We start from the raw sequence: 121,896 nt of genomic DNA, 5'->3' as shown, positions 1-121,896 counted from the left end.
TGCCCTCCCTTCCATTCAGGTCAGCGGTAAGGGATGTGCGTGGGAAGTTTTTAGGACAGCTGTGGCACAACTTGCTAACGTGCAATTTGTTCCACACTGCTTCACATAGGTGTTCAAGGTATTGAGCTGCCTGGTGGTGAGGGGGGCCACAACGGGCCATTTTGGGGGCTGGAGCAGCTCCCTGGGGCAGAGCAAGCAGCAGAGGGGGTGGCACTGCATGGCTACGGTGAATCCAGAGGCTCCAACACCACTCCCCGGGTGGCAGGAGGGAAATGGAGCCAGGAGGCACATCCTCTTGGCATCCTCTACCTCCCAGCCCTGAGCCCAGACACACAGCGAGGGGCCCAGGCTCTGCTGCCTGATAATGGTGCCTTTGTGCTGCTGCTGACTCAGGGCTTTTTGCTGGGCCCCGTGACCCATCTGTGGGGGACAACGCAAGGGGAGACACAGCCGGCAGCAGGGGACAGAGCTGCGCTGCACAGGATCGGGTGAGTGCCTGAGCTTTATCTGCAGGGCGTTGGGCAAAGCCGCTAGACAGAATGCAGGTGAGTGCCCCAGCCAACAGCACAGGGCAGGCAGCACCCCTGGGCCTTTGGTGGGAACGCAGCAGAGGGAGGAGCTGATGGGATCCCATCACTCAGCTCACAGGACGTGCGTGGGGACAGCTCTGCCCCCTCCATTTCCCATTCCAGCCCTGGCCAGCGTGGGTTTGCAGAACCCCGTTGCAACCAGCAGCATGGAGAGCAGCCTTCTCTTCTCTTTCGGCAGCATCGCATCCCCCCAGTCCTCACCTCGGTGGGGGCTGCCCTCTCTTTCCTGCAGGAACCATGGGCTCCCGGCACTTCCCTGCCCGGACTGTGCTCTTTGAGAAGGAGTCCACTGGTGTCACATACCGCGTGCCAGCCCTGCTCTACCTGCCCTGTGTGGCCAAGCTGCTGGCCTTTGCCGAGGAGCGGCTGAGCGCCGACGATGCCCACGCCAACCTGCTGGTGCTGCGCCGTGGCACCGTCTATGGCAGCTACGTGGAGGTGGGACGGGGTCCACGGGGAGGGAGAATGGCCCAAGGGTCCTGGGGGTTCACTACTCCCTCTCCAAGCAGTGGGAAGACATGCGGGTGCTGGAGACGGCGGCACTGCAGCACCACCGCTCGATGAACCCCTGCCCGCTCTATGATGAGTTCACCGGCACCCTCTTCCTCTTCTTCATCACGGTGCTGGGCAGGACACCCGAAGCCTTCCAGATTGTCACCGGGCAGAATGTCACTCGCCTCTGCTGCGTCACCAGCGCCGATCAGGGCCTGAGCTGGAGCAAAGCCACTGACCTGACGCAGCAGGTCATCGGCAGGGCCATCAAAGGTAGCAGCGCGGCCACGCAGGGCAGTGGGAGGGCCAGTGCAGTGGCTAGTAAAGGCCTCGGCCCGCAGCCCCATGTTGCATGGCTGGGGTCCAGTGAGGGTCTGAGGGCATAAATGTGGCTCGTGATGGAGGGGACCACTGGTAACGCTTGTCCCCCTGTCCCCAGAGTGGGCCACCTTCGCGCTGGGCCCGGGGCATGGGATCCAGCTGCGCTCCGGCCGGCTGCTGGTACCTGCCTACAGCTACCACATCGACTGCAAGGAGTGCTTCGGGCAGCTCTGCAAGACCACCCCGCACTCTTTCGCCTTCTACAGTGACGACCATGGCCAGAGATGGCGTTTTGGGGAGTTCATCCCCAACCTGCAGACAGGAGAGTGCCAGCTGGTCTCGGTGGATGAGGAGGATGGCTCCAACGTCCTCTACTGCAACGCCCGCAGCTCCCTGGGCTTCCGTGTCCAGGCACTGAGCACTGATGACGGGGCTGTTTTCCATGGGGGGCAGCTGGTCCCACGGCTGGTCGAGCCCCCACATGGCTGCCACGGCAGCATCATCGGCTTCCCCGCACCTTTGGTGTACGGCCCTCAGCCCCGCTCAGCTCTGCAGGCACTCCCTGCCACGGTTGCTGGCAGCAGGACTTCAGCAGGACCTCGCAGCTGTGCCTCATTCCAAGGGGATCCCCAAGGCACTCCTGGGCCCTTCTTTCAAGCGCCGACATGGGTGCTCTACTCACACCCCACCAGCTCCATGTCGCGGGTCAACATGGGGGTTCACCTCAGCACCTTCCCCAGGGATGCAGACAGCTGGACTGAGCCCTGGGTCATCTACGAGGGCCCGAGCGCTTACTCAGACCTGGCTTACATGGAGCTGCCCCACAGCCAGTTTCCCGTCTCTGGCGGCCCGGCCATTGCTTTTGCCTGTCTTTATGAGAATGGGAAGCGCTCGCCCTATGAGCAGATCTCCTTCAGCATGTTCACGCTGCACGACGTGCTCCAGAACATCCCCCTGACGGCTGCAGTGCCCCACAGGAAGCGAAGGCGAAGGAGCTGTTGTGTCTGCTAGAGCCGCCCGCAGTGTCCCCTGGCAGGGGACAGCCATGGACAGATGGGGCCGGCTGCCACCGGTGGCCTGGCTGGAGCTAGTGGCACCTGGGGACAGCCTGGCATGAGCCCTGTGGCACTGTGAGCAGTGCTGATGTTGGGATGCTGGGAGCTGGACCGTGCTGAGGGCTGCTGTCCCAAAACAGGGTTTTATCTCATTTTTATTGCTGATTTTTAAATATATGGTGGTTGGGCTTAAAAGTTCATGCTGATACGACTGTGTCATGCCACTTCTCAGCCAACGTCCCTCCATCCTACCACCCTTCCTCCATCTAAAATCCTTCTGAATAAATAACTGATTCCTAATGCCACTCTCCTGCCGCTTCCAGCTTCACACCTGTGCTGGAGATGCTATCTCACCAGCCCCCAAAAAACCCTGCCAGTGGTTAAGCTTCACACCCAGATCCACAGCACCCCAAAAGCCATATTCATGTGAATTAAAGAAGCAGCTAATCGCTTTCTCAAACACACACAGTCAACCAAATATCTGTGGAACCAAGAACCACCCAGATGTCGTCCTGAGGGGCACGGCCAGTGGGAACGGTGGGATGGGTTGTGTTTGGAGGTCTTTTCCAACCTTAACGACCCTATGAAATACACATTGAGTGGCACCAGCCTGACGTTGGCTGTGTGCGTGGATGTGTACGCATGAGTGTGAATTCTGAGGGACCTGCACCCCATTTCCAGCACCGCCTCCATCCACAGCTCCAGCCCCGACCAAGCTGGGAGTCTGAGCTGCTCCCACAGGAGGCACCACCACCGCAAAACAGATTAACAAAAATAAATCGGGCTTTTATTTACATACGTGGCTCAGGTGTGTCGCGGAATGGAAGACATGGAGTGAGCAGGAGTGGTCTCCCCAGAGGCCACAGCTGGGAAACATGGTCTCACCTCACCCCAGGCACATGGGAGAGCCCTGCCTCCTTCCTCTCACAGAAGCCGCAGAGGCACCCGGCGCAGCCGTTGATGATCTGGAGGAAGGTTAGCACCATCTCGGCAGCACTGATGAGCAGCAGGAGGGAGAAGAAGGTGACGTGCCATGCCACGATGCCCACCGGCTCCAGGCAGGTGCCCCAGGTGCTCGGGTAGAACAGGTAGAAATTCTCCAAGGCCCTGTACCGCATGAGGGACAGCATGAGCCACATGCAGCCTTCCCCTCCGTGGTCCTACTTTCCTGCCAACAGCGTGAGGGCCCTGTACCTGTTGCTAGGGGTGTCCACGAAGGGGTAGTCCCAGATAAGGCCATTGCTGAGCTCAGTGGTGTTGTAGAGGCAGAGAGGGCCGTCAGTCAGACCCAGCCCCGAGAAGAAGAAGCAGGCGGCAGAACCCAGGAGAGCCAGCTTGGAGAGGACAACAGAGAGGAAGGCCTACAGGGAGCATGAGGTTTAGAGATGGGCAGAAGTGGGCAGGCAGGAGGAGCCTGTGCTCTGCCTTGACCCTCATTCAGGGGGCTGGGCATCGCACAGCATCTCGCTGCAGGGCCAGGGTTGAGGGAACATCGTGCAGTGCTCCACCGTGGAGCCAGAGGATAGGTGGCACCGTGCACTGTCCCACCACGTGAGTGGTGACACCACGGATGTCTCACCACGTGCCCATGAGAGGTGGCCTTCCACAGACATCCCACCATGAGGTTACTGTGCCGTATCCCACCACATGGCCACGGGAGAGGGGACACTGTGCGATGTCCCCCCACAGGACAGTGGAAAGGACACCGTGCAATGTCCTGCCACGGGGCCACAACGGAGGTGGCACCATACAACGTCCCACCAAGGGAGAGGAGGCACCCTACAATGCCCCACCACACACCAACAGGAGAGGGGACATGTCACCATGTCCCACCCTGTCTTACAGGGACACACCTGTCCCTGTACCTGTTTGGTACAACCTCCACCCTGACTTACGTTCCAACGGGTGCCGCAGTCGGAGCAGCAGGCGCATCGCCATCCCACAGCGGTGATGTGGATAGCTGCCAGCAGCACCTGCAGGAAGGAAGAAAGCGGCCTGTGGGGACAAAGGGGAACAAAAGCAGGACGCCCAATCCTGCTCTTTGTCCTTGCTCTGTGCATGTTGGAGGAGACCACGCAAGATACAGTGCTTACCATGACGCCGCCTCCCCAGGTGCCTGGCATGATCTTTGCCCTCCTGCTGATGTGCCCGTCCACCAGGTACTGCCAGGACCCGCCAGGGAAGAGCAGCAGGATGCTGGCCACCACGGAAAGCATGCCCAGCACCAGCAAGCAGGGGCCCACGATGCGGCTGCATCTCCCTACACACATTACCAACCTGCGTGGAAAAGAGGAGGTGGCGGCTCTGGCTTTGCAGAAGCAGAACCCATGGGGTGCTGCGTGGTTGTTTCCATGGGAAGAGCTGCATCACAGCCCTGCTCCTGTGGAGGAATTGGGGTTGCCAACCCAATGTCAGGGCACTGCTGCTGTTGTTAGCTGGGAGCTCCAAGGCAGACTGCCAGCTCTGCCACCCATCCATCCGAGGCAGCTCTATCTCCTTTCTGATTTCCATCATTCCCACTTTTGTAACAAACCCAAGACCTCTCATCCTTCCTGTTGTTCACCTAGAGTCAGGAGGACCCAGCACTGAGTCCTTTGCCCCTCTGTAGACCTTCCAGAAGAGCTCCTCCTTCCCTGGAGCTCACCCAGGGGGCTGCTCCAACCTCAGGCCTGCTGCAGGTCCCCCTTTGGCCTCATCAGGGACTTCTCCCTCTCCCCCTCTCCCTGGGGGAATCTCCTCCCTCGCTCAGCACAGAAATGACAGAAATGAAATCAGTCCGTGGCCTGAAGCAAAAAGGATTCAAGCAGTATCTGGAGAAACCATCCTCCTTCCTCCAGGCTTACCTGGGAGCAAATGTGGGAGATATTGGCTGCGTGAAACCAGAGCTTCTCACCCTTCCCCGGAGTAGCTCTGTCCTGGAGGAACACTGAGAGGCATCTCCCACGGGTCCCATTTATGATGCCCATCCCAGACATCCACCCACTGCATCAGCCATGTCACCATCATCCACAAAACCAGCAGCTCATGAGGAAGGATGACTGTCCCTCCGCACGGGGCAGCCCCCACCAGCGGCACTACCGTTTCCTTCACAACGAAACTGTCTCAAAGGAAGCAGATCCAGAAAGCAAACGAAAACAGGAGGAGCTGCACAGCTCCCTGGGCAGGGGGAGACCCACCAGCCATGTAAACTGCGAGAAAAGACATCAATTCTTGCTGCCACAAGTCCAGCATGGAGAGGAATCCTGCGTAGGTCCTCTAGCCGGTAGAGGAATGGCAGCAAGGCATTGCTCAGCTGCAGGATGCTCCCGCAGGGCCTGGCTGCTCACCTCAGCCCATACCACGTGGATATGGTGGATGCACAATGCAATGGTGCCTTGCTGCACGCGGGGATTCATTTTTAAGCAAGATGGTGCTGACTCATCACACTGAGGCAGCGTGTCAGAGGCAGCAGCAGATGCGGCTGTATCTTATGCAGTGTTTCAGAGCAGAAGATCACTCTCAAGACCTCAGCTGGCTGCTGCCATTAATGCAGAGGTTATTTCTGGATAGAACAACATTTGGAAGTGCCACAGGTACCGTGCCACTCCAAGACATTATACATGGTATACAGCCCAACTTGTTCTACCTAGAGTAATGTGTGCAAGTGGTATTGCCCAACTTGGTTCAAAATGGCTTTTTCTGCTTTCAGACCAACCTGGACAGGGACATTGAGACTATAAAACCTGCCTGAAACACACTGTGCCACCAGAGAAACAGAAAATGGAGCTGTAGCCCTCAGGCTCCACACGGCAGCAAGGAGCAAGCATTCTCACGTAGGATACCTGACAGCAGGGAATAATTCCATTTCTCCTTTCTCTACTTTTTACATTGAGAGGAAGCATTTTCCACTTTACAAGAAGAAAAAGTGTTGCAATTTTATCTCATGTCCTGTATGTCACAGCAACAAGCTTCCCACACACCTCACAGCCACTCCCCATGAGACGTCAACCGGATCTGCATCCCAACAATGCTGATCCTTACAGCCACCCCAGCTCAGTTCTCTAATAATAACTAAAAAAAGAGCTAATTTTAGCACAGAATGGAGCAGCTCACGAGCACCATGACTCCCTGCTTGGCTTAAGAACGCGATTATGAAAGTCTAAGTGCAGCAATTAGTCAGATAACTTTCTGCCAAGTCACCCAGCCAAGCTGCTGCCAAGTGCAGCTCCATGAATAGCCATACTGCCCCAGTGAGATCCCCAAGCCAACTCCTCCCCTGACAGCAGGTCACAGCCGTAAGGATGCTGACCAACACTTATCTGAGCTGTTCAGGTTGTTTTATCCCACCACACTTGACGCTCTCTGCAGCCCAGGTTTCAGCCACCACATTCATGTCCAGTTGTGCTCAGCACAACTCGGTGTCTCTCCCGCTCCTCCTGGTAGCATCCATAACTCGGTTTCCACCACTAAAACTGACCTACAGGTGGGCACGTTCACTGCCAAGGTGACCTCCTTTGACCCGTGCTGAGTTTGGGGTTAGAACCCAGACTGAAGAAACACCAACGTGCTGCACCTGGACAATATGGCATTTGCTTTAACTTGCTCAGGTATTTCATAAAATTACTGCTCCAGATGAGATAAACCAATCCCATAAAAGTCAGAAGGCTGAAAGTTGGATCTGCTGAAAGAAAAAACACATGGGAAAAAAAAGTGACATACACCCTATGGATCTACCCCACAGCTCCCCGCCTGTGATAACATCCTATTTTCAACTTGGTCAGAATGGGAAAGGTTTTCTTAAGCTGGATTGAAGAGCTCAGTAGGAATGCACAAGCAAGCCTCCCTCACAGACACTGGACTTGACTCCTTTACCACAGCATGGAGAGGAACACATGCTGAAAACAGAAGACTAAATCTCTTCCAACACTGCCCTGGAGAGCTGGCTAGCACATCCTTCACATGCTGGTATCTTCCCAAAGAGCATCCCCACTCCGGAGAAAGCTTTGGGTTTGGACACGCCAAGCCAAACACATTCACACTTCTCTCGAGTGCACGCTGGAAACGAGTGACAGGGAACACTGGTTTAAGGCTTCAGCATGGCACTGACACAGTTACCCTATTCCAAAGCTTTCCATGAACGGGTTAAACAGTCACATACATAGAAACAGGGAAGTCCTTCTCTTCCTTTCCTTCTACCCCACAAAGGAAAAACTCAAAACCTCTCAATATAACGCAGGGACAGACTCTAGTTCGAAATCAAACAGAACAAAATCTCAGGAAATGAAGAAAGCTAGTGAAAACAGTTTGTTTTATTTCCAGGATCAAATATTACAATAGGACATTTACATATATTTATAAAAAATGCAGCAGTTGTGTATATAGATCAGAGGTTTCCTTGAGTTTGGTCCCTCCCAGCACAGTGAGCTGAAATCACCCAAATTAGTTCTCTCCCTCCTCCAGCATGAAGTTGCATCATTGAAGGAAAAAGTGACTAGTGTAAAAACCGGCAGGCGAAGCCCAAATTTGGAAACTGTAAGTTCACCCATGAGAGGACTCAGCCTCGCTAACAAAGTCATCTGCTGTACAGCCCGGTGTCTCTGGTCAGACACCACGGCTCCAAGGCATGCTCTGCAGATTTGTTTCACACAGAGCTGCTGTATCAAATAGCACCTCGTCCCCCTGCTCCACGGCCTTCCTCTAGCTATCCTATCCCATCAAATCCCAGCACCCTTTCACAGGAGATACAGAATTGCTCTTCGTTGTACTGCAGACGCAGTAATTAGTGACCAAATCCCAAACTTCTGTGACTACTCACAATATAGCGGCAGCAAACAGGAGACAGAACTGAGGCAAGCCAAGGCACTGATGTTAAGTGCCACGTCCTCCAATTACAAATGTGTGTGTGTGTACACATATATACATATGGCTCTATTTAGGGAAGTGGACAGACACTAAGCACCTCATGGGCAAGAGGAGACAAGATTAAAAGTCATCTTGCAGCACACCACAGAAAGGGAGTCCATTAACCTTCAGGTTTGGGAGCAGGCAGCAGGATGCAGTGAGATCCTGCTTTCAGAGACAGCCCCTGCAAAGCTGTCCTCACAGGCTACAGTTCACCTTACAGTCACCTTACAGCAGACCTTAACAGTCATCACTGAAATGTTTGGCTGACTCTAAACGCAGCTGAAGGAATTTCCAACAACAGAGATGGCCAACGCAGGGCTCAGATGGGAGTTTTGTATTGCCTTTAAGACAAAAGCTACGACACCTACAGAAAATCATTTCTGTTGAAAAACAGCTGGACAAGGCGCACCCAATCTTCACAACAGACTTTGCTCTCCACCTCCACTTCAGCTACCTCTCCTCTCTTTGGCATACAGAGCTATTCTTTACTACTAGCTGGATTAAAAAGGGATTAAACAAGGACAAAGCTGCGACAAGAAAAAAAGCTGTAACGAGTTGTTACTTCAAGTTCCTTAAATGACACGCATTCTCCCACTCACAGGGACTTCCCCACATGAAGCCAGCTAACAGAGGCTCACATGGTTTGGAAAAACATCAGATGCATCTTTGCCTGTTTGCTGCAGCCTTCAGCACCTGTCAAAATGCAGCTGAAGGGATGCTTCACTGTGATTTCCTGCCCCACAAGAAGGGATGGAGCCCTTGTTACTCTTGAGTTCTTGCAACCCAACTCAATGGTCCAGCTCAGCGAGAACAAACTCAGTGAGCCAGGACAGAGCATCCCAGCTAGCAGACAAGGAGCCTGCTCTCAGAACCAGCTGTAATTTGCTGCCTGCAGGAGCTGCAAGCAATGCATGGTGCCCTCTGCAGCGCAGTAGCTGTCGTCAAAGAACTCCTGCATGGAGATGCCTTTTTCTTTAAAGAACTAGAAAGGAAAGCCCCCACCCTCAGAATTAACTGTTCTATTTCATTACCCATAACTCAGATGTACTTCAAGCAAGAAGTTTTGAATAGTCACAGGGTATGTCAAACAGCAAAGCACACAGCTGCATGGAAGTTTTCTAAGTCTATGTGAGAACCCATCAGCAGTGAGGTTTACTCATTAAGTGCTAAAGCCAGCTGCCAGTTTCTGATGGCAGCGTGCTTACAAACCACAGCACCTGGAAATGTGGAAGCTGGTATGACTTGGTGCAGAGGAGCATGTACACTGACACTGATTCAGTTAATTAAGTAGTTAATTTGGTGAGCTGGTGCATAATCAAAATGGCCATTTATGTCTACGTCTGAAAATTGCTGCCTTTCTGCAGACAGCTCTGCTTTACAAGCTACACACATGCATTCTTTCAATACCGAGGTTGTCAGCTTATCAGATTTTTCACCAGGAAGCATGACATTATTCAGTCCATAAATGTCAGAAGTGCAGAATCTCAGACCACGGTTCAAAGCCTAACGAAAACAACACAGCAACCTGTGACACAACCTTCAATGCCCTATTTCCTCCAGGAGAGGAGGCAACAGGGTTGAAGCCGGTTGGTCAGCCTGGCTGAGAGCAGGTACCACTAGGAAGAGCCAAAATCCTTCCCTGGATCTCTGGAGGTCTGAGAGTGGGAAGCCAAAAAAAAAAAAAGTGTGCTGACAGCAACAGGCAAAGAAAGCGAGGTCCAGCTGGTTGTGCTCTGTTTCTGAATGCTGGTTGTGACAGCAAAAATAAGCCAGTTAAACATTAAAAATCAAAACAAAAAAACAAGCTAGATGAAGAACACATGCAAAGAAGGTTCCATTGCAAGCAGCAAGAAGCTGCAGCTTGAAGCACTTTAGCTCCCTACCAACAAAGCCTTCCACTGTCTCCTCTGCTCGTGGCAGTCCTTTGCCATGCAAACTGTGGCCAAACAACACTGGAAACCACAAACCACAGACACTGAGGGATGATTTCCTTTGTCATTCCAACTTCAACTTATTCTGCAATTAAGGATTTAAGGTGTTTTTTTCCAGCCTTGTCAAAAGTAATTTGAGCTTCAAACTTAACATTCAGAAGCAACCATGACCAAGGCTCTTTCTAAATTGAGTCCAGGTGGCTTACACCTTCCCAGATACAAGCTGCCGCATGCTTAGCTCGGTTAATGTGTTCAGCCACATTCTTCAGGCCATCAAAACACGTTTCTCCAAACTCCAAAGAGCTCTGAATGAAAATCTGAGGAGCTGTACCCCGGCTGGTGCTTTTTCTTCACAGCTTTCACAGCAGAGAACAGCTGGGTGATGTGAGCTGTGGCTCTGCTTTTACTGGGGTGGGAATAAGGGGGAAAAAAGGGAGAAGAATGAAAAGAGAGAAGAGGCGTGCATAGGGACACTTTAAGACCTCTTCTCTCTGCCTCCAGCTCACAGGTCAAGGCAAAAGAAAACCAAAAGAAACCACAGCATGCCAGAGAAACAAACAAACTCAACAACAGATCAGCTCATTATTTCTTGAAGCAGAACAAAGCATTAAGAACTGCCACAAAATAATTCTGAGTCCTTATCTGAAAGGGAAGAAAAATCCCATTTTTAATATGGTTTTGTTTTTTCTCCCCATTTCTTAATTTCCTGATCAGTTATAAAAGAATTGCTATTTGCTAATAAAAAGTCAAGAGACAGAAAGAAGACAAGAAATGAAACGAAAGACTTTTAGTCTTGATGGCTCAGGAAAAAACCTTGCCACAGCCAAGTGCAACTTTTGGTTTCCTCTGCACAAGATGATTGAGCATAACAAAAGCAATGAGATGCTAAACCAGAACTTCCTGTTTTGGATTTGACAGCACGATCCTACAGCTAAGCATAGATTAAAGAAAGTCAGCTCCACAGCTCCTAGTTGTGGAAAATGGGGTCAGAAAGAAAGGCTCATAATATGGGACCATGCTGGTCTTCAGCATCAGAAATGAAGCTCGTGCTCCTGCCTGCAGTGCAGTTTTCCCTCTTTCCCCGATGCAGCCATTAGTTGATTTTTTTTTTTTTTTTTTACATCTAATTGCTGAAGCCTAAGTACATTAGTAAAACTGTGGAGAAGGATCAAAAGAGAAGCTACCAACGGAACAGGCACAAGACTGAAACAACAGAGTCAATTTTCTATGTTTAAGTTCACTACTAGGAAAGCTGATGTGGAACAATGTGCTCAGAGCAGATGCAACCCCCCCCCGGCCAGTACCAAGATGCAGCCAGCCAGTCACAGCTTGAGAGACAGAGCAAAAGTGCAAAGGCTGCTGTATACAGGGAGTGGCAGGAGAACAAGAAAAGTCAACATGCTCCCATGTCTGAGGGACAAGAAAGGATATCACGCTGATGTCAGGTGCTGTTTCCTGTTGGCAGCCCACCTTCTTGCAGCAAATCACTGAAGAAGAGGCAGCAAGTTTCAAGGTAATAAACATCAGAGTAGGATATTTAACTGGAGAGCTGAAATTACCTAAGTACCATACTTACACAGAAGGGCTTCCTTCTGCCCTACTCTTCTACTCCCAGGTGTGAGAAAAGAATTTGGATATTCTAGAAGTTCTATGGATATCTTTCAGTCTAGAAATGCTGCTGCTGCTGCCCCAGAGGCCAAACACCAACACTCTCACTATTCTGCTGGCTTTATCATTCACCTTTTAGCGCTGCAAAACAGCCTCTGTGAAAGGAGCTCTTTACAAACCAAACATGGCATCTGATGTCACATCACTCACTGGTCAGGAAAATGCCATCAGATTCTGCTTTCACAATGCTGTACCTTGCAGTAGAATGCAAAGACTGCTGCTAATGCAGAAGGAAAATGAATTTACACAACTGTACTGTAATAACTGTACTGTAATACACTACTGTAATACACTACACTAACTGTACTGTTATACCATGGGGAATGCAAAACATTGTCCATGGCTTTCTCTATTTAAAGACTCCAAAGGCTGGTATGAAATTAAATGCAAAAGTATCTTGAAAAGTTTCAGGCTATAGGAAACTTCTGACCACTGAAGTCACATGTATAAACCACCTGACAGTTACAGAAACAGTTACAGAAGGACTCATATGCCTTTTTCCTCCCTGACGAAGAACATTAAATTGGATGCTTAACTGTAAATAAACACACTGCACATCCATCATGCAGATGGCAGTGTTAACTGACTTTTGTTTCCTGTAACCTATACTGTACCAACGGCTCAATGTCCAGGTGAGACACTGGGAAAACAGGGCACTTGGCATACACACAGGATGTGCCTGCATGAATTCTGCTGCCAGCTTTCGTAGCTGAAATGAAAACACAAATAAAGGAGTAGTTTTCAATACATCCTTCCAGATTTAGTGGTAAATGACAGCAGATTAAGATTACAATAGAATAAAAAGCAGCCTGGAGCTGCCACCAGCTATAAAGTCTTTTATGAAGTACTAATTCCTTCCACAGTTTTGACAAGGCTATTTATGGTTTGAATTAATGACAGGAACCCTGCCTAGGACTTGCTGTCCTGCCCAACTGCAGTCTGTGCTCTAAAACCAACTTACAAATTAGTCACCCCTGGTGCAGCAGTGACATACAGAAGGAGGGGGGCAAAAAAAACAAACTACTTGTCAAGTTTACTCCATGTTTTCCACACTCCCAAGGTCTTCACTGAATCATGCCACCTTCTATTGTCAGCTGTAAAATCCTGAAAGCAATTAAAAGGGAGAAAAAACAGAATTTCCCCCTCCTTGCAGGGAGGAGTTGATACTGCAGCAAAAGCAGACACAGCTTTTCAAGTCTTTTTTTTTTTTTTGGAGGGGGGGATCCTTGCTTTTTTCATAAAAAAACGACGAAACCTGCATCCACTGGCAGCATTTAAAGGATGATGAGAGCATGCATGCAGCCTAGAAGCCTATTAGGTAGGGGCAGAGAATCTTGCCACAGCTCCTGAACTCCTTTCCAAAGTAAGTTTCAGCAGACTGCAAGGTAAGTGAATGATCTCAAGAATGCTGTAAGGTTAATGGAGAACCTTCACATGGAGAATCAAAGCAAACGAAAGACTGTAATAAAGATTACACTCTCTCTTTACAGAGGTGACTCAGTGTCTTATCAAACAGTGTTTTCAAATACAAATTAAATGAAACTGATTAAAGAATAGCAGCAGCAGGGTGTGTCTACTATGGCCACTCCAAGTCCCAGCACACTGCATTCATAGGTCACTGTTCTACTTCACTCCATGAAAACAAAGGAAAGATGTTCTTCCCAAGGGCTCAAGCTGAGAACAAAAACAGAACTCTGAACACGCTCAATTGTTGCTAGAGCAGAAGGGAAGAAGAGAGAGAAGGGCCAGACAGCTGCCTGCCTGATTTTAGCACTGCAATCCTATGACCCTCAACTGCATATCGAGTTGGTGTCCTAGGCAAAGAGGAGAGGGGAGGAAGGCTGGGAGAACTCAGGCCACGGTGCTAATTCCTTTCCTGCACAAAGACAGTCTCTTGAGGACACAGGCCTGCCTCCTGTAATGTGATCTCATAGTCCAGGTGAGAGAGTTTCCTTCGAGGGAAGTTGGTGAGGAGTTCAAAGCGTTCGTTGGGGTACCCTTTTGACTGGACATGTTTCACAAGAGCCTAGAGAGGAAGGAAGGCAAAAAAGGGTCATTCAATTAAAACAAACAACAACGCACAGAAAGTGTCACAAAATCATCCCTCTTAAAAGAGAAGTTCGTTATGACAGAGAAGGGAAATCTGCATGTAATATGGATCTCAACTTCTTCACATAATTTGGTCCTTGTATGCCATAAAACATAGAAGCTAATTATCCAACAGATTATTGAAACAGAAGGAAGATACGCATAACAGTACACTAATTTAAGTGATCTGAATTCCACATCACACGTTCAAGTCACAGCAAAATGAAAGTTGCAAAACAATCTGTTCAGTGCCCCAAAATAAAAGCCCCCTCACCTGTTTGCTGACATTACCTTTATGTTAAACCTAAAAGGCACCAAAGAAGTATTTTTGTCAGGTGACACTGATAAATACAGCATTTTTTCTGAGGGTTTGAATATTTTCCTGCCTTCAAAGAAGCATGAGGTCTGGGGGATCCTTCTTTTCCTTTCTTTCAAAAGCAATTCTCAGCTCATTTACTTCTCTGCCTACAGTAGCAATCAAGGAAGGATAGAGAGGGTATTGGGACGATGGGCTATCAGCAAATCCAACAAACAGACACATCAGAAGAGCTGAGGCCCATGCTACACAAGAGAGATTTCCCAAGTTCATCAACAAACACAGCAGATGAGAGGGTAAAGTAGGGGTAGACAGGACAGAGAAATGAAGATAAGCTGAGGAATGACAGGGAGTACAGTGAGAGAGCAAAACTCAGGCAGAATGAACAGTCATAGCACTGCTCCAACGTCTTGGGGCATCAGTGCAGGGGGAGCACCTGAGGGGTGATGCAAGTGCACAGGTGATGGACTGGAAGGACATGGCTCCACCTGAGTTAAGATTGCTTGAGAAATATTATAGAGCTGACTGCTATGACAAAGTAAGAATGAAAACCTGGCAAAGCAAAGCAGTTTCCTACAGTAAGTGTCCCTCAGAATTTATTTCAGCCTCAGAACTCTACGTCGACCTCTGAAATGATGCTTGGTTTTGAGAGAGCTGATGCTGGATTTTTGGATGCTTTCGTTTCCTATTTAAAGTTTTCATGTAAAATAGCAAGGATGAAAAACATGAGTTTGAAACAAGGTCAGTTTCTACCTGGAGTTTTGCAGACCAGGTTCTATAGTCTCATTTTCTTTGAGGGATATAAGCACTTCTCTCACCAATGTCATTGGTGCCACCACAGGAAAATAAATTCTCCATTTTCAGCTCCCCCTGTACTCAAACAAGGAACTCCAATTAACCCCACTCACCAGAAGTTTAGCTTGTTCAGGCAGTGAAATTTGTTCTCTCTTTCCATCTGGATACCTCAGCATCAGCTGTGCCTTTGGTCCTAGTACAAAAGGAAGTTACTACAAGTTAACAAACAAGGCAGCCGAACCGAGCTTTCTGTAGTTTTGGTCGTGGCACACTTTACTGCATAGAACAGTGTGGTTAGGGACTGGAGACAAGCACAGAACTTTTTAGCACACAGTGTTTCAGTCTCTGAAGAGATACTTGTACAGCACGTGTTCAAAATAAACACAAGAGTTCACAATAGTGACCAAAATCAGCCTGGGTTCCTAGAGGAAAGTACACTGTGCTACCTCTGCTTTTGAGAGCATTCCACAGGGCTGCATGCCAGCTCACAGCTGCAAGGAGGCACACAGACTCCTGGGATTTGTTTGCATAAGCAAAAGTCCAGCCCCTCAAGGCAGTCAAGCCAGGCACGAGGTAAAGCTAACAGCATTTCACTTCTACCACACTGGTAGAAGCCTGTCACAGCTGCCTGCACTACACCCATGGGAATTTCATTCAACAAGGTCACAAAACTAAGGAATGTGAGTGACTAATATGAAATCACTACATCAAAGTGTTGACAGAGTAAATCATCTAGCATCAACGAGGGAGTGAGACAGCAGGAAAGGTTTAGCTTTTCAAAACAAAGGCTGAAAATATGCTTGTCAGGGTTTAACAATTTTCAGAACAAAAGCAAAACACAGGTCACTATAAAAAATAAAAATAAAACCAATCTGTGGCCACTCACCATTCACATCTAGGCCCTGCAACATACTTTCAGGCTTGTCAGCTGGCTCCTCCACAACCCCTGCATCAATGCAGGGCAGTACCCTATGATTTGATGTTGTCCCAGGCTCAGTCCTTGCAGGGGGCTCAGGCTGAGGCCTCCGGCTTTCCTCTTTTTTGTACCCCAAGTCTTTGTGTGGAGACTTCCTCAACTTGGCAGGATTCTCCGATTCCTCCTCTTCCTCAGATCCGCAGACAGAAATGAACTCTTCACTTCCAGAAAAAAGCTCTGACTCAGATTCCTCGTCTGATCGACTCTCCTGCTTGGCCTGTGAGGAATCAAAATGTGTTTCCTGTAACGAAGCTCTGATAGCAGCTTCCAGCTGGCTGTCCTCACTGGCATCAATGAGGCTCTCCTGTTGAGCAGACAGAGGAAAAAGGCATAAGGATATTTTCAGACACACTGAAAATCCAGACAATATCAAACATTCCAAAGGGAAGCTACTAAAACAGTCATGAACAAACAGCGTGGAAAGCCAGTCATCCTGTAACTGCTTAATGATTCCTCCTTGGAGCTTCACATGGAGTAATACGTCTTCTTCCCACACAACCCTGTGACTGTTAACAAACAGTCAAACAAATGTAACAAAAGAAATGATGTAAGTGTAAACTGCATAACAAAAACAGCTGTCGAGGTAGAAAGCACTCCCTAAGTGCATTACTTTCATATTTTGCACACTCTTCCACTAATTCATTAAGTTTGTTTATACACTACTGAACTGGAAACCAGTGCAGCTGCATAGAGACACAGCACATTTTATTTCAGGTTTCTGCAGTCCTCCTAGAGGGCGTCCTACTCACCGAACGGGAGCATTTTTGGGGAGGGTTGGTAGAATGCCCATCCAGCTGTCCGTGCTCACTCAGGAACCCGGTCACTTGGTCCAAGAAAGAGGTCACGTCCAGTTGGTGCCACTCCACTAGTTTCTGGCCTGGGAAACATACAGCACTGTGAAGTCCATTTTCAGCAACAACTCCTCAAAGATTGCAGCATAGCTGTCAAAAGCATCAGTTCACTCCTGTGCACGTTCTATGCAAGAATCCACATCTGTGGAACTGCAGCTGCCCACAGGCCAACACCTGATCATTACAAAGCTTCCTCCCTCTACCCCCTTGAACAGCCTTATTTTTTGTTCTTTGTGAGAAAATATGCACCCAGAAAGGTGAATTGGATATTAAAATTAAAAAACACAAAACACTAATTTTATGAAGAAGTTATATATTCTTTCTGCTTCGATTCTGCCTCTTGGTAAACAGCATCTGCTTCCATTAGTGCTAAGAAGAGTATCTTAACTTCAGTTTCAACAACAACAAAAAATGTTTTGAGATGGTTAAATCAAATGGTGAGAAATTTCAGGTCTGATTAAAGAAACTATTACTTCAATTCCTGAGAAGCATGAGATCAAACCATTAATACAGCAGCCTTCTATGATGACAGAAAAGGTAAAGTGTTGGTATGCAAAACAAAAAGGTCCAACTTCAAAAGCAATGGAGAAAAAGGTAACATTTATTTATTTTTTAACTGAACAATCAAATTGGTATTTGAAAATTCAGGTGCAATTTAATAAGTCATCGCTAAGCCTCATTAAGCTACTGTGACAGGAATGGGACTGCAGATTTGTATTCATGTCATGGGTAAGTGACCTGACAAATTCATCACAAGATTTCAAGTAGCTTTTAAAAGACCACCTACAAAAAAATGTCGATTTTGGAGTTCCACCACCAGGTGGTACTATTTTCAATTTCTACACAAAGTGCTCGATAAGCCATAGCAAGTACTATCATCCAACACAGCATTTCAGAAAGGCTTGGGAGTTTTGCTCCTTCAGTGCCTCCAGAAGTTGCTATTTCCTTTCTAAAGGGATGAGAAGTCTCACAGGGTAATGTGGTAACGAAGAAGCTTCAGTTGCAGTGTAACACTGTGCCAAGGATGACAGCACTCCAGCTCACAGCTGCCACTCCAAGTAACTGTCCCTTATCTTACCTGTCCTGGGATCCAGGATGGAGACATAAGGGAAGTCTGCTAATTTATAAAACTGTATGTACCTCTGCCCCTCCTCACTGTCGTGATAGACCTACAAAATACCACGTTGAAAGCAAGTTACTGAGTGGAAAGGGAACACGAACGAGCGTGAAAACATACCGAGTTTTTCTCTATTGTACAGTGCATGCAACAAATAGCAAACACAAGTCTCAGCGACTTCTACAATTGAACATGCACCCCTACCAGTGTATGTATTAGTGCTTCAGCAGTAACATTTTCAATCAGAAGTAAAAGGCTGCTTAGGCATTAAAATGCACACCCTTAACCTCTGCAATTCTCCAAGAGAATCACAGCAGCGCTGTTGTAATCAAAGACAACTGGTTTCACTGTCCCACCTAACAGGACATCAAGTTACTGGTGTGGCTCTGTTAAATTTCCCACCCACAGAATTCTGTGATTCTACCTGCCAAAAAATGAAATGTTCCCTGATGATGTTCTTCACAGCCTCATTGCTCCATACGTCGCGGTTCAGACACTGGCACGCAAAGTCTTGCACGTTCTGAATGTTTATCATGAGCCATTTGTTCTGCATCTGACCACACTCCTTGGCCTGTAAGCAGAGAGCAAAGCTTCATTAGCTAACACTGAAGAGCACGACATAAACAATGCCAGCAATGATCAGTGATGGCTTCTAGCAGTGTCAGAATTTTCACCAAAACCCCTTCAGAGTGAGAAAGATGGACCGAGCTAGCGCAAAGGCATCCACAAAACAGAATAAATAACAGGGCTGAAAGACCTGCTTAAATGAGATTGGTTAAATTACAGAATCACATCGATGAACAGAGCTGCTGGAGTTCAACAAGCCAAGCACAGAGTGGGAAAAGCAGCTTTGGCAGTGGGGCGGGGGAGCGAGTTGTGGGGAAAGACACTGAATTCAGTACTTGTTCAGGGAAGAGTGCAGTCAAACCACGCCAATCTGACAACAGAGGAAAGACCTGCTCACTCCAGAGATAAACCTGTGGATCATCTTCTACTTAAGCAGACAACACAATTGACAGAGGATATGCATCAATGCAGTTGGACCTCCTCTCTTGGCTTTTTTGTTTGTTTTTGCCCCTCTCTCTCAAGGTTTTGAGTCACGCTATTACTGTAACTGCCAAATTCGGCATCCTTTTTTGATGCTCCTTATCCAGACTGCAAGTTGGGAGGAAGACGGGAAGGTGCAGGAAGAAATCTTACTGGTTTGAGTCACAAAGCTGGCATAGTCTGATTGCTTGGTGGCAAGATAATGGTAGGAGTTTGATCAAGAATGTAATTCTGATCGCTGAATTGCCATACCTGTTGAAAAAAAGAGGGCTATATCAACAGCAGGAATGCTCTTACCATCTGGAGAGACTGGAACTTGCAAATGAATGTCCCTTCCTTCTTAAAAAAGGTATGCATATATTTATAAGTGCATTCACTATCCTGCTGGCCAGGCACCTAACAGCAAATTCAAGTCATCAGAACGCTACAAAAGATTTTGCTGTTTTTGGTGGTAGTTTGTTCCCCAAAGCAAGGTTTTTAATTTCAGATGGATTTTTAGCCAGCACACCTCAGGACAGTCAGTCTGCCTGATGCAAGTCAGCTGCATGAACCCCATCCACTTACTTTAACAAAGAGTAAGCCTCAACGCACTTGGTAAACCAGTAAATATCAAACTAGAAGCTTGCTCACTGTTCAGCACATCTCGGTCTACAAAATACGTTCTGCATGGCCAAAGGACCTGCAGACAATTTTTATTTTATGCAAAGGAAAAATGTTACAGAAAAAAACATGAATGTAGAAGCGTGGAATACTCATTCTGTCCTCGCAGGCACCACCAATGTTACCATGTGAGAAGCCTGTATTTGGTTTCCAGAGGGGAAAAAGGCAGCAGGTGACACCTGGGTAACTGATAATGGTTTTAAACATATTCATTATTCTTTTATTTTAAAAAAATTATCTTGAACTAACTGGGGGATTTGAGAATTAATTCTAGGCAGTTTAAGATGAGGCCCAGAGGTACCACTCAAAAATAAGGGGAACACTGTCAATATGCAGCTTCAGTTAATCACATCGCCTTAGTCCTGTGTTCTAATGTAATCCATATGTGACTAAATGAAGAAACTCAAAAATACATAACTAGCATACCTGGAAGTGCTCACTCTTCTACACTTTGCATATTTTTTAACATTAGAGAAAACCTGACTCCTCCTCTCCTCCATCCAGCTACTGCACTTGAAAGGGTGCAAGCAGGAAATTCCACACGCAATTTTTGGAAAGATGAGTTTTCAACTGTACAGCAGCTCCAGCTCTTGAAACTCCTTTTAACTTCCTTGTAAAAGCAATAGGTTTCATGTTTAACATTTAAGAGGACAACAGTTATACTGCTACCATCTCACACACATATATAACCACGCTCTTACACAGATATTGCTTTGCGTTAAGGGTAGGGGGGGTATAGAGGGAAGAAATATTGTGGGTATAGAGATTATATGGATGGATCATTTTCATCAATGACCAAAATAACGTTGCAGGGCTCAAGAGTTGGCTTGCGTAGCCTGCAAGTGATGTCTGATGGCTTCAGAAACAGTTTATTACACCAGTTCCCAACCACCACTTCTTCTTAACTTAACTTAGGTGCACTTAAACAGCACCTAAACAGGATGAGAGCAGAGCAATTGCTCCTTACAAGTATTCTAATTCACACTTTAGACAGCAGAGTAGGAGCTTCCAAAGAAAGAGGCAGTGATTCTTAAATACCACATGACAGATGTAAAAAACCACCCATGTCCCCTAAATTCCCCTTCCCATTTTCTAGGCATCCACATTTTTTCATCACAACAACTTAGGGCAACAAACCAGCAATCCAGCCAGACAAACTAAGGAAAGTTATTTTAACTCACTGCTGGCTCCCACTGGAGAAACTAACTCATGTACTGCTAAAAACAATATGTCATCCTCTTTCATTTGATTTTTCTGAACCATGAGCAGTTTATAAATTTTGTGTGGTTTTTTGTTTGGCTTTGTTGAAATTCACTGCTCTCCTTCAGTGGGCAGAGAGAAACAAGGAAGCCGAGCCAGCATCTTGTGAGCTTCCAGACATCTGCTAGTTGAGCACAGTTCAGTTTGGGAGATAAGATAAAATCAGAATGAGAGATGTGCCTACCAAGATACATCCTATTTATATTAATATTATTTATATTACACTCCTTGCCTTGGTCAGCACAGAAAGACCAGCTTCTCTTCATAACCCAGCCATTCCCAAGCCAATGGTACAGCAGCACACGCAGTCTAGCTAGACAGTGTAGAAGCACTGCATGTAAAAATAACTACACTATTCAACTACAAAACTAGATCAGCTTCTGAGCTATTACTGCTCGCTTCATAAAAGCAAAAAAAAATGTTTTTAAAACCATCAGCATCAGCAGGAAGCAGTAAGAGAACCTGTAAAATGAGGAAATTTCATATGGACAGACTTTAAATTGCAACATCATGCTGCTGCTTCACAGAAGTGCCAAAATCCTAAGGAGCATTAAGCACAGAAAACTATCTGCTTCCAAAACAAGAAATGCAAAGTAGGTCAATGTGGGGCACGCTCTCTGCAAACTAAACTGCATTTTACAGCATACACGCAAAGAAACAAACACATCTGATTGTAGAACAAAACCAAACCCTTCTTAAGAAAGTAAGTTTGGTCTGCTGCTCTAGTGATTTATTCTTAGCAGGTTCTGTGTTAGAGAGATGGTGAATGTGAAGCTTCATATGCATCAAGGCTCAATTTTACAGTCAGGAAGCATCAGTTCAAATCCCTTGTGCAATCTGAACTGACCCTCAGCAGTTTCATTTCAGCTTCTCTGAAATACTCTAATAGGAGAGAAGGAGCAGTTACGTTAACATCTTGCTGCTGTATCAGCCATTTGCCTCTGGTTTACATGGCCCCAAGCCACCAGCCTACAGTAACTTGCATCTAGTGGCCCAGTTTTTGATGGAGCTGAAGTTAAACATTAATGCTCTTTTTCATTAGTGAAACAGCAGCTTTTTCACATCATATTGTTCAGGTTCTTCAGTGGGTTTTGTTACTCATTTTTTTTGCATTCAAAGGAAAATGTATTTCCTTGTGCAAAACAAAAGACAACTGAGCCTACTTGCTACAGAAACCAAAGTTAGAGCACCCTAACAGACACTGAGCAACAAGGATGCATGAAAACCTTACTGAGACCAGACACCACTGAAATATTGTTGCTGAGTTTGAATAACATCATAAGGCTACAGGACAAAAGGCTGGTGGAACTTTCTTGCATACCCCTCCAGAGCTTAGAACGCACCCATCATTTAAAAAAACAAAACAAAAAAACCCACTCAAGGTAGTGCTAAAATAAAAGTGCTCAAAATGACAGCATTTAGCCTTTTTTTAGTTACTGCAGATGTTTATCTAAGTGAACAGAGAAGGAATAAGCAAACAGCAGCTTGTTAGAATTGAATTTTGAGAAAGATTCTGGTCACTGGATTCACAGGCCTGCCTTTATCCCAGGCTGAAGCAGCACAACAGTGTGCAGTCACAGAAGGTAAAATGGAAAGGGTAACGGCCCACAAACTGAGAAGCTAAAGATTATTTTTGCAAGGAAGTTTTGAAACGAAGAGCAACACATGAGACACAGAACTGTATGAGAACAGAAAAAAGCAAGCACGAATATCAGAAAGCATATGTCTCTGAATTACTGCAAAGACCAGGACAAGGTGTGTACATACATCGCCCCTCTCCCTCCCCCCTCCCTTTTTTTTTTATTTACAAGACTGAATAAGAACACATGGACTTTAGAGCATTCAAACATATCAATCAGTTACATCATCCCCTGAAATGAATTATGATAATGGCAGGTGCCATAGTAAATACTGCTAAAGGTCTTAACACGTTTTCAGTGAGACATTAGGAAAGACTAGAAAACAAATTCCACAGCAGAGATTAGAGGGCACTTGCTGACTGTGTATACATTTCAGAACAGAGCAGCACTGGCTGTGTCTATGCAAATTCCCTTTATTGGTCCCTCAAGCCACATGTTCACTCTGTTCACAACCAATCTGGATAGTCTCTAATCACTTGTTATGTCCTTAACTCATCCCATAACTAATTCTGACCAGATCCACAAAGCTGCCTGCACAGATAGAAAAGGTGGCAACCTGAGATCACTGGAAATCAGCAGGCCCCCTAGCTCTGCCCTTCTTAGGGGGGCAATCTCTCAGACAATTCTTCCACCACCATCAGAGGCAAAAGATGACCACAGTGATTTTGTACAAGAACATGTCTTCTGGCACAAAGTTGTGCATTCATGACGATGCCATACACAGATACTTGAGTAGCTTTGGTATCAAAATTATTTAGCCATATTACCAAAACTGCATGAGCTTCTCTAGAGGCTCTGCTGCAAACTATATTGCCCCTTACAAAGTACTTTTGCTCACCTACTTTAGCTCAGCTACTTCTGCATCATGCAAGATATTCAGTTCTTCCATTCTAGCCAGCCTCACTCGTATACAGAAGTGTTTCACCAAGTGTGATTTGCTGCACTGGCTTTTAAACATAATAAAAATGTGATCTACCAATGATAGTTAAGACCTTCAGAGGCAGTGTATCAAATATTTATCACTACAGGATCTTTTAACTGTCCTGCACACATAGCCTAACAAAGGGCTTCCACACTGCACACAGCCACCACACAGGGAACTTACCAAAACTCAAAAACTCACCGTCTCAAAGCTGCCTTTGTGCATCAGATCAATGGGAGGCCTGAAGAGGTCTGCTAGGGTAGTGAGTTTCTTATCTACTGCTCCTCCATTTCGTAGCTCCTGTTCCTGTCGAACTGCACAGCCCCAAGAGGAAACAAAGCTGAGTTAGACCAAATACTCAAAGGATGTATTTATAGTTGAATATATTCCCATATACAAAACTTTGGTGAGACAGTTGTACACACACTGAAGATCAGCTGTAGCTTTAGGTTAAGTTCCACTTGTCCTAACTCTTGCAAGCAGTGGGTGTTTATTTCACTTTTAAATACATCCTGGGTAGTGTAAGTATCAGTGGAGGTGGTCATATATCAATATTCAAAAAACAAACAAGCAAAAAAAAATTTAAAAAGGCTATGACTTGCTCCCACTGATGCTATTAGACTGGAACAACTGAGCTACTCTGTAACACTACAACTTTTACTAAGTATATTTCTAATTCAATGCTTCTAATACCTGAAGGTAAGGCACTCCCCACAGAAAGATTTAGTTTACTTGGAGAAATATATTTGCAAGTTTCTATTAAACATCTACACTTCCCACAGTCAGTTCTGGATACCTCAATCTGCTAGTTATAGAGGTTTTCAGACTGTTTGTACCAAGTACCATACTTTGAGTTTCCATTGGTGTTATCACTTCCACTCAAAACAATACAGAGCATATTTCCTACGTATACATGATCATATAAAATAAGGTAAATCACAGAACCTGCTCACCTGAAAATGCAGTGATATAATGCATTTTATGGAACCAGGTCAGCTGAAATGAGTAACCATCGCATGACCCTAAAGCTTTCCCACTGTGTAAGGAAACATCAGTGGGCCATAGCATACAAACCGTTTCTGAGCAGACCCTGGATCCCTACAGGGATAGAAGTGCACTTGTGGTGTAGGCCTGGGAGCCAGGAAACAACATGGACTTTTAGGACTAGGGCCATTTTCACCCATGAAATTTACCATCAAAACATCCAGTTTCATCAGAAACCTTCACAATGGTTTTACAGACCATGAAACTCAAAAGGACTTTGCTGTAAGAGAGAAAAAATAAGGGCACGAAGCTTCTGTAAATTCTTGATTTTAATGTATGTAGCTGCCAGTGACTTTAACACCTGATCAGATTATTACTTCTGACAAATTGATCGAGGCTGTCAGGGGAAAGCCAGAGATGGTAAATGCTTATTTTCAGTTTGGCATATGACAGCACCTAACTCCTTGGGAACCAGGTCCTCGGTTAGAGCTCTTCAGGACTCCAGTAGCATCAGTGGTGACAACTGCTAACAGTTTTTGTTAGATTTGTTAGATAACAAATCTAACTGGGATGCAAAATAAATGGTGTTTGGCTCTCAGAGAATCCCTTTCTATGAAACTTAAATGCTTATATAACACCCAATGCTTTGTCTTTTGGAGAGCCTGCAAATGAATGGATAGGGAATGGTAAATAGATAAAATTCACTAGAATCAATTCACAAGGCCAAGGAAGAAGCCTCAGGGTTATACTCAAATCTAATTCAAGTGCCAGAGCCACCTATGGCTATCAAAGAAAAAAATAATAGGTAAACTCAATTTATACACAGGTATTGGACTGTTCTTCATTTTTAATTCTCTCTAAAGCAGAAAAAGGCTTTTTTGAGAGTTATCAAGAAAGCATTTGCCATATGAAAGCAGGTAGAATATGCTGTCTCATGGTTTTACTTATGTAGCACAGGCAAGCACTTTGCACAGCATCCTCAGTACCTGCTTCATATATCCATCAACCAATGCTTTCCCTTCAGCCACTTCAGAACAAGGTAAGGTGCCTCAGAAATAAATTAATGACACTTACTGTACCACAGACATGACAGAGTACTGTCAGCAAACAGCACTGTCACTACAACAAGGAACAGTCTAACAGTATTAATCCCAAATAACATCTTACATGCAGTAAGCAATTAAAAAGCATTCAATGACTGAAAGCTATCACAGCCTACAGTGGAAACTAATTTGAAATCACTGTTGTACTAAAAAAACCAACCCAACAGAGAACCTGTCTAAGTTACTGATCAGCAGACACTTACTGGTTTCTGTCTGAAAATCCCGGAAGCCGTCAAATATTGAACGCGCAGGTCTGCGTCTCTTAGGAGCTTCAAAGAAAAAAGTCTTTCAGTAATTACTTCAAAGGCACACTATGAAACAGGTAAGCTTATGAGAACCATTTTTCCCCATCACTTACTCCCTTCAAATTTCCCAGCAGAGGAGAAAAATGTACCAGCAGTACACATTAATGTAAAGTCAGCCTTTTCTCATGGGCTCACCAAGCACTCCAAAGGCACATCAGTATGTAGTGGCAGTGCTGCCACAGCATCAAAATGTCATGATTCCCATCAAGACTTTTAAAGATGATTTCTAAGAAAAACTTCATAAAATTAAACCCAGAGGGAGAATACCTTCTTCCTTAGGAAACACGACTGTTTCTTCCACGTTTCTATTTCCTTTTTAATCACTTATCCAGATGTCATTCCAACTGGGCTGAATTTGCCTCAGCCAAGCTCTTCATAGGATCCAGTGTCAGTATCAGCATGGATCTCTCTCCTCTAAATGCTTAGCAACAAGCACAATCTCTTACAGGTAACTACAGAGTAATTTACACTGTAGTTCTGAGTAGCAGCTGAAATAGCACTTCAGCAAAAGCAGCCTCTCCAGGCTTGGCTGCTACAAGTCCAGTGCAGGTGAAGATGTGAACTGCAACCCAGATGAATGTTTTTTTAACAAATTTTCTACTTCTGGAGTGGTTCAGTGTATCTGGCAGAGTACAAACTGATACAGGTTTTCTCAACTGGAAGAGAATCCAAGCTCACTCAAGCACCTCAATATGCAGCTGCTCAAACCATAAACTGGAACATACCCTGCTTGAGGTTAGAGCTGAAGGACCAAGTGAGGCAGCTTTCCAGCTGCTGGGCTGCTTCATGCTATAAATAGAAGTGGCATCAGTGAGAACATGAGAGTTGTTGGATGACACAGAGCCAGGAGGCTACCACAGATTGCCTCAGTAGGGCAGTGAGGGACAGCACGTCTGTGCTCAGTGTGTGACGTGAGCAGAAAAGGACCAGCAAGAGTGCAGATCATGCTCCTGTACTTCTTAGGATCATGAACCCACTGGCATCTATGGAGCTAATGTCAAAGACTCTGCTGGGTCACAAAGGCAGCAAGACGAAGAAGCCAGCGCAATGTTTTCCAAGAGTCCTCAGGGCACCTTCTGCAACCACCTCTCAGCTTGGGCACGTTGGCAAAACAAATCTCTGATGTTGAAAACAAGATCAAGTGAGAACCAGTTCCACAGTGAAACAGAAGCTAGGCCTCACAATCCTATTCAGTGGGAACTAAACAACACAAAAGCATTTCCTATGGACGTGGGATCACTATAAGGATGAGCATTTCCATGTCTTCCATTGACAAAAAGAGCAAGATTCTTAATTCAGCTGTGTGATGCAGCTTAAAGTGCAAATTAAATTCCTAAAGGAGAGATTGAGAAAATGACAAGCTATCATGCAGTTCAACCTTCTTTCTGGACGTCCTCAAGAAACATGCATTTGTTCACTCCATTTTCACTTGTCAGCCAGATCCCAAGCTTTCACCCCACCAGTCTGGACATTTTTGCAGCAGTATCACATGGTTATGAAGGCCAGGAACACAGGATCTCAATGTTACTAACTGCCTGGTGACTCAAGAAGTCCTCTGAAAAAGGAGTTAGCAAATTGACACCACTGCAAATACAGCATCTCTGATGCGTAAGGTTTTAAATATCAGTATATTTCCAAGCATTTAGTCGTGTTAGATGGCTGAGGAGCTGGAACAGGGCAAAAACACAAACAGGCACACTGCTTTCTTCATGTTCATGAAATTTTGTTTTTCTCATCATATAAACATGATTTCAAGGTATTTAAAGAAAGCAAACAATGAAATAAGAACACAAGCCTACCTCCAAACAAGGGCTCAGGCTCTACTAAAATTTCCTGTTTTTGAGGAATTGGAGCTCGTACTTCATCCCTATTGAAGAGGAAAGGAAAATCAGAGATAATAATGTTTAAGTATTGAATAAACCAAACCATGTTGTGTTCCAAATGTTCCTGCGACCCGGACTAGCTAAGGACACTGCTGTGCCATTGCACAGGATCAGAGATTTGATGTCAAAACAGATCTTGAGGAACCCTCTACTCCCACTCAAGGCACTGAAACAGGATGTAGCACGTTATGCATTAAAGTGCACTGTGCACTTTTCTACATCTTGACAGATTACACAAATCCTCTGGTGCCCTGATCCCAGTCTTCTGTCAATTGAATTGACAAAAACAATTCAAATACATATTTTTTTACTTTCACAACCTCCTCAGAACTTGGAAACTGTCTTTTAAAACTAAGCTAACTAACCCACTTGCCACCCTCCTCCCCTGTTTATCTGTACACAGAGGGGAAAAAAAAAAGATTGATTACTATGAGCTTTCTCCTGCTGGAACTTTTTATTTTCACCTGAAACTCATGACTCTTTCTTTCCCACAGGATGTAAAACAAGATGGTCAAAATGGTTATTTTCCTCCATATAATTCTGAAGCAATTACTTGCTTTCATGGCTGGGCTCCTTTCACATTTCAGCAGCTTAGCTACGCTTACAGAGAACACTATGTAAACTGAAATTACGTCTAGGAGAAGAAATAAAATCACAAGAGCTATGAAAGAATAGAAATGTGTACTCAGTTGTACTCAGTTCAGTTCCCTAACTCATGCATCTACTCAGAGGAGCAGCACAGGCTCATCCAAGAAAATCCATTTCAACATCTGACCTACAGAGTATTCCCGAGCTGCACGCCTTCCTGAACTCTTCAAAGTCTTTAAGTGTGCAGTTATTGGCTCCTGGCCATGCAGGTTTCAAGCAGTAACTCACACCACCAGCAAGATTCACTAACCTTGCTGTTAGCCTCCACATCTTTGATCGCTGTTGTGAAGCTAGTTATTCTCCTTTCTGCATTTGCATATTTTTCTTTCTTCCTAGAAGTAAAACTAAGCTGACCAGCACCTGAAGGTGTCAAGTATAAAAAAGGAAGTATTCAAAATAAACCTTGAATATTGAGTTACTGATGTGCCAGAAGTTATCTAGAAATACGAACTCTTAACACCTACAGATACAGACTTTTAACTTCATTACCTGTTAGGTTCAAACAGGGAGGCACTGAACTATAGAAGTTAGTGCTAACAGTTGTTTAAATGTATACATGTGCTTCGGAAGTACAAGCAGCAAGAATTTTCTTTAAAAGTTATTTCCCTCTTGCCTGAAGTAAAAGACTTCCATAAAGAAGAAAGCATGGCTATGTTTAATACAGAACTTTCAACAGATGTGACTGATACCAATTAGCTTCCATGCAAAATATTCCCCTTATCCCATGCAGGCACACTAACAGGCAGCACCAAAAGACTCTGCCACGTCCAAGCACCTTCAATGGCACGTGATGTGTAAGACACTAATGCAGATTTTGTAGTTGCTTGTTCCTCTGCACATCAGTGTACGTGACCTACTGTTAAAACAACACAAGAAAATGCTATCAAATGGGACTCGGGTCTCAGTTAATAAAAACCAAAATAACAAAATTCTCTAAGTACAAAAGAACATAGGGCAAGATTCCTGGAGCCATTTAAAACTAAGACCCACTTTTTGCTGGATCCTCACCTCAGTGACCCAAACTATGCCTGCAAAAACAGCATGTGCATGCAATGGAAAACTTCTGAAGTACACGCAAGAGAGACCAGCTTGTGCAATAAGAAAAACTGATTTATTAAGAAAAACATCAAAGCAATCAATCAAACAAGATCATCAAAAAAGCACACATTACACTGAAATAACAGCAGGTTAGGAGAAAGAACAACTGCTTGAATTGCTCTGTCTTACACTACAAAACTTTTAAGACAGGCTACTCATATTTATGCAGACATGCCCATGTACGTACTCGGTGTGTGGCCGAACTGCAGACACTGCTGCAGAGCTGGTGCTGGGCTCCTCTGCTATGCCTCCACCATCCAGAAACATGGTGACAGCCATCTCCAGGTTGTTGTTGCATGCTTCAAGCATATGTTTTCCCACGCTTTCACTGGCACCTGTAAGGCAAAAAAATATATACTGAAGCATTCTTCATGAAGTGTTCTGATCAGAAGCGCTGGGAACAGCTAACCAGCAAGCTTCTCTTCTAAAGCACTGATCATTAGAGCAGTTCAGCAGGTGCCATTTATCCCTCAGGCACAACTATGAGGTGAGACAAACACACATCTCAAGGGAAAAGGGAATGCCTGGATACAGAACAGCCGCACTTCTCCCTTCCAGCAATTCTGCGGGAGCGTTTTTGAGCGCTTCTTTTTCTCTTTGTACAGTTTTCCAAATATTGACAAGCTTATTAAATTTGACTTCTGTTGTGTTATATGAAAAAAACAAAAACAACAAAACAATCAACTGATTTAACATTTTAACAGAGAGAATACTAAATCCAGTGCCAAAGTTTTTACCCTCCTCTAACAGATACTTAAAGAAGAAAAGATTCCCTGTTTCACTGGGTGCTCCAGAAGGCAGAAACAAACAAGCACAAGCTCAGTTCATGTACAAGGAAATTTTAAAAGTGAACAGGGAAAAAGTGGTATCATCACTAACACTTACTAGAATGGCTCCCAGGCCCAACCAAATGCAGACCAATGTGCTGCTCAGGATGAAACATTACTCCTTAGCAACACTTGTAGTTCTTCCTTACAGAGTCTGCCTCTAAAGCTTCCTCAAGGCCGTACAGTCAACAAAAGCACCACCTGAATCCCTCCTGCATCTAATCTTTTAAGAGTCTATTTACTACACTACATCTCTATAGGTAGCAGGCTGCCAAAGAGTCTATTTTAATATGGAAAAGCTGGAACAGAGAAAGAGTGGCAAAATGCAGCTGAACCAGTTTGGGAGCAGTTTTTGGTCTGCAATGATTCTTACCAGCTTCACCACAAGTCACTGAAATGAAGAAAACTCTGTTTTCCCAGCTTCAGAATGACAGCTAACGCCACTTTGAGCAAAACATTTAACTCACTTTCATTGGGTATCCTGAGATTTTCCAGGAAGTACTCAGAGCTTTAGATTAAACAGACGATACACTGAACACACTTTGAATCTGTTGAGATAAAGAAATACTAAATGACCTGTGCCACTATATTACACCACAAGGAAAGCCGAGCTGACCAAGGTAACTTTTTAAAAAAAAACCAACAAAAACCAAGAACCAACCTGCCACAGGAGTACCCCAATGGTATTCAGCTAAGCTTGAGGACCTTAGCCAAAATAAGAGCGCAGAAAGAACTAGTACTATCCCCAATCAAACACAAAAGCATCAAACAGTTTTTCACTGTAACTGCTCTTTCATATTTTCAGGAGCTCACTTCAACACCAGCTGCAGAAACGAAGCAATACCTGAAGATTCTGGAATATACACACAGCCTGCAACCTCACTGCACAGTCCCACCGTGCTGTTCATTTAGGAGGACCAGAAGAAAAATTATATTCGACCTTCTGCCTTTTAAAGTCATGAATATACAATGCGTTCGTACCAAATCTTCCTCAGTCCTAAGGAAAACAGCATCACACCAATGTTCTCAGTGCTCCTGCTGGCAAACAGAAATTCTAATTATTCTGCAAGATTTGAAAGAAATTTCTTTTTATCTCGTAATTTCATCTGTAAAGATACACAGGACTTATACTTCCTCAACACTTCTCTGGATGACAGCACCAAAGGAAAAAAAACTGCTGTCTGAGAAGTATATTCAAGGACTATGGGTTAGCAGACATGGGTTGGCAGCTGGATCTGATGCTTATAGTGTCTTTTCCAGACTCTGTGATTCTGTGACTGCTGCTCACCATCAGGTGTGCTGGAAGCAGATCATAGAATGGTCTGGGTTGAAAAGGACCACAATGATCATCTAATTTCAACTCCCTGCTGTGTGCAGGGTCACCAACCAGCAGCCCAGGCTGCTCAGAGCCACATCCAGCCTGGCCTTGGATGCCTGCAGGGATGGGGCATCCACAGCCTCCTTGGACAACCTGTTCCAGTGCCTCACCACCCTCTGGGTGAAAAACTTCCTCCTAATCTCCAACCTAAACCTCCCCTGTCTCAGTTTAACACCATTCCCCCTTGTCCTATCACTATTCACCCTCACAAACAGCCGTTCCCCCTCCTGTTTATATGCTATCTTCAAGTACTGGAAGGCCACAATGAGGTCTCCTGGGAGCCTTCTCTTCTCCAAGCTAAACAAGCCCAGTTCCCTCAACCTTTCCTCATAGGAGAGGTGCTCCAGCCCTCTGATCATCTCAGTGCCCTCCTCTGGACCTGCTCCAAGAGCTCCATGTCCTTCCTGCGCTGGGGGCCCCAGGCCTGGATGCAGTGCTGCAGATGGGGCCTCACAAGAGCCAGGTAGAGGGAGATCATCCTCCCTCTCCCTGCTGGCCACCCCTTTTTAATGCAGCCCAGAACACAGTTGGCCTTCTGGGCTGATGGAATTCATTTCACCTTTTCCACACAAACGTGGGTAACTCTGTGCACTTACACAGAACCATAAGGGCTGGAGCATCTGTCTACCCCCCTGAGAAAGCAGGTTCACACCAAAGGTGCAGGCTGATGACAGACCACTGAGGGTGTGTTGTGCAGCACCTGTCACTGTGCCACAGGGTCAGACAACTCGCCAAGAACTCACCTCCAAACAGAACCTTACATTCTATTACAACAAACAGAACCTCAAACCTCTCTTTCAGAGGTAGGTGGGCAGAACCCAGCAGGTTCTTGTTTTTTGTTTTGAAGATCAGGAGTGGGATTTAGACATCTCCATCACCCAGCTATATGCGCAGGGCTGCTGGGCAAACAGCACAGCTCTACTCGGTCTTCTCTCAGGCACCGCTGAGAACGAGAACACCAGACACACACGGGAGCTCGCCGTAACGAAAGACGCTTCTTCTTTCATAGCGGCAAAGGTTTAGTCCAGCTGGTTTCCGTCAGAAGATCCCAGGCCCCGTAACTCCCCAGCACTCCCGTTTGCGGGTGCCGTGCCCGGGGAGCCCCAAAGCACGCACGCCGCATCCGTCCGCAGCCCGCAGCCGACGGCGGTGCCGACACGCCGACGCTCCGCACGGACGCCACTCAGCGCCGTCACGCGACGCGCGAGCTTCCCACGAAGCGAGCACGAACTGCGCGACCCCGAGCGGGGACCCAGCCGGCGGACCGCCTCCCGGCCGCGGGGCGAGCCGCCCGCCTCTCCGCAGCCGCGTTTCCTTGAGGCGGGCTTCGCGGCAGCCCGGCGCCCCGCCACCGCCCCGCTGACGGGCCCGGCCCCCCGCCCCGCCGGGCCCCCGCCTCACCGCGCCCGGCCCTCCGCCTCCATCCCGGCCGCTCGACGAAAGCGAGAAGCGGCGGTGAGCCGGTCCGGGCCCGGCATTCCTCGTGCCTCACCCGTGATGGCGGTGAACTGCTGGATTAACCCTTTCAGCGCCGCGGAGGCCGCCGAGCCCCCGTGCGCCGCCATCTTGCCGCCGCCGCACAACAACACGCACGCCGCCGGCCCGCGCGCACCGCGCAGGCGCGAAGCCCGCCCGCGCCCTTCCTCTGCCCCGCCGCCTGGGTGGCGCCGCGCAGGGGCGGGGCGCGGGAGTTGCCGTGGTAACGCGGCTCGCGCCGCTTCGGCCGCCCGCTCTGAGGGGGCGACCCGCCGCGGCGGGAAACGGATCGATTGAGGCCGGTTCCTCCGCCGGGCGCAGGAAGTGCTGCTGCACGTGCGGGGCGGCGATGAGGCCCGTGCCGCTCCCCAGCGGGAACGCATTTTTGTTTCTCTCCATCCAGCAACGCTCTCTGGGCCCGGCCCTCCGGTTCTTTGTTCGGCAACGCGTCCGGCCACGGCTGCTGTCGTGCGGGAGAATGCCGTGAGAGAGCCAAAGGCGTTGCTGGAGCCCGGGTAGGCTGTGCGCACAGCCTTCCCCTCACCAGCAGGAGGGTTGAGTGGTGGGGTGCCATTGCTTTCGTGCACATTTACCTCAGAACAGCATCGGGTGGAATGCTGTGTGGGAGGTGTTGGACTGGAGGAGACGAGTTTTATGAACCAGAATCTGAGAAATATCACCACACCAACAAGAACGGCTCCCCAAGGTTGCCTGGCAAGTTCTCACTGTGCTCGGGATCAAGCACTGAGAGCTAAAATCGCTCCACATCAGTGCTTGAGAGCCTCACACTCACAAGCAAAGGAATCATTAACCAACCCAAGCCTGCTGCAAAGCGCTTGGAGCAACCAAAATCCTCCCAGCAGCTGAATTCCAACCTCCAACAAGAAAAGCATAAAACAAACATGAGGACGCTCCTGAGGACCGCTCTGCCACACGCGCTGTGAGTACGGCCATGTGGGGATCCGAACGCTTGCAGCCCTCACAAGGCTGCTGGTCTGGGCACCCAGTACGGGTTACAGGCTTTGTGTACTTCAGTTGAGTGCGTGTCTAATGATTGACTTCTAGTCTTGTTTGTTTTCCCCATTCTGCAACAGCCTTTCAACTTTTCCACGTGAGATGTGTTTTGCAAAGCAAGGTGGTTTTGTTTTTTTCTTTTTCCCAGTCCAAGTTAAAGTGAATTTTAGACAGCTGCCAAAGTATACTTACTAATTATAAAAGTACAACTTACATACCTGCACCTTTGGGGTATGTGAAGTTAAAAGACAATCCCAGCAAGCTTTAAAAATAATGGAAAAAAAGTGTACCACCCCCCCCCCAAATACACACCTACCCCAAAATTGTATTCCTGTACAATTCTGACTTTTGAAATGGCTTCTTTCTGCACTTTTTTGTATTTATTTGCAGCATTGTAAGCCTTCAAGAAGCAAAAAAGCCCCTCCATATTGTCTATTTCCTACCTTTAAGTGAGATTAGTTGCGTGCATATTATAAACTTTATGTAGTAACCATCATATTAAGAGGAAAAGAAAAAATGCACAATACAGCTATGGAGGAAAAGGGAATGAAACTGCTGCTATATGTGACAGTCTCACATACTGGGGCACACTGAGCTACAAATGAAATACTGCCAAAGGAAAGCCTTCCCTTTCCCTTGCTCTCTCCCACCTCCATTCCCTTCAGGATCTTTAACTGGTTCATAGAGAGCTCAGAATGCTAAAGCATTCAAAGAAAGAAGGAATTCTCTCTCACTGCTGGTTGTAGTTTCATTATACCAGAACTTCACAAAATAAAATCAATAGGAGCACGTGGTGCTTCTGATCACTTACTTGAGAAAGGGCTGCAGGCATCAGGTGCCATGCTCTCAGAAAGAGGTTCTCCATGCCAAAGCAGGGACCAGTTTTTGAACAAGTTAAAAATAGACATCAGACTTGATAAACAGATTTTAAGACAGGGCTGAATTGAGATTTACGAACAAAACTCTTCATCTTCAGCTGCTCTGGAAATAAGAGTTTACTTATTACATGCTTATCATGACAGGAAAAGTATTTTAAGCACAGAAACAGTCAATACCTCAGCCCTGAAGAACGCTGTAATCAGCAACGGAGTACATCCAACTGCCTGGGTAAGATGAAAACAAACTGAAATAAGAATTACACTGAAAGTGGTCTATCTCAAACGAAGGCTTCCAGGGCTATGGTTGAGGCAGCAACAGGAAAAATGAATTATTTGCAACATGTCACCCGTAGCTTTCTCAAGAAGGCTGTCTGAATACTCCACTTATTTAGGAGAAACCCAACAGTATCCGAGATGTGCCACCAATTTAAAATAATTGGTCTCCTTTCTTTCAGGATTTTTTTTTTTTTTGGTGGGTTTTTTAAAATGTTTTGTGGTTTGCTTGTTTGTTTTTTAACTTACATAACACCACAAGTTACTGCTTTAAAATATTTGTTACAAGTTTCCCAGAGCTGTGTTAAAGTCTCACAGATCGCCCATAAGATTTCAAACGCGTACATTTTTGCACATTTGCTATTCAGCAAGGAACACGCACAGGTCAGCAGTGTAAGTTGGTGTTTTGCTCTCATTCAAATATGTATACTTGAGAAATATTTCATTACACTCAAAGAAAAGCCAGAAGATGGGCTTCACAATAGCAAAATAGGAAACTCTACCTGCTGACAGCTAACAAACTGTTCCAAAGGCCTCAACTTGGCAGAGTGTCAGCTTCACAGAATGCCTAAACTGTAATTCTTTTTAATTATTTTACCATCAAACTCAACTGGAAGACACTATTTTCTAGTTCTTCAGAAAATAATAATAATGGAGCAACGGTTACAGCCAGGCCTAGTAGTTGAACTCCAGTTGAAAGTTAAATTAAGTCGATACTGGTAACTCTAGTTGCTTCTCCCCCTTTTGGTTTTACTTTCTCCATCATAACTGTCTCCCGGACTAATCATTTTTGAATATTAGGTGCTTATAATCAGCCTCAAGTCAGTTTGCACATGAAAGTTAAATAGTAGCATATCCAGGCAAGATTGTGTAAGTTACAGGCTACTAACAAGAAAACAAAATGAAAATGAACAGAAGTAAATGTGAGCCCACAACCACTGCTGTTATTGGCATCTATGAGAGATCCTTGCCTTTGACTGTGGAAGAATGATCCTTTTTTTCCCCTTTCCCAAAAAAGGTGTTACTCTGTGAGAGGATAAGAGAGAGGGAAAATGCCTTTGCAAGACTGGCTTATCTGGTTACAATCCTTTTAACTGCCAAGCAAACTGCAATTCAACGAATAAACCAAATTCCAGTAACATCCTTCAGCAGTGCCCGTGCCTTGTAAAGCCTCAGTCTCCCAGTCAGCAGACAACCAGAGATACAGACACACATCTTTGCTTCCTCTGGGGAACATGCAGTCCCCACAAAAGGCTCTGAATTCTCATTCTAGGACCATCAGTTACTTTGGATTTCAAACAATAACAGTATTTACATTCCAGCTTAAAAAAAACAGCTTGAAAATGCCAGTCCTAGAAAAGAAGCCATAGTTGAGAGAGGACTAATTAAAAATGTTAAGGTCTAGAGGCGTAAGTTATTTAAACTTCTCAAAAACATTCACAGTACATTTTAATAGACAGTTTTGGTCACTCTTGCAGCCCAAAGCCCAACCCTAAAAACCATCCATTTTCTAACTGTTTAGGAGAAGCTTTGCCTGATACAGGGATAAGCATTACCGTGGTTTTAATTCCAATTAATTTAACCATGTGTCTGTGGTTCTGCTGTTCTACTCAGTAACAGGGCTTTTAAGCATCTGAAGGATTGTCTTTTGTTTTCTCTTAGGCAGTGAATGAACGTCGTTTGAATCACTGGTGTTAACAACACAATTCAAGACTTTTCCACTGCTGGGTGATTTCATTCGGACCCTGGTAGGAGACTGCCAGTTTTCATTGCAAGAACCTTTCCGACCCTTGTGGTGATTTGTTTCACTTTGTTTTTTCAATACTTTTGAGTCCTTTGCCATCTTAGAGCTTCCTTTTCTAGAAGAGTCTTTCACAGATTGAGGTGTTTTAGTACGAAGAAGGTACTCATCTGGAGATCCCTTCTGTCGGTTCAGCAACCTCTCCTCTTTGTTGAACTGTCTTTGCAGCTGCAGAGCCAGAAGCCTATCCTGCTCCTCCTGCATATGCCTTTCATGGAGCTCCTGCTCAAAGGCTTTCTGCATTTGCAAATTGAAGTCACTTTTCCACTCCGCTTCCTCCTCCAAAGTTCCTGGAAAAGTTCTTCTCCTCTTGTCAACCACACCCAAGTCAACCACTGCTTCAGCCAGTTGTTCTGGAGACTTTCTTTTGGGAGCCTCCTTAGCGTTTGCCAAACTCTCTGGTTTCTTTTCATCTGTATTTCCAGCCATCTTCATGAGATCACCTTTTACACTTTTGCTGTCAGACACGGAATTTATTGCTAACTGAATACAAGTACTAGTTTCAGCACACTTTTCAAGGTTTACACTGCCTACATGAGTTAACCTGTCACTGTCCAATACTACTCCACCTTCTCCTTTGGATGTGGAAAGAACTGTTCTAGCCCCTTCTCCTTCTGCAATTCCACAAGTTGTATGTAGAAGTTCATTTCTGAGACAGTTTGGTTCGTGTGCATTTTTTTGCTTGACAGTTGTGGTCTCCTCTGAAGCTGAGGCATTTAGGAAGTTAATGTACGTCTGCATAAACAAATCCTCAGCACTGGAACCTTTGGTCACACCACTCAGCTGTGGAGACAGCGTTGGCATTTCCTCTTGCTCATCTTGCCCCTCAGTACTGCTGCCTTCATTGTTACTGACCTGAAAAAAAGAGAAAGAGATCTCTAATTAAAGGCATTTATTATAAGCCAATGGATGTAAATAAAATGCAAATCTGTTTTATCATAGCTGCACTGCTCATAACTACTCTGGGATATTAACTTGGATTCTTCTTGAACAAGAATGAATAAACAGCATTGTTAAATAAGTATTCAGAACGACCTGCAGAAGCATAGCTGGGAGACTGAAAAGAACTGCAGCATTCTCCTGTTATCAGTGACTGCGATCAGCTGCTCAAGGAATTACCCTGCTCATCTTCAGAGCTTAGCAGGAAAGATCCAGACAAATGGGAACCGTGAAAATCAGAATGCAACCTCCCTGGATGAGCTCCAGAATAATCATTAGAGTGTTATATGCCACCAGCTGCAGCTCAGAGTTCACTGAAAATCTTAACGTGAACAGCATTTACACCTCCAAAAACCAGGAGTATGCATGACTGAGATCACAAAAATAAAACCAAAACAAAGCTGCCGAACTAGAAGAAAAACTCAAAGTAATTAAAATTGTTGGTGGACATGGTGACAATCTGTGAATGGAGGAGACCTGGGTCTAGTACTAGATATGGAGGTTGGTGGCCCTGCATGCAGCAGGGGGGTTGGAGCTTGATGATCCTTGAGGTCCCTTCCAACCCAAGCCATTCTGTGGTTCTATCATTCAAAGATCTTGCCAGTGTTCAAGTTTAGTTCACCAAAGCCTCCGTGCAGATATACAAGGTAACCATAAAATAAGCTGCAGCTGTGCATCAGCTGACTGTCAAGCGTGGTTTCTTCCTTTTGCACTTTTGGGAATCGTGAATACTGAACAGCTCCTGAGATGGATATACAGAGTGCCCAGTGCTGACAGCATTACTACAGGCAAAGCAGAGAGTAACCTGCAACTGCTAACACTGCGATCTGTAACAAGATGATTCCATTACCGCAAATCCAGGGTCAGTCCCACCTCCCTCTGTTGCTCTGGAGAATGAAGCTGATCGCAGTGTGTGACGGTGCTTTGGAGTCAGGTACCTAAAAGGCAGCAAAAACAAAGCAAAAGGTTCACTTGTTAAAACCTTTTTTCTTCTTTTGCATTGCTAGTCCCTTATAGTAATCATGACCTCAGGTTCATGCTGACAATAACAAGAGGAGTGAGGGTATCTCTTCTCCTCCACGTTATCCTATAAGGAGATGTTTCAATATTCAATAGCCTACATTTGCCCAAGTTATACAGGGAAGTCAGGCAGGAAGAACGCACTATAATGAGAAACAGATCACTAATCATAGAACAGAAACTTGGCTTTCTTACTTCTGGATGTCTCCGGAGTTGCTCGGTTTGTTCTTCGTCTTGCACAAATTAGCTGGGAGTGACTCATGTGAGAGGCTGTCTCCTCGTGAAGAACTGCTGAGCATGTGTTCTCCCAAACTGTCATTCTTCAGTGACAAAGAAAAATAGCGTTATATAAAACAAACCACAACACAAACAGGAGAACTACTTCTGTCCTGCTACAGAATCAGTTACATCTGACCAAGGAATTCCAGAAAAAAAATTTAAAAAATCCCAAATCTAAGTTAAACTTTTTCAAACATCATTTGTTCCTTTCTTCAGTACATGAGGATATAGACCTCGATTTCTTTCAAAGCAGAATTTTTAAATTCATGGGGGAAAGGAAGTAGCCAGAAGAAAACCAATGTTTCAAAATGTTTTGTAGCAAAAAATTCCTACAGCCATTTCAAGTGCCTGCTATACAGGTAGAAATGCTTGGAGATACTTCACCCTCATGCTGGTTCATCAAAAGTTAGTCAGTCTGGGAGCTAAAGTACTGACAGCTGACAACAGCTTTCAAATGCAATTCAGGCAAATTTAAGTTATTCAGATGTTTAACTTTTGCTCTAAAAAGTCTGAGTTGCTTACACTAAATGAACATTGCAAAACGTCCCCTTCTATGTTAACTCACCAAGCTGTTACTGAGCTGCCATGCCAACTCCTCATCTTGTTTAAGCTGCTCCTCCATCTCCTTTCGTCTTTCTTCTGCCAATCTGTGCTCTTCCTCTTCTTCTGCTAGCAGCTTTTGAATGTATTCCTCACTTGCCTTGTTCTCTTCTTGCTCATGCGCTCGCCTTTCTGCCTCCACCTGAGAAAGAATTGTTTTTAAGGTAAGCAGGTGCTGTAGCACCATGCTTTGCATCAGAGTCTCTTCACTAACACTCCTTCCGTGGAAACAGTTCAAATGAAATCACTCCAGCTGTACTTCCCACAGAACGTGCTTGATCTGAAAAGTTTACAAAATGTAAAGCCCAAAAGCCTCTGAATAAAGAAAACAGAGCCTTAAACAGAAGTCCTTCTTCAGCCTCGATTTTGAGTGGTAGACACTAAGCCTGCAGGATGACAGCTTGACCAATACCTGAAGGTGGCATAAGCTGAAACTGCCACAGGAAAGTGCATCCATAAGCCAACACACATTGCTGAATAAACTAGGTCTCCTCTTCTAGCTTAAGTCAACTGTGCATCTGAACTGAAGACTGTCACCTTCCACTGTTAGCAACAGCTGTCAGCTCTTGCTGAAGAACACACACTGTGTCCTCCCTCTCTTCTTTCCACATGGGATCCAAACCTCAGAAGCAACACATCAGCGGTAGCACAGATTAGCATGTTCTTGTAGCAACACTGCCCTTTTAAGTACCTTCCTTTTTTTGTTCAACAACATTTCAGCTGTTTGTGGGAACAATTAAAAAGAGTCAAAGCATTTTGCACTTTTAAATACATTTTTAGACCTACCTTGCTAACCTCTGCTTCATATTCCTGTCTCAGTTCCCCAGGTTTGCTCAGCTGGTGTTGTGGATGGGGGACGAAGACTAATTAAGAGGAAGGGGGTAATAAAAAAAGAGTGAGCACAAAGCAAAATCATAACAATCAACAATAAAACATTTTAACAAAAGATCATTTCCATATCTTGCCACAGGAATGGCTTAAGTCAAGTCTTTGGAACAAAGTAAAATAATTCAAAATACAAAAGATGAAGGCAAGTATGTTACAAAGTAGCAGGAACAGCCAGTTCCAAGCCCTGGATACAAAGCAAATATGCATACTGGTAATAACTTTTGATTTTTGCCTCTAACAACTTAGCTGTAAGCAAAAAAAAGTGGAACAATGTGTTGTAAGGAAGGCCTACCAAAGGAGCTTGAAATGCTATCCACTTTTCAATTTATTCACTTACTTTTTAAATATTTTGCTTTCTGCTAAGGATGTTCTGTTCCAGCTAGAATACTCCATTCTGTTAGCCCTTCAAAACATTCAGGATTCTGAGTCCTGTGTCATTTTAGTACAACACACCTAAAAGATACTAAGAAAAATTTGTTCTTATGTTCTATTAAGAAATCCTAAGGTTACTATGCCCATTTTTCTTGGAGTTGTGTTAAACACCCAATGCCAGTGCTGGTGCTGACCACGATGGGAAGAACAGGAAGAGGTGTGGGAAAAGTATTGCCTCTCCCAGGTATAAAACTATCAGAGGGGATCAAATTTGAATGGAGGTTACAACATAATAAACCCCCATACCCTTCTTCAGGGAGAGAGTCAGATTTCCTTTCCTTTTGTCTAACATCACAATTTTAGGCTCTAAGACTCTTAAATAGACTAGAGAACCTGGTATTTCTAATGAAACTAAGTGAGGGTATCTAAAAGTTGAAAATAAATCACCAAGGTTTAACCATGTGACATACTTGATGGGGATAAACACACCCACAAACACTGGTTAAAGATCTTACAGCTGCAGCTGTATCAGTAATAGCTGTTTCTGCAAGGACAAAGAACCATACAGCAACATTTTGTGCAAAAAGCAGGAACAAATATTCACCAAAACGATGGGACAATATTACTTACTCTGTACTGCAGACAACAAAAGGCATGGCCACTGCCCTGCCTTGAAGTCCCTTTCACAGGACAGCTCTGCACTGCATTTTCTAGCAACAACACAGCGCATCTATGCACGGTATCTTCTTTCATAACATCCAAAGCCCACCTGTACTAATTCCTTTGGTAAAGCACAGGACAAGTGACATCTTACTTACTTTCCTCTTCTAAATCCTGTCCGTTAATTCTCCGCTCGCATTCCTTCGGATATTTCTTCTGAATCTTCTCCCAGAGTTCCCAGTTGATAAGAGTATTCCTGCGGGCATTATATCGTGCCCAAGAAGAGACTCGACGTCGACAAAAGGGGCAGCAAAGACTGGCATTTTCAACTGTCAGCTGGAAACAGGAATTACAGATGGTGTGGTTGCACGGCAGGGTGACGGGCTCCACAAAGATCTCCATGCAGATTTGGCAGAGGCAGTCATCTAAGGAAAGGGGAGCCTCCGATTTCTTTGACATATTGACTTGAAGATCAGGAATGAGACAAATTAACAGCAGTACCTGAAAGCAGAAAGAAATGTGTATTTTAACAAATTGTGTCCTAACTACCCTACAAAAGGCTCAGCATATTTAAGAAAGCTGCTAACTTTTTGACTTACAGAGGAAGATGCAAGTCTTAACAGGAGTCCCTGTGAAACAAGGATTCCTACTGCAGTTTCCTGTGAACTGCAGCAGGTACATCGGAGGATAGCAGGGAGATAGAAAAAGGGGAAAAAGAAGTAAAGAAAGTCTTTCAGCATTTATTTTCTCCTAGTTACAAGCTATGGTCACGCTTGGTGGATGTTATCACAGTTACTGAATTAACTTTCAGATTAGTCCGTTTTTTGCTATATGTACATCCTTCAAAAGTCGATTCTAGTACAGCTTAGCTCCACACGAAGGTGAAATACAACATTCTCCCTGTGCATCAGAGGCTTTTCCTTAGAGAAGGGATCTTCCACATTCGTTCATTTGCTTAAGCTGGAAGGCAAAAGTCAAAGTGCCTTTTAAGTCTGACAAACATAAGCAAAGATCTAACCAATGCATTCAGTAATTCAGTGCCTCCCATCACGACCCACACGCCTTCAAACAGTGGGGATCACCCAGCCCTTCTGCCACCAACCTCCTCAAACGGCTCTTCACTTACCCAGAATGCGGTGCATCAGAAAGAACAAAAGCCACCCCCACCCTCCCCCCGCAGCAGAAAGGACAAAAATATGATTTTTGAAGCTACAAAAATTTTAAAAAACGTAAAACATCAGGTATTGCACAGACAGAGCTTTCTGACAGAGGCTGTGACAGTTCGACCCCGATAACCCACAGAAGAAGCTGACATTGAGACAGAGGCACACAAGGCGACTTCTGGGGGTTTTGCTCTTCCTTAGTACCAGAAGTCTTTTATTTTTCAGCTGGATAACACGGAGACACTCAGCGGTGCTTCTCTCTGTAACGAACTACCCGCACGGTCCGTATTACCTCTGCTGGGACAGGAGGTTTCAGCCGGCATACACACAATTTCCACACACCGAGCGGGGTGAAGGCGGGCCTGCGGCTCCAGAAAGGCGGGGATCCTCACAGGGAGGCTGCGGGCCCGCGGCCAGGCAGGCGGCTGCGGGCCGGAGGGAGCGAGCGCGGGCCGAGCATCGGCACGGCAACGGCTTACCACAGGGAACGCGGGAAGCGGAGCGCGGGAAGCGGAGCGCGGGCCGCGGCCATCAGCGCAGGAACGGGCCGCGCCGCCCGCCGCTCTCACCTCCCAGTTCCGGCGCTCACAGGCCGCGCTCCGCCCTCACGGCAGCGTGCTGCTCCGCCCTGCGGGAAGGCCGGCGATCCGTGTGGGAGCCTCGGGGTGGCTGCAGTGAGCAGGAAGAGCCACGGCGCTGTGCGCCGTGCGGCCCGGCGGCTTCCGGCTGGGTGCGGCGCTGCGCTGGGCGGCTGTGGGAGGAAGCGGCGCTGTGCTGTGTGGCTGCAGGAGGAAGCTGTGCTGTAGGGCATCCGCCCGCACCCCACCGCACCGCTTCTCCAGAGGTCCTTGAGCAGCAGCTGCTCCGCTAAGTGATTTCAGCGTGCCCTCTTAGAACACAGAAAGCCTCGTGATATCCAACTCTAACCTCAGGTGCTCAAAGTGCAATCTCCAGGCCTTGCTAGCAGAAGGGAATCAGAACATCCGTGTTTTCTTTTCCCCGTCCCTGGTCTCTGGGAAGTGGTGTGGCTCTTTACCACGCAGATATTTATTTCAAATAGGCAGCTGTCTACAGCTCGAATCAAACGACCCTTCCTGTTTCCATAGCACGTGGTAATTCAGGCTGTGCCCAGGCTGTACAAATACACACTGAAGCGCACTTACCACCCGCAGGTGCAGGGCACAGACAGCTGGTGCTGGCCCTTCCCTGCCGCTCACCTGTCCTCCAGTGCAGATGTCCACACTGCATCCTGGCTCTTCTCCTCCTCCAGAAGCTCAGCCTGCACCTCAAACTTCTGTGCCAGCTTCTGCAGGCTTGCGTCCAGGTCTTGGAACCGCGTCTCCAAGGCTTGCAGCCTGCTTTCTACTCTAGAGAGTGGGAAACAAGCACTTGTTTAGAACTTGGGCTTCAATGCGCTGCGCTTTGTGCATGTGGTCACACATTCCACTGAACTGGTCCACAGCACATACTGAGGTTCCTCCCAAGTCAAATGTGAGTTCATTTACTTCCTTTGCAGATTCATACACCATTTGAAATTCCATCTTCTGATGCCACCTATGTCCCTTTGACCTTTCTTTGGTGTAGAAATCTTGTAACTTGTAAATGCAGAAAGAGCAGTAGGAAAGGTTTGTGTTTAGGTACATCTGTGTTTGGGTTATCAACCATTTGTATGGATGTTAGTGGTAGGAGGTATTTTTACTTTTCTAGCATTGCAGCTGTTTCTGCTTTTACTTGCACTGTCCTGATCTCCTCAACCCTTTTCATTTAACATCGAACAGAACTTCTCATTCTTCCCCGGATAACAAATTATGCAAATAATAAACCAAGCTGCCCTCAGTGGCTTTTGTTCTCTGCTGGCTTTTCCTGCTTTGGTTTTCGCTTTCATACGGCGGCTCTTCTGCAGAACAAATGCATGACAGGAGGTCCTTAGTGAAAGAGCAATAATAACACTTCTGAGTTCTGTAGCTGGTATTTATTCACTGCTTTTTCATAGCTTGATATCTGCTGTAGTTTTCCTTATTAACAAACTCTATATTTGAATATTCTAATTCCATAATCCTAAATATGTTTGTTGTTTTTTTTAGTTTGAGCTTCCTCCACACACCCTTTTGCAGAAAAAAACCCTGCTCGGTTGAGAACTTAACTGTGTCTACTGAAAAGGAAGAGGGAATGGGTCACTTTGTGCTCATTTTCCATCCTTTGTTTTACTTGAGGAGTGGGGTTTCCTGGGCTTCTTTCAGCCTGGTGGTGGCTTTTGTGAAGATAATGTTAAGTTTGCCTCAGTTCACTACTGTTATGTCAATGTCTGTTCTTCCGAATCCTGGGAACCTCAAAGCTATGGAAATATCCATCATCCAAAATTCCTTCCTGGATATGGAACAAATCACGGGGCGCATTGTACTTAGTAGTGATTTATGAGAATATCAGCTGCTCCTGTCATACATACATTTAGTTTCTCCCTGGCATAGAGTGGTTGGTATGGGATAACACTAGGAACCTGCAACACAGAGCTGGTGGAGTTTTTGTTGTCTGATGATGATTTTCACCTATGGAGAAGAGATTATCTCTGCTACAGCAATACTGCTGTTGAGCAGAGGGCTGATCTTTGAAGTATTTTTGTAATTGGAATATAAAAGCAAGTATCAATATCTGAAGCATTATTTCATGAGCAGAAGTACTGCATTTCAGCAGCAGGGATACTCATGCAGGACACCACGAATTCTTACTACCTGTAAACCAGTTCTACATGTGCACCTAAGCAGTTTCTTGGCTGATACCACTTGCACAGCACAGATAGTGCATGTGGAAATACATACATGAAAATGCACTGAAAGGGAGCACCGTCTCACTTTGTCTTTTAACTCTGTGGGTTTCAGACCCCTTTTCCACTCTTCCCTTCCTGACAAGCAGTGGCTGTGGCTCTCGTTTGGTGCTGCTGCTGTTGCCCACCTGGATGATCAGGCACCATCGAGCTGTGATGGTGCTGTCACACGCAGTGGAACACGTGGACAGGAGCCAGCAGGGGAAGCAGGTGCTAGACTACTTTAATTGAAGCCAATGAACCTGTTGATGAAAGCTTTTTTGCAAGCCTCTTCATGTACAGGCTTTGGAAATGGAAGGTGACTCGGCATTAACTATGTCCCAATTCCTTAGCCACAATGATTTTCTTTCTTAAAATATAGAAGGGTTTGTCTTGCTTTTTGTCAACTACCACTTGCTTCCTATCTTTGAACTCTGTAAGTGCTGATGTATGTTCCCAAATTTGGAAGTTCATTCCAACTTACAGCAGAATTACAGCAGAGCACAAACCAGAATTTCCTGTTACCGACTTGCTCCTGGCAGCACTTCGTGCAGCTACCAGGCTTTGCTGATCAAGCACTTGCACAGAATCCTGCAGCAAGCTGCCAGGACCAGCAGCTTGAAGCTGGCAAGGATGGCGTTCATGAAGTGCTGCAGCCTTTGTTCTGCCCCCTCCCTCTCCAACAAATAAAGGAGAATCAGAGGATTGTTCATGAATTACCCTCTTCCCACAGACACACTGTATTTATTTACATCCTATTACCTGTGAAAATTTCCAAAGTACAGGTTATCTCGATAACAGACCACAGCATAATCTTGTCTTCTCTCCCCCTGCCCCAGTCCTGCCACTTATCCCCTGCCATATCAGCACAACCCTTTAACGACCTGTTTAACGTCTTGCTCAAGGAGCGCAGGGATATGCTGTCTTTAGCCATCGTCCCGGAGAAAAGTCAAGCAGGGGTGGGCTCCAGTCCTCTCCTGAGGCAGTCAACACCACAGATGGGGGCTCTGACTCCTGCTGGAGGATGATTGCAGCGGGCTTTTAATAGACTGTACATCCAAATATAGCTCACAGATGCACAGACACATGCTCCTCGTACTACACATCACGTTACACAACTGGACCTCTGCTCCTGACGCACTCATCTCGTCTGTCCTCAGACATACAGGGAATAATGAGAAGGGGAAATCTGGTCTGCTTGTTTGCTGTTCAGGTTTATTTATCTGTACTGCCTTCAAGCTCTTCTCCTGGGCCAAAGTCTCCTGCTTTTAAAGGCTGTACAGATTGTTGTTGGGTTGTTTTCTAGTGCTGATGAAAAGCTGGATTTGAATGATTTGTACATGGCTGCAGGGAACTGCTTCTGAGGGCAAAGAACAGTGAAACACACCACTGACATCTCATCCATAAAGGATGCAAATATTTGCAGGAGTTGCCTATGCAAAAAACAAACAACTCTACATTTTTTTTCCATTAAAAAGCAAAGGCAAGTAACGTGCACCTGCCAACACCACAGCCAACGTAACAAGACTGCACAGAACCCAGATCACTCAAGCAGGCCTGTGGCCAGCAGAAGGCTTTGAGTCTTTGCCTGTGAAAACTTCAGGACAGCCTGAAGAAAAAAAAAAAAAAAAAAAAAAAAAGAAAGAAAAAAGTATTCCTTTTTCTATTTTTTCTTTTTATTTGTCCATTCCATGGGAACACTTCTTGACAAAATCTTGCACAGCACCTATGTTAGGCAGTATTAGAATGAATATAAACACACGGGAGCAGTGAGAAAAAGCATTTTATTAAGACAAATGCAGTAGTAATTTTTCTCTCTGGGAAAAACAGCTAAATGCAGATGACAGCTGACCCATTAGGCAGATGCTAACATTTTCCCCATCTTCTTTATTACTGCAGCGTGAAAAAAATCCAGTTGACAATGACTAGTAATCTGACTGCTTGCTAGTAAGTTAAGGCTTCTCTAGTCTTATATGCAAAACAATGAAAACCGTACTTCCAAGAAACCCAGCTCAAGCTAACTGTGGGACAGTTTAATAGGGAAAGTAAAATAAAGCACTGAAATTGTGTGAAACTGAAGGAACTCAGTTACATCTCTGTTACTGGTCAGCATCCTCATTAAGCACAGAGGAATTCCCTGTTAATTTTATTCCTGCAACTGCAGTTATGTCAGGACAGTTATGAACTAATTGCCAGCCTACAAGAAACAGCTGCAGTGAGCACTACCAGCTGTAAAAATGTCACACCAGGCCAATGGCATCGGGAGATCTGTGTGAGAACACAGCGAATCCCTTGCCATTCCTGAGAATGCAGGAGGCCTCGTTGTTCAGTTCACTGCCAACAGATTTAATTGGAATCATATTTCGAATGTGGAGAAATGATTCTTCCCCACAAATTTGTTTCAGCACCTAAGACTCTGGCAACGGATAAACAGATATAGAACTACTCTGATCAGCAACTAATACTCTCCTGGAGCCTTTGATCTCTGTGCACGTGATCCAGTTCACCTTCTCTCCATGCTCAATGGTTAGCTTTGGTAAAATTCTAGCGTGTTCATTTGAAGCCACTTTGTTGAGCTTTCCATCTTTTCTGGCAGTGGCAGCTGCTTGGCCCTTCCTTTTATGGAGCAACTTTGCTGGACTTTTCTGCTGCTTTCCAATGTCATTACTGACATCCCAGAGCAAGACTTTCCCATCGTTTCCCCCAGTCAACAACCAGTATGATTCCGGCATGAAGAGGACTTGTGATACTCCTAAACTATGACCTTTGAACTCCAGCTCACGTTCAAATTTGAGACCAGTCACTCGGAATATTCTGACTTTACCATCTTGAGCTCCGCAGCCAAAGATGTTGCCGCACGATGCGACAGACAGGGAATGTGCAAGTGGGGGGTTAAAGAGCTGGCTGGCTGACTGCAGCCTGTCTTCCTCTGTTCCACACTCCTGCAAGTTCGTGGTCCACAGGGGGCGAGCTTTCTGCAGGTTCCACAGCATAACCTTGGAAAAGATCAAAGGAATCAATCATTTATCCATTTTACTTCCAAGAACACCACCCGTACCATCTGATTCTTAAGTAGAATTGGTTCCTTTTGCTAACAAAAATAAGAGAAAGTTTTTTGCTCGGGCAGAGCAGGGGCCACAGATGAGCATAAGAGATGCAAGATCTGTTGCGCAAGATACATTTGAAGTTCACCTAGCAAACACAGCAAACCTTTACCACATGCTTTCCAAGCCATGACTGTGCCCCTCCCAGCAGAGTCAATGGCTCAGAACCATAGAGCATAAAATGGATGGGAAAGCTGTTCTAAATGCTTTTCCATTCAACTCAGCAGCAGTAATCATGATATACTGCTCATCTTAATTATTTAAAAGGAGGGACAAGGAAATGTTAGCAGCAACTGAAAAGAAAGCTTCATCATTCTGAATGTCAGTTCTGTTTCTGCTACATATTTTTTCTAAGATAATCACTTCCTTTAATGTGTTTGAGAAACGGAGTAGCCAAAGGTAACAGTAGTTCAGTCCCTGAATTTTAATCATATACATATCTATGCACTTTTTATGTTGCATTAGATCTGGCTTGTCCTGTTAGCACATGAAGATAGAGCACACTCTTCCTTTTTTCTGTTTGACACGGATCTCTTGGAAAGAGTCCAGCGGAGGGCCACGAAGATGGTGAAGGGCCTGGAGCATCTCTGCTATGAGGAAAGGCTGAGTGAACTGGGTCTGTTCAGCCTTGAGACTGAGAGGGGACCTGATCCAGGTCTATAAATATCTAAGGTATGGGGGCAGAATGGTGAGGCCGGACTCTTTTCAGTGGTGAGTGGAGACAGGACAAGGGGAAACGGCTGGAAACTGCAGCATAGGAAGTTGTGCAGCAATGTGCGCAAGAACTTCTGTACAGTGAGGTGACGGAGCACTGGAACAGGCTGCCCAGGGAGGTGGGGGAGTCTCCTTCTCTGGAGATGTTCAAGACCTGCCTGGATGCCGACCTGTGCGACCTGCTGTAGGGAACCTGCTTTGGCAGGGGGTTGGACTCGATGATCTCTGGAGGTCTCTTCCAACCCCTACAATTCTGTGATTCTGTGATGAGATGGAAGCAGTTTGAGACTTGCTTTTGGAATGCCATGGCACCTGCAAGCTGCTCACTGTGCCTTCACATGAATCCTGCTTCTACCACAGAACAATTCAAGTGCTGCTGATTTATACTGCACCCGTTAAAATAATACTTTATTTTACAGTATATGAATACTTTTACAGTATGAATTAAGACTTTTTTTTCAAGGCCAGCAGATCTCAAAGCACTCGGTCTCCTGCAGTACTGATAAGCTGTTTGCTTATCAGAATCCAGGTATTATTTCCTACTGCTCTTCTAGGAGTCACCGCTGCTGCTGCATTACAACTGCTTTGCTACCAACGATGGGGAGAACTTTTCTGTGATGACTGTGCAAAGCAGAGTACATCAGAGCGGCCAATCTTAACACGTAAGCCAGAAACTCCATTCTCATCATGGACAGCATCAGCTTCGTGAATTCAACAAGTGGTGACAAGCGTTCTGCAAAGTAAGTATGTTCTGCCCTCGTGGCATTTTCCCTGCTTCCACGGCACTTTTGGAAATAACACTAGCTACCAAAATTTCAGTTCTCATCAGCTGTTGCTGTTGTTTTTCCTCACACAAAAATAGTATATTAATGGTTACAGTTCTGATAAAAGCTTTCCAGCCATTTTAGGGATCTGAATTTTAGTAACCTGTGTAAGGTGCTGAGCATTTACTGCCGCACTTCAGTTCCTCTGAGATGAAGCTTCTCAAAGCACTCTATTCAAAATCCTATCTCAATGGTGGACAAATGCAGAGACTTGTTTAAAACCTGGCAAAGTCAGAACTTGGGAAACTTCCAGCGATCAACCTTAACTTGAATAAATAGACTTCCAGAGTTTTGGCAAATGGTGGCTTTAAAATAGAAAAAACAGTTTTTAAGAACACAGCAAAACTGCGTGATGCTGTCAAAGGAAAGTTCCCCTAACACCGCCAGAACCACAGAGAGCTTTGTAGAAGTGACAGTTTTCATCTCAGGCTAAAACAGGAACGTGGTCAGACCTCAACCACTGGAAAGGAAGTCCTGGGGTGGGTTCAGCGCAGAGCACAGGAGCCGAGCGGAGCTCCCCTCGTGGCGGCTGCAGCTCCTCACGGGGAGCGGATGGGCAGCGCCGAGCTGTGCGCTGAGGGAACGGCGTGGAGCTGCGTTGGGGAGGGGCGGCTGGGGGCAGGGAGAGGTTGTGCAGCACGGGGCGGTGGGCACGGCACAGCTCCAGCGGGCACGGCCCTGGTGCCAGAGCTCAGGGAGTGCTGGGACACCGCTGTGAGACATCGGGTTTGGGTGGTGCTGCGTGGGGCCGCGGGTTGGCCTCAGTCATCCTTGTGGGTCCCTCCTAACTTGTGATTCTGTGTGGCACGCAGAGGACAAAAGTTCCGCCTGATAAGGCAGAGAAGAAGTGTAAAAGGCAAAGAACGTTCCACGAGGTTACTTCAAGCAGGGGATAAACTTAATGACATCCTCAGACCAGCCAGGTACTTCAGTGTCTGCATTAAGCACTCCGGCTGCCATCCGCTCTGCCTTGGGCACTGTGTTTTCTACGGCAGCACTCTACCTGCAGCCACTCACTCGAGATAACCGCTGGTTTCACACGGTAGGGCAGAATCGACGGAGGCACAGCTGCTCTCTGCCGTCCCTCGATTCCCCCGTGCCAACCACATCCACACCGCGCCTACGAGCGAAGCCCGAGGCGCAACACGGCACCGCACCGCAGGAAGGCCCCGCGCCCCGGCTCCGGGTGGAGACGCGGACAGCCCGCCGTCACCCGCCCCCGGTACAAAGTCACCTGCATGTCCAGTCCGCAAGAGACGAGGCTCTGCGGCCTCCGTGGCCGAAAGGCGACGGAGGAGCAGATGTTGGCGTGCCTCAGGGAACGGACGACTTTCTCGCTCTCCAGATCCACGACCTTGACGGCCCCGGAGTCGTCCGCCGCGGCCAGCAGGTCCCCGCCGTCGGCGAGGGCCAGGCAGTTGATCTCGTCCTCGTTGAAGCGGAGACGCTCCACGGGCTCCCGCAGCGCCCGCACGTCCAGCAGCGCGACGGCCGCCCCGTGCGCGGCGTACAGGCGGTGCGGGCGGCGCGGGGAGAACGCCAGCGCCGCCACGTCGTCCTCGGCGGGGGCCAGCCGCAGCCGCCCCGCGGGGACGCCGTCCCGCCCCCACAGCGCCAGCTCGCCGCGCTCGCCCCCCGAGGCCGCGGGCCCCTCGCTGCCGGCGGCGAGGCACAGCACGGAGGCGGAGTGGCCGCCCTCCCACCTGACCGCCATGGCCGCCGGCGCGGGGCCGCTCCTCCGGGCGCGGACGCCGGTTCCGCGCATGCGCGGCGGGCGGCTCGGGGCGGGCTGCGATGGCGGCGCGCGCCCCCTCGCCCTGAGGCCTCGGGCGGGCGGGCGGAGCGCTGGGCCCGGGCCCGCCGCCGCCCGCTGAGGGAAGGCCGCTCGGCGCCCGGCTCCGCGCCGCTTCCCGCGGCGCCTCCCCCCCCTCCCCAGCCCCTGCGCGGGGGGCGATGGCGGCGGGGCCCGGCGGCGGCGGCGGCGGCGGCGGTGGCGGCGGCGGGGCGGCGGGGGGAGCGGGGTGGCGGCTGCCGGGGCGGGTGCTGGAGCTGGTGTTCTCCTACCTGGAGCTGCGCGAGCTGCGGAGCTGCGCGCTGGTGTGCAAGCTGTGGCACCACGTCCTGCACGGCGACGAGAACAGCGAGGTGTGGCGCAGCCTGGCCGCGCGCTGCCTGGCCGAGGAGGCGCTGCGCACCGACATCCTCTGCAACGTGCCCACCTACAAGGGCAAGGTGAGCCCGGCGCGGCCCCGCGCGGCGGTGACGCCTCCCGCGGACTGACCCCTCTTGGCTCCCCGCCCTAGGTCCGTGCCTTCCACCACGCCTTCAGCACCAACGACTGCTCCCGGAACGTCTACATCAAGAAGAACGGCTTCACGCTGCACCGCAACCCCATCGCCCAGAGCACCGACGGCGCCAGGACCAAGATCGGCTTCAGCGAGGGCCGCCACGCCTGGGAGGTGTGGTGGGAAGGGCCGCTGGGCACCGTGGCCGTCATCGGCATCGCCACGAAGCGGGCGGCCATGCAGTGCCAGGGCTACGTGGCCCTGCTGGGCAGCGACGACCAGAGCTGGGGCTGGAACCTGGTGGACAATAACTTGCTGCACAACGGCGAGGTGAACGGCAGCTTCCCGCAGTGCAACAACGCGCCCAAGTACCAGGTGAGCGGGCAGCGGGCCCTCCGTGCGCTGCTGGGTGCCGCCCCGGCATCTCCCTGCAGGAGGGACTAGCTTCATCTTCACCGCCTTCGCGGCCGTCCCGGACGGCTGGGTTGGAAGGGGTCTTAAGCCACCCGCTGCCACCCCTGCAGAGGGCTGGCTGCCCCCACCGGCTCAGGCTGCCCACGGTCCCGTCCAGCCCTGAGGGATGAGGCAGCCACTCTCCTCTGCGCCCGTTTCCTTTGTTTCTGCCTTCTTTCTCAAATACCGAGTGGGCGTTCATTGGAACACCGCATCCCCTCTGAAACAAAAGCTGACACCGCTCTCAGGAGCAGCGAGGCGGCTGTTGTCGTTGGCTGTTTCGGCCCTGTTGGCAGTGTGAGCAGAGGCCGTGCTGAGGCAGGGCCTCCCTGAGCCACTTGCTGGTTGCTGGCTCTCCGGGCGCCTTCCCACAGGTGACATCCTTTGGTCGGGCCGTGACGTGTGGGTGATTTTGGGTTACCAAAGCACAGGTGCTGCTCTGCTGTTCTGTCTTGCTGTGTTTATCTTTGTTCTCCAGGCCGCTCACACGGCCGCCTTTTGGCTGATGGTTTTCCTCACGTTGCATCTTCAGCTGTTTTGCGGTATAATTCCATCTCACAGTTTCGTGGCTTGGGATGAATAATGCTTTGTACTTCAGCTGTACATGAAGATCTTGGCATTAACTCACGGCTGATATTTCTAAATTTCATATAAAAGCTCACTGCCAAGCACTTCGTTCAGTCTGGAAATGATACCTGCCATTTTTGCAATTAATAAGTAAATGTGGATCAAAGAGATGCAGATTTCACATTTCCTGATGTGTGAATTGGCCCTTTCCAGCCCTGCCCATTGGCAGTCTGTTCCTGCTGCCTGTCTGGGCCTTTCTGCACAGCAGGATGAGGAGAGCTTTTAAAGCCAGGAGAGCTCCCATGGGGACTGCAGGCTGAGCCGTGCTTGCAGTCAATGCTTCCTTCTTAAGAATTGGTGAGGCCTTGAATCAGCAATCCTTTAAAGCATTTTGTATTATTTGGTGAGACGTAGAATCATAGAGTCATACACGTACGGTCATCTGCTCATAGAATACGTACTGAAGGGAAATACACACTTGTTAGCATTGGCTAGAAGAAGAATATGTTGGCTGGAAGGAATCCCCGGCGCTGCGGTTGTCTGGTGGAGAAGCAGAAGTTTGTGCTATCTCATGCTGCATTTGCTGCTGGTGCTTCTCGCTTCTGTTTATATTTGAAAGTAACGGGATAAACACAGGGAGCATCCTGTACAGCCTGCATTCAGCATTGGTTTTACTCATATCTGTATATCTGTATTGTAGGTTTTGCGTGCCCATTTTGTCAAGCTTTGCACTGAATTATTTTTCTGCCTTGGTAAGGAGCAGCCCTGTCAGTGATAGCACTCGTGCCATCAGAAGTACGTTCTGGGAATATTGTGCACCTGGCATTTACCTTTCTAAACAACTTGTCTAACATTGTTCTTTGTAGCCTCTGTTGGTCATTGCTGGCAACAGAGCCCCGGTAACCTGGGGCTATTACAACACTGTCAGGCTCCTGCGGTGCTCTGGAGCAGTGCCCTTGCTTGTGCTGCTGCTGCAAGGTCTGCTTGTGAAGGGCTGTGTTCAGTGTTGTGAGGATGCTCAGGCCTGGGCTGCCCGCAGGAGCAGGCAGCAGATGTACTGGTCCATGCGAGAGGAATGGAGACGTCTCTGTTGTGAAAGCAGCAAGGAAAGCCTCGCTTTAATCTGTTCTGCTGTATTATCCGTGGATTTTGCTTTGGTTGTTTTTTGGGTTGCTTTTTTTGGTGTTCCCATCTGAATGTATTGACTCTTTCCCTGTCTGTTTCTCCTCCCTCCTCTTCCCATCTCTGTTTCCAGATAGGCGAAAGGATTCGAGTTATCCTGGACATGGAAGACAAAACGTTAGCGTTTGAGAGGGGCTATGAGTTCTTGGGAGTTGCGTTCAGAGGACTGCCCAAAGTTTGCCTGTATCCAGCAGTGTCTGCCGTGTACGGTAACACAGAAGTGACTTTGGTCTACCTGGGAAAACCTTTGGATGGATGACGGATGGTTTCGTTGGGACGTCACGATGTGGATGACTGGGAGGAGAAATCTGCATGTTGGTTAGAGGGAAACATGTGTTAGAGAAAAAAATAAGTGTGTGTCCAAGAACCATCGAGGAAACCATACGGAATTTTGAAATGGAGGACCAGCCATACTTCAGGAATTGTTACATTTCCTCTTTCTACCAGGCCAGAAAAATCCTCAGGGTCGCAGTTGGTTGAGTGGGAAGCTGACACGTGCATGTTGCAACAGATTTCATTGCTAGGATGGCAGTGCGTGACCTCAGATATTTAAGGAAGGATTTGATATAAAACTGCTTGCGGAAATTAACCCGAGGTTTGTAAGTAGTGTGTTTTGTGAAAGACTCCCATTTTAAAACTGCTTGTGCCTCCCCTTCCCTTCCCTCCTCGGGGCTGACGTGGGTACTGGGGAGAGCGAGTCTGGTTGGGTTTTACTTACAGTTTTTAAAATACCAAGAAGAGCCGTCTGTCCAGGCTGCCCTCCTCTGGTATAACGATATCAAACGTGTGCAGCTATTTTTAAGTGTATTTTAAGAATTGTATATATGGAACACGTCGAAAAGAACAGTTACATCAAAAAGAAGGGTTTGCTTTATTCTAACTGGGGTGGAATTTCTTGAAGGGGCTTCAGGAAAACTTTGAATGACATTCATGTAAGTGTGCTTCTTCTGTTGTGTTGTAGAGCATTGGGAATGCCCTTGTGGAGTACGGTGCTGCGTGGATTCTCTTTCTGTGTAGCTGAAAGCTTCCGTAGCTTCAGCAGTAGTTCTGTTCTCCCTGGGAAACACAACCAAAATTGCCCTGGAAGTTTTGTTCTTCCAAAATTTATGGTCCACCTTTAAGAAAAGAAGCTGCAGCACAGTGCTGAGCTCGTCTTCATTTCCACGTCAAAAAGACAAGGTTTTAAAAGCACCCTTATGCTTTCTGGTCGGTGCTGTCTGTGAGCACTGCAGGAGGGCTCCTTTGGTGGGGCACTAAAATCTGAGAGCTGTATGCCTGCCTGGCTCTCAGCACCCATTTCTTTCGTGCTGGCATTTCCAAGAGCAAAGCAGGCTGTTTCAGTTATCGATGGTGTGATTTTAGGAGGGGGAGAATGAAGTTTTTGTGCAACCTCTTCTTAGTTTTGTGCTGGAGAATGTGAGCTGCTTTATCTCTGATGCTGACAGTTCTCTGAGCAAGAGGAATGTCTCTTAGGCCACTGCTTGTTTTCCCCCCTTTATTCAAGCAATTGGAGGAAAGCAGGTAACTGAGATGCCTCATGTGCTGCTGAAGAGCTGTCCTTGCAGTGCTTTTTACACAGTAAATAACCAAGTTGTGCACTGGAACAGAGAATGTGCATTATTACCATTTAAAAGGATTTACAGTATTTATTTGTTTTATGTGTTGCTTAGTGCTTAAAGGCAGTTTGGTATCGAGCTCAATTTCTCTTGGCTGTGTTAAAGAAACAAATGATACGGTGAGAAATGATGTTTTAAATGGTACTGAGAGCAACTGGCTGATGAAGTGAGACCGACACCAAGTGAGTACCTTCCTGGAAAACCAGTTATGAGCGTTGGTTGGATTAAACTGCAGGGCTCACGTGTGCCTGGCAGAACTGGAGGAGGGAAATGGGAAACAAAATCCTGTCCTGTTTCACAGAGTAAGATCTTTGCTGAGGTGTGAGCTGTTCTCGGTCAGCTGTGGCTGCTGTGCTTGGTCATGAATCCAATTAGATGTAAGTAAACCCTGAGAACTTCGGAGGAGTTTCGTGAAACGAAGATTGATTTCCATTCTTCAGACTGCGTCTTACCCTATAAATTATTTCCCTCTAAATTAGATGTGGTGAAAGCTGAACATTCCTTAAGGGTGGGTTTGGGGGGGAACTCACGTAAAACTATAACTTATTCCTGGAGACCAATGCTGGCTGTACAAAATATTAAAATAAACTCGGCTATAATTCACAAGGACTCATCTGTGTGTGTTGTTGCAACGACCTCCGCAGCGGTTTGGTGTGGCGGAACAAAACTTCTTATCTTGAGGAGGATGGTGGTGCTGGGGCTGTGTGATTTGCTGACTGTTCAGGAAGGGAGAACCTCGAGGGTGGTTACAGGGAGCTCGATAGCTGTGCTCCTCAAATTACCCCCTTTTCACAGCTGGAGGTCTTCCAGTATGAACTGCTGGGCAGCAGAGGAGGTGTTGGGCTCAGTGCTGCCCTGCTGTTGCAGGAGGTGCCTTGGAAGGTGCTTTTTGACTGCTTGTTCACCAGCCTTAAAAATCACACTGAGAGAGGAGGTAGCAGGTATGAACAGTGTAGAGTATCTGTGCTACCAGCTCCAGTTTAACTCTCCTCCACCAACACATTTTGACTAACCAGACAGCTGTTTGCTTGCAGCTCTTCCCACTTGGTAAATCATTTTGAAACCATCTTTATTCATCTTCTACACTTCAGGCTTGGAGTACTGAGAAGGAAGCAGACATCGAGATTATGTGTGGGGAGGTGAAAAAGGGGGTTTACAGGAGAGGTTTAGAGTACTGACCAGATTCACACAGCTAGAACAGTGATTTGGGAATGACCTGAGCTCTGGGCACAGGGGGGGCAAGGCAGTGGGGTCTGGCAGCCTGCACAACCTTATCTTGCAGGAGAACAGGGAATGTAGGAGGCAGCTCTCCTGTCCCCTGCACACTGCACCCAGCATGCTCCTCCCTGCAGCTCTCCTAAGCTTGTTCCCATGCTAGGACTGTTTTGGTGGGATGAGGATCTAGCAGGCGTAAGATTTAATATCTGTAGTCAGACCCTATGCTGAGGTATTCCTGCTTACTTTTTTTTCTTCTTCTTCTGCAGCTTTTCCAGCCTTAACTGTAAGAATTGCTGATCCCTAGAGCGCATGGTGCCTCCTCGGATTCTTTTGGTGCTTGCACAGATGCTGTGTTAGGTTCTGCTGGGCTGGGCTGGCTTCAGGCTGTGCTGCTTTGTTCTGGGTAAGTTCTTGGAATGGGCACCCAGTGCATTTCTGCTGCTGCTTTGAGCAGAGTGGCTTCTATGTGCTGTTTTTGATGGTTTTGCTTTTCATTCCCACCTGTGTGCAGCAGCATGTAGGGATAAGCTCTGTGTGACATGATTTAAATATACAGAGCCTGTGTACTGCTGGGGGACAGTGGCAGAGCAGTGGAGCCATGCAAATGCCCCTTTTCTGCTCTCAGTTCCAAAGGCAAGCTTTGTGCCTTTTCCAGGTTCAGCAAAGAGGAATTCTGCCTTGCACAAGGCCCACAGACCGTGCTCTGCAGACATGAACTTCACTCTTGTGATACCAAGTTCTTGATTTGCCAAAGCAGATCAATTGCAGATTTAATGCCTGGGCTTCATGCAGTCTGTGGGTGTTGCTCACACAAGTTTCATTAGATGGGGGGCACCAAGGAGAGCTCAGATGTGCTCTTGGTAGTTTGTGAGGGTAAGAAATGGCACTGGAGCTCATGGAGCTTTCAAAGGGATCTGTTTCCAAATGCATGTGTATGGCTGTGGTCCAAACAGCTGAAAAGTAACTGATGCTGTGGCAACAGGCTGCAGGCTGGGGCAGGATCTCCAACCCAACCACACATGGCAGATCATGTGGAAAACAAACAACAAAAGAGGGCTGAGATGCTGTGCAAGTTGGAGCAGCCATAATCAATAATCAGAGGAGACTGTGTTGTGGTCGGGAGCTCTGAAGCACTTTCCAAAATCACTGAGAATTTGCTTTTAAGTGCTGAGCTTTTGGCTGATGTCTCCATGAGGGTGTTCAGAAGAGAAGAGGTCTGATGTTGGTTAGCCGAAAATGGGCTGGAAAAAAGGGATTCTGTGAGTTACTTTGGAGTCAAGTGAACAACTGCATGGAGCATTTTCCCTTCCTCAGCGTGTGATCTGACTGCTTTGGCCAAGAGCAACATCAGCTGCCCATAGCTTACATAGATCAGTCACGTGTAGGCTCCACAGTCCTTCAGGATATCTGGTATTTCTTCATCGGTGGCAAAACAACTCGCTGCTGGGGAGATTTCTCTTAAAGCATTTTTTCTGCTTAAAATGCAGTGGTGCATGCATTTCTGGGAGTCCTGTGTGAGCCTGCTGCGAGCAAATGCCATTTGCTGCTGTAATTTTTGGCCACGTTTCAGGTGACAAAAGGGGAGCAGATGGCTGTGATGTGATGGGCTGCGTCCGCGTGTCCGTGCACAGGCTGAGCTTCTGTTGCTGTGGATGTAGCTGTGTTCTTCTGCCTCAGAGTGCCACAGCCAACTGGAACACGTTAGATTTTCTCTCCCTGTACTGCTGAGCTGTATTTCTGAATTGCCTTGAAATGTGGATGTGTTTTCCAGATGGCTCTCTCTATTTTTTGCTCTTCCACTTTCACGGAGATGATGACAGCAGCAATGAATTAAAATAACATTTGTCCTGGGAAGAGTTGGGTCATACCTAAGAGAAAAGAGATGTAAGAGCAGCTGTATGGGAGGCAACAGCCCTCAGCATTTCCTGAGCCCTCACATTTCTATATTGATACCTCAGTTTTGGCCAAGTCTTTACATTTCTTCTCATTTTGACTTTATTACCTGCGTGAGCTTTATGTTTGTTGCCCAGCAAGATGGAATATTGCTGTTGAACTGGAGGCAAGCTTCTGGTTTGTTACACTTTGCCTAAAGTTCAGGATTTGAAAGTGCTCCCTTTCCTCAGCTGTTAGGGACTGTGGCTTATTTCCCTTCCTCTTCTCTCCCTTTGTTAGCCTATGGAATCTGCCTCTCCTCTGCCTCCGCGTAGGAAGGAACTTCCTGCTGATCTGACTGCTTCCAAGCCCGTGTTCCACAATTCCACAAGGCTGGCATGTTATAAATAGCCCTGGACACCAGCAGGAGCATGGCCGTGAGTGCTGCATGTGCTGCTCTGTGTCGGCTCAGGGCTGGCTCTTGCACAGAGCAGACAGTGCTGTGCAACCTGCGGCCAGCAAACTGCACTGCTGAGATGTGTTCTACGATCCTTTTCACAGTGACAAAATGAGTTTTTAAGCAGTGAGGAGGACGACGTGTTTGTTTTATCTAAATTATCCTAGACAACCTGGCATTAAGGTCTAATTTAGTTGAAAGGGAGAATGAATGAAGTGGTAAATAAATACCGAAGGCTTTTCCTTCAGACGATGCTGAATCTGCTGATTTCTCCTCAACGCGGTGTTTGTCATTCTGTTCTGGGGATGGTGTGACCTCAGCACGAGTTCTCACACCTCCCAGCAGAGGGCAAAGTGAACAGTGCTGCGGGAGGACCGACTGGAACGGCTGAAGGTTTGTGCAACATTCATGCTTCATGCAGAACCTCTACTGCTATTCAACATCCCCTTCTCCTTTTGCTTTTATCACTTTTGAAACCTACTTCTTCATTGGAACTCTTGGTCCTGCGGTTAGGGTTAAGGTTATGGGGTGAGCTGGGAGCCCGAGGTCACTTGCAGAGGCAGAGGAGGTTTGGGGGCTCAGGTGCAGTCAGTCCCATATTGATCTGGTCTGCTTTGTTGCACATTGCTTTCCATCCCTTTGGGTGTCTGTCACCGGTGTCCAAAGTGAAGCCATCAGAAGATGACTGAATGTATTCCATCCAACAGCAGTGGTTGAAAGAGGATTTTAAAATAGAATTTGCTGTATGTTATTACAAGCGTTGCTTGTTCTGCAGTTTTGCAAGTCACAAGAACAAGGTGTCTTTCCTGCCATGCCTGCACTTGCAGATCTGTTGCAAGCTAGCTGGGTTTGTTTCATGTTTGCTTGATTTATTTTAACTTTTAATCCAGACTGTTCTTCTATTGTTAAAGGCTCTTTGGTTCTGTGTTTACCTGCAGGCGGTGTTTGAATGGAGGAAAGTACAAAGGTGTAACCCTGTCTGCTCTTGTCTTTTGTGTGAGGTGTCTGATCTTCCTGTGAGCTCCCGGCTTCTGCAGCTCAGCCTCACCTCACTTCATCCAGACAGCAGCACTGAGGGTGTGTAAGGACCTGCTGCCCTGGGACCTTGGTGTGCCTGCAGCGTTTTGTTGCTCAGTACCTGTGCTGTGTCCCCAGGTGCTTCACTGTTGGCAAAGTGATTTATTGTTGTTTTAATCCTTCCCTGAACTTACGATTTCAGGTCGTGAACCTGCTCTCATTTTCACAGGAGCCTTCACATCCTTAGAGGTGTGCATTAAAGCCGGGGGCAGATGTGAAAACAGCTGTTTTACAACAGTGTGTGTGCCACAGCTACAACATCATTCCCTTGCGTGCCTTCACACTCAGGTAGAGACCAGCACTAAGACACACTGTCAGCCCCAGAACCTGCTGTGTCTGTTTGGATCAGCCCATCAGCTGGTGAGCTGAGAATGGAGAGAAGACAAAGCTGATTGAAGTCAAAACACAGACCTGTTTGCAACCCATGTGGGTGAGCAGGTGCTTCCTCCCCAGACCCATCAAATAAGAGAGAGTGGAGCTGGGTTGCACTCCAGCCACAACCCCCTGCTGCCCATTCACAGCATGGTGCTGGCTGCACCTCCACTGCTAGGGAGATGTTGGTAGTTGGGAGCTGAGAGCCTGCAGGTGGGGACGTGGGGTGTTCCTTCAGCATCCTATGCTTAGGAGACCAACAGCTTTTAAGTAGTAATCGTGAAGGTGAGCTCTGTCTGCTTTCCTGAGGGCTGTCAGTGTGTAACTTTGTGTTTCTGAGTGCTGGACAAACCTGCCAACAAGGAAAAGATATTGATCAAAATGGTTTTTGTGTGGTATCCTGAATACTGCCGTGGGTAAAGCTTTGCAGCCTCTGTGTCTCTTTTAGCAGCAGGCAGTGGGTGTCCAGATGAGGCCAAGAAGGGATGGGGAGAGGAGGCTGCACCACTCCCTGGGCACTGGTCTGGGTTTCTGTTGGTTTTTCTGTTGGGTTTTGTGCTCAGTTGGTTGAATGGTTTTCTCTGGATCCCATGTGAGGTGGTCACCTGAGCCCTGGTGAGTCTGGAGGACAAACAGACATATTTGCATTTCACCTTTAGCTGTTAACTAAAGACTTTCAGCTGCTCTTCTCAGTGTGAAAAATCATAGGATCGTTAAGGTTGGAAAAGACCTTTAAGATCATGTTCAATTCTAACCCGTCCCACCATGCCCACTGATGACATCCCTCAGTGCCACATCTCCACAGATGGTGACACCACCACCCCCTGGGCAGCCTGTGCCAGATATCCAACCTGACCCTCCCCTGGCATGACTTAGGGGCCATTGCCTCTTGTCCTGTTGCCGTTACCTGGGAAAAGGGGCCAACTCACAGTGGAGCAGAGGAAAGGAGGATCTGCTGCGTTCACTGACACATCTCCCTGAGCTTTACCCCTCTTGTGTTCCTGTGCTTTTTGTGTCTGGGAGTCTTTGTGTCTGGGAGGAGGACAATCTCAAACTGAGACCCAAAAGCCCACGCTGAGCCTTTTCCATTTGTGGCTGCAGGGATGAGCTCTGAGGTGTGATGGTGTCACTTCAGATCGGGCTTTGTTAAATAGGAGCCCCTGACCTGGCAGTTTGCTCTGTTTTCTTACATTAGACAAGGAATACGCCCAGCAGGAGAGCAGAGAGGGGACATGCTCTGTCAAGAGCTGAGATGGTTTCACTTCCCTTTGCTCTAATGACACCATTTCTCACTTCTCTTCAGCAGAACAGCATCTGGAAAGGACTGCGGAGGGGAGCTGGGGTCCCCATTGGACCCACCATTGCTGGGTGATGTCATGGAGTGCCTCATCAGTACCTCCTCCTTCGGGTGAATTCAGAGCTTCTGGTTGTGACAGGTTTATGCCAAAACTGTGCGTAGATGTGCTGGGTAGTGCCACAGAGATCAGATACAAAGCTGAGATCAGTGTGTCCATACCATGCAGCCCTATGAGGAAGCATGGGCAACGTGCAAGCAAACAGCAAACCGTGGGTGTAAGCGGCTCACTTGCAAGGCCTGCAGCTCCTGCAGAGATCTCGGGGGAAGGGTCAGCAGTTCTCCCTTCTCGCTGCTCCCGCAGGTGCTTTGTGAGCAGTTGTGCAGAGCATCCACATCAGCACTCAGGTCTGCGGTGCTGAGCCCTCATGCTGGCCGCTGGGGAAGCGTGGGGGAAACGAGGTGGCTTCTGTGGCTCCCTGCTCCCTGGCCCACTTCCTCCTTGCTTACGTTGGTGGAGGTGGGAGATGGAAGAGCGCAGACCGCAGTGCTGGAGCCAGTCCAGGGATGGGTGTGGGAGCTGGGAAGTGGATGTGGCCAGGCCGCTGACCGGCACCCCTCTTTCCCTTCCTGCCCACCCCACGCTTCCAGAAATGGCCTTTTGCTTTCTACTGAGACCTATTTCTGCCTTCCCTCTGGGCCCTGGGTTAAATGAGGGATCCTCTCTCACAGTAACTCTGCATTGGAGGCCATGTCCTCAGCCAAACAGCCTCTTGCTCAACCTGAAGGTTTCGTGCTTGCAGCTGCTCATGCTGGTGGCTCACCTGGTTCCCTTTGAGCTGCTGCTCTCTCTGCTGAGCTGTTTTCTTCCACCTCCCCGAGGTGGCTGCAGCTGTTGGTGTGACAACCTGTGAAGGCGAATGAGCCAGCAAACTCCATACTTCACTCTGAGCAGTCTGCCCTGCGAAGCAATGCTCAGCATTACAGGCTTCTCCAGGTTCCTTCTTTCCAAGGCTGATGTGTGGTGAGGATGCTGTGGGACCTCCCAGCCGTGAGGCCACCCTCTGCCAGCTCCTGCCCTTCTTCTGGGTGAGTGTCCTTGTGGTGGGCTGGGGACCAGGAGGGGTCTGCAGCTGTCTGCTGGTGCTGGTGACCTCGAGTAACACCCTGGGAATTTTGCCCCACTGCGGAGTTTCTGACATCTGCTCTGGTTCGCTTTTGAACGCTGAGTGCTTCTCTCTTTTCCTTCTTGATTTTCAGACTTCAAACTTCCTTGAAAATGCAGGAAATGAAACCACGGGGCCTTTTTTTTGTGAGCGATGCGGGAGCATCCAGCCTCCTTCCAGAGAAGAAATGAAATTCAGGGTAAAAGCAAAAAAGAAAAATCTCCCAGGTCACGTATGCTGGCTGCAGGCGTTTGGGGGCTGCTGTGAGCAGATGGCCAATGGGTCGGGGTCACCCAGACAGCGAGGTGTCTGGGAGGGCGACTGGGGAGGTTGGCAGTGGGAAGGGAGGGCAGGAGCTGTCCAGCACAGCTTCACCCCGACCTCCACATCGCTTGGGAGCTTCCTGTGTTGGGATGGCGAGGACCTGCACCGAGGTGCTGCGTTTACCCAAATCCTGAGCAGCCACGGAGGACCCTGAGCATCCCAACCTGTGCACTGCAAGAGGCTGGGTGCTGCTGTCCTGAGGCGGGCTCCCAGCAGCTGGGAACCCGGGTTTGGGAATGCTGAGAACGGTATTGGCCCCTTTCTTCTTCTTCCCCTGCAGGAAATGCGGTGAGGTTGAACCCAACCACCACTAGCAGCCCCAGGCCGGTCCCGCTGAGCCCTGGGGCCCTGCCCACAGCCCCCACCCCGTGGTTCCTCCTTGCAGCTGGGGCCGCCTGCGGGTGCACGACCCGGGGTGTGAACGCCTCGCCGCGCTCTCTGCCTCCATGTGACTGCAGTTTCCGTTCGCTCCTTCCGCAAAGCCCGTCTCAGCGCTCGGCAGAAAGCGGGTGGGAGAACACCTTGTTGGTTTGCATCCGGCCCCACGGAACCCCCCAGTGCAGTGGAGGGGCTGCAGGCCGCAGGATGAGCTGCTGCAGGCCCCGCGCGCTGCTACGGGTGGTGAGTAGCTGCCCCCCAAAAATGTGGGAGGATGGAGAGTGGAGGCCAAAGCCGGACAGCAACAAGGCAGTGGTGGGGGAAAAGAAAAGGGGTTTGGGTGCTGCTGCCAAGCTGGAGCTGAAACCCTTGGGTTTTTGGGGAGTGGTGCTACGGTGGGGACACCAAGGACCTGGTGTGGAGGTTGAAGGCTCAGAGGGGTGCTAGCTTTCACCTAGAAAAAGGAGTCTTTCTCCGGTCCCCTCTGGATTTGGTATCAGCTTCCTTCTTTCAGCTGTCCCAAGGATGGAGATAACCCAGGAGGTGTCCCTGGCTTACCTCCAGCCGTGAGGCTCTGGCTCCCCAAGCAGCCAAAAATAACCTCCGATCGCTTCTTCAAGCACCAGCAGCTATGAGAAGGCTGAGCCCTCAGCAAGCCCTCGTTGCTCATTTGCCTGAACTTCAGCTTTCACCCCAGATGCAAATGCTGGCAGCTCCGAGCTCACAAAATAAGCAACAGGGGCCCTTGTGCTGAAAAGCAGCACTTCCCCAGATAGTGCTGGGATTGGAGTGTTGGCACTGGGGAGGAGGCTGCAAGCTCCGGGAAGGCTGGCTGTGGTTGGGTGATATCTGCCCTGCAGAGCTGTGTTCCGTGTGTGCTGCCTGTCCCTCGCTTCCTCCTGTCCTATGGGGGTCCCTGTGCTGTGGGTGTTAGCTGGGCAGCTTGTGGTGGCCAAGTGCTGCGAGCAGGAAGGTGAGTAAGAGTGACCATCGCTGTCCTGGGAGCCCTGGGGATGCTGGTAACTGACCGTGCTGCAGCTCCTGACTTCTCTGTCCCCACAGGAGAGCTTCTGCTGAGATGGAGGCCCCGCTGCCTGTTCTCTCCCTGCTCCTGGTCCTTCTGGCAGTAGGATGCGGAGATGGGGCAGGCACAGCATGGGCCTTGTCTCCTGGTGGTTGCGAGCAGGTAAGTCCTCCCTCTTGCAAATCCTTGCCCTTCCGACCTCTTGATTCTCCTCTACAAGCCCCAGGCACCTCAGCTTCTCCAGGCTTTCCCCTCCCAGCTGCTGGCCTAGCGCTGGAGCTAAGATTTGGAGTGGGACATTGAGGCTTTACCTGAGGAATCGCCTCCATCTCACTGTTATCCCCAGTCTTATCATCTCCCCATCTCATGCCTCACAGTGAGGTGTTGCATGTCCCCTTCTTGCCGTAGGTGCAGAGCACTGCAGACTGCAGGAGGAAATGGTTGAGCTCCGTCCCTAGAAATCTGCAAGGTGACATTGAAGAGCTGTTGCTGGATGACAACACTATCCGGGTCCTGGGCCGTGCCTCTCTGTTCTCGTACCACCAGCTGAAGCACCTCAGCCTGACCAAAAACCGGATGGAGCTCATCGAGCCCGGTGCCTTCCTGGGCAGCCAGGGCCTCCACGCGCTATCCTTGGCAGACAACCTTCTCTTCACCAACTACTCACTAACAGCAGCTGCTCTTTCTGCTTTGCCAGCCTTGAGGACGCTCGATCTAGCTGGAAATCATCTCACTGAGGGCATGGTATCTGTTTTGCTCAGCAACCTGTCTTCCTTGGAGTCCTTGTCTGTGGCTAGGAATGTCATCATGAGACTGGACTCTTCTGTCTTCTCCAACCTGACGCAGCTCTTGGAGCTGAACCTGGAGAGGAACTACATCTTTGAGATTGACCAAGCTTTTGAAGGGCTGCAGAAGCTGCAGAGGCTCAACGTCGCTTACAACTACATGACATGCATTGTGGACTTCAACCTGACCCAGCTCCGGGTGCTCAATGTCAGCTACAATATCATCGAGTGGTTTCTGACCCTGGAAAGCGATGACCTCTTTGAGCTGGAGGTGCTGGACCTGTCCCACAACCAGCTCCTTTTTTTCCCCGTGCTGCCCCGGCAGAGCAAGCTGCACTCTTTGCTGCTGAAGGACAACGAGATGAGCTTTTACCAGCTCCTCCCCAACGGCACGTCCCTGGAGAATGTCACCGTGCAGTTCCTGCTCATCGATGGCAACTCCACCAACATCACGACGGTCAAGCTGTGGGACGAAGTCTGCTATAGCAACCTCTCTTCCCTGCGCCTCCTGGACATGAGCCAGAACCAATTCTGGTACCTGCCGGAGGGTTTCCTGGCCAAGATGCCCGCTCTGACCCACCTGAAGCTCAACCAGAACTGCCTGGAGACCTTCCACGTGTCGGAGCGGGACCCCTTGGCCATGCTGACGGAACTGGACCTCAGTCAGAACCTGCTGACGGAGCTGTGGGAGGACGCGGGCGCCGGGCCCTCCCTGCCCAACCTGCAGCTCTTCAACCTCAGCACCAACCTGCTGCGGGCGCTTCCTGCCGGCATCTTCACTCACACAAAGCAGATCACTACAGTTGACCTCAGCTACAACCGCCTCGACCTGTGTCCCCAGCCGGCTGTTTTAGGCCGGAGCGCTCCCTGCGTGGACATCAGGGGCCTTGCCACCCTGACCCGCCTCTCCTTGGCCGGCTGCGGTCTGCGGGACCTGGGCGGCCACCCCTTTCGAGGGACGGCCCTGACTCATCTGGACCTCTCTGACAACCGGGAGGCTCTGTCAGGGGACCTGGGGTGGCTGCGGGACCTGGCTGCGACGCTGCGGGTGCTGTCCCTCCGCAACACCAACCTCTCCTCCACCTCGGTGGACTTCTCGGCCCTTCAGAGCCTGGTGGGACTGGACCTGTCGGGGAACACCCTGACCGCCCTCCCCGCCTCGCTGGGCGCACTGAAGCTACGCAGCCTCGACCTGCGGGACAACAGCCTGACGGCGCTGCCCGCGGACGTGGCGTGGAGGCCGCTGGGGAGGAGCCTGCAGGAGCTCTACCTCAGCCGTAACCCCTATAACTGCTGCACGCTGGGCTGGTGGGAGGCCCTGCAGAGCATGGAGCGCCTGCGTGTCCCCGACGGGCGTGAGGTGACCTGCAACTACGACTCGCAGCGGCTGAGCGCATGGCTGCTGCCCGAGCCCGTCCTGCGGGACTGCCGCTGGCGGACGGCCGACATGGCCCTGCTCTACCTGGTGCTTGCCCTGCCCACCTGCCTGACGCTGCTGGTGGCCTTCACTGTGCTCTTCCTCATGCTGAAGCCAAAGCTGCTGAAAATGGTGAAGAGGCGGTGCGGGGTGTCCGGCCCGTACTGATGGCTGAGGAGGACGCAGGGCCCTCTTGGGAGTGAAGGCGAGCAAGCGGGTGGGGGATTGAGAACTTGCATCCGTTTGGTGGCCCAGAAGTGGCGTTTTGGGCTGCCTGGGTGCTTGCTTTTATTTATTCACACCGCTGTGGTCACCCTCCATGTGTAACCACAGAGACGTGCCCAGAGGCCAACACAAAACTGGCACTTGTGCAGGTGAACTTCCACGGTGAATGTTTCACGTCTGCGTGTTTTGGAGGGCGAGGGCTGCAATCCACGCGTGAAAAGGTAAAACGGAGAAGAGTGGCAGATCTTATTTCACTGGATCTGTCAGTGAAACTTCAGCCCTAGGGTAAACCACTAAGAACAGAGGGACCGGGGCAGTGACCGTTCCCCCAGCGGCGCGGTCCCCGTCCCACACTGCACTGGTGGTGGCACCACTGCTGGCAGTGCCTGCTGTGCCAGTGAGACAGAACCTCAAACCTCAGTACAATACTGGCCAAAAGACACGAGAATAAATTATATTTCTGGTAACGTTGTTTCATCTGTTTATCTCTCCTGGTTGCTGCGTGCTTTGCGATCAACGGGGCAAGCTCTGAGCGTGGAGCTGCAGGAGGGGATGCTGCAGAAGCAGAGCCAGGCACAGCACTGGAAAGATTTGGAGAAGGCCATCACATCCACCCTTGCATATGGCTGGGTTTTTTGCCCTATTTCAGATAGAAACAGCCAAAAGAAGATCAAGTGCCAGCTGGGGGATCCTTCAGCCTATTTCAGCCGCTCTCCTGCTCGTGAGCAGCTCACCCAAGGGGCAGTGGAGACCTACAGTGACAGCCCTGGATGTCCTCCAGCTGCTCCCACTGGTGCCAGGCACTACAGCCACGTTTCGGTATCTCTCTGCCAGCTCTGGCCTCGATATGTGGATGCAGATGTGCACTGTCCTCACTTGTATTCTTGCAGGCAGATGAGGCTGTCATGGTCTGGACAGTGGGCAAGCAGGACACAGAATCGGTGGGATGAGCAGACACAGAGGGTAGGTGAGGTTTGGCAATATTCATGCAAAAAGCCACTGCAAAAATCTGGTTTGAACAAATCAGCATCCTCAGGCAGGGGGAGATGCCTGCATTGCTCAAGATGCAAAACATGGAGGGTAAGAACATGGGCTGTGCAGCCTTAATACATGAGTATGCTGGAGGAAGTGTGCGTTGGGCTGCTCTGCTGCTCAGGGAGGATTTTTTTTCTTAGGGAAAGTTGTTTCTTTAGGGGGAGGCATCTCTGGAACACTGAGACATAATATATAAGTCTGTTGGAGAGCAAAAGTAAGGGCATTCTGCAACCTTCCCCCCAGGATGCAATAAATCACCCACAGAGCACCTGGCCTGCAGAGGAAGGAGATGCCTGCATCCCCCAATGCGTGGCAGGCTGCCCTGTGCCCTCAAACCACACTCAGGTCTGACAGCCTCAGCTGGTGAACGAAGCCTGGGATTTTTCTTGCTGCTAGAACTTTACATTCAGCCTGAGACAAGCTGGGCTTCTTTCTCCTGTTACACCATCATCAATTAAAAAGTCACTTTGCAGGCCACAATCACTGGCTCAAGGCTTTGCTCACATAGGGTTTATCATGAGGGGCCTCCCTGGCACTGCCTACAGTGAGCTGGGAACTGCAGTCTGACGAGGCAGCAGTGGGAAAGCCTTTGTTTTACCCTAAAACCACGCCTAGGCTTGGTGACTTTCTACTGTACTATCTATATATATTTATTTCAAATCATGTAAGCACATTTTCTGAGAGGTGAACACCATCCCTGGCAGTGTAAGGAAGGAAAATGTCTCCTTTTGTCTCTTGGAATTCACTGCATCTCCAAAGTACTTTCAAGACAGACTTGTTTTTTAAATATTCAGTTCTTTTAAATGAAGGATTTAATCTGTGCAACCTGAAACTGCAGATGTAACCTCTACTGAGGGAACGTGACAGTAATATTCTCATTGAAACACTGATTTATCTGAATGTATATTTAACATTCCAACAAATAGTAATAAATGCCATAGGCAGACAATAAAAAGCAATACTTCCAATGTATAAACATTTAACATTTCATTTTCAGACAAAGCTGAAATCACAGGAAAACATGTTGGTGAGGTTTTCAGCCAGAGCTGGCTGAGATGTAAACAAAATGAAAGATAAATCATTTAAAAGCATTTTGGGCATCTTACATAGGAAAAAGAAACAGCCACCACGTTCAGCTGCCCTGTTTCAGCTTTCTCAGTTCAACTTCTTAAAATGTATACAAACCTGAAACTGCTGTAATATTAAGCCTCAGATTCTCTGTGGCCAATGTAAAGAGCGTCAACTGCACAAACAGAAGAAGCTGCAGTGGAGGAAGCAGGCTGACGTTGTTCTCTCCTAGGAATATGGGATCTGTCTCTGCCCATCTAGGTTGTCTTGATTTGGAATCAGACTTCTTCACATGACTCCACATCCCAGCCACAGGACTCCAGCTGCTCATCCTGTGGAAATTCTACCTCGATATCATAGATGAAGTCCGGGTCGTCCTTCTTCTTCCTGTTCTTTTCAAAGAGCTCATCCATGATGCTCTTCCTTTTGGCTAGCTCCTCGTCGTCCAGTTTGTTCATGTCCTCCTCGGGGTCAATGGTCTCTTCCTGCTGAATCTTTTCCAGACTCTCAGCCAGACTCTCTCCCCTCAAGTGGCCTCTCAGCAAACTGTGCAGCTTCTTCAGCTGACGCAGTGAGACTCCTTCCAGGTACGCTTTGTGCCGAGGGTTATTCTTCAGCTGCTCAGCAGCGATGCCACAATCTAAAAACAAAACCACCCTGAAGAAGTACAAAGGCAAGCAAGTCTGTTTAAGTAGAGATCATCCTCTCCCTAACCCTTACAGACGAGGCCTCCAGGTTTAGCAGCACTGCTGCTCAGGTTAAGACGCTGCCCTGGCCTCCTCAGAGAGACAGCGTTACCCCAAACCTGCCCACTGCATGCTCCCCACTGGCTGGTGCTGTGACCAGCTGCTCCTTTCCCTGTGAGAGGAGAGGAAGTGGGGAATGCTGTATGGAAACAACGCACCTGAGAACTGGGAGAAATTTCGGACAGGCATGATGCGCCGGCGAGTCTTGTCCTCCTCCTTGTAGATCAGGATCACAGATGGAGGCTGAAAGCGAATGCCGCACTTCTTTGCGATGCAAGTCATTGCAGGTCTTGCTGCTGGCTGAAAAGTGCTCAGTTGTATCAGAAAAGTCCTCAGCAACTTCAGCCCTCACTGAAGAACTGGAAAAAAAGGGAAAAAAAAGCTTGAGTGCCTCTTGTTAGCCTTTTGTTGGGACTAGAGTGACCCACGCTCAGTAAAAATACACACCCAGGCTGCAGCTCTCCCAGGGGAGACCTCAGGGGAACCTGAACACATCTCACATGCTCTTTGAGCTGAGCATGGGGAGCAGGGTGACTCTTGATGGCTGATTTACACCCTTATCGCCTCTCAGTTTTTGAAGCAGGATTCTGTATCACACACAAGTGAAATTTTTGGTCTACCAGCTGAGTATTGCACAGTCAAACGATACCTAGGAGATATTTATTGTGACAAGGGAGAAGCCTGCATGCATACTTTATTAAACACTGGAATTCTCTTTCTTAGAAGAAAACAAAACAAAAACCAAACAACTGTGTAAGAGGAAGTGCATGTTTTTGTAAGCTTTCCTGTGGGTTCAGCTTTTGCCATACCTGAGAGGTAGAGAAGAGGGTGGAGCGAGGAAGAACCATTTGGCCCAGTGGATCTGTAGCTGTGTTCCTATAGGTGGATGGAGAGCAGACTGTTACGATTAGCTCACTGTTAGGTAAGGACTGCAAAACTCTCAGGTGTCTCGGTGTGTTGGTCAGCTACTGAATGAATCAGGTTACAAAGTTCACCACCGGAAGCATGGCTGGCATCAGCAGCCCATTTTTACCCGATCCCACTTAGGAACCCCTCATGGCAGCTCTGCCGTCGGCTGTGACCCCGTTAGCGTCAGATGGAAATGACGGGGATGGAAAGAGCCCAGCACAGCCCAGCCCTCACCACGGCGTCACCTCCTTCAAGCGGCAGCGCCCGGCATGCGTCCTCCTCCCCCCAGGGCAGCGATTAAACACGGGAACAAACCAGCAGGACCGCCGAGCGAGTGGGAATTCCCATCTCCGGGAACCGAGCTGCCGCCAGTCCCTGCCGGAGGAACGAACGCACCCCAGGTTCCTCAGGCCGGCGCCGAACGCGGCCGCCCGGCATCCCTCGACCCGCACCCCCCGGGCGGGGCGGCCTCAGCCGTTGCCGCGGTAACCGAAGGGTCCTCCCGCCGAAGCCCCCCTTCGGGCTGTCCGCTCCAAGTGCCTGCGGAACGCGACACAAAATGGCCGCCCGCGGCCTCCACGACAATCAGGCGGTGCTGCGGGCAGCCCCCGCCCTGAGGTGAGGCGGGGCCACGCGGGGCGACTCCAAGATGGCGGCCGAGCTGTGGCGGCCGGGGTTGGGTGTGTTGCTCTGTGCCCTCCGTAAGTGCCCGGCGTAGCGCCCGGCCTGCCGGGCTCAGCTCTGCCGTGCCGTGCTCTGGCTATTCACTCCTTCTGTGCCGTTTCAGACGTACAGGCCGCCTGCCGTGGGAGCGCCGTCTCGCAGGAGCTGCTGAAGGAGGGCTTCCACAGGTGGAGCCGCCGGGCGGGGCTCGGGGCTGCTGCTGAATGACGGAGCGGTGTGGGGCGGGGGGATCCTGCAGCCCCGGCCCGGCCCGTTTGCCCCACCATAGCAGGCTGCCCAGGGCCCCCTCCGACCCCCCTCGGGCACCTCCAGGGATGGGGCACCCACACAGAATGCCCTGGGTTAAAAAGGACCACAATGACCATCTAGTTTCAACCCTCTGCTATGTGCAGCGTCACCGACCACCAGGCCAGGCTGCCCAGAGCCACATCCAGCCTGGGATGTTTAATTTCTCACGTGTTTGTGATCTTTCTTCCATCTGCGCCCATCTCTGAGCGTTCGGCAGTGTGACACGTGGAGGTTTTTCTGCTGTCTCTCAACATACAGGTTTCAGCACTGTGCCCCCATGGTTTGCTTTAAGGGAGCTGCTGGTGAAGGTGGAGCTGAGTGGGACGGGGCAGTGGACAGAAGGATGCACGGTGGCTGCCAGAACTCACCTGCCACGGGGAGTCTACGTGGATCCCTATGAGCTGGCATCGCTGCAGCAGCACAACGTGACGAAGGTAAGGAGGCAGGATCTCAGGGCTTCTCCCATAAAGGCTGCGTTTTGCCAGTAGCTGAAGAACACGTTGCTCAGGAAGCTGTAATCTGTGTTCTTCAGGGGGCTGCAAGAACTGAGGTGGCTCGTTCCTCTTTCCTGAAAGATGCTGCACAGTATCACGTTTATGGCTTCTTGATGCAGTTCTCAGCAGCACCTGGTGCAGGGTGTGTTTTGTCATAGGTTGCTGGTGTTACTACCTGTACCTGTAGGTGTGCTTACCAGCAAGCTGCTACAGCTCTGCTCAGCACTGGATAAGCAATTGTGGTAAAAGTTAACCAGGCTGAAAAGAAGGAAGGTTAACCCTCTACAGAAGAGGAGTGATTGCAGTCTTCCAGCCAAGGTTCTCTATCAAGGTCTTCAAAAGAGCAGAACAGTGGCTTTAAGTGACGTGCTGTGAATTTGGAGTGAGGAGCTTTGCAGCTTGTGTTTCATCACAGCTTCCTTGAGAGACTTATGCCTAGATTTTGACTCCAGTGCTTGATTACTGCTGGTCCTCCCATTTTAAATGGGGACTGTCCAGATTTTCCCTCTTCCACGATGTGTCTCTTTAGGTTGTGCCCATGTGGTAAGAAACAACCCTAAAACTATACACAGCCATACTCGTTGGGGCTCCATTCTTAGCAGGACACTTTTGTAATACTAGTAAAACAGTTTAAAACAAACACTGGTTCAAACTTACTTGCAGCATAACTTTGGACTGGGCTTCAGCTGACTTTATTTTTGTTTTTTATTTTATTAGATGTTTGTCTTCTAGGCATATACTCAGTGCAGTTTATTTACAGCCAGCTAGAAAGACAGCCTGCTTTGTTCTCTCCGGAATTTGATGTCTTGGGTGACCACAAGTACTTAACATCACTACTCAGTAGAGGAGTTTGTGTGACTGTGCTTTTGCTGTCTGCTGTGGAGGTCTGCAGCAAGCTCTGTACCCTGCCTGTACACACAGAATAAATTCCAACAGTAGACTTTCCCTGGTACTCTGGAGGGCAGGGGTCACTGCAGGGGTTGCAGTTGTCCCTTCTGATGCTGCAGTAGATTACAGCAGCAGACTGTGACCTCCTTAATCTCAGATTCATACCCAAAATGTTCATACCTTTTTTTTTTTCTGTATCCCTCTTCTGTGTTGATTCCAGTCGCAGCCATATCTGTCTCTTCATTCGCTTGCAGGCAGTGCTCATTCCTGATGCTGTTGATGTGGAGGCTCCTGAGTACTCAGCTACAGACCTTACTGTCCTGCTGTACCTGCAGCCCGACCCTCGCTGTTGGCACTGTTTCAGAGCAGCACTGCCTGTGCATGGGCGCTACCACCGGCCAGCAGAAAGCAGCGAGGACACGTTGGTTGCTCTGAAGAGTGCAGAAATACTGCTCTGCTGCTGTGACGGTGAGGTTCTGCTTTGTTTAAGTTCAACCACTCAGACCGCGTGTTCTCACTGTATTTCTCTTGACAGCTGAAGCCATGCGAGGTGCATTTAAAATTATTCACTGTCAGGTACTTGGTCAAATGCTGAATCAAAGTATTCTGGTGGTTTCCGAGTCTTTCTTCTTGCATTTGGATGGTGCAGAAGAGGGAGGGAGCGTGTTTCATGGTGGTTGTAGTTCCCAGATTCTTCTGAAACAAGAACCTGGTATCCACTGACAATGAGTATTTATTATTGATATAAAAGCACTTATGGTAGGGGAATTCTTGTATGCGACAACAGGAGGTCAACAGGAAGACATGGAAGAATGACTTCTGTAGTTTTGGGGAATCTATAAGCTGTAACTGCATGGCTAGAGTTGAGAGATCTGCAGCTCAATGATGGCTGCTTTGCTCTGTTAAAGACAGCCCGTGGGTGAGATTCATCCTTAGTTACCTACTGTACCTGTCTTCCATAGAGCACCTGTCGCCAGAGTGCTGGCAGCCTGCTGAGGTGGAAGCTCCCTGTTCAGAGGAGAAGGAGCACCTCTGTCAGTGGTACAGTGCAGCACACCAACCCGTGAGTTCCCATTCCTGAAGGAAATTCTTGCCTCTTGCTGCCTTTTTCTGAGATGAGCAGCTTCCAAAGCATGGGACCTAACTGATAAAAGCCTCACTGTGTAACTTCTTATAGAAGCTCCCTTCTTCCTCTCTGACTTGGTTTTAATGGGTGTCATCCTGTGCTGTTCTGTGCCCTTGGTGGTGGCTGCTCTCCTCACCTTTACATTTGTTCTTTTGTTTTCCTCCTCCCCTGAGCAGTTGAGTTGGAGTCCTAGAATTGACAGTGCTGTAATTGGCACTAGTTGAATTAAGAATGGCCTCTGCAGGGTAGGTTTTTTCAGATGAGTTCAAAATGGGAGAACTCTGCTGCAGTCTAATAGGGAAAAAAAAAAAAGACATGAAAGTTAAAAGAATAACTTCTTAAAAAAAGGCCATCAGATTGGATAAGTGTCAAGGTGAACCAAGGTCAGTTAGATTTTTAGTACGGCCAACAGCTGCCTTTGAAACTTGAACACTTTGTGGTAGTTTAGAGATTCAGAAATAAGGCTAATTTGTTTCATAACAAATCTTTTGTTTGTGTAATGTGTGCCTTCCTATATGTAAGGTAACTTCAGAACACAAACAGCTGTCATCCAAAAATGTTTTGCGGAGGAACCAAATAGTTGTTTATCTTGGAGAAAAATGGCTTCTCAGTGATCTGCAGAATGCTTATTCTGAGAGATCTCTGCTGGCAAGCTTGATGCTTGAAGAGCAAAGCCACAGAGCATACAAATGCCTACCATTTACAATGGAGTAGATACATTTATTGAGCTCTGTACCACAAGAGCAACTGGCTCTCTGTAAGGGCACTGAATTGAAAGGCTGTGTCCCATCTCAGCTTTCTCTTGGGATTCAAAATCAAGCCTTAGCAAAAGCCAAGTTAAATAGAAGTCTAGTTACTGCTCCCCTGAGTTGCAGTTTAAAAAAAAAAAACAGCAACAACAACAGAAGCTGGTTAAATGTGCATAACCAATTCACTTTTCCTTGCAGGAGTACGAAGAATTGATTCTGCGGGTCCCGGTGGGGCTCACACAACACAGTTTCTTAGTGTGTGTCATGACTCTTCTTGCCACCGTGCTCTGTTCCAGCCTGATTCTTGCTGCTGTGTGCAAATATGGAGACTTCTCTCTGGTGACCTGCTTGGAATAAAGAAGTGCAAAATGTCTGAGCTCCTTTACTGTTATTTACATCTCAGTAATGCGTGAGGATGCCATAAGGACTGTCATTCTGTTGCACAAAGGTGGCAGCAGTCAGGAGCAGAATCTATCTCCCATTCCTTACCCTAGGCCTCAGCCTGCTTTGGCTACAGTGCTTCTCCTTGCAGAGGTGTTTGTATTTCTTGAATTCAAATGAACAGACTTGAGAAGTGTGTGTTAAGGGTATGAAAAACATCTCATCCTTCAAGTTCCTGAATTTGAAGTTTGTTTACACTGTCCAGATGGGTGATGCATGGATTTGGGAAGAGGCATTCTGTGCTTATTTGTCACAGTAGAAGGCTTAAAAAACAATCTGTACAATTCTGTAGTAACTGAGGGGGAGGGAGGGGGAGTGAGGGGGGAGGAGGGGATTAACTGCTCTTGCTCAAATCCTTCACTTAAAGAGCTTGGAAAATCTGAAGGAAATCTCACCCTATATCTGAAGCTGAAATAACCCTTGGAAGATGACAGCTGGTGAAAAGATACAATCTAGAAGCAAATACTTAGAAGACTTGAATTCAGCCATCAGAGCAGTTGGTAAATACAAGGAAATGGAGAGGAAATTACTTAATGGAAAAACTGAGTTGCTTTAGATTAGCAGAACTCGGTTGCTGCTTTCAATCGCCAGTAGGTGGCATTGTGACCTTACAGTGGCTCAAGCTCAGTTTGTTAAGAGCAGGTGATTTTCAGGGTGTGTGTGAGAGGGATGAATGAACGTTCTGGTTTTCAAATTCTATCTTCCTTTATATGCAGCCAAGACTGTTCCCCAGCAGAATCAGCCTTTCATTGCTGTCCAGCTGTAGCTTCAGGATCCCCTGGGCATCCTTCCTCTGCTTCTGCTGGAATTCAATAGAGAGCTCGTCTTGTGACTTTGCCCGCAACAGGTTGGCAAGTGCTCTGACAGTGGGCTCTTGTTTTGCCCTGGCTGTGCTGAATGACGGTGGCTGCGCCAGTACTTCATCCACTACCTCAGAGGCGTCATGCTCTGCATCTGTGTGGGGGAAGGGAGGAATTAAAGAGAACAATTGCGGAGAGCTCTTTAACCATATCGGCGCCGCAGGGCTGAAAAGAGACGCTGTGAATAGGTACTTGTCTCTCTGTGGCATCTGGAACTCCCCGGGTTGAGTTTGTCCTCGTGTCCAGCGAGACCTGGACAGGCTGGAGAGCTGGGCAGAAAAAAAAATGGATGAGGTTTAACAAAAGCAAGTGTAGAGTCTTGCAGCTGGGGAGGAATAATTGCATGCACCAGTACAGGTTGGGGGATGAGCTGCTGGAGGGGAGCTCTGCAGAGAGGGACCTGGGTGTCCTGGTGGATGACAGGTCGGCCATGAGCCAGCAGTGTGCCCTTGTGGCCAAGAGGGCCAATGGCATCCTGGGGTGCATTAAAAAGAGCGTGTCCAGCAGGTCGAGGGAGGTGATCCTCCCCCTCTACTCTGCCCTGCTGAGGCCTCATCTGGAGCACTGCATCCAGTTCTGGGCTCCCCAGGACAAAAACGACAGGGATCTCTTGGAAAGAGTCCAGCGGAGGGCCACCAAGATGGTGAGGGGCCTGGAGCATCTCTGCTATGAGGAAAGGCTGAGTGAACTGGGTCTGTTCAGCCTTGAGAAAAGGAGACTGAGAGGGGACCTGATCCAGGTCTATAAATATCTAAGGTGTGGGGGGCAGAATGGTGAGGCTGGACTCTTTTCAGTGGTGAATGGAGACAGGACAAGGGGAAACAGCCAGAAACTGCAGCATAGGAAGTTCTGCACCAATGTGCGAAGGAACTTCTTTACAGTGAGGTGACGGAGCACTGGAACAGGCTGCCCAGGGAGGTGGTGGAGTCTCCTTCTCTGGAGATGTTCAAGACCTGCCTGGATGCCGACCTGTGCGACCTGCTGTAGGGAACCTGCTTTGGCAGGGGGTTGGACTCGATGAGCTCTGGAGGTCCCTTCCAACCCCTACAATTCTGTGATTCTGTGTTCTCTCCCGTGCAGTTCTGTGTAGCAGTCTGACTGGTGGAAGGGCAGTGCTTCCAGATTGCTGCTCAGCTCAGCTGGAAGCTTTGTCTTCTGAAAGCTCAGGATTTCTTAAGTGTCAGGTGATAGCAGTTGAAAAGCACGGGCTAGCTAAAGCTGCCTGACATCAGAGCCCAGCAAAAGGAACCTCGTTTCACTGGGACAGCTGAAAATATTGCAAGTGGTAAAAATAAGACGGGTTGTCTGGTGATGTGTGTGTGTGACAGTGCGAGAAGTCTGCATCAGCGCTCAGGTGACAAACTGGCAGGAGGGGCTCAGCACAGCACTGAACACAGTGACCTCAGAACAGGTTGGAGTGCAGCTGCTGGAGTGTGGGGCCAAGAGGGATTTCAGTGGCCTTTTGTGTGGCACCAGGAGCTACAGGTGTGCCCTGGTGTGGTGCCCCATGGAGCTGAACGTCAGTGCCGGTCCTGCAGGGATCGCCGCGTGGTGTGATAGCTTGAGCTCTTGGAGAGAGAACAGATAAAAGGTCGGGTACAGCATCGCTAATAGGTGTGAGGACCGAATTAAGGGGATTGCACGATGGAAGGGGATAAAACTCTCTGAGTCGCAAATTAACATCACAACAAAGCAGCGTCGTGTAACAGTGATAGAACCAGAGGGAATGGCTTCAAGCTGTGCCAGGGCAGATTTAGGCTGGATGTTAGGAAATGCCACTCTCTGAAAGAGTGGTCAGGCACTGGGATGGGGAGGTGGTGGAGACACAGACCCTGGAGGCGTTCAAGGAAGGGTTGGATTTTGCGTTGAGGGACGTGGTTTAGTGAGAGCTGTTGGTGATGGGGGGGTGGTTGGACTGCACGATCTCGAAGGTCTTTTCCAACCTCGGTGATGCTGTGAAAAAGACGCGCCTGGGGAGAGGATGGCAGAGGGCTGAGCGTTCCGAGGGCGGGCTGGAGCGGGAGCCGGGTGAGTTCGCGGCAGCGAGCGGCGAGGCCGCGCCGTGGGAAAGGAAAGCGGAGCCGAGGGGAGCGCGCCCTTCCGCGCCCCGCTTTCCCGCCCGGCGCGGCGCGGCGCTGCGCCCCGCGTTTCCCGTCGGCCCCCGCGCCGCTGAGGGCTGCCGGGTGCCGTAGTCCCGTTGGCGGCGCCCCGCCCCTCGCGGGCTGTGGCCACGCGCGGCGGTTCCGCTTCCCCCTCCGGCTCCTGCCGCCGCCGCCTCGGTGGGTGCCGCCGCCGCCATTGCAGAGGCGCCGTGTGGCGGCCGCGCCCCGCTGCCCGCTCGTCCGTCCCGGAGGGCGGCCGGCGCCGCCCCGGCTCCGGTGAGTGCGCGGCCGCGGCCCGCTCCCACCTGCCGCCCGCGCCGCCCTTTGTGGGCCCTCCCGGCCGGGCCTGCGGCGGGGCGGCGGCGGCCGGGCGGCGCCTCGCGGGGCGGCACCGCGGGCGCGGAGCTGCGGGGGGATGCGGGGCGGTGCGGGATGCGCCGCGATGGGATCGCTGCGATGGGATCGCGGCTCGAGCCCCCAGCCGCGCGGCCCAAAAAACGGGAAGCGCTCCGATGTGCGCTGCCGTTATGGAGGGGGTGGAGGTGGAGGTGGCCCAGCGCTGCGGGGCGAGGACGCCGGGTGTGGGCTGGCCGGGAAGGTGTTACGGTCTGGTGGGATGAAAGAGGCGCGGGAGCTGAAAACGTGAAGCCTTTGTGAGCTTTGAAGTGGAATGATAGGAGAGGAGAGGAGAGCAGAGCAGAACGTGAGGGGAAAACTCAGCGAGCAGCGTTTGAGAGGAAGGAAGAGCCTTCGTGTGGAGCTTCTGGTTGATGCTGCAGTGCTTGAAGGACCCAAGGTTCACATCCTCTGTGTGTGTGGGATTGGGGTGCGCGTGATTAAAAACGTCGGGCTGCAAAATGGGCAAGAACACAAATGGCCATCAGCTTCGTCCTATGGGCTTCGAACTCCTCATGGCACGGTGAGGGGGGCAGGAGGCACACCCTGCACTGCTGGGGTCGGGCTGGGTGCTAACCCTGCACTCAGCCAGTGTGGGGCTTTGCTGCACAGACACCTGCTGGTGTGCCCTGTGGGGTGGTGGGTGAATGCTTTGACCGTGTAGGGCAGGTCTCATCTTGGGCTTCTTTTAAAATGTGGCCCTTTAAACACCCCGGTGTGCTTATTTCGTTTAAGCCTTTCAGTTAGGTTTAAAAGAGAAAATTGTTTGAGCCCCTTTGTTTTCTAAATGATGCTAGGAAAAGTGTGAAGGGTATCGATGCTCCTGATTCTGTCTTTGTGCTGATAGGAGTGCTGCGGGGATCAGAAAGATTATCAAAGTGTTTTGCTAATAAGAGTACTTCAGCTTTAGCGTTCCCCTATCAGTCTCGTACGCTTCACCTTTCATCTGTTTTCTGTGTTAGGAGGTTTCTGAGGCACTGAGAGCTCCCTGAGATTTCTGTGCCAGCGTTTCCTGTAGCAGTCCCCTTTGCTGACATGCCTGTGCGTAGCCACAACAAAGCAAAAGTTACTTGTTTTGAAAACATGGTACTCGGGGAGATGCTGCTCTGACTGGCTGGGCCTGCTGGTAAACGTGAGCAGCAATCAGGCTCTGGGGCCAGCAAGTGGGATACAGGAGGGAAGCTCTAAAGGTGAGTTGACTTACCAAGGTTTTGCGGGGAGAAGGTAGCAATGGTGAGAGCAGGAGGAGGGAGAAGTGTGTTGCTGCCAGGCAGTGTGTGTTCAGCCCTGCTGCTTTGCTTCAGCTGCCAGCCCTTTGAGAAGCTGTATGTTCAAATGCCTCGAGTGCCTGTGCTTAAAATAGTGTTAGACAGCTTCTACAGGTGATGTTTTGTAAATAAATAAAACAGAATGAATTCTACAGTTTGATCATAGTGATGGAAGAAGTTAGTTCTTTATAACCGAGGTGGTTCCGTGAGAATGATGGACCTGGAACAGATTTTCACTGGTCTGACAGGCTCCTTTCTCTATTAATGTCACTCTAATAGTGTGAAGTATTAACATTTGTTTCTGGATGGTTGGGTTGATTGTGGAGACTCATAGCTAATGCACCCTAATGAATTATGTTGCTGCTGGCAGTTGGGAAAAGATGCAAGTGAGTTGCCAATAGAAGGTGGTGGGAAAGCTTTCTCTTCTCTTTCTAGAAACCGAGTTACGGGGATCAGCTCTTTACCAAAGCAGAACCACTGTCTTGGAGCCAAAGGGAGATTCAGAAAGATTCAGGAAGGCTGGACCTGCTCAACTTCTAGTTCTTCAAGGGGAGGCGTTCTTCCTCAGTCTAAATCAAGTTTGGCCCAAAGTTTCAAGAGTTCTGTAGCTCCACAGTATATCATCTTGGAGTGATTTCTGTACTTGCTGCAGTAATTGAAGGCATGTTTGCAGTTAGGTTTTACACTGCAGGTGCAGGTTGTGTACTGCTCCTTGCTCTGCAAAGTGCAGCACTGTTACCAAGCACTGATCAGCTGAGCACCTGCACACCAGGCTGGGCTATGGGGCTGGGTCTCAGAAAGGATAAAGTCCTCTTCGTGCAGCTCCAGGGCTGGAATGATTCTGCATCCCTGCAAGGCCAGCCTGGGGGGAGACAGCTTTTCCTGCGAGGAAGTGTGGTTTCATGTCAATTCATGCTATGGCCTGATGGGAAAATAGGTGCTTTATTTTTTGATTGACTAGCAGACAGGAGCAGTGCTTTGGTTGTTTGGATGAATTTGGGGTGATTGCAGTTGGTATCTGCGAACTAACCAAAGGAATTCCTTACGTGTTTGAGGCACTGATGTTGTGGGATATCAAAACGCTGCGGAAACTGGTGAGGATTTTTTTGGTTGAGCAAGACAAAGGATCTTGAAACTCTCAATGAATCAAACTTGCGTTCTTGAATTTTGAAGTGCTTCAGAAAGTTTCTGCTTCAGCTTCTATGGATGCACTGCTGCTTAGAACGTGTTCTTTGATGAACACACTTTACCAGGGCTGTGTTACTCCCAGTAAGCATGGAGAGCTTTATGTAACAGGTCAGGTCACTCCTAAAAGATGTAAGGGCAGCGTCGGTGCTGGTGTGGTGACTGAAGATGGAAAGTAGAGAACAGGCTCTGAGAAGAGCAGTTGTGTTTGGTTGTTAAGTTTATTCACGAGCTTCAGTCGACGTTAAGCTTTGAAAGTAGGCATCTCTCCTGCAGCTGTGGGGATTGGGTGAAGATGATGTGTTCCCTTGGCAGGTTTCTAGAAGCTCAGATGTCAGAAAGTTCAGTTATCATTCAGTCCACAATCATTAGGATTCATCTGCTGGAATGCTCTGTAGCTGACAGTATAGAAACTGGTAGCTGTGGCAGGTTTGTCCAAAGCAGCTTGTGTGGATTTATGGTGTCCTGGGAGATATGTGGCATCCAGTTGCCAACACCTGTGTTATATTTGAATCTGTTCTCTAGGTCTACTCATTAGCAATGAATATGTTACCTGTCTTTAAAAGAGCTGGATTGAATTCCTTCTAGTGCTGTAGTTTGATTTCAAGAAGCAGCAGCTGCAGAAAGCAGCCAATGTGTCAGAGCGAGCTTTACAAGCAGGGTGCTGTGCTAGAGAAGGGATTCAGCACAGTGTGGACCAGCATCAGGACAGCTGGATTAAGGGCTGGGGATACGCTGGCAAGTCTTTCCAATTCAGCTTCTACCTTTTTTCCTTGATCTTGTTTTGGTGCTGCTGCCATGTATTTGTTTGACTCATTCTGTGCTCCCAGGAGTTTACAACTGTCAGCATACAAAGACTTTTCATAGCTTTTCGTGAGTGAAGTTAGAGCTTTGCCTGGTCCTGTGAGGTTTGTTTTGGAAATAAATGTAATGCTTTCTACTCTTAAGTTATGCTCGCTGTTCATTTACAGTCTTTGCAGAAGTGCTTTTGTCAACAGGCTTCTCTTCCAAACAAGAGAGAGAAAAGACCGTTTCTGGCAGATGCTTTATAAGTGACCTTACTGTTTAAGCTCCTGCCTCCTGGAAAGGTTTCTGATAAAGTAAGAGCTTGGATGAATGGGAACGAGAGTATTTTTCCCCTAAGCCCATCTGTGCAAAGTGCCACCTCTCTTCTGAAGGTTTGGGTCTCACTTATGCTGAAGTCAGAGCGAAGTTGGCCAGGCAGCTCCTTCTGGCAGTGGTTTGCTGAAAGGGGCTGAGCTGAAAGCATTCTATCTGTTATCTGCTCGTTTAAAAGAAAACACAATAAAACAAATTAATTAACTTTTTTGTTGTTCACGTTTTAAAAATAGGGAAGAAACAAAGAGGTTTTCAACTTTACCTTCTGTTTTTAATCTTTGACCGGTCAGGAATTACAAAGACAACAGGTTAAAAATTACAGCCCTTGTTGTCAGGGTTCAGGATATCAGAAGGGAGGAAAAACAATTTCTGGCCCAACTCCAGGTGCTGCTGAAAAGGGCCTCAGGAATTTTGGCAGTGATGGCGAGGATCTACCTGTGCTGATGGCCTGGAGCTGCCCGGTGCCTGCAAGACCAGCCTGCAGCCCACTCCTCTGTGAGGATGCTGGAGGGGAGGAGCCAGCAATCAGTCGTCCACAAGAAATCCCAGCTATGTGTCTGTAAGCTTTTAAGCCTATTCACACACAAACACTGCAGTGCACTCCTGAGGCAGCTTTCCCACTACGGTGCTGCTGTGCTGTGAGTGCAGAGATGCTGCTTAGCTCAGCCACAGTGGCACAGAAGAGGTTTGTTTTTACTTTTAGTTCTGCAGCTCACGTGGTTTTGGAATAGAGAACATAGCAGTAGGGTTGGCTGTCAGACTGGGCGGCCTCGTAACCTTTTCATCTGAGTTCAGCCTTATTCCAAACCTGACCTCCTAAATGATTCGGGATGGTTTTTATGGTGTTTGTTGTTTCTGAGCTAACGCTGATGGCGGCTGATGAAACACTGATGTTTTATTCGGGTCTTTGGGATTTTTGCTGGACCGTTCACTCCACGTGCTGTGACTGATTTAGGTGAGGAATGTGCAGATGTAATGGTGATTTCACACCTAGGTCAGTATGGGAGGCAGCTGTTTGGGTTGGAAGGAGGAAGGAGAGGGCCTTACTTTCTGCTTGCCCAGAAGAGCCACTCCTCCTCACTCCTGCAGGCTGCTGCTGTCACTTCCCTCATTTCATCAGGGGACTAAATTTCTGAAAAAGGAATTTAATTTCTAAAAGGAATTGCTGATTTTAGACGTAGCTTGGAAGAGTTGCTTCTTGGTCTGACACTAACAGCCCAGTTCATAAGGGTTGAAAAGGTGTGTGTTGAGCTTTTGGTTCCTTTCAACTGCTTTCTTGGGGGGTTCTGAGCTTTTGGGGGTGTTACATCAGCCACCTGATGAAATTGAAGTGAGCAAACCATAGAGCTCTTTATGAAACATCACTGTTTTTTTTTCTATCACCATAGAAAATAGGTTTCTAATGTCTGTTAAATGCTTGGTTGCTTTGGAAAAGGCTTTTTCTTCAGCACGTGAATTGTTAGCTGCCACCATTACGGGAATGAACTCGGTGAATGCTTGGCTTTTAGAGTTGGAACATTACCACCAAGTGTGAAATACACTGAGTAAAATCCTTCTGCTCATCCCCTTGCTTGTTTTTCCATTCAAGAGTGCAAGTTAAGCTCAGGATTTTCAAAGACATTTCACAACAGGAGCAGTTAATCCAGTGCTAACGTGCTGAGGCTCTGTGACACTGATGCCCACGCTGAGCACCGAGGAGCAGAAGTAATTCCTTGTGCTCAGGGGTCCAGGATTTTATGTAAGTAGCATAGTAGTTCTCTGCTTTGTTTTCTCTTTTATCAGAGGATCAGAGCTGAGATTTTTAGGTCAGCTTGTGCAGGTAGCTGGTGGGAATGGAAGGCAGACATCCCGAGCAGTTTGGTGCAGTTTGCTTTCTTCACACGCCGTGCCAGTTGGGGTGTCTGTAACTTTCTTATTTAATAATCATTCCACTGTAGAATACAGTTGTGAAGAGCAGCTCTCGTTCCCCTTGGCGTGCTGTGCACAGGCTGGAAAGCATCGTGTTCTTTTTGCAGCACGAGGAAACGTCCTGGTGCTTGGTGGAACTTGGGTGAGTGCTGCTCATGTGGAAGCAGTTAAGACATCTGGTAAAGCTGTATGATAGCACTTCCACAGCAGTGTTATTGGAGCTTGGAGCAGGCAGTGTAGCAGTGCTTTAGAATCTGTAAGGGGGGGAAACAAAAGGAGGGTGTGAAACTCTAAGAACGGCGCTGAGTAAAACTCCCAAAATCAAATGATTTTTTCTTTATGAATTTACTTCAGTCTCCTGTAGAGATGCTTCCCTGATGCTCCCTCCATCCTCTGTGATGTAGGGCTCCATTCGTGCTGAGGATTGAGGTAATGCTGTCACACCAGTCTCCCGTCCTTGCGCTGACAGCACAGCATGAGATGTCCTTCTGTTCTGTGGTAGATTGCCATGCTGTTTCCCTTGCAGTGGCCTTCACGTAGGTGGGACAGCACCTTCCTACTGAAGCAGATGTCTTTGATCTCTCAGTTGGGGTGGGATGTGTGTATGGAAGGGTGCATGCCCTTCATGAATGACTTTTGTGTAAATGACTTTTTTCTTTGTCCCATCATCACAGACGTCTCCAGCTGCTTTATAACCGCGCAACTGTTGCTGGAGTCGAGATGAGGAGGCAAAATGAGAGCTGAGAACTTTTTCCTTTTCATTCATAAACTCCATAGCTTCTCAAAAAGACAGAATTCTGAACATTGGGAAGCCTTAATCTGTAAACATTTCAGCAAAACCTTGTCATCCTACTCATAAGAATTTAATTCCTTCTTTATTGAGCAGGTATGTAACGATAGAGCTGGTAACATTACTCTGATTTTATCCAAGTCCTGTTATATATGTTTTTAATTTAATACCATTTAGCCTACCAGTGGTTTCCGTTGTTCACCTGCCTTTGGCTGTGTTCTTTTCCAGTCTCTTTTCAAATGGACTGCTTCCATAAGAGAAATGAGGATCCTTTTGTTCTTGAACCGTGTGAGGAGTTGTTACAAAACATTTTTTGGTGTAGATTTGCTCCCTTCCCTCTAGTTAGAATAAAAGAGCAAGAATCTCCCAACCCTGATGGGTTTGAGCCTTAGAGCTGAGCTGACAGCCAGAACATTTGTGGTGCTATATACCCTGAGAGAGTGCTTGTCATGCTGAGTTGGATAGGATGACGTTTGCAGTTGCTTCATGCCTTAGGTAAGTTGTTAGGCAGCTTGATGCCTAGGTGCCCAAGGTGAGCTGTCACCAGCAGTGGACACCTCGCACGTGTTGGTTATGCCTTCTCTTTATGATTTGTTTCCTTTTATAAAACTACTTTGCCCTGTTTCTGATATGCTGCTTCTGTGTTAGACACTGAATTCTGTTGTGATCTGCACAGCGATGCAAGTCATTTTTTGAAGTTTTTTGCAGCTTCCTAAGTTCAGTGTTCTATTTTGTCAACTGTTTAAATATTATTTTAACTTGGCTGCTTCCCTTGGAAACTCTCCTGCTTCACAGCATGCCCGTTATCCTGTTTCGTTGTCTGTTACATGGGACTTATATCTGTTTGGTTGATAACTGTGTTCTTCGTTTTGGACTTTTGCTTTCAAAAATGTTTCCTTCTGGAGCAGCTGGATCTGTTTTTGTGGTGCTGGTGCTGCTGTATCCCATGCAAACAGCTGTAGATGGTTAGAGGTAATGCAGCCTGTGCTCCCTCAGAAAAGCAGGGCAACTGGTGCTGAAGTCCTTGTGCGTTTATTTCCATGCATACATACTTGTATTTTATTATCAATTGGATTCTGAAACAGGAGATGCGTATGTAGCAGTAATAAATCCAGAGCAAGGTAAAAATTTCATTTAAAAAAGACAGCATCTCATTGCTGACATCCAGTTTTTTGAATGCAAATTGGTGAACGTGATGTTCTTTCCAGGTTCAAAACAAGTGCCCTGCTGCCTGCGAGACACGTGAGAACATTTGCCCAAATTGCAGGGAATTGCTGAAAAGCAACAATAATATGTTGCTTGTGTGTGTGCATGCCCTCTCAGACTAACTGGAAAGACACAGGAAACGTATGAGAGCATGCAGGACAAAGCAGACGAGGGTCACAGGGTGAGTACTGGAGTAGGAGCACAGGAAAGTGATGTACAGAGCTGCTGTGCCCAGCTCAGTTTCTCCAGTGTGCTTTTAGCTGTTCTGTTGAACACAGAATTACAGATATGAAGAGCTTGGAAACTCACGTTGACTTGAGGTACAACAGCTACAGTTTGTGCTTGTCGTACTCTTCACTGCTATTTGATATAATGGAGCAGGGTGAGCTTGTGCCAGTGACTGCAGAATTTCTTTGTGTGCCCCACTGAGGTGCTGTGTGCCTCTGCTGGCGGAGTTTAACATGTTAGGAAAACTGAACTTTTGGAGTGTAATGAAATTCTCCCTTAATGTGACAATCTTGGAGTGTTCGTGCCAGCTGTGGGTAGAAATAGTGTCAGTGAGGCTTTGTAGCCAGAGTTTGGGGATGACTTTGCTGATGCCATCATGCAGTGTGGAGCTGCTGTAGTAGAAAAAGACTGAGGCAACCCTTCCTGTTTTGCTCTTTTGGGGATTTTTTTTTTTGCTAAATTCACAGCCTGGCTCCTAACTCAAGATCTGCATCAGACTATTGCTAGCTGTTAGCAGGGAAGCTCATTTGCTGTTGTTTCCTGTGAGTGCCCGCAGCCAGAAACATGCTGTCTACCTTCCTGTTAGCAAAGCAGCTCGGTGAGATGGGCACGGTGCAGCTTTGCTGCTGTGGGCAGCCCTGCTTGGGGCTGATGCATAGAAACCTTGGCAAGCTGCTGGTGACCGCAGGCTCAGCCATGGCTGTGCTGATAGACCCTTGCTGTGGGGTATTCTGGCAGCAGTGAAGTCTAAAAGCTGCACGGGCTGCTTGTTGCCTCACCTGCCTAATGTACATGGCAGCCAGAGCCAGCTTTCCCAGCTCATGGTGAGTGACCTTCCCCCAGCACAGAGGCAGGATGCTGCAGGGAGTGCTTCTCCAGTACGAGTTTGGCTGCTGGGAGAAGTCACCCTATCCATTGTGCAGAGTATGCTCAGGAGATAGGCCACGTCCACCCAAGACATCTCTGTTTTATGATTTAAAGCTGTGCTCAGGTGCTTTTTGTATTTACAGACACTGCATTTGATGTCTTTGTGGGTGATGCTGTTGCTGGGTGAATGTGTGATCTGTGTGGTTACGAAGATCTTGGGCTGGGGCCGTTCAGCGGGCTGCTCTGTGCAGCTGTAACTGCCTGGGTGACCCCTGCTGTGCACTGCAGGGGGGAATGGCACTTGGCAAGAGGCAGGGTTTCCTGTGGGGCATTCTGTGCCAGGCCAGCACTGCTTTATAGCTCTGCAAGAAGAGCTGAGGGAACTGAAGTTCTCACTATCTGCTGGCTGTAGCTGCAGTTAAAGTGAAGCTTGGCTGACTGCTGGACAGAAACAAAGGCTCGATTCTTGGTGTGTGCAGGATGCTATTTCTCTCTTTTTTTCCCCTTTGTCTTTTCCCTCTTTTGTTCTTTTCCCCCCATAGCTGCTGTTTGACAGCTCCATCAGCACGGTGGGAGAGTGATGGATCCCTAACAGCTGGATGCTTCTTTTCTTTGCCATGCTGGCATGCCCTGCATGTCCACTATTTTGGGGGTTAGAAACCATTTTGCTTTCTATCAGAGTTGCTGCTGATCTCTGTGCTACGCCACAGCCTGACTTTTTTGGGAGGTGTCAGTCCAGGTTACAGCAGCTGTGTGTGCTGTTAGAAATACAGACACAAACTGAGCTGCATAAATGCCTTGCTCAGGTAACGTACCCTTTATTCAAATAACTTTTGCTCTGGAATGTGCTCCCTGCCTGTAATGCCAAGTTTAATTAAGAGAGGATCGCAGGGATGAGATGCAGACTTCATTTTTCACTTCTCGTCAACTTTCCCTCCTTGCCTTTTTCCCTCTTCTCCTTTGATCTTCAGAAAATCTCAGCTCATGAAAATTAAGGCTCCGCAGTCTTCAAGGTAAAGAAATATGAGTAAGCACGAGCACCTCGGATCACAGATTTGCATGCGCTGTGCTTGCTGCAGGCTGTCTTTCTTCAGTTGACTCAGGTTTTCACCTCGGTAGAGCAGGGGTGAGGAATTTCCTTGTTGAGGACTGAATAGGCTTTTCAAACACCTTTGAGCCCGCTCTGTCATTATGCAGCATCGCACAATGGTTCGTTGAAGCCAAACCGTGGCTGTGGGCTGCGTGAAACAGAGCATGGCCCGAGCTCAGCGGGTGGGTGGCAGCTGGGCCTGCAGCAGGCTGCTGGATCCCCAACCCTTGGGCTCCTGCTCCACATGCCTGCAGGGCTGCCTTTCTGCACCGAGGTGGAGATGGACACCTGTGGATCCATCCTGTTCCCGTTCTCTGCTGTCGTCAGCTCTCAGCGATGATGCTGTGGCCTCACCTTTGAAGTCTTCCTGCCGTGCTTGGGGAAGAGGAAGCAAGAAGCGACTCGTTGGCTGCCTTCAGGGCCTGTCAGGTGCTGCTGTCGCAGTGCTGGAGATGGGGAAGTAAGAGAAGCAGTTTCTGATTTATTTATGACAAAATGCGCTGCTATGGTTCAGTAGTGCTGCGTTTCTACTGTGAGAAGGAAATGAGAATTCAGGTGGGAATCAGGTGGTCGTGGCTTGCAGAGATGGATCACAAGGGCTTACAGAGATGGATCACAAGGGCTTACAGAGATGGATCACAAGGGCTTACAGAGATGGATCACAAGGGCTTACAGAGATGGATCACAAGGCTTACAGATGGCTGCGACATGGAGGAAAGTGAAGTACTGCTAATTGGCTGAAGTTTTCTGTGTGCTGATGGACCCTCACTGGGACTCCTGCACATCCTGTTCTGTCCCTCTTTGAATTTTTCCCCACTGATATCTGTTTCAGTCATAGACCAGAGCTGATAGTTCTGGAACGATCTCCCTCCTCCCAGTTCGTAAAGTGAAACTTAGGGAGAAAACATTTATCCTTACTGAGGCTCCTGCTTATCGCCGTGTCTTCAGCTCGCGAGGCACGGTGTGAACCTGGCCTGGGAGGCTGCCAGGGTCAGAAAAGCATAGACTGTTTTGCTTATCTTCATTAGTGGATATCTGGAAGCTGTACTGTCCTGTGCCTGTGCTGAGGGCTGGCTGTGTGTCAGTGGCATCCTCTGCAGGACAGCAGGTCTGCCCCTAGATGCTTCTGGGAGGGTGGGTCTGCTTTTATTTCTAAAATGGTACTCTAGAGCATGTTCAGAGCAGAGCTTTGTGCATCTGCAGAGTTCCATATGGGAAGGAGTCAGAAGAAGATAAAATGGAAAGAATTGAGCTGGTTCTGTTGCAGTGTGGGTGTCATCCCATCTGATCTGCAGGAGGCTGAGGTTCTCCTGTGTTGCTGGTAGAGTGGCAGTGTGATGCACTGCCTCTGTTGCGTGCAGCTGTAAGGGAAGTCAGCAGGAAAGGGCTGTTCAAAACATTCATGGTTGCCTCTTTAGCAGCTGAAAGCAGCAAACTGCTGCACGTGGCAGTTGATATTGCAGAAAAAAAGACTGGTGATGTATTAGCACCTTCAGTGCCTTGGCAGGCAGTGACTTGAGTAATACAGTATGTCCTTGCATCAATCTTCATGAAGAGTTTGTATTGCTTGTGCTCAGATTTTATATATATATATAAAATCAGCTCTCTTGATTGCATCATCTGAAAGTGTATCTTGCTTGCTTATGCTTGTAATTTGGAGAGTTTTGTGCTTGGTTGGAATATTTCAGATTAGCCTAGTTTCCTCTTCCCTCCCCATAAAAGAAAGTTAAATAAAAATAACTGTTAGCTTTCGCGGGCGTGCGGTTTGGCGCAGACCAAATGCTTATTTTATCTGAGGCCTCTGAAGGTGGAAGGAGATGTTTCAACAAGTCCCTTGGAGGCTGGCAGAGGCGCAGGGCTGGAGAGCTGCATGCCGTTAGCACATCTGCATGCATAGGTGGAAGCCATCACCCTGCTGGCTCTCACCGGCCTCTATCAGGGCTGCTCTTGGTCTTGTTTTTGCACAAGTCCTCTTTTGGCAGACAGAAGATCTGAGGCTGCGTTTGCGGAGTCTTTGAGAAGGTAATTCTTGGCCAGCCACAACTTTGAATACAACTTTTTGAGTTGGAAAGGAGAGATGAGGATTTCCAGTCACCGAAGGTGCTCTTCCGCTGTTCTAGAAACTCCTTTTTAGGTCAGATTGAATAAATCTGATGCTGCTGGAAAACAAAACCGTGGAGAAGACGGTCTGAGATTTGCTGGTTCTGTGGATTTGTCTGCAGCGTTGAAATCATCTGGGATGGGTGAGCTGCTGAGTGCTGGGGCAGGAAGTGAGCTGCGGCTAAGGTAGCACCGTCTGAATGCACACTTGTCAGAAAGCTGCTTTCAGCTAATCCCTGGGAGGAAGTGAGCTATAATCAGTACTCTGTGAGCTAATCACAGGAAATCTATTGCTCAACAGGAGCCTCGAGGGGGGGTGGGAGGGGAAAAAAGGAAAAAAAGAGAGGAGTGTTAGAAAAATACCCGTGCAGACATTGCGTTCTGCTTTTGTATTCAAAAAATGTTTGGCCCGAGAAAATAGAATATCTGCTGAAAAGACCAGCCCTCCAGAGTGCATTGATGAGCTGCACAATGCCTGTGTTTGTTTTCTTGGAAGGTCTTTTTGCTCCCTTGTCTGGAATAAAGAAGCATCACGGCTCATCTCCTCCAGGAAGGTGTTCTGCTCACGAATGGTGGTGCTGGGAAGGCTGAAGACGAGATAACAAATTAGGTCAGTGTGCTGGGAATGTCTCTGAACATCTCCCCAGGGATTTTTGTGTTACAAATCAAGAGTGAAACACGACTCTCAGTCTCCCTCGTCACACCAGTCTTTTCTTGGAAGTAGCACAAATGAGTTCTTTTCTTGTATTTTTTTTACTTTGTCTTTTTTTTTCTTCCCACTCAACATTTGCCTTGGAGATTAAGTTAAGGCATCTATTCTGCTCTTTTCCTCTGTGCTGGACCTGCCTGTCCCGGATGCTGCTCTCTGTGCATGACAAGCGTTGCCAGCAGCGCCCTGTAAGGCTCTGCAGGAAGAGAGCAGATGACAGCGCTGCCGCCACGCCGACTGCTGTGAGGATAACTGGCCTTTCTCAGACCTCGTGCCCTGAGCCAGAGCGGGGCTGGGCAGAAGCCCTTAAGGGTCAGGCTGTTTTGCACTCTTTGTGTCTCCTCTCTTTTCTTCCGCTCCTCCCATCGGACATCTCATAGTTGTGTTGTACTGATTTCAGGTGTTGTGCATGCAGCCGTGTCCGAGTGCTCTGCACTTCTTGCAGCAGTCCAGGTGCTGTCCCAGTGGGGTTCTGCAGCCACATCAGGCTGCAATTTCAAAAGCAAAATGGTTGTGTTTCTTAGTATCATGCTAGAGTGTAATGGGTTACTTCTGCTTTTTGGTCAGCCCTGTAAAATAGACTTCCGTTTGACGTTTGTGTTGCTCCTTTGGTGTTACATTGATGATAGATAAATAAACTGAGTAATTTTTACCTGCACGAAGCAGGGCTGAGCTCAGTTGGCAGCTCCATGAGCTTCCCATCAGGGTGTATGTATTGCTGGGGATTAGTTGTGGCTGCTGAGAGGGACAGCATGAAGTGAGGCTGTGCTGTGGCAGGGGCAGGAATTCACATCTGTGCTGTCAAACAGCTCCAAGCTCAATATTGCGTTTTCCAAGCATTAGGCCGGTTTCTTTTTGCGTCACATCCTAGACATTGAAATACAGGTGAAACTTGGAGGACACAAATATATTAATTTGAACGGTTTACAAAGAAACTCCAACTCCTTATGGATGTTATGGATCCTCAAGATTTTTCTCTCTCTTCCTCCCCCTGCTCAAGGCCTTGCAGTTCTGCACAGTTCTGCTGAGGTATGGACACACATGATGTATGTTTAAAAACTGATATGCTCAAGTAAAGCATGCTAAGAAAACTGTGACAGCACGCAAAAGCAGGTAGGAAAGTGCTCGTCTTTGATTTCATTTTATTTCCCTTTAGTCATTCTGCAAACAAGACAGAGATGAAAAACATTTGTCCTTTCTTAAAACTCAAAGGAGCTGAAGAGCAGCGCTGGGGCAGAGCGTGCTGCCCTGCTGCCCAGCATTGGAGCCCTCTTGCTGCTTCTCCAGCAGGACAGAGGGTGCGTTTGCTCTTCTGCTTCTGCAGCTCAAGTTATGAGGGCACTGAGGTCTGCAGAGGATGAGGAAAGTACATCCTTTGTCCACAGGGGGTACTGTCATATGCAAGAGATACACACCAAGAATCAGAGCTGTGTGGTCGCAGGCTCTGGCCCCTGTGATTATGTTTTGTGGAGTAAGTAGCAGAGCTGCTGGGAGGAAAGGGTTCAGCTCTGTGTCTTTTTTTGTGAATGTAGTGGGTTGCAGTGCTGTTCTGTGGTGGGAATGAATCTGTCTGAAGTCTGTAGTTAAGTATGGTTTGCAGCCTCACAGCTTGTCTGTGGTTCTTTCCATCACTTTCTAGTTCTCGTAATTAAACATAGTGCCACTGTGACTGTGAGGAATGCACAAATCCATTATTAGTAGTAATGTTATCTTCACTGGCTAAGGTGAATCCATTTCCATTGATAACGTCCTTTTCTCTCTGTTACCTGTACTTGATTGTCGATGGGACAAGAATGATTGCCCCTACCTGGTGTCTTTTCCTGTGAGAGAAGAGGAAAGGAGCTTCTAGATATATCTCTGCAGTCCTTTATTTTATTTCTCTATTTTTTACCTCTTCCATTCATGGCACCTAAGGCCAAACCTCTACAACCATTTCAGAAGTGCTTCCTGGGCAATGGAGGTTTCCTCTGCATAATGAAGAGGGGCTTAAGGACAAAGGAGGAGGGAGCTGCTCCTTTCTTCTGCTTCTTCAAGCTTTAGTGAGCTTGAAGGATTTTAACTGCAAATAACAAACGCATTTCCTTAGGTGTGAAGCTGATCCAGAGCATTCTCCCACAGCCAGTTTGCTCCATCAGCCCTGAGCTTCTCTACCTGATGATCCCTGCATTCCCCCGTGGACTTGTTTTCTTCTCTCCTGCTCTTCCACTCTATTTCAGGTAGAGTCAAGGAAGCTCCTGAACACTCTGAACACAAACCAGCTGGTTGGAGTTGCAGTTCAGAGGTTCAGTACAGGTGCTGTTACATCAGTGCTTTGAAGTGCCTCATTTTCTGGTGGAATAGATGGATTTGGGGTTTCCATATACTTGCTTCCAACCTGTTGCTTACCGGTTTCTTCTCTTGAACATACGAAGTGCTAAGGAGTAGTTATCTTCAGCTGTGATGGCAAATACGTGATGAACTTGTTTGTGCTCTTATCACTGAAAATTCAGAATTTTCACTATAGTGAGGATTCCATTTTGAAAACATGCAAATGAAAGTGAGAAAGTGTAAAAATTGGCAACCCGAATCTCATGTTACGGCATTATTAGGTGGCTGGGCTGTCAATGAAAGGATGCAGGGGCTTAGCACGGGCTTGGAGGACCAGTCTGTCTGTTTCAGACACAGGCTGGTTGGCTGCCTTTACATCTTGCTGTTGCTTGTATCAAGCAGCTCAAAGCAATGCATGGATAGATGGGTTTTACCCCCTTGTACTCCAAGTGCGACTTCAGAGCTGTGTTCTTGCTGACACAGACCCTCCCTACTGTACTGTCCTACCTCTGCACTCCTAAAAGCTGATTCTATAGAGCAGGACTCTTCAACTGTGGCGATTTGTACAAGGAGATTATATGCCTCAAACTGGTGGCACATGCTTTTGTGAAAGCAGTGCTTATTGTTAGGAAAGAGATTGGAGTTAAAATCCCTGTGGATTGGCTGATCAGTCGTGCTGTTAAATTCCAGGGTTCTTTTTTCTCATATTGCAGGGTAGGTACTGGAAAATTGAGAAGATCCTGCAGATAACTTGCAACATCTGAAAGAGCAATCAGTAAGCAAAAATGGAAGGCTAGGAACCACGGTCTGATCTACGGCTGCGTCCCCACTAGCTGAGTCCAGTGCTGCAGGCCTATTTATCACTCTGTCATCAGGAAGAGGGCTTGAAGGCAGGTTTGTCTAGGTGGATGTTGTGCAGCTTTGACAGCTGTTTCCCATCAGTCTGTAATTCTGTGGGGCAACCCACACATGGTCACTTCTCAACTGAGGCTGCCAGAACTTTGGTTCGTGCTGTTTGTGCCTCTGAAGGTATTTGTGCAGAAATGATGTGCTTTCGTGGGCATTCATGGCGGTAATGCATTTCAATCTCTTTTGAGCTTCTCAGTGTAAAAAAACTTGCTCTCGTGCTGCTTTGGGCTGCTGGCCTGCTTTGCTTTTCCTAGTTGGGATTTGGCAGCGTTCTTCTCTGTGGTGTGTAACAGCAAGGAAGGACAGCCCTCCTATTTGCAGTTCTGTGAAAGCCACACACGGCGTGCAGTGCAGTGTTTATACTTTGTGAGTAAGACGTGGGTAGCGATAGCAGGTTGTACTCACCATCCCAGCCTGGCTCTGAATGGCACTGACAACATCACGAGAAACAGAGGAGGGGTGCTGACTTCTCTTCCAGGGGGCTAGCTCATCTTTTGGGCACATTGAGGAATGAGGGGCTTGTTTCTTATTCAGCTGACATGGAGAGATGATTTCTGTATGCTGTTCACAGCCTATGCCTTTTCCTTGGCGATCAGCAAAAAAAATCTCCAGTATATCATGGGGAGGGAGGAGAGGCTGCTGTAGGTTTCATTGAGTGAATGTGGAAGGCCTCCTGCAGATGCTTTGTTGTGCTGTGTGTTGGCACTGGTCTCTGTCTCTTTGTGCTCACTCTTGTGTTAAGAACTCTGGTAGGATTATGACAGTAGTGTGTGAGTGTGTATTTACATGGGTGTTTCTCACAAGTGAAGAAAGTGTGGGATAGAGGGTTGAAGCTGTGCACGTCCTTGCTCAGAAGTGGAATACATCTAGTAGATCTGTATCCGTGCTCTTTTATTTAGGCTGTGTAAATTGGGTAGAGATATTCTTGATTCTGCTTAATGGGGACGGTGTGTTATGGCTCTAAACATAAGCTATTCTGCTCTCCACAAGATAAATGACAAGAAAGGAGTCTGTAGCATGAAGCACTGAGCTAGAACTGCCCTTAGGTTACACTGGTGTCCTTACGTGCTTTATCACTTGCATGTATGAAGCCTTGATGTGAACAGTTAGCGAACCAGACTGGGGAATTGATGCACATCTTAACTGTCTGTTCTTTCTGACTGGCTCGGTGTTATCACTGGAGAAGCCTGTCACTGCATCCCACAAGTGCTGCTGCTTGCCCTGTGAAGGGGTGGCCCAGGGTGGGAGTGGGGAGCCAGAAGGGAGGAGGAAAGGAGCTCTTCCTTGAGGGAAGCATGAGTGCTGAGCAATGCAGCGCTCGCTGTGCTTTTCAAAGATGAATTTGTACCTCCTTTCCCTACTGGCCAACGAAAGAAATGCTCTGTTTCTGTCTTCCGTTCTTGCTTCATATGGTTTAACCAATATTTCTGTTTCAGAATCCTCACTAGCTGTTCAGAACCATGTCTGACAACGGAGAACTGGAAGACAAGCCACCAGCTCCTCCTGTGCGGATGAGCAGTTATGGGGGAAAGGACCCGTTGTCTGCCAACCACAGCTTGAAACCTCTGCCCTCCGTACCAGAAGAGAGAAAACCTAGGAATAAAATCATCTCCATATTCTCTAGCACTGAAAAAGGTAAGATGCCTCAATTTTCTATCTATTTCTTTATTCTTCTTCCAAGGTTTTGTAGCACGTTATGCATTTGAGTCCATAATCTGCAAGTGAGATTGCGGAATTTCTTTACTGCAGCCTGTCTGAGTATTAGAGAAAATGCAGGAAGTTTGATCTGTGTGTTCAGTGAGCTGTTCTTTCTCTTTGCCCTGGGTTGCTTGAAGATGAAGTGCTCAGGAAGAGAAACTGAATAAGTCCTTAAGAAAAGCCTCAACCTGGTACTTGTCACGTTTGCTGCATTTTTCAACAACCCTAATAAATGTTTCTGATTCCTGCATATCATGTTCCCTACCATTTTGCTAAGTTAAGAACAGATTTTTAGTTTAAACTGAGCATCCGTCTGTTTTGGAAGTTACTTGATGTTAATGACCATTAAGGTGGTACCTTTGAGGTAAGAAGTGGGAAAGCAGGGGGTGTTTGAAGGAGAATAGGGAAAAATGAAGTGCTCCTCCAGAGATCAGATCTGTGTAACTGCACATTTCAGGTTAATTGCCAGCAGGGGAAAATCTACCTCTGTGTAGAAATGGCTTCTAACGCCTGCTAGAATAGAAGCATGCAGAGATTTACTGGCCTGACCTGAGACTGCAGTGTGTTTTGTTACTCTGTACCCTTCAGTGTTTCTAAAAATTTATTCCTGACAGCAGTCAATACTAAATGTTAATGCATGTTGACATCAGTTGTGTTTTTGGATCGACTCAGCAGCTGTCACTGGTAGTTGAGCGCACCCTGTCCTGCATTTTGGGACCAGTTGAGCTGTGTATCTGTTTACAAACACGTGGGAATGGGTTACAGAAATATGACGTGCTCCCTATGGAAGAGCAGACACTGAGGCAGAGGAGTGTGTTTTATTGTTCTGTCAGTGTTAGGAAAGATGTTGCACATTACTGTCTTGTCACGGGGAAGACTTGGCTGCTCTCAGTGCTTTCCAGTTCCGCTCCTGGCTTCCTGCACGTGTTAGGTAGGCCTGGTTCAGACGTGCTGACACAGGTTTGTCTGCTGAAAGAGACTTTGCTCCTCTGGTAGCTCATTCACTCCACTAAGAGTTTCCCCCAGTGCTGGTGTTGGTTCTCACTCAGCTGTGTGAGCAAATGGCAGCAAATGCTTGCAGCAGGCTTCCTGCACTCACAGATAGCTTGCCACAATGTGTCAGCGGTGCTGCTGGGGATGGTGGGCGTGTTTTCCTTTTCAGAGGATGGGAAGGTTTGGCTTTTGGAAGCAGAACAGTTATTTCACAAGGTCACTTACTGTGCAGCAACAGGCTGTGGATGCATGACAGCAGTACAGGTGGTGGTCTTTTTATCTGGTACAGGTAAAAGCCTTAAAGAGGTAAGTCAGTAAAGCAAACGTGAGAAGGAAGTGCAGGCTGGTAGCAACACCTTGAGAGCAAGACTTGGGTCTGTGAAGGAAAGTGCTCTGAACTAATAATACTGAGTAAGACTTGCTTGTGTTGTGAAATGAGCTGCTAATGCAAGCAGGCACAGTGTGGCTGGAGAGCTTTGTAAAGTGTTACAGTGCCTTTACTTCTCCTCAGACATTTCCTCTTTCCATCTTGACAGTGGGTTCATTCATTGCTGGAACGGCCATGAGGGTGGTTGGGGCATTGTCTAAGGTCACCTGAAATTGCTTTAAAATGTGAATACTTCAATTTGTTCTGTAGATACTGTAAATACCAACATTCATCTGCATGCTTGTTCAGCGTGTCTGTGGATCAACTGATACTTGGTGGCGCACAGTAGAAGTCCTTACAGCAAAAGTTGTGCCACTTTGTCTTTTAGATGTTGAAAAGTATTTGAAACAGTGTCCTTCTGAAAAAAAGTTCTGTGTGGTATCACAGAATTGTAGGGGTTGGAAGGGACCTCCAGAGCTCATCGAGTCCAACCCCCTGCCAAAGCAGGTTCCCTACAGCAGGTCGCACAGGTCGGCATCCAGGCAGGTCTTGAACATCTCCAGAGCAGGAGACTCCACCACTTCCCTGGGCAGCCTGTTCCAGTGAATAATGATTGATAATGATGTGATATGATGGTATGATAATGTGGTTGGTGGTAGTTGTTTGTTCATTGGCATAGCTGATGTGCACTCCCATGGGAAAGGCCTGTTTGAGGAAAAGGTGGCTTTTTATTCTGCTGCTGGTGAGCTGTATGCTGGGGTGTATGCAAGACAGTCTTCCAAACTAACTTTGCATTTGGGCCGGTGCAGAGATTAATCAATTACTGCTAAAATATTAAATTCTTCTTTTCAAAAAATGAAGGAATGCCTTCCCAGGAGATGTACAGGGCTGTTAATGCAGATGGGCAGACGTGGTGCAGGGCTGATGAAGCTGTCTGGCTTGGCTCTGCAGCCTTCTGTCCCTTGATGTCACAGGGTCCCTCCTGGCTGTCTCATTGAGTCCCTCAGCTCCTCCCATGGGAGGTGGGCTGGGGCACTTGCTGCAAGCAGCAGGCTGAGCACAAGCAGGGCTCCTGCCCCAACTCTGAGCTAGTTCTGTACTGAAATAATCAGCAAAAAGTCACATTTAAATCACCTCATCAGGGAGCTTTTGCCACCAGTTCCATTGTTCCAGATAAGTGATGAGATAGTCATCTTTTTTACTAGAGTACTTAATTGCCATGAATTTCCTTGGCCAAGCATCTGAAGTCAGATGAACCTGTGTGCATTTTTGGAAAGCTTCGAAGCAGTCTTCTCAACCCAGAGATGTTTATTCTGGAGCAGAACTTACTGAAGGAGTGCTGCAGGGAATAGCCCAGGCCCCAGGGTCGTGCATGCAACGTGCTTGGACAGCAGACTCAGAGCAGAGCCCCATGGTTTCAGCTGTGCTTTGGGGACCTGAGGTTTGCCAGTGCCTCCTGGGCTGCTGAGACCATCCTGCTGGAGCATGCTGCCATACAAGGCTTTGCACAGGGACCCCTTGCATTGGTACTGGTTGATGATGCAGGAGGAGTGCATGGCTAATGCATTTCAAAAGGCTCAGGCTTCATATGGGGAAAATCCGAAGTTCACTTGTGCTTCAAAATGACCGTTGCCCTTTATTAAAGGGATTCCCATTTAAACTGAGAGCTGTGGTGCAAACATAATTGGAGGTTTAAAAATAGCCTGGCCTCACAGTGGCCTTGTTAACAGAGTCTCAAGTATGTCTTGCCAAAGCATGGCTCTCCGGACTTGCCTCTTGACTGGAGTTTGCTGCTTGCATTTGTTTAAAGTCTCTGATCTGCTGTTCTCTTGGGCAGAGCTGTGTTTCAGCTCCTGCCTGGTGTACTCGGGAGATGTGTATTTGTGGGAGGATGGGGTTTATTTGTGCAGCACATTCTGGATGATTTGAGCACCAAGCCATGTTCCCTAGCTGTTAAGTGCTCTGGTACAGTAATCTTCCTGAGGAATATAACTCTTCTTCCTCCTGCTTTCACATAAACAACTGCAAAAGGTTGGGAAGGAGCACGGCTTTCCTTAAAGATGTTAAATGAGAACATTTGACAGTCCGTTTGCTTTTTGGCTCCGACCTGTGCAGCCATATTAAAGATATCCTGTTTATAATAGCTGTGTCTTTCCACTGCATTGTTCAGCTTGCGGCAGCCCACATGGCTTTTCGTTTGTAAGCATTGTCCTGTGTTCCCGTCCTTCCTTTCCTGCCAGCAAGAGGGGATTTTGGACAGTCCCTGGCTCTGGGTGCTGTGACTTAGCTTGCCCCATCACTTGCCCCAGCAGCGTTTAACCACAGTCACTAAGCAAGCCCTATTCTATCTGTACTTTTTCTGTAATGAATCTTTACGGCTTTTCATTTCTTAAAGCAAAACAGTTTTTGTTTGTTTCATAAATGCTACTGTAAATGCAGCTGATTCAGCTCTGCTCCCTGAGCCCATAGGCATTCTCAGGAGTCAACATGCTGTTTTCTCAGTATCGAATGAGACACGCTCCACTGCTCAGTGCCAGGGCTCTGCCTTGCAGTGTGAAGCCTCAGGTGTCAGGTCTCCTGCAGAGCAAACGGCAGCTCCTCTGCCTGGGGGAAGCAAGCAGGACTCGGCCTTTGTTTCCTGAAACCTTCCAACTTTGAACCTTTTCACTAAGTAAAGGGAACGTAATGGTGCCTAACTGGGTTGGTATTTAGAGCTCAACAGAAACTGAAGACAGTTTGCAGGGAATGGGAATGGGAAAAAATTCCCAAACCAAACCTTGTGCATTATAAAATATCTGAACGTAATTCTGTGTGGGTTGGGTTGTGCTTGTGGTCCTTCTCATTATCTGTTTCTGCTTCTGGTGTTTCTTAGATTTGCTTTCTTGTTATATTTTTTTCCTTCCCCTTTCAGTTTAAATTACATAGTTGGTCTGAGGCTATCAATTTTTATCTTCATTGAGGAAGGCGTAGTTTGCATTAATTACCTTGAACTGAAGCAGTGAGACGACTGAGTTTTAACTGTCTTTAGGGTGAAACTGAGATTGAACTGAAGTTCCCTTTAGAGCTGTTCTTAATCCACGTGAAAATGTCAGCTTTTTCCCTTGTGAAATGAATGTTTCATGTGTTCCAGAGCTCCCTGTGCTCTGGGGCTCGTAATCTCTGATTTGATTCCTGCCACAGCGCAGTGATTTGAGTGAAAGGAGTTGGTGATTGTTACATGAAGTCTGTACTTGAAGATATCAAACTCCTGTGTCGTGTGTGTAAATGCTGCCATCCAGCAAAAAGAATGATGGTTGCATTCATCCCATTCATTTTGCTTGGATTTCTTATATGAAATGGGGACAGTGGGACTCTGTCTTACACTGAGTAATGAGTAAATCATTACTCAGTAGGTCTCTCCTTGCATTTTCAGGAAGCAAGAAGAAGGAAAAGGAACGACCAGAAATCTCCCCGCCGTCAGACTTTGAGCATACTATCCATGTTGGCTTTGATGCTGTCACTGGAGAGTTCACTGTAAGTCGCTGACAAATCAGCTGTGGGTCAGTGCTACAGAGAACATTGTGGTGTTTTAGAATGAAGAGTTAATCTCTTTGTTCTTATCGAAGACATAATTACACTGTGTATTTATAAAGCACACAGAGTAACGAGACTGTGACCTGTTAGTGTTCCTGCAGTGTCAGTATCACATCCAGGGCTTTGTCACCTGGGAGAGCCTTCCTTAAGAAATGCTGCAGGGAAGGAAACCTCCCTCTTCAGTTCGCTTTCCATAGTTTGTAATGCTGGTGCTGTTGAGTGCTTCTGTATTCCCATTCCTCATGACAAACTGAATATTCCTGGAAGGCACAGTGTTAGGAAGGGCTGGAGCCCCTGAGTGCTTGGGGTGCTGAGACATCCGGAGGTATTTCAGCTGTGTTTCATCTGTTTCATCGCCTTTGTAAGTCTCTGTCACATAATTTGGTGTGCTTAAGGCTGTACATGTTATGCTTTTGTTCTGCTTTTTAAATGGCTTTTTCTTTCAGGGAATGCCAGAGCAATGGGCTCGGTTGCTACAGACCTCAAATATCACCAAGTTAGAGCAGAAGAAAAACCCTCAGGCGGTACTCGATGTGCTGAAATTCTACGACTCCAAAGACACAGCAAAACAGAAATATCTGAGCTTTTCTGCTCCAGGTGAGATGCAAGTATGCACAAAGCATCCTGAAAGGGGAATTGGGCATTCCTCTTTGTGAACTGTTAATCTGATTCAAATGCTGAAAGAGCAGCCTACTTTTCAGTAAGGAACAAGAAATTTGAAGATGGATTTAACGCTTACTGGAAACTGTCTTTGTCCAGTAAATTTCCCACTTTAAGTGGAAAGGGAAAGAAATGGAACCAGTTAATTCAAAGTAGCAGCCAAACATAAGCACAGCCCATTAAGAAGCTGGGGATCTGTGACTGATCAGCTGGTTTCATAGTGGAGACTTGCTCCTCTGGTCTGTGATTGAAATGTGTATCTAGATGCTTTTTATCTGTGAACTTGCATGTTCCTTTTACCCACATGATGACACCAAAGATGTAAAATAAGTTACTGCTCTAGGTCAGGAGCTACATGATGGGGCTTTAGAGCAACTGTCCTACAAATGCACACAGTTCCTTTTATGCAGTTCCCTTCCAAAGGACTTGCAGTCAGAAAATAACTTAGTAATAAGGCTTTGTAATGTCCTCATCCTTGACTCAAAATGCAGCTAGTGGAACACATCTCTATTTAATCACTAATTCACATCTCAGTAAGACAAGGGGGCGTGTGTGTGGTGGGCAGTACTGAGTTTGGAAAACTGTGTCCAGGTGAGGTGAAGAGCAAGTGGGGAAACAAATAGTGCTGTCTGCTTTGGAAACTTCCTTCTGCTTGGAGATAGAGTGCAGTACTGCTTTCTTTATTTATTACTGTCGGATTTTGTTTTCTGAGAAATGAAGAAATCTGAAGTGATCCCTGTTCTTTGTGCAGTTTACTTGTTATGATTTTTTCTGAGGATTTTGTCTTTTTCATTTTTTCCTATCTAGAAAAAGATGGTTTCCCTTCAGGAACACCAACGGTGAGTGAGTTTACTTTAAGCTGTGTCGTTTTAAGCACATTTATTGCAGGTCTCCTGTTTTTCCTGTGTACCAAATCTTATATCAGTTGTAATAGGTTGCTTATACCAATCAACCTGTACTTTTCTTTTGACGTGAGTAAGAATAATCTTATACTTTATAGGAGAACAAACAACAAAAAAACCAAACAAAATACAAATATTTAACGTTGCGAGGAAAACAATTTTGTTTGTATTTGTGTTTTCTTGAACTTTGGGGAAAAAAATGCAGACCAATGCCAAAGGTTCAGAGCCATCAACAGCTGTGGCAGATGATGATGATGATGATGAAGAAGCCCCGCCTCCTATTATTGCTCCGCGCCCAGATCACACGAAATCGGTGAGAAGCGATACAACTTATGGTGCTAACCTGCATTTCACAGAACTTTTTGTTTTTTGTGATTATCCTGAACTGCCCATCCAGCTTGCTAAGTCTCAGGATTCCCTGATTCGTTTGACCCTGGTAGATGTACATACTGCTATTCTGTTATTTTCACCCCAGGAGCACAAACATGTGAGTTATCTGTACTCATCAGTTGATGCTGATTCTGCTTCACACAGACTGAAATGACATTTCTAAACTTGCAGGATGAGATAAGGCTACAGTTTGGTATTGCTGCAGTAGTCATTTGCAGCTGTGAACTTGCATTGTTTTTCAAATGTATGGCTATTGAACAGCTCAGAAGGAAACAGAATAAAGCTCTAAGAAAATCCCTGGGACTGGGGACAACTGGGAAATTCCCAGGCATTAATGATGCTTTTCATGCTAAAGCACAGATCTTTTTTTGTCTTGTTAGGGGTAGTTGTCCTCACTATCCAGTATTGATTCCTATTCCGTGAAAGGTGAAAATTGCAGCAAGGAAGTAAAAGGAAGGGCCCTTTCAACTATTTAGCTATCATAGGTTGCAAAGAATAAGCAAGTAGAAAACCCCAAAAATGTCTGTCTGTGGCAGTTAATCTCCAAGCATCTGTTCTGGGCAGAAGGAGTCTGCATCTTTCTTTCAGAGGCCAGTTGGGTTGTCAGCATCTTGTCTTACTGAAATACAATGCCTAAGTTCTGCCTCCAAGCTGTTAAGTAAAGTGGTGCTTAGAGATCTTGGAAAATTTGTGATTGTTTTTAACTGAAGGTCTGTGATTGTAAATGCACAATTTAAATGAGTGAATGTTATCTCCTCAAAACAGATTTATACACGGTCTGTAATTGACCCCATCCCTGCACCAGCTGGTGACGCTTCTGTTGATGGTGGGACAAAGTCAGGTGATAAGCAGAAAAAGAAGACCAAAATGTCAGATGAAGAGATCATGGAGAAACTACGTAGGTGTTTTTCATTTCAGATAAGCAAAGACTTTAGGATTTCTGGGGCAGCAGTCATTAAGCTTTTTCCCTGGACCCTTATTTCTGTGTAGGGTTGTGTGAATACTGTGCTTGGTTGGTGTTGTGTCAGACAGTAGCTGGGAGGAGCTGCATGCAGACGTTTCAGTGCTTTGGAGGTCTGTTGGGTAAAAAGGATTGTAGAACTTTAATTTAAAGGTTGGTTGTAACACTGCTATCAGCGTGTATAGTATATCCATAATACCTCAAAATATTCTGTTTCTGTTGTAGCTTGTTCCGTAATCTTCTTGAAGATAATTTTTAACCACAGTCATGTTCCTGTGCTTTAGTCAGGAACTGACTGGTTTCTGGAGCAAGCTAACCTAGTGGATTTGTCATAATCTCATGTGGGGTTTTTGCTATGTAGAAGACTATTATTACTTGAGATAATGGGAAATAGCATGATCTGTCTTGTTAAGAGTAAAGCCTAGCAGAATGATTGTCTGAAGCTGGGCCTTTTGTGAACTGAACCAGGAGCCTTTGGCTGTTCTGTGCTATTAGTGCTGATCCGCTCTTGGAGGTCTCTTGGCCAAGGCAGTCTTGCTGAAGGGGAGCAGTGGGATTGATGTGTTTTTTTACCATGAGCTGGCAGAAATTGGCTGTGCTACAACAGCAGAGAACGTTTCCAAAACCCATGGTAAGATTCTGTGAGGTAATGTTTTTCTTTTTTTTTCTTAGGTACTATTGTGAGCATAGGCGATCCCAAGAAAAAATACACCAGATATGAAAAAATTGGGCAGGGGTAAGTGTTGTTCCCAACTTTTATTCCCTGTGAGTTGGTTCTAAAGGCAGTGTGTGCTGTTCTGTCAGGTAGTGGCCATTTTCTGAAGCCCAGCAGAAGCGTTGGCTTTATTAGGCATTGATAAAAAGATGATGGGTGCTTTACAGTGCTGGAAGTTCCGAATTGCAAAAACTGAGAAGCCCTGTGACAGCTCTCTGGGTGTATTTAGTCCTCTTCCAGTAAGATGCATTCAACCATTTTGTAATACGACCACTGAGTCTCTTGAGGGTACATTGGTTGGCTTCCTGTGTGCTAAGCTAACAACGTTACCTTGACCGATTTACTGCTCTAGTGTTCCTGTGTGCAGTGTTCTGAGCAAAAAATATCGAACTCTAGCTTATCCAGCTTTCATTACATGTAGCTGACTCATGCTATATGCTTTCCAAATATCTTTGTGTTTGTGAAAGGGTTTCCCCTGGAGGAAGATGAGAAGTAATACATGCTGCAGAAAGGGCTTCTCAGCTTTTCCGCTTGCAGTTAGCAGCACAAATTATAGGGCCTTAGCTGAGCTCAGGAGGCACAGATTGGCTCATAAACGAGAGTACTTCTGATGAATTTGCACCAGCTGACACTTCTCTGATACTGCTTCTTTTTAACACCTTCTTTTTTATAAAGCTTTTAAAACTTTGCAGACTGACACAACTTGCTGTTTGTGAGTGTCTGTTCAGGTGCATGTAACATTTTTGTTCTTCACAGGGCTTCAGGTACCGTTTTCACAGCTATTGATGTGGCTACTGGGCAGGAGGTAAGATTCCCATGCTTATGGCGTTGAAAGTACTTTTCCTATAAATATGTTCTGTAGTGGCTGAAATAATCTAGCTGGATTTCTTTCAGTGGCTCCAATCTTTGTTATTACCTCCCAAAAGAATGTCATGGTCATTTGTAACAGTGTGTGCCTTGTTTTGTAGTAATCAGATGATGAGAGCTAAAAATAGAGGTGTTTTTTTTTTCCTTTCCAGTGTAGAGCACAGGGAGTGAGATGTTCCAGACACGTGCTTTGAAAACAGTTTATCTTTCAAATATTGGTGGCAATAATACTCTAGATTTTCAGAGATAAAACATCTGGTCTTTCAATACTTCTCCTCTAGTCCTGTTTTGGTAGAGGTGATTCGATGCACCTTATCTACATGGAAATAGCTTGTCCCCATCTTTTTTCTTTTAATTAAAATGCCCTCTCCACATTCTGCTCTGTTTTCACTGCTTGATGCCTCCAAACTCACGTAGTAAAGATGATGACATCAACAGAATTCTGCATCCTTGTCATTCAGGTGCAGTCTCTTAATTCCCCAGAACTAAAACACTGGGAATTAAATGCTTTAGTTTTTCCTTAATCTTCCTTGGAAAGTCTGAAAATAAGAGTTCGTTTTGTTGCTGGTACATAATTGCCCTTTCATCAGTAACCACATCTACCAGTACTGTAGTAGAATATTACATTGTAATAAATGCAAGCCTCTCAGTTTCTTGGTACATTGTCTCTTAATGTGCTTCCTGCACCCTGCAGCACTTCATGTCCTCTTACTGCAGAGTGAAGGTTTGGCCTTACTTCCTTTCTTAGAGCTTCTCTGTCCTGTTAAACAGATGGTTTAAGAATTGATTGCTTGTGTTCTCTGTCTTCATGTGTTAAACTGATACCATAGTCTGACTTCCTCAGTGCTTAATGTCTGTGGGAGAGAAGGAAGCTCTGAGAGTTCTGTCCAGTGTGAGAAGCTCAAAGAAGGATTTCACTGCTGTTTTCAGTTCTCTAGGGGGGAAAGGTGTAGGAATGAGGAGGATAGATTGCTCTTACAGATGCACAGTGACAAGACAAAAGGTAACACACACAATACCTTAAAGAATGGTAAAGTTAGATATTAGAAATTAGAAAAGAGTGACCAGACATAGAACAGGGGCCCAAAGAGCTGGTGGAATCCTTGCTCGTTGAGATCTCCATTCAAAACTCCATTGGGCAAGGCCTTCAGCAGGCTGCTCACAGTCAGCCGCTTCGGGCAGAGGGGTGGCCCTGAGGTGCCTTCCACTCTCAGTCTGTGATTCTATGCCACATGTTCTCTTGTTTTGCTGCCTTTGGCTATATGCAGGGATCGTTTCTGCAAGACTGTGTCAGTTATTGGGTTAACAATTCTTTTAAATCTTTCTTAAGTCTGGAATACATAATCTAATGAGCTTATTTCTTGGTCAAGAATGTTCTTCCCTTCTCTTTCTGGAATAGGTTATTGTCTTAATTGCTTGGAGGCTTTTCTGGGCTTTCTTTCTCTGTAGAGTGGTATGTCTCATGACAGTATTTTCCCTATGACAGTCACTACAGACAACTGATGATTCTCCTTTCCTTGACTACACCAGTACCTGTGTACAGCTTCCTGGCAGGTCATTTCGGTTCTCTGATTTTGAGTTCTCTCTCAGGCTAATTCCTTTACTTGTACATTGAGAAACTATTTATCTTGCTGTATATTTGAACATTCTCACTTCCCTGTTTGATAGTTTGCTACATCTTATTCCTTCAGTGCTTTCTCTGTTGAATTGTTCGATAGATCTTTTCTGTCCATAATGATTTTTGCAGCTCCTTCTGTCTTCCAGCATTCTCAGACCCAAACACTAAGCTATTCAGAAGATGAAAAAAAAAAAATTGCTTGCCTTGCTTTGGGTGACAGCTCTAAGTAGCTACAAGCATCTCTTCTGCTTTAGCCCTGTTATGAATTTAGGCAGCTGTCTTTTTATCTCCTGAAAGTTTCCTTTGCTATCTGTTTTGGCTTTTGCTAGATTGAAGGTTTTGGATTGTTTCAGCTGCTGGAATAAGGTGTTGGCTATCAGTATGAGTTGTATGCTAATAAAGTTGTACTCTTTCAAGTTGTATGCTAGTAAGAAGTCAGCTTGCCAGCTGCCAAACAAGCTGTGCTGAACTCCCTAATTTTGTTATGGAATCTCTCGCCTCTTCTAAGCTTCTGCTGTATTAAGAATGACTGCAAGGTTTTGATACTCAAGTTTGAGTGATTGCTGTTTCATTTTGTCCTTGTCAGGTTGCTATCAAGCAGATAAACCTGCAGAAACAGCCCAAGAAGGAGTTGATTATTAATGAGATCTTGGTAATGAAGGAGCTAAAGAACCCCAACATAGTCAACTTCCTGGACAGGTAAATGAAGACAGCTGGCTGATCCTTCATGCCTAGGGGTTTCAGAAGTTTCAATTTGATATTCTAGTTATAGACCCAGACTTCCTGTTTATCAGGGTCTTTAAAAACAAATGAGGCTATATTTATATTGTCATTTAAAAAAAAAAATTTTTTTAAAGTCATCTGTTATAAGGAGTGCTCTTAACAGTTCAGTATGAAGCTTTCTGTCTTGAACACAGTGCTGTGTGTAGCTGTGCATCAGTGGTGGACAAGAGTACAGCTGGAAAACGCTGTGATGTAGGGTGTTATCCTGCCCATTTAGAAAGCAGAGGGCTTTTATTGCCAGCATAAACATTTCAAGCTACCTGCCAGAGATCAGCTTTCTTTATATATCCTCTCGAAGTGTTTGTGAATCATTTCCTTGACCAGAAGTCACAGTGCTCTTAGCTGTCATTTTTCAGTTCTCAGTCTCTCCTGATGGCACGTGGGCATGCTGTTTGTTTTGTGTTTGCAGTTACCTCGTAGGAGATGAACTGTTTGTGGTGATGGAGTATCTAGCTGGAGGCTCACTAACAGATGTGGTCACAGAAACATGTATGGATGAAGCACAGATTGCTGCTGTTTGCAGAGAAGTGAGTATTGAAATTGAGGAGTGGAGGAATGCAAGTGTGCTCTGCTCACAGAGGTTTTATGGTGCACGTACATCACAAGTAATTGCAACAGTTGCTGTTGGATCCATTCAGTTAGGAAGAGCGAGTGATACTAAGAGCACGATTCAATATTAAAATCAGAGAGACACGTGGAAAATAACAAAGTGAATCTCACCCATAAAACTGTGTGTGCAACCTGGAACACAGAAGAATGGCACCAGTTTTGAGCTGGCTGTTTGGGTTAAATACTGGGGCAAACGAAGATGAACTTGATGCAGACTGTCCCTGTCTTGTTTTAGCAGCTGTTTTCATTGCATGGTAAATCTGTAGTTCTGCTTTCTTTGTAGATCTGCTAGGAAAATAATTCTCCAGAAAATTCTAACTGGAGAAATTTTAAGTATGATTTTGAGAGTTAAAAATGTGTGATGATGGAAAAGTTATCGGTGACTTCTGACCTCAGTCAGAGTGCCAGCATCTAGCTCAGGCTTGACTTATTATGGCAAAGGAAGAAGTAATTGTATTATCTGCTGTGCAGAAGAAGCATAGGCTTTCCAAGCCCCACTTGGCTATGTGAGCATGACATCTGCTTTTGATGATTCATCCAAAGGGAGGGGATGGAAAACAAACTTTACATTACATTAACTTGTATGGACAGGTAATGATTTCCTGAGAAACCAGAGCTGGAAGCAGAGAAAGACTATTTACAGTAATCTTTTCAGAGGTAAAAGTTGAATATTGAGCTGTTGTACTTCATGAGAACCCTGCTGCCCACACTGCCAGATACCTGCCATTCTGTAAATGAGTACTGCTTTGCTAAACCAAGCAAAGGTACAAGCTGCCTGCTGGGGATTACAGCTGTGCCACAAGTGGCAAATGCAAAATCTTTTGCTTACGTTAAAAGAGAATATCTTATACTTTTTTTTTTTTTTTTGGCCTTTTTTCAAACTGCAAAAGTAAATTTCATTACGTTTCTACGAAGAAACTGCGTGTGAAAGATTTTAATCTAGAAATGAGCAAAAACAGTATTGATGACATTCATAATTCTCTGTCACAGTGGTTACTTCCACGTTGAGAATGAAGCATTCCCGTTGGTGAAATTTCATGCTGAAGGGCTCTCATTTAGTCTCTTACAGTGCAGTTCCTCCACTTGTGGAAATGTCGTGTAGCAAAGTGAACATCTGTGATGATGATGGTTGGATTTCTGGGTTTGTTAAGGTAGCAGAGAAGCTGTGGTTCAGTTATCTTTGACTTCTAGGGATCTGCAGAATATTTAATGAATTTATGTATTTGTTTAGCACAAGAGCTTCCTCTGCTGGTTGTTTTAAATAACAACTTAGAGCATTTTTTCTTCCATGCTGGTTATGAGTTAAAGCAGTGTTTTGGGATTGATGTTGAGATACAGAAACTGCATTTCCATATGCTAAATTTTTCTTTTTTTTTTTCTTTTTTTTTATTCCCCTCCCATCCAGTGCTTGCAAGCGCTTGAGTTCCTCCATGCCAACCAGGTCATCCACAGAGATATAAAGAGCGACAACGTGCTGCTAGGGATGGATGGATCAGTTAAACTAAGTGAGTACCAGGCTGTTGTTTCAGTGTTCTGCTTTCACTTTCCCAATAAGCTTTGCATTAGTGAGCCTGCATTGGTAGGAAGAGAGCTGACAGGGAAATCTGAGGTGATTTTTTTTTATTGCAGATGAATGATAGAAACTAATTCCTTGTTATAAAGTGTATAACCTGCAGGTAGCTGGTATGGAAGTGCTGAGGGCCCTAATACTTAAGATTCTGAGAGTATTATTCCAAAAGGATGCTGAAGCAAGCCTGTTGTCATGTGAGCCTTTTGGTAAATGAAGTAACTGGCAGCATGCAGTGATGCAAAGATGGAAATGATTGCAAGAGAAGAGTTGCAAGAAACTGCAGTTACTGTGTTGATCTTTTCAGATTGTTGTGACTTGCCTTTAATGTTTTGCCCTTTTCATTAGAAGGTCACTAACACAAAAGTTGGATATTATTAACAGTTTATATTGCAGTTCAGTCTTACACTGCACTTGTACTGGGTGTCCTTTTCTTGGACTGAAAGTATAATACAATTTCATTAATAAAATCATGAAATGGCTAAAGAAACTGCTTACTTTTCAGGTAATTGTCATGCATGCATGAACTTGTCTTTAGTAAGTCAGTTTCTGGTGTGTGTAAACGTGGCAGAAAAAAAAAAAGAACATTGAAACTACATAAAGTGGCTGTCAGGAATGCTGGGAGAGGTGTGTGATCTGACTTCTTGGTATACAGCAATATACACAGCATTAAACAACCAAAAACTTAAGGGATGTGTTTGAGTAAGAATTTGCAATGCCATAAAAACACATCTCAGCAGTATTCCTTACTCAGATGGTTTGCAGTCTCTTGTTGGTCATGAGATGGAGTGTGAAGAAAGATTACGAGCAGCCTGGCTTGCTTAGCAGTGTTGTTGGATGCTCTGCTCTCTTGTGTAGGAGTTTGTTTGTTTGTTTAAAGGAGTTGTGTGTTTGTGAGCAAACAGAATGGATTCAGAAACCAGAGTGAATGATTACAGTAGAGTCACCTGGAGAAGGTTCAAAAATCAGAGCTGTCAATGCAAAGAAGTGTGGTGAGAGGACAGGGAGCAGCCTGTGGGGGAAAAGCACTGCTTCCGAGAGGCTGTGCAGAGATGATGGAGGGAGAGAAAGCAGGAGTTGGCTCTGAAAACGTGCTGGGTAAAGGGGAGGTACTGTAGCTGTGGTAAGGCTAGCCCTCTGGCTGTGTTTATAGAGCTTCTACCAGCTGTCTAGGTGGAGGGTGGAAGCTGCATCTACTTCAAGCTCTTCCCTTTCTGGAGGAATCTGCAGCAGGAAAAGACGCCAGTCTGCCTGCCTACTGCCTGAGTCTCAGAAGGGGTGTCAAGCAGTTAGATGATGATGAGAGAACATCTTGTGGAAGGAAGCAGCAGCCAGTGGGAGCTTTAAAGACGCATGCCCTGCCCACAAAAGGGGCTGCTGTAAAGCTGCCCTCACTATTAATGCCTGCAGATACTTACTGGCTAAACTGGGATCTACACCTTGCCTGTCTTTCCTGGCTGGTGGGATGGTGCTGAAGGCCCTGCTGGTAGCAGGAGGCATACACTGCTGCTGCTTCTCTGGTGTGTTTGTTGAAGTAGGCTGTGTGTTGAATTGGGCACGATACCTGCCAACAGGCCTGACTGAAAGAAATGCTGGTGAGGAACTCAGTAGCTTCCATAGGGTTGTTTTTTCTTTTTTGTTTTTCCTTTTCCAGGCAGCACTTTGACAGTGGGGGTGGGATAGTTCTGAATTAAACTGTCCTCTTAGTACAACTTAGCATTTTGAGAACTGTGGCTCTTTTGTTGGTACTGCTTGGCATAACACTTCAAAATTGATTCAAAATTTAAAATTCTCTCTCCTTCTCTCTCTCTCTCTTAAACTTAGTGTCAATAATAAAGTAAAATCTTCTTCCTGCCTTAACTGTGTTCTTATTGATGCTTTACATGCCTGGGAAGTGGGAGTGCTGCAGCTGGATAAAGTAACATGATGGAACATGCATTGCTGCTGCACCTGAAGGCTATAGGAATAGGTGACTTTTCTTGTTTTCTTGAGTGTGGTTGTTCTCTTCAAGTAGTTACCTTGTGGAAAGGTTTGCTTGTCCAGGCTCCTTCCTCTGAGTTTCCATGTCTCTGTCAGCTGTAGTGCCTGTATTTGATGGCCAAATTGCTGTGAAACGCTGAACTCAGTAGCTGCAGAAATGACATCTGTTTAGCAGGGCAGAATCCATGGTTTGTAGATTGACTTTTTTTTTTTTTTTAGCTTAGGCAGTGTATACCATGCACAGAAGAGTTGCCTTTGCTGTTCTGCTTCGTTTCTTTTGGCTGGTACCAGTCTAGGAACTGAAGGAAGGACTGGGCAAAATACCATTCTTGTACAGGATAATACTTATGTCCCTTTTTGAGAGGACAGAAAGCTTTACCTTTTTCCCACATAAGTCTGCCCTGCTTAAACATCTTAAGGTTTTATGTGTGTTTTGCACATTGTAGTTTGTAATGTGGAGAATATGGCGGGGAGAAAAAATGTTCCCCCTCCATCAGAAGCCCCTCGAGTGTGGAGGAGTAACGTATGTGTGTAGTAATAGAGAAGACTAAGAAGTCCATTTCCATGGATGCACCAAGGTAACTTCTTTAAATTCTGTTATCCTACAGCCGACTTTGGTTTCTGTGCTCAGATCACCCCAGAGCAGAGCAAGCGCAGCACTATGGTTGGAACTCCTTACTGGATGGCTCCTGAAGTCGTCACACGGAAAGCCTATGGCCCTAAAGTGGATATCTGGTCCCTAGGCATCATGGCTATTGAGATGGTGGAAGGAGAACCCCCGTACCTCAATGAAAACCCCCTGAGGGTAAGAAATACAGACATGGCTAGGACCGTTTGTGAGCATTTATCAGGTGAATCTCAGCAGGCTCAGTGTGATTCTTGACAGCGTCTTACCTTACCTTAAAAAGTAAAGCCCACAGACAACGAGCTTCAGTAGTGCAAGGAAATTCCATCCAATGGATGACTGCTGTCTTGAATTTGCACTCTATTCAGAATATAAGTGCAGATTGTACCTTCTTGTAACTGAAACCTTGGACTTGGAATTCAGTCTTCTGCCTTAGTTTAGGAAAGGTAAATCCATTAGGATATGAAACATGCTGCTTTGTCAGTCTGATACTTTCTTCTGGAAGATATACAGACGTATCTCTTGAATAACTTGCCAAAAGATTTAGAAAGCTATTTTATTACTAGCAAGAATACATTGCAACTTGCTGTAAGTGACATTCTTAAAATGTTTCATCTCATTGGGATAGACTGCAGACTCTTACTCATCTAGACTGAGATATTGTCTCTAGGCCGGTCGGTTGTTATCTTTTAAAGGCTTGAGCTGGCTGTACCACATTCCTCGTTTTACAGGCGTTATATTTGATAGCAACTAATGGCACACCAGAGCTTCAGAACCCTGAGAAACTGTCCCCAATATTCCGGGATTTCTTAAACCGATGTTTGGAGATGGATGTTGAGAAAAGAGGATCAGCCAAAGAATTGCTACAGGTAAGAGTCAGCTTCTCTCAGAGTCTGAGGTACAGAGGCCACTTTTAAGGTAAGCGTGTTAAAAGGCACTGCAGACTAACACTGCCTTCTGTCTTGTGTCTTCCTCTGAGCAGAGGGGGAAGGACTTCAGGGGGCAGTAGGTTGGGAGGAACCACTGTCATCAGAGGTTGTACTGGCTGTTCTGAAGTCTTTCTGGCAGTAATCTGCGCCATCGTTCTGCCACACTATCTAATGACTGGTGATTCACTGTAATAGAGCCTTTAAAGTGAGCAGAATAGGACTGAGAGAAGGAATTTGAGCAGGAAGCCTTACTGGAAAGCAAAAGGCTGAGACTGCTTTGGGAAGAGGAGGGATGATTAAATGCAGGCTATGAGTGCTACGAGCCACTCGGTCTGTTCCTTTAGAAGCACTGGTAATATTTGCACTGCTTTCTGTATCTGAGGATGGAAAGAGCTGTATGAATGTGTGCCTTACACTGGCTTTTAAACTGTCTTTCACTAATTTACTGTGCTTCTTTCTTCCTGGCAGCATCCCTTCTTGAAACTGGCCAAACCTCTGTCTAGCTTGACGCCACTGATCCTGGCAGCCAAAGAAGCAATGAAGAGTAACCGCTAACGTTATTGCCATGGCCTACGTTTGGTTTTGTTTTGTTTTGTTTTTTACAAATCTTTTTAATATATGAAATTGTTACACTTCTGGTGGGAGGGAAGAGGTTTGCGGGTGGGATGGGGCGGGGGGAACATCTGCAAAAGGGAAGCAACTCTCATCCAGAAGACACCTGACATAAATTGTGGTGAATCTAGCGATCCCTTTCTGGGGTCCAGAAGGAATTGAGGACTGAATTACTGGCTTTTTTTTTTTTTTTACCCTTTTTCTCCTATATTTTTTTTTCTCCAGACAGCCCAGAAATGCCACTTAGCATGCCCAGGGTTTTAAGGGCTTTAATGACTTTACTGTAACAACTCCCATTCATTGTACCCTTGTGGGTGCTTTTAGTACTTGAATGACCGATTCAAGCTTTCAGAGAGCAGCACTAATGTTACCAGCTGATCTCTTTCATTCTCCTCTTCCTCCTCTCTACCTGTAAATTGCTCTGGTAAGCTCCCAGATGGCAAGATTCACGGCAAATGTGACTGATGTGAAGGTACATCTTGCCCCTTCTTCCTTATACAAATTAGCTGTCACTCAACTGTTAAATTAATAGTGGGGCTACTCAAGAAATCACAACGTGAGATATATTTTGCTTTTTAAGACGTGTGGAGAGAGGGGGAAGAGAAGTATCCAGATGCTTTTCATGTGCCTGTGCTCTGTGGACTATTAATCGAAGATGTGGCTACTTTGTAGAAACCTCATGATTGATCAAGTCTTTGGATGTCAGTTTATGGATATGTAGGTAAGGGTCAGATAGTTTATTTATGATCAAATGATCAGCTATAGTCAGGGCAAGAAAACAATTCCAGCTGTCTTCCTGTGTGTTCTTTTTCCCATTAGACTTGCTGGCCAGAAGCTTAAGGGGTATTTCGCTTGGTGTGGTGGGTGGTTCAAAAACATGTATTGCATCTGTGCTCTGACTTGGGCTTTGGAAGTTATGCTGGTGCCTTTGACTTTTTACTTTACATTTTCTTTCTTGTATCAAATACATTTTTGTATATGTTGTAATTTTTTCCCCCAAGCAAGTAATGCATCAAAGTATGGAGTTGTCAGAATTTAAGTATTAGAGCTATTTTTTTTCCAGTTTTGTATGTGCTCTGTTTGTATTAACGAAATGAAAACAAGTCATCAGATCTGAGGACACTGAAGATGCAGGTTTTCTCAAACAGAAGATTACAAACACCTGGAAATGCCAAAATGCTGTTCTGAGAAGAAGGAGGCTGAGACAAGAGAGCAGTGCCTTCAGACATCCACGGGGCTTATTTAGCTGGCTGGTTTGGAAGCTGAAGAGACTTGGTGCATCATCACACTGACCCTTTCTCAATGCAAGAAAAAGTGCCTCCCTTTGAGGGACAGTGAGCGCCTTCAGTGACTGATTTCTTGGTGTGTTAATGGGGCAAGTGTAAAAGAGCCTGTGCCCCCAGCTTCTTTTAGTGCTACAGTCTATGCATTTCAACTTCCCAAACAGTTTAATGAAGAACTAACTGTAGTTACAACGTGCCAAATGATTCTGTGAATGAGTAACTGTTACTTTACTGGGATTTTATCACTTTTGCAGTGGGCAGGACCTGGGATGGATAGGGTTATTGCTGGGTATTAACAGAGGACCCTGAGTAAAATTTGTACACACCTTTACAAGCGTTGCTGGCAGGAGCTAGAAGTCGTTTTCAGATAATTTTGTACAGAGAGAGAGAGAAAAAATTAAGTCTTGGGGACTGTAGCCAAGGTATGAGGAAACTCAGAGCTGAGAGCAGCCAGCCAGAACTGCTGAGCCTGCGTCTGTTGGGGAGGGAAGGTGAGCAGGACTACGGTCCCAAAATGTTGGCAGTGACTCACCAGCTTCCAGGAGATGGCTTTGTGCCACCCAGGTGCCTTACTGTGCAGGGATCTGCAGTGCCACCACTCAGTTTATGTTCTGCTCTTCTGTGGTAGGAACCCAAGTACGTTACGGTAACTGCGCCGCCGGAGGACAGAATCTCTCTAGTTGTATGGGCGAGAATAGCTGTGGTTTTAAGTTCCAGGTAGTGTCTTATTCCAGGCAGGTAAATCTAGGTGCATTTCCCAGGCAAAACGTGTCGCAGGCCGTGGTCGCTGTAAACACTAGAATGGCATTGCTCTTGGTTTGAATGCGTCTGGCTTCCTGATCGGTGAAGTAGCAAGGAAGCTTGGCTAAGGAAAAAACCTGTCTTATTGATGATTCCCTCTTTGTCCATTGCTGGCAATGGACTTTGTGAAACTCCTTGTGCCAGAGTTAAGGTGGGAGCTTTTCTTTCTTTCTTTTTTCTTCTTTTTTTTTTTTTTTTTTTTTTTTGTTTTTAATCTTTTTTTTCTTTGATGGCACAGTCTAGACAGTAAGATAAGTATAACTTGTGATAAATTTAGAATTTTTTAAATAGAAAAAAAAAAAACATGAGATCATAAGTAATTTTAACTTATTAGTTCACTTTTATTGATGAATGAGAACGGTTTTAAACTTGTATTATGAAAATTGTCCAATTTAGTCTACTTAGGAGGTGGTTTCCAAGCTTACAGTCATCCTAGCAAACAAGACTTAGCGCGGCCCCAGAGTTACAAAACATATCTTGATGCTTGCTGGAATGGTGTTAGCTCTGAGTTGAGGAGTGCTGCAAGGTGGGGTCAGAGATGAGCTGGGAGAAGGGGAGAGCCATGAGGGGGTTGCTGTGCTCTGCTTTTGTGTGTCTGGGGGTTTCTCTGCCAATGTCAGCTGCGTGTCTGCGAAACAAGGATGCGAGCCGTGCTTTTTTCCCCTGAATGGAGATGAGCATTTGTAAGACTTGCTGCTGCTCCACTTGGCTGACGTGGACAAACAGAACAGCCAGAGTTTGAGTAGATGCTGAAAAGGAAGAGTTTGCTTTAGGAAGCGCTGGGGTTCCCACATGCCTCGCTCTCTTGGGTGCAGAGCAGCACCCCAGCTTGGCCTGTTAATCCAGCGCGTGCGCCGCGTGTGTGGGATGCCCTGTGGTCGGAGTGACTCGCTGGGCAGCTCGAGGCTGGGATGCACGTGTGCAGGAAATGTGCAACTCTTGGGATCTCTGTTACCGTGGAACAAAGCGGGTTGCTCGTGGGAAGCAGCCGTGGTGCTGGGAGCGCTTTGACGTGAGGCAGCTCCTGTGGTGGAGGGTGGCTGGGGGAGCCAGAAGGCTGATAAAGTCTCTCCAGCTGGTGTTAAATACGCGTCTCTGGTCCGTTTTCCCTCTGTCCCTCACGCTATCAGTGGAAATGGAAGTGGGTGCAAGCTTTCTCTTTATTTTTTTAACTGTCTTCAGATTTTAATGTTGCCTTTTGTGTAATTTAATCCCATTATGTTATTTAATTGTTACTGCAATATTAACTACTGTATTTGTTGACTTTGTTTAATAACTGTTCTTTCAGGGCTAGAAATAAACTTCTAAAAAAAAAATAAATCTATTTCCTCCCTTTCCCTGTGCCTTCTAAGACAAGAATAGCTGGAAAGAGTAAATGTTTGGGGGTCTTTAATGAGATTAGCAGAAGGTGTTGGTTTGTAATTGAGCTTTAATGGTGGCGGATGTAATTTTATGCTATAGTAGCCTGTTCTGTTTCTTTTTCAATGTTATTACTCAGCAGCTTCACATGCACCTATCCCTGCATGCTGCACCTCCTGCTCCGTGCTTTGGAGTAGCATATGGGAGAGAGGGTCCAGAGCTCTTCATCCACCACTGAAGAGAGATCCCGTGCTCTTTCTGCAAGTGGAGCAAAGCAGCAGCCTAGCTGGTCATCACTGCATCTTCCACTGTTGCTCACACTTGTGGTTGGAAGCATGAAAATGCAGGCCAGTTAAAGAAGAGGACATTGAAATGAGCTTCTCTTGGGCTTAGGATTGGTTCAGTTGAAATCTGGATGATGTTTCTGGCTTGGCTGTGGATTTCAAAGTACCACACTGTGCATTTCCTGTGCGTTGTTGGGAAATCACCTTGTTCCCTTTCTCACATGTTATGTGAACCTTGCTCATACTGTTGACAGAGGAAAGTGAAGAAACAGTTTGACTTTGGAAATGTTTTCAGCCAGACGTAAGAAATGCTTTTAGCTGATGTTAGCATTGATTTATGGTGGAAACACCTGGCAGGAGGAGAGAAGGTGCTTTGCAGAACTAATTCAGCTGGATATTGGCACTTAAGTTGCTTTGAGGTGAGCAGGATTGTGGCTTGGTTTTGATTTGCACAGGTTGAAACTTCCTTATCCCTGCTTGATAAATCCAAGTGAGGATTGTAAGAACTTGTTTTTCACTTTCTTACACGTGGCCTTGACTGAAAGCAGCAACCACCCATTGTTTGGTCATCAGTTCTTTACATGTTGGTTATTTTAATTGCTGTGCATCAGGTTAAAGCTGTAAAGTTGGGGAAAATGTCTTGCAGTTCAGTTGCAATGGATTAAAGCACAGAGCTGAGCGCAGTTCTTTGAGCCACGCCAGCAGCATGCTTGTTAAACACAGGATGGTTGAAAAACAAACTTCACTTCCAGTGAGAGTTCCTGCAGTGCCATGAGGAGCAGCGCTGGGTTTTGCTGTGCTTCGTGGGACTGGTGGACAAGCACAGCACCCTGCATGCTCCCACCAACCTGCACTGCTGCATCTTCTCCTTGTTTTGCAACCTGCACTTTGCTATGAAGATTGTTTGTAGTGAAAATAACCATCCCAGCAGTATCTTGCAGACCTCAGTCGTGTGGGAACGGGATGTGAGATGCAAGCTCAGCTAAACTATTGGCTGTGCAGAGGAGGAGGGTTTCTTGAAGATCTGCCCTTACTTTGAACTTCTCAAACAAGTAACAACAGTGGATTTTCTCCTTACAGTCTGTGGCAAGGGAGAAGAGCAGCAGAGGTAGAGCTTCTCATGCTGTTGTTCCCCCACTGTAGTGGTGGCTTTTTCCCTTTCCTACCCACCTGTTGGTGCCTGCATGGAGAACATCTTCCAGCACATCGTAACTGCATTTCAATTGATTGTATTGATCTGATTACTGAAACAGGCTGGACTTAATGAGAAAATTAATCGTTAAGATAGGAAAAGTCAGGTCTAACCAAGTGATGTGGAGATGCATCAAGTGAGTAGGAGGCAGGATGGGACTGGAGGAGCAGAAGCAGCGCAACTCAGTGCCCAGCCTCGAGATCCTGGTGCTTTCTGAACAGCTTGAGAGCAATGAATCCAGCTTGCTACAACAGCACAGCAAAAGAGAAGATGCTGATGTGACATGGCAGCATGATGGCACCATGATGCCCAGCTGCTCTCTCAAGCCTGAGTTAAGCATTGCACAGTTGCAGGATATGCCACAGCCATAGTTACAGATGGTGGATGGGAAATCAGGTTTGGATATCTTGAGCGGTTCTTGCAATGCTAGGATTTTCACTGAGCAAAAAAAAAGTTATGAGTCTTCTGAAGCATGTTTTACCTTTCTGTATTTGGGCAGGGTGTGCTCATATTAGGCCAAAGGTGCACACTTGTGTTCTGTTGGGAGAAATAGGTTAAAAACTGAATGGTGACGTGTTTTGAGGCAGGGTGACCGCAGCCTAACAGTTTTGGATAGGAGGGTTTGGAGGAGAAGTTGCTGACAGTGGCTTGGGCTTCCCAAGGTTCCCAATGTGCTGCCCTTACCAGGAAGCTTCCCAAAACCACCACTGGGTGAGCACCTGGGGGAATGAACGTCCTGAGGAAGGAAAGCAGCACTGGTTCTCATCATACAGGGACGCTTACCCCTGTGGTGAGGAGTGAGCTGCCGTTCCCGCTGTCAGGATGGGAAATGTGGGCAGAACCCAAGAAGCACTGCCGTTATCTGGTGGTGACAGCAGTTCTGTCAATGCAGCTGGGAGAGATCCCATCCAGCAGAAGGAGCTTGAAATGTCCCTGCCACTAAAACCCACCTGTGGGCGCACACTGAGTGCAGCCAGTGCCAGTAGCACACACTGTGAGGTCCCAATGGGAACAAAACTGTATGCCAGCCAGGCTCTCGTGTTGGCTGAAGGAAGGCTCTGCTGAGCCCCCGGGCACCCTAAATAGAGGTGCAGGGAAACCATGGAGTCAGCTTTGCTCCAGTTCTTGTTAAAAATACAGAGCTGGGGAACAAAGGATTTTTTTCTTTTTTGGAAGAGACCTGAAGAAATAGCCTGGAAGAGGCGGTTAGAGGGGAGCAGGGGTGTGTGCTGGCACCCTCAAATAGCTGAGCTGCAGCCCAGTGCTTGGTAAATGGCACAGCAGCAGGCAGAGCTGGGTGC

General features: G+C 47.2%; 10 protein-coding genes across 10 annotated transcripts; 5 read left to right on the top strand and 5 right to left on the bottom strand.

The window, feature by feature from the left end:
• Nucleotides 1-827: 827 nt before the first annotated feature.
• On the top strand, nucleotides 828-2,414 carry NEU4 (neuraminidase 4; the record flags this gene model as incomplete). The annotated part of the gene is made up of 3 exons (XM_079539914.1): nucleotides 828-1,028; nucleotides 1,100-1,355; nucleotides 1,522-2,414. 3 exons carry the CDS (start codon nucleotides 828-830, stop codon nucleotides 2,412-2,414), a joined length of 1,350 nt encoding a protein of 449 aa, XP_079396040.1.
• Nucleotides 2,415-3,339: 925 nt separating this feature from the next.
• TM4SF19 (transmembrane 4 L six family member 19) lies at nucleotides 3,340-4,728 on the bottom strand (the record flags this gene model as incomplete). The annotated part of the gene is made up of 4 exons (XM_079540044.1): nucleotides 3,340-3,565; nucleotides 3,653-3,819; nucleotides 4,354-4,431; nucleotides 4,552-4,728. 4 exons carry the CDS (start codon nucleotides 4,726-4,728, stop codon nucleotides 3,340-3,342), a joined length of 648 nt encoding a protein of 215 aa, XP_079396170.1.
• A 9,076-nt stretch (nucleotides 4,729-13,804) lies between these two features.
• UBXN7 (UBX domain protein 7) lies at nucleotides 13,805-33,403 on the bottom strand (the record flags this gene model as incomplete). Its single annotated transcript, XM_079539580.1, has 11 exons — nucleotides 13,805-13,966; nucleotides 15,253-15,332; nucleotides 16,026-16,419; nucleotides 16,865-16,992; nucleotides 18,045-18,135; nucleotides 18,508-18,654; nucleotides 23,814-23,926; nucleotides 25,903-25,968; nucleotides 27,804-27,871; nucleotides 29,821-29,968; nucleotides 33,331-33,403. 11 exons carry the CDS (start codon nucleotides 33,401-33,403, stop codon nucleotides 13,805-13,807), a joined length of 1,470 nt encoding a protein of 489 aa, XP_079395706.1.
• A 3,682-nt stretch (nucleotides 33,404-37,085) lies between these two features.
• RNF168 (ring finger protein 168) lies at nucleotides 37,086-42,497 on the bottom strand (the record flags this gene model as incomplete). The annotated part of the gene is made up of 6 exons (XM_079539668.1): nucleotides 37,086-38,135; nucleotides 39,070-39,157; nucleotides 39,435-39,559; nucleotides 40,084-40,260; nucleotides 40,905-40,981; nucleotides 42,197-42,497. 6 exons carry the CDS (start codon nucleotides 42,495-42,497, stop codon nucleotides 37,086-37,088), a joined length of 1,818 nt encoding a protein of 605 aa, XP_079395794.1.
• A 5,912-nt stretch (nucleotides 42,498-48,409) lies between these two features.
• Nucleotides 48,410-52,408, bottom strand: WDR53 (WD repeat domain 53; the record flags this gene model as incomplete). Its single annotated transcript, XM_079539721.1, has 2 exons — nucleotides 48,410-48,997; nucleotides 51,878-52,408. 2 exons carry the CDS (start codon nucleotides 52,406-52,408, stop codon nucleotides 48,410-48,412), a joined length of 1,119 nt encoding a protein of 372 aa, XP_079395847.1.
• A 188-nt stretch (nucleotides 52,409-52,596) lies between these two features.
• Nucleotides 52,597-55,389, top strand: FBXO45 (F-box protein 45; the record flags this gene model as incomplete). Its single annotated transcript, XM_079539661.1, has 3 exons — nucleotides 52,597-52,875; nucleotides 52,947-53,303; nucleotides 55,204-55,389. The coding sequence occupies 3 exons, from the start codon at nucleotides 52,597-52,599 to the stop codon at nucleotides 55,387-55,389; spliced, it is 822 nt and encodes a 273-aa protein (XP_079395787.1).
• Nucleotides 55,390-65,970: 10,581 nt separating this feature from the next.
• Nucleotides 65,971-68,298, top strand: NRROS (negative regulator of reactive oxygen species; the record flags this gene model as incomplete). Its single annotated transcript, XM_079539724.1, has 2 exons — nucleotides 65,971-66,090; nucleotides 66,337-68,298. The coding sequence occupies exons 1-2, from the start codon at nucleotides 65,983-65,985 to the stop codon at nucleotides 68,296-68,298; spliced, it is 2,070 nt and encodes a 689-aa protein (XP_079395850.1). The 5' UTR covers nucleotides 65,971-65,982.
• A 2,438-nt stretch (nucleotides 68,299-70,736) lies between these two features.
• On the bottom strand, nucleotides 70,737-71,486 carry CEP19 (centrosomal protein 19; the record flags this gene model as incomplete). Its single annotated transcript, XM_079539692.1, has 2 exons — nucleotides 70,737-71,098; nucleotides 71,363-71,486. The coding sequence occupies 2 exons, from the start codon at nucleotides 71,484-71,486 to the stop codon at nucleotides 70,737-70,739; spliced, it is 486 nt and encodes a 161-aa protein (XP_079395818.1).
• Nucleotides 71,487-72,762: 1,276 nt separating this feature from the next.
• On the top strand, nucleotides 72,763-76,699 carry PIGX (phosphatidylinositol glycan anchor biosynthesis class X; the record flags this gene model as incomplete). The annotated part of the gene is made up of 6 exons (XM_079539843.1): nucleotides 72,763-72,814; nucleotides 72,901-72,964; nucleotides 73,378-73,519; nucleotides 74,722-74,935; nucleotides 75,430-75,530; nucleotides 76,541-76,699. 6 exons carry the CDS (start codon nucleotides 72,763-72,765, stop codon nucleotides 76,697-76,699), a joined length of 732 nt encoding a protein of 243 aa, XP_079395969.1.
• A 20,588-nt stretch (nucleotides 76,700-97,287) lies between these two features.
• PAK2 (p21 (RAC1) activated kinase 2) lies at nucleotides 97,288-115,619 on the top strand (the record flags this gene model as incomplete). Its single annotated transcript, XM_079539887.1, has 14 exons — nucleotides 97,288-97,462; nucleotides 102,298-102,398; nucleotides 102,905-103,055; nucleotides 103,926-103,957; nucleotides 104,226-104,333; nucleotides 105,176-105,308; nucleotides 106,044-106,107; nucleotides 106,843-106,891; nucleotides 109,158-109,270; nucleotides 109,764-109,881; nucleotides 111,369-111,468; nucleotides 114,119-114,315; nucleotides 114,867-115,004; nucleotides 115,533-115,619. 14 exons carry the CDS (start codon nucleotides 97,288-97,290, stop codon nucleotides 115,617-115,619), a joined length of 1,566 nt encoding a protein of 521 aa, XP_079396013.1.
• Nucleotides 115,620-121,896: the final 6,277 nt, after the last annotated feature.

This window comes from Tetrao urogallus (genome assembly GCF_951394365.1).
Source record: "Tetrao urogallus genome assembly, chromosome: 9".
NCBI lineage: Eukaryota > Metazoa > Chordata > Aves > Galliformes > Phasianidae > Tetrao > Tetrao urogallus.
This window is presented reverse-complemented; position numbering and strand designations above follow the sequence as displayed.